Raw genomic sequence first — 144,179 nt, 5'->3', positions numbered from 1 at the left:
GACCTGCTCCGGGTGACACCGACCGCATGGGGTGACACCGGACCCGTTCCACAAAAAGGTACGTTGTAAAGCAAGCCGACGATCACCGCAGGATGGATCAGATCCATCCTGCAGGGATCGTCGGCTTTCTTTACGACTTACCTTTTTGTGTCACCCCGTATAGGATGCATGCTGATGATCCCCGCAGGATGGATGGGATCTGCGGATTGGGGAGCATAATGGATCAGACTCCGATCCATTATGCTCAATCCGCAGATCCGAACCATCCATGCGGGGATTGTCGGCATGCATCCTATACGGGGTGATACTGGACCCGCTCCATGAAAAGGTAAGTCGTAAAGAAAGACAACGATTCCCGCAGGATGGATCGGATCTGCGGATTGAGCATAATGGATCAGAGTCCGATCCATTATTCTCAATCCGCAGATCCAATCCACTTGGGGTGGATTGTCCGAGGGGGTGTCACCAAGTGTTACCGCACCGGGAGACACCAACCCTAGGGACGCCCCTGGTTATAGGTTCTTTATTTAGTACATTTGTCCACTTCTCCTTAAGCCCGGGTTCACATATATGTGGTGCGATATATCGCATGTGATTAGTACAGGAACTGCACCGCATTCCTGTGCAAATCACATGTGATTTGTGTGCAGTGCGATTGGAGCCATACATTTTGTATGGCTCTAATCGCACCGCGCCCGCACCAAAAAGGTACAGGACCCTTTTTTGGACCCGCACTAGAATCACATGGGTATTCACACCTATGCGATCCGATTCTGCACATCACACCGTGTTTTGCGGACCGCTTTTGGGGTGTTGTTAACTTAACATACACACCTGTTGTCAATTTAACATACACACCTGCAGCGGTTCGCATGAATCGGGGTGCGATTCTGATGCGGTGCGGAATTCGCACAAAAAACGCTGCAAATTCCTCACCACATCAGTGTGAACCAGGGCTGAAACCAAAAGATCTATTTTCTAATGTCAGTAGGCTTGCTGTGGGAGGCTTGGTACATGAGTTATATGAATGTACTGTACAGAAAAGCTTCTGAATGCTGTATACTGTGTTCCTAATACTTGTGAGTGGGCGAGTGGGAAAATTTCAATTCATGCATGAACATCAGGCTGAAAACACACACAACTGAATCCAAAGAACTGAGGAAAAGACGTCACACTGTGTTTTTGCTTCAAGTCATTTCTGGCTTCTTCCATACAAAAGGCTGAAATGGACAAATTCTGCAATGAAGATAGATGAATGTTTAAAAAAGGAACAAGTGGACTTGACAGTAAAATTTGCTTGTCTGCAGAGCTGTCTCTTGCCTATCACTGCACTCAGGTTTTAATGCAAGAGAGGACAACGCACAATGGTGCACAATCAATGCCTTTCGTAATGAAACTGAATTTCCTGGGGCCACCATGGCAGCATACTACCACATGTATGCTGCCATGGATTGGTGTCAGGAAAGGAAAATTACAGTAAGTACAGTAGGTATAGAAAAGAATCACTCCCCCCTTTAACCCCTTCACGCCGGCCGCACGCAAATGTGCGACCTCCCGTCGTCTGGGCCTAGACACTGAGCGGCCGCACATTTGTATTCATGTTACAAAAAACATGTGTGCTGAGAGCGCGCGCCCTGCACGCTTCCAGCACACATGTGCGGTACTTACGGAAAGGTCCTGGTCCGCTCTTTCGATCAGGACCTTTCCCGATCATGTGACCGGCCGTGACGTCACGGCGGCCACATGACACTAAGCCCCGCCCCGTCCTGCCCACCTCCCAGCACAGGAACTCCTCTTCACGCCAGGACGATCCGGCGTGAAGGGGTTAAAATATGGCCTAGTCAGAGCCCAGACTTAAACCCCATAGAAAATCTGTGGATTGAGTTGAAGACTGCAGACCACAAATGGTCACCATAAAATTTAACTGAACTTGAGCAGTCAAGCAAAAAAGAGCGGGCAAATATTACAAAGTCTAGATGTGCAAAGTTAGTCGTGACATATGCCAACAGACTAAAGGCTGTAATGAAAGCAAAAGGTGATTCAACAAAATACTGACACAAGGGGGTGATTCTTTTTCCAACTCATTGACTCTGTTTTTGAATTTTTTTTCTGGCATGTTGGTGTTATATCTTTCATTTGGATGTTGTAAGTTGCACTGAGCAAATACAACTGGATAAAACAAAAACTGTGGCAGTCTTCATTTCAGGCTGCAAAGCAGCAAAATGTGAATATTTTAAAGGGAGTGATTTGTTTCTAAACACACTGTATTTGACAAATTTTTTTATTTTTTTGCATTAGCATATAAACCTTAAAATTGTACTGGTGGTTTCTTTGGATTAAACTAAAAGACATAATACTAGGAGAGAGTTTAATCATCAGAGAGTACCCAAAAGGATGGTCTACTCACCAGCCTATGTTTTCAGGACTTTCTGGTTCACTTAGAAGGGAAAACATATATATATTGTGGGTTGATTTACTAAAACATTTGTACTCAGAATCTGGTGCAGCTCTGCATGGTAGCCAATCAGCTTCTAACTTTAGCGTGTTCAATTAAGCTTTGACAGTAAAACCTGGAAGCTGATTGGTTTCTATGCAGAGCTGCACCAAACTGGCCCCATGCAGGTCTAGTAAATAACCCCCTATATGTCCAAATGTGAACATTTTTATTTGAACTTTTTATGGTTGCTGGCTAATTTCAACCTTTCCTGTAAATGCCAACATTGGCTCTGCTTTCTACTACATCCTGGGCCTTCCCAATGGCCAGTCCAGCCAACCTATCAAAAAGAGCAATAGGGAAGTTCAGAAGTTGGGAGCAGGTGGGGCCAAACCCGAGTTTTAGATTGAGAAATGCAAATTCTGCTCCCCATATACCAAGCATTTTAACATTTAATAGCAGTTTTCACTGATGGTGACCTCTGCTTCATCATATGCTTAATATTAACTGCCTAGGATCCTGACCGCTCTATTGTAAAAGAATCCTGTATTGAGGGAAGGAGAAGGCTCCCTTTGCTGACCCCTAGTCCCTTGGTTGTCTTGCTCACAAAAACACGATTTAATTCATTTTTAATATGCAAGGCAAACTCACCCAGCCATCCATGTCTCAATGCTTTATTATGCTCACTATGTTAAGAGATCACTTTGAGAAACACCCCCTATGATTTCTAGCCACAGCCATCTTCATTAAGGGCAGTTGGTTCATGAAGCATTTACTTCCATCTGCCCTTAGCTCAGGCATGGTGGCAGAAGGGAGTGCTTAGTTGAGAAAGCCCTTTCTCCTGTCCTCCAGATGAAAGAAAAAATGCCCATGAAGACTCCTGGGATGTATAACAGCATTTTGCCCTAGGCCAGAAGCTAGGAAACAACTGAAGAAATGTAAAAAAAAAGTTTAAAACAAGTAAAATTATTATATATTCCTATCTATTTACTAATGCTAGCAGCAATAGAAAAAACTAAAAGTAATTAATTTTGATTGGAGTTTAGTTCCAATGTAAGCATTGGCATTTTTAGGTGGTGGTGGTCTGCACTGAGTACTGCCAGTTGGTGGGTGCACTGGTCCAGTATGCCATTGACCACCAATGCTGGCTGGTTGGAGGAGTTATTATTACAGTCTGTCACTGTCCACCAGTGCTGAGGGGTTAACCCAATTGCCACTGCCTACCAATGCTGAGTAGCAAAGGTATTATTATAGCCTGTCAGTGACCACAATAGCTGAGTTATTGTTACAGCCTGCCATTGGCCATCAAAGCTGAATTTTGGGGGTTATTATTATTGCCACTCACCAACAATGTTGAGGGTTAACATTACTACCAATGACTGTCAATGGAGGGGAGTATCTTACTCTCACACTGAAAACCATAGAAGGGTATGATCATGGCAACACCAACTTTACTGGCCATGCCTCTTGGCATTTCACATTTGTATTCCTGATCCCGTCAAGGTGTCCTTGCTAACTGTTTTTGAATGTTGGTGGGAGATAGCACCTTTGAGCACCTGTACGTGGGGCAGATTAATATGCTAAGTTTAGTCCCTTTGCACAAAGTCACAGTCCTACATACTGTTTCTGCTGTTTGCTCTCCACCAGTCAATTCTGCTCCCACACCCAGCATGCTTGATGTATAGTTTCATAATTATTACTGAAAATAAATACGATGTATGGTAGGGGTTTAAAAAGTGATCCCTGCTGCCATATATGCTGGGTACATCAGTTACATTTAAAATACCTCTGTGTCACCCTCTGAGTCAGTCAGATACACACAATTTGGGGTCACCAAACCCCTTTTCAAAGCTAAAGGTATGAAGGCCCCAAAATACATTTCTTTATTTAGTAGTTGTGGAAGTGTGGTGTATTAAAGTGGATCTTCACCCTCAAATAGAAGCTGCCTCCCCTCCACCCTTCCACTATGAAAAATGGGCTCTGGTCCGCCCCGTGTACATCATTGGCCTAGGCAAACAATGTTCACTTTGCTCGCTGCATAGACATTCATTGAGAAAGAAGGTGGGGGCAGTCATCGGAGAACTGCCAGCTAAACCAGGAAGAGCCGGAAGTTTCCCAATTACGTCACAGAAGAAGATGGCGGCATAGGAATGAGCAGTGGGCAGGAGAGAAGCAGATCTCAGCAGAACAACGCTGGATTCGCTAGGCGGGTGAGTACTTTAAATGTGCAGGACCTGCAACCAAGTAAGGATAGGTGAAAAAAAAGAGTGGGGCAGTGGGGTTGGTTGAGGCTGAAGATCAGCTTTTTGGTTTCCAGTTTTGATACTGAATGACCAAACTTGCCGACATATAGCTAACTTTAGGCTCAAATCCAGGACTATAAAAGGAGTATTAGGGAACTGAAAAGTAAAAAAAAAAGAAGAAGCGGGAAATGAGTGAAACAACATTTAATGAAATGACCAGACATGGCAGTGCTGCCAAGCCAAACACATCACAAGTGCCTTGGAACATACCAGCGATAAAGCCTAGCCAGACAAAGTCACATGACGACATCTGAATTCCCTTCACTTTAATCTGTCCGGTCACGTGACCTTCATCCATTCCTTACAGGACACAGCCGAGGACAGAGACAGCCTGTTCTCAGTGCCAGTATCTAGGTTGCTTTTTCAGGGGTGACATTGTACAGATACACCTAGCAAAGCACATTCTCCATATAATACTTTACTAGTCGCTAAGTGAATGACATTGAATGAGTCAGCTGCAAAGGATGCTATTGTTGACTTTTGACAGAATTGAAGTGTAACCCAAACTTTCATGAAAGTTTAACATTTTAACACAAGCCATTCCAAATAAATAGTAGTTAGTGAAACTATTTTTTTAATCCTTATGCTGCTAACATTAGTAATTATATAGGAAAGTATATCATAGTTACTTGTTTTAAACTTTTTTTTTACATTTCTTCATTTAGTTCCTGGTTTTCCAGGCCTAGGCCAATGATCTCATACATCCCAGGAGTCTTCAGGAGGGGAAAAGGGGCTTTCTTGGCTAAGCACATCCTCCTGCCTGTGTGCCTGAGCTAAGAGCAGATGGATTCCAGGAAGTAGCTATTACATGAATCATCTGCCTTAGTCAAGATGGCCACTGCCAGAAATACCAGGGGGTGTTTTTCAAAGTGATTTCTCAACACAATAAAGCATGAAGACATGGATGGGTGGGTGAAGGCAATTTTTTAATCCTTATGCTGCTAACATTAGTAAATATATAGGAAAGTATATCATATTTACTTGTTTTAAACTTTTTTTTTAATTTCTTCATTTAGTTCCTGGTTTTCCAGGCCTAGGCCAATGATGTCATACATCCCAGGAGTCCTCAGGAGGGGAAGAGGGGCTTTCTTGGCTAAGCACATCCTCCTGCCTACATGCCTGAGCTAAGAGCAGATGGATTCCAGGAAGTAACTATTATATGAATCATCTGCCTTTTTTCAAGATGGCCACTGCCAGAAATACCAGGGGGCATTTTTCAAAATGATTTCTCAACAAAATAAAGCATGGAGACATAGATGGATGGGTGAATTTTCTCTGAATATTAAAAATTAATTAAACAGCGTTTTCGGTTTGTGGTGCTCAGGTGCAGTGTAGTTCCACTTTAATAAAGCAAACCTGTCATGGAAGAAAGATGTGGGTAGCCATTGCTGTTCGTCTTTTCAAAATACTTATTGACTGGCTTTAAATTTTTTTGCCTGGCTTTAATACTTTTAGAGTCGCAAGTATGCAGTATGTTAGGACTCACACTTGTTCCATATTGGTGACCCACAAAGTGATGCAACAAGAAAATTCACAAGCAGCCAGAAAAACTAGCACTTTAGAGGCAGATCATCAACTTGAGGGAAACTAAATGACATGATTGGGCAGCATGTTAGCCATGGATCACTTATTTCCAGCATTGGCTGGCTACTATATCAGACTTTTCATGTACAGGCTGGAATATATTCTTCCACCAATTCCTCTATACCAGTGGTTTTCAACTTACAAGGTATAGCATACCTCACAACTTTCTGAAATGATAAAGAGGAATACGTTATAGCACACAGTATGTAGGCAAAGGACACATTCCTGCTATGGCCCTGGTTACATGGACCACAAATATCTACTATGCAGATAATGACTAAATAAGGCCCCTTTCATACTGCTATGCTTAAAAACACAGCATGCATTTTTGAAAAAATTAATACCACATTTTAAACATATTTTTAATGCATTAGTGTGTTTTCTGGTTGCCTGACTCCCAGCATGCACCTATGAAACATAGACACGTGACTCAAAAGAATGCAAAATAAAAACAACTCACCACCATCGAGAGTTTTTTTTATATGTTTTTGATGTGTTTCCCATTGATTTGAATTGGAGGTGCATTTTTGGTGCGCTTTTGACACAGATCACCAAAGATGCGGCATGCAGGACTTTTCAAAACTCACCGCACCCACAGAAAACTGATATGAAGAGTCCCTTAGGATTTAACAGGACATATTTTTACTGCGTCTTATGTGCCCTTTAAGCTGTGTTTTAGAGCTGCGAAAGTGTACCAGTGTGAAAGGGCCTAAGCCATACAAGTGCTTTTTTATCTCTATTTTTCTTTTATATTGGCGCTTCAATAAAAAGTTTAGTGCAGTATAACATTTTTAGTAGTAAAGTAGTACATTTTGTATGATATGTACACATCAGAACAAAAAGAGTGACAACTGAAGCTGCCTGAGGGACTTGGCCTCAGAAGATGGACAGTCCCTCCAAATGTGATGCAGCTGGGAGCTGTGGTATGGGGGGGGGGGGCTCGGATGTGTCTCATGATGTCTCCTAAGGGCAGCGTACATTATTTTTTATTTGTAATGCTGAAAACAACATAGACTTAAGACTTAGGCTGGCCATACATTATACAATTTTCTTGAGATTTTTGGTTTAGATTTACTAAAAACCATATAATATGAGGTCAAACCTAACAACACTTTCAATTGTATCCAATTAGGCAGGCTCTTGCACTACATAGTTGAAGGTAAATCTAAAGGAATGTGGACAGAAATTGGACAGAAAATTGTATAGTGTATGGCCAGCCTTACTTGAGGAAATGGTTAGAGACTGTTCTACGGGAGCGGTTAGAGACTGGAGTTATGCTGTAGAAGACAGTCAGAGACTAGGGACATGTTACATGAAACTGCTAGAGGCCCGAACATGGCTATGCACTTTCTGCTCATTCAGAGCTGTCTATACCGGGCAATTAGCTGCTCAGGTGTGGGGAGGCAAGTCCTTGTCACATTTTCCCTGTTAGTACTGGGTATTTTTCAGCCAGCCATAATTGTGACAGTAGGGGGACAAAGGGAATATAAGTCTAGCTTGTGTAAAGAACCTCCATTCCCCTAACATGTGTACGTAGCAGTTCCATCATAATACACTGAATTAATCATTTAAATGCACTCCTTCTTTACCCCAAATGTGCAATCTAAACTAAGCCTAACCTAAACAGTGATATGCAAGTTTCAACTTTTTGCCAAAAAACAGCTAAGCTGTCATCTACATATCTAACTATTGCCTTTAAACTGACCATAGATGTATCGAATTGAGATTCAATAAGTGTATGGGCAGGCTGATAGTCTATCCATCCATTCATTGATTTGGGTACAACCAGCATGTGGGATATTTAGCATGCAATTATTGCCAGCGGCTATCCCTGTGTTCTACCAACAGAGACAGCTCCCCGCGCCACCCGGGAGAACTCAATAGCTTGGTGGGAGGGATTCCTCCATCAACATTGACTGTGTTGATGGTGGAATCAAGCAATTTTCTTTTCTGCAACCCATGATTGTAGGAAAGGTAACGTCTTGGGTAATGTATCAGAGCACAGTTTTCATTTATTGATTCTACACCACTGAAAAGATGAGTTGTATCTTTAAACTACACAACTCATATTTGCCAGCAGTTTCTGTAGACATTGCTGAGGGAACGTGTTGCTTAAAGCCAAGCTCCACCCAAAAGGGGAAGTTCCATTTTAAGGCCTCTTCCCCCTGCTCTCCATTAAGGATTGGCACCTTTGGGGAGCGGGTATCTAATTTTGACAGGTAGCTCCCATTTCCGTTGCGATTGCCTAGGCGATCGGAAGCAGAAGTTGTCCTCCCACCCTCCTTGTAGTCTTCTGGGACCTGTGACAGGTCCCAGAAAACTATGGGGCCATTCACAAGGCACAGCACTACTCGCACATGCACAGTGGGCACCCGGCTGTGGAGCCGCAAGCTGTCATAGCTGGGTGCCCACACTTAGGATGCTGGCGCAGTGGAGAAAGGATGGCCAGTGAAACCAGCTGCGGTGAGGACACCGCTGGATAGAGGGACAGGTGAGGGTTTGTTTTTTTAAAAGTCAGAAGTTTTTGTAGCTGTTGACTTCAGTGTTCAGTGTTCCATTAAATTGGAGCTTTACCCAAAAGGGAAAGTTGTGCTGTTTCTCCTCCCCCCCCCCCCCGACATATTTGGGTCATTTTTTGGAGGGAGGGGGAGCGGATTTTGACAGGCAATCCGAGCAGACATTCTCCTCCCCCCACCCACAGTACTCTGGGACATGTCACACATCCCAGAAGACTGCGGGAACATTTACTAGGTGCAGTGCAGTTCACACATGCGCAGTGGGCAGCCGGCTGTGAAGCTGCAAGGAGTCATAGCTGGCTGCCCACAGTTAAGATGCCGGTACCTAAAAACCGGTGAAGAAACTGGCTGGTGAGGACAGCACCAAATCCTTGGACAGGTGAGTGTGTGTGTTTATTAAAAGTCATCAGGTACAGTTTTTGCAATTTTTTAGGACATGATTGAAGAACTTCCTTAAGGCAGACCATTTATTTGAATTGGTTTTTTAGTGCACCAAAACCTATCAAAAAAGCTGCATGTTCCATATCTGGCAATGCACCTTAGCGCACCATAGTTCATATCACACATCAATTGACAAGGTGGATTGGATGTCATTCAGAATAAATGGCTCTGCATTGCACAAAGCATATAATGTTACACAACACAATAGAATGAATAGGTCCATTAATGTCCCTTCTGTAAAGTGAGACTGTTACTTTGCACAGTATGAACAGTACACACGTTCACTTTAAAACTGTATCATTGACACTGGCAGAATGAGTAGCGGGGAAGGCGCCTGCTGGCTGACATTTATGAAGATTTGTGTAAGTGCTGATTTTAAAACACTCTTTGGAGAATTAAATAAACATATTCCTCAGCACTCAGCTCTGCCAGACAAAAGCAACATTTTAATAAAAAGAGTGCTCTTTGGAGCCCATTTATAAGCAAAGAGCAAATCTGGGAACCTGGCTTTGCTGGCGACTGGGAGTTGATAATATGAGTAGATATCAAGAACGTGGGAGGCAGACCACCGTGCAACAAGATTCAGTAGTCAGCCCTTTACAAGTGTAGCACTACCCCCTTAGGGGCCGCTGAGTAATTTTGGGGTTCCCTGCTTTTCATGACCCAGCTCTGGAAGCCCAACCCCTGCTCACACCACCTTAAACCTCTGGCCAGAAGAATCCTCTGGTTGCAACCATAAAATAGACTCACACACCATTTAGAGTGAACTTTTATTTTGGTTGTATTGAGATCAAATGTAAGCAGAATAATGCAACAAGAGAATATGTACGTAAAATAACAGTTGTCACTTTAGTAACTTCAAGTAAAGGTCACAACACAGCACAATCTCAATCAGCTTTCTACCTATCTATCCATTCAGTCGTATCCAACCCTTGGTAATTGCATGGACTGTCACTTGTAAGTGACTTTTTCCATGAATTCTCTTAGCAATTATTTTTACAGGGTAGGATGCCAGGTCTTTCCCCAAACCCAACCATGCAGGAGATCCTGCATGGCCAGGGATGAAACTAGGACAATTTAGACAGGAGCCAATTAACCTACCAGCATGTCTTTGGAATATGGGAGGAAACCCACACAAACACAGGGAGAACATGCAAACTCCATAGAGGAGGTGCCATGGTTGGGAATTGAACCCATGACCCATTTACTGCACAGCAGACATGCTAACCACTAAGCCACTGTGCCACCCCAATCAGCTTTAGATGTCATGCAATACAGAATTTAAATTCTAAATTTTAAATTTAAAGCCTCAGCCCTGAGATATTTCTTCCCCAGTGAGTAAACAAAAATACCAAGCAGAGAGGCTAACTTACTGTGGGCTCTCAGTAGCTGAGAAAAAGAGGAACTCTTCAATTACATAGTTACATAGTTAGTCTGGCTGAAAAAAGACAAAAATCCATCCAGTTCAACCATAATAAAAAAAAGAAAGTTATAATCCTACACCCACAGTTGATCCAGAGGAAGGCAAAAAACCCAGCAAAGCATGATCCACTTTGCTCCTGCAGGAGAAAAAATTCCTTCCTGATCCCCCGAGAGGCAATTGGATATTCCCTGGAACAACTTTACCTATAAATGTTAGTAATCAGTTCTATTCTGTGTATGTAGGAAAGAATCCAGGACTTTTTTAAAGCAATCCACTGAGCTGGCCAGAACCAACTCTTGAGGGAGTCTATTTCACATTTTCATAGCTATCACTGTGAAGAAACCTTTCCGTGTTTGGAGATTACATTTCTTTTCCTCCAGACGTAAAGAGTGCCCCCTTGTCCTCTGTGATGACCTCAGGGTGAATAACTCTACACCGAGTTCACTATATGAACCACTGATGTATTTATACATGTTGATCATATCCCCCCTTAATCTCCTCTTCTCAAGAAAGAATACATTCAGTTCCTCTAATCTTTCCTCATAGCTGAGCTCCTCCATGCCTCTTATCAGTTTGGTTGCCCTTCTCTGTACTTTCTCCAGTTCCCCAATGTTCTTTTGTGAATTGGTGCCCAAAACTGAACTGCATATTCCAGATGAGGTCTTACTAATGATTTGTACCGGGGAAATGATATCTCTCTCTCTGGAGTCTATACCTCTTTTAATACAAGAGAGGATTTTGCTAATTTTAGAAACCGCAGCTTGGCATTGCATGCCATTATTAAGCTTGGGATCTACCAGAACTCTCAGATCCTTCTCCACCATTGATTTCCCCAGTTGTACCCCCCCCCTAGTATGTAGGATGCTTGCATATTCTTAGCCCCCCAAGTGCATAACCTTACATTTATCAACATTAAACCTCATCTGCCATATAGTTGCCCAATTAAACAGTGCATTGAGGTCGGCTTGTAAGTTGGAGACATCCTGTAAGGACGTTATTCCACTGCACAGCTTGGTGTCATCTGCAAAGACTGAAATGGGATTTTTAATCACTGACCCTATATCATTTATAAATATATTAAAAAGTAAGGGTCCCAACACTGAACCTTGGGGTACACCACTGACAACCCTAGACCATTCAGAGTATGAATCATTAACCACTGCTCTCTGAATACAATCTTTTAGCCAGAGCTGTGTCAGTATCATGCCCATTATGGACAAATGCTCCCAATGCTCCTTTGTATACATAGCTGAAGAAGGTATTTAATAAATTTGCCTTCTCTTTGTCCCCAGTCACCCACTCTATATATATATTTTTAAATACATATTTTTTCTTTAAATACATTCTTCAGTTTTTTTTTAACATATAAAAAAAGTCATTTTAACATATCTTTTTACATATATTTGTAAATGCATTCCAAAAATGTAGATCTGTATTTTTAAAGACATACAGTATATTTGAAATGTATTTTTAAAAATATTTTTCATATATTTTGTATTAAAAAGACATTTCAACATGCAGTATATATATATATATATTTTGGAATATATTGAATATGGCCAAAATTGTAGCATTTCAAATATATGTCAATATATTTGGGAAGAATATTTTTAAAATACATTTCAAATATATTTTTCTTCCATATAGGCTGAAAAGATGGACAAGTGTAAATTGAACACCCACCTTGAGCAAACTTGTAATAATTTTGGACGTTTTGTGTGAAGAATGCCACAAGTGTTTCTTCAGTTGCAGAAGAATCCACAAAGCATAATCCGAGACCTGCTGCTTCTAAAACAAGCCTAATTTACAGCTTAAAGCAGAAAATAACTGAGAGCCACAACCCAAAAATGCCATTTAAATCATTTTTAGTATTTAAAGCAAACTCACCGTCCCAAAGAGAGGGCCCCAGTGCGGAGAGGAAAAAACCTGAAAGCCAGAGATGACATCAGGACAGGCCCTGAAGAACCTGCACCCTGTGAATTAAATAAACAAGCCCACATACGCAGTGCAAGTGCAATAAATAAGTGAAAAATAAAATAAATAAATTAAGCCAAGTGTATTACACAGGCAGGCCTTCTGGACAGTACAAACATTGTTCTGGACTAGCAAAAAGACCAACCCAAGAAGCAGGTGCAAGAAAAGCAATAAATGATGTGACCGAGTACCAGAAAACTCAGCGTTTTTCTGGCACCCCTGGGATGCCACCCTCAGGGGGTACATCAGCAGAAGCTCCTTTATACATGTTTCAATTTAGACAGGAGCCAATTACCCATCAGCATGTCTTTGGAGTGTGGGGGGAATCCCACAGAAGCACACAGAGAATGTGCAAACAGTACCCCAGTGCTGCAAGGCAGGGTTGTAGGTAGGATGCCTACTGAATTTAGTTAGCAGCTCGGCTGCCCAAGCAGGGAGAAGGGGTTGATGCTTTGCCACCTTCTCTGGGCAAGTTCGCTGGCTTTTTGAGGTCCAGCCTTTTTTTCTCTGTTTGTTACAAAAGGAGAGAGGTTTGGGTCCCTGCACAAAGAAGTATGCGAGACAATCAGGAACTATAAACCTCTTGCCCTCCTGAGGATTTACCCCCCTTCCTGACCAGGCCATTTTTTGAGTTACGGCGCTGAGTTACTTTAACTGACAATTGCGCGGTCATGCAACGCTGCACCCAAATGAAATTTCCGTCCTTTTTTCCCACGCATTTTTTATTTTTTGCGCTATAAAAAAAAGACCGACAATTTAGAGAAAAAAACTATATTTTTAACTTTTTGCTATTAAACATGTCCTTTAAAATAATAAAAAAATAAAATTTCATCATAAATTTAGGCCAGAATGTATTCTGCTACATGTCTTTGCTAAGAAAAAAAATCTCAATACGTGTAAATTAAATGGTTTATGTGAAAGTTATAGTGTCTACAAATGGCGGTATATATACTGGAATTTTTATCAGCAACTTATAGCGGGACTGCAGCGGGCATTCTAACTGACTTGGTGTCACTGACATCCCCAGTGACACCAATACAGTGTTAAAAAAAACACTGAAACTGTACTAATGGCACTGGGCAGGAAGGGGTTATCATGAGGAGCGATCAAAGGGTTAACTGTGTGCTGGGTGTGTTTTACTATGGGGCTTTGTGTTTGTGCTTCACTGTGCTGTGCACAGCCATGCAAAGCAGTGTGCATGAACTGAGAGGGAGAAGAACTGTTTTTTTTACAAACCGTTCTCCTCCCCGTTGGAGATCCTCTGCATTTACCAGACGCCGGCGAGTAATCACCAGCCGAGACCAGGTGATTAACAGCTGCGCACCCCCTATGTATACGTGATTTTGCGCACTTGTGCTGCCCTGTAGCAGTATTTCTGCTATAGGGCAGTCGGGAAGCGGCTCAAGAAGGGTGCAGGGACCTGTGGTTCACCCCAGGAACGCTGATTCGTTGGGACACTGTAATGATGGACACTGCCACCCTGAATGTGGACTTCACCTACAAGGGCTTTTCCTGTATAGGTATACTGGGGCAGCCACAGTTACATTTAGTGAAAGAACATTTTGCTTTGTAGTAACTGCTATGCAAAGTCTACAGTAAAGTTGATTCCACTGCTTTAGCCTGGTCTGTGGGGTAAGTGCAACACCACTACAAACAGTGATGTATTTAGGTTTTGTGCTGCCCTAGGCAACACAAAAATTGCCCCCCCCGCAGAAAGAGCCTGACATTGACCAAGAACACCCCTGCCCTCCACCCAAGCCTTCCACTACCACTGCCCTCCATACACCAGCCACCATCCCCCATGGCGAGACAGAGAAAGACACTTACCTTCACAGCTCCGGACATCCCCAGGAACAAAAGTCGGGCTCTGCATACACAATCATGAAACCCACAGCATCTCTCGGAACCCACCAGGTCCCCATGCCGCGTGTGTCCCTTCTTCCGTCCCTTCTTCCAAGGAAAAATGTCTCCCTAGGCAAATGCCTTGTTTGCCTTGTGGTAAATACACCCCTGGCTACAAAAGGATTCAATATTAAACTGATATGTGTACTTTTCTATATTCTTTGTTTTTTGTATCTTTGTTAAAGTGAAACTATGTTCTATCTGAGCACCACAAACTAAAAACATTGTTTAATTCATTTTTAATATTCAAAGCAAACTCACTTTAATATTCAAAGTAAACTGACTTTAAATACCCCCCCCCTAGCATTTCTAGCCATGGCCATCTTAAGTAAAAGCAAATGATTCATGTAGCACCTAATTCCTGGAATCCATCTGTCCTTAGCTTAGGCATGCAGACAGGAGGGCGTGTTTAGCTTGGAAAGCCCCTTCTGCCCTCTTCCAGATAAACAAAAAAAAATACTCCTGGGATATGTGAGATCATCTTGGCCTAGGCCAGAAACAAGGAAGCCTACACATACCTGGAGGACTCTGTCTATACTTAGTAGTCTGAGCTCATACTTAGAGGTGCATATACCTCTAGGTCCCTACCCATACTTAGAGGTGCTTGAACATACCTAGAGGTGTGTTGTAGGGTAGGCGGTTGGTACCTCCTCCATGTTCCCCTCCTTGTTGGGCGCCCCATTTGGGTCACATAGGAGGTGTACCCTGGGGTGGGTTCTTCTGGGCTACGCTAGGCACCTGTGATAGGATCACTCTACTACACATAGGGTACCTTTACTCTCATTCCGGAGTGCTTTACACTCTTTAATTGACTTCAGACCAGGCAGAAGGCAAAATCCAACAAATTACTGGCTCAATGTTACATTTGAGTCCAAGATCCCTAATCCTACTCAGGCTATGTGCTGTCCCGGCATACCTGCAAAGGTAGAGTTCAAGTGTTAAAAGCTCCATCAGTGGCATTCTCCAGCAGCTGCTGTCTTTGGGGCAAACCCCAAGTTGGTGGGTTTCACATCTCTTGCTCTTCAGTGTCTGCACTCCTCATGGGGTAGATGGACCAACAGCAAAGCCCTCAGACTTCCCCCTGGGAACTCTCTGGCCTCGGACCACTGTCCCTTTTTATATTCACAGGAGCAGAGGGTCGGACCAAAAGATACCATCAAAAAGAAGAACTAAGTTAACCCTCACCCTCCAGGCCGGGGCAGCACCTAACAATACTTGGTGGTCCCTGCCCATACTTCGAAGTGCATGCAAATACTAGTGGTCTCTAACCATACTTAGAGATGCCAGCACATACCTGCAGTGGCTTACAAAACCCTTCTGCTATGGTCAAATTCCTGGCTGTTCTGAAGGGCACAGCTCTGGCATTCCCTTTTTTGTGACATTATTGCTTTGAAGATTGGTCAGTCAATTGGAGAGTGTGTTACAGATCTGCATGTGTTGACACATACATAACATACATTTAATTCAGCCTTTTTCAACCTTTTTAACATTGAGGAACCCTTGAAATAATGTTTTGGCTTCAGGGAACACATACTAATAATTATTATATTTACAGCTCACGGTATATTATTGTAATGCTCAGTGGGAAGATTTCTTTTTACATTTGTGGTCGTTGGAAAGATAGCTAAAAAGATCATTGGTGTCAAAGGTCACTGAGAAATCTCTTATTGCTCAAGGAACCCCTATAAACCTCTGGAGGGACCCTAGGGTTCCACAGAACCCTGGCTGGGAAGCTTTAATCTAAACCTAGAGGTATAACAAGTCTATGTCATGTAACAAGATACTGCATTTTATTTCTGGAGGACCTGTCTAAGGGCCCATTAAGACCTTGGTGCCATGATGTATTGCGATAGCCCAGATGCATTGGATTAAGGCAACCCATTGAAATGAATGGGCTGGCAAATACACCAAAACGTCCAAAAAAGAAAAAAAGATGTGCACCATTTTGGCATTGCAGAACATGACAATGTGTGGTGGTGCGTTACTGTGTGTTGCAATGCATGAGTGTTGGAGCTGTGTTGCCTTAGTGCTTTGGGGTGCCATTTAAAATAATTGACACCACAACACAAGCCCTATCAGTTAAAATGTCACTTCCAAATGTTGGCAGGTGATCCTTTTACTGAGATCTGCTTATATTTATCTCCTGCATCCTCTGATTCCTCTACTCGACATTAGTCACAGTTGTACGCAGGCGACAGAACTGTATCATAGCCAAAGGCAATGAACATAAACCATCCCCAATGATACTTTTATGAGTTTCCCCATTTCACTAAGGTTTACTACTTTGTAAAGGCCAATTGCTGTAACATTTATAAGATATTTACACATTACAGGCGATGGCCAGATGCTTCGTATTTACATAATGCACAGTGATCCCTGGCTTCAAACATCAGAGTCAGCATGTGGTTGAATTCCAGGAGCAGAAATTGCAAGTAAATTGAGAATAAATGATTTCTGTCAGCAGGAGCTCAGCAAAACGTCAGTGATTGCTGAGCCCATCAATTCCAAGGCGAGATCACATATCCTTCACAGGGAAGGTCTTGGCTTCTACCACTCGTTTGGATCTATTCAATACAGCAGAGCAAAGAGAAGGTGGTGTAACAATGGTGGCTCAATTCAATAAATAACTCTCCATTATAAAAATCCAAATTTTCAGTAGATATTCCATCTGCATTTAAAAAGATTTGAAAATTTAGGTCACATGTCTGAAATTAAATATCCTGATCATTATCTAAAAGCCCTAAATTCAACATCCTTCAAATAATGTACCCTAACCAATCAGAACATGTTCCCCCCTGCCGCCAAGTCTACTAGCCATGTTGTTGGATACTAATAGAATACTATCTTGCTGTGCTCCTCCGGCTCACTGGGGTTTACATCTACAGACCAAACTTGTTTAGGTACAAGGGCGGACTGACCATTTGGAAACTTGGGCACAGCCCGAGGCCCGGGGTCAGTAGGGGGCCCCATGAGATGCCCCTGGTACCTTTTTCATAGGCGTTTTTGAGTTTGGGCAAGGACACAGGGGCCCCATGATCCCCTATTGCCCGGGAGCCCATTAGTTGTCAGTCCACCCATTTAGGCATTACAATAATTATAACTCCTGGGAGGTTTTGCCGCTATCAGTGTTCTACCGAGGGAAATGCCTTCTTAGACAGCTGTCCCTGGAACAAGTGTCTCTATTGGAAGATTTACAGTCTAGTTTTGGTGACAACTCAAATATATTGTATTTTCCCCTACTTTTAGCCCAGGTAATAATGATCATCAAGACAAAGATATCATCATTATGGAAATGTTCATAAACAGGACCTAGACAGCAACAAAAACCTGAAAGTGGTTCTAACTCTTTACCACTCTATTAAAATAATGGCTTTAGATACACATAAAGCAGAACTTCACTCTCTCAATCAACATTGACTATTTTTAATCCTCATGCTGCTACCATTAGTAAATAGATATGAAAGTCTATTATATTTACGTTTATTTTTAGATTTCTTCACTCGCATCCTAGCTTCTGGCCTAGGCCAAAATTATGTCATAAAACTGCCCCAGTGAATTCAAGAAACTATGGTTCCCTTGGCTGGATACCCCTGTACTTACTTCTAGAGCTGGTTCAAATGCGACTTTTGCAATGCCCGGCAGGTAGATACTGCCTATGGATTATCTGTTCCTGTAGTATTTGCAGCTTCTTTTTTTTATATTTTTGTACTAAGATACCTACTGGTGATTCTTTTGGAGCTGTGCTTTAGTTTTGTGATTTTTGGCCAAACTGGACTGCTGTACTTTTGTCTTTATTTAAAAAAAAAAAGTCTTCTTCTTCAAAGTGATTCTTCAACAAAATAAAGCATGGAGACATGGATGGATGGATGAGTTTGCTTTAAATATTAAAAACAAATTAACATTTTCAATTTGTGGTGCTCAGATATAGCTTAGTTTCACTTAAACAAAGATATAAAAAAATATATAGAAAAGTACACATCAATTTAAGTATAGAATGCTATTTAGTTATGACTGGGGCAGCACAGTGGCTTAGTGATTGGCACCTGCATTGCAGCACTGGGGTACTCAGTTTGCATGCTCTCTGTGTGCTTCTGTGGGTTTCCTCCTGGTTCTCTGGTTTCCTCCCACCTCCAAAGACATGCTGATGGGTTAATTGGTTCCTGCATAAATTGAAACTAATATCTCTAAAGGAGCTTCTGGTTATGTGCTCCCTGGGGGTGTCATCCCAGGGGTGCCAAAAAAACACTATGGACTTAGGACCTCACTGAGTTTTCTGGCACTCGGTCACCTCACTTATTGCTTTTCTTACACATTCTTCTTGAGAATGCTTTTTGACTAGTCCAGTGGCCTGCCTTGTGTAATGCATTGGACACAATTTTTTTAAATTCTGTTTTTCACTTATTTATTGCATGAGCACTTGGATGGGTTTTTTTCAGGGTCTGTCCTGAGTCAGATCTGTGGTTTATGGTCTTTTTTCTCTCCCCACTGGGGCCCCTTCTTTGGGACAGCTCTCACCAAGTAATTGGTGGATCATTGTTGGAAGGTCCCTATGGCTCCTGCCTGATTTCGGTTTAGATGGAGTAGAGTACTTTCCCCTGTCAGGAGCCTTCCCTTCCGGGAGGGTTAGGGATTGAGTCCCTTCCTCTTCAAAGGTTGGACTATTCTGTACTCTCGTGCACATTTTTTCTGTGTGCTGTGATTTTACCGTTTTCATATTATTTGTTCACAATATTTCAGCACTGCAGAACTCCATAAAGATAAAAAAAAAATGATGTATGCATGTGTAGGGTCTACTAGATTGTAAGCTCCTTGGTGGCAGGGACTGATATGAATGTACAATATGTAAAGTACTGAAGGAATCGTTGATGCTATAATAAATACCTTTAATAAATAAATGACAGGATTCTGGCTGTATGTAGTGAGTGCAATCTAAAGCTGGATGGATACTCATGATAAAGGGGGTCCCACTATAAAAAGAATAAATCATATGGAATAATAGATTTTTTTCTAGTTAAAGATGTTTTATCAACAGCAGTTATGTTTTTTTTTGTTATTATCTTTCAGGAATACAGTTGTCTGTTCCATCACACAGCTCTGATTCATACTGACTGAAGATCCCACACTGGATGTGAGCAGTTGTAACCATATGAATAATTACCCCCCTCCCCCCTCTAACCACTTGCTTCCCAGGCCTATTCTGACACTTCTCTCTTACAAATAAAAATCACACATTTTTTGCTAAAAAATTGCTTAGAAGCCCAAAACATGATATATGTTTTTAAACAGAGACCCTAGAGCAGTGGTGGGCAACCTTTTTTTTCAACTGAGCCAAATCTCGCCAAAACCACGATTGAAATTTATTTTGAGAGCCACATTTTTAAAACTGAAAATACATCTCCCATAGTAATTCATCCCCCATAGTAATTCATCCCCCATATAGTAATTCATCCCCCATAGTAATTCATCCCCCATAGTAATTCATCCCCCATATAGTAATTCATCCCCCATAGTAATTCATCCCCCATATAGTAATTCATCCCCCATAGTAATTCATCCCCCATAGTAATTCATCCCCCATAGTAATTAATCCCCCATATAGCAATTCATCCCCCATAGCAATTCATCCCCCATATAGTAATTAATCCCCCATATAGTAATTCATCCCCCATAGTGATTCATCCCCCATATAGTAATTCATTCCCCATATTAATTCATCCCCCATATAGTAATTCATCCCCCATATAGTAATTCATTCCCCATATTAGTTCATCCCCCATATAGTAATTCATCCCCCATATAGTAATTCATCCCCCCTATAGTAATTCATCCCCCATATTAATTTATCCCCCATAGTAATTCATCCCCCATATAGTAATTCATCCCCCATATAGTAATTCATCCCCCCTATAGTAATTCATTCCCCATATTAATTCATTCCCCATATAGTAATTCATCCCCCATATAGTAATTCATCCCCCATAGTAATTCATCCCCCATATAGTAATTCATCCCCCATAGTAATTCATCCCCCATATAGTAATTCATCCCCCATAGTAATTCATCCCCCATATAGTAATTCATCCCCCATATAGTAATTCATCTCCCATATAGTAATTCATCCCCCATATAGTAATTCATCCCCCATATAGTAATTCATCCCCCATAGTAATTCATCCCCCATATAGTAATTCATCCCCCATATAGTAATTCATCCCCCATAGTAATTCATCCCCCCATATATTCAATTCACTTACCTTTGCTCCGCGCGTTCCTCTCGCCGTGTTCCCGCGCCGTTCTGGTCTTCAGGGCGGACTGTGAGAGGAGAGGAGTTCGTCACGCTGCCCCGCCTACATCCTGGCTGCCCCGCCTACATCCTGACAGCTGCAGAGTCCTGACTTTTGGGGCGGCCGTCCGAGAGGAGGGAGGGGAGCGGCCGCCCGAGAGGAGGGAGGGGAGGGGGCGGCCGCCCGAGAGGAGGGAGGGGAGTGGGCGCCCGGCACACAGAAGAGCCGCATTTAAGTTTGTAAAGAGCCGCATGTGGCTCGCGAGCTGCGGCTTGCCGACCACTGCCCTAGATGTGAGCAGTTGTAACCATATGAATAATTACCCCCCTCCCCCCTCTAACCACTTGCTTCCCAGGCCTATTCTGACACTTCTCTCTTACAAGTAAAAATCACACATTTTTTGCTAAAAAATTGCTTAGAAGCCCAAAACATGATATATGTTTTTAAACAGAGACCCTAGAGCAGTGGTGGGCAACCTTTTTTTCAACTGAGCCAAATCTCGCCAAAACCACGATTGAAATTTATTTTGAGAGCCACATTTTTAAAACTGAAAATACATCTCCCATAGTAATTCATCCCCCATAGTAATTCATCCCCCATATAGTAATTCATCCCCCATAGTAATTCATCCCCCATATAGTAATTCATCCCCCATAGTAATTCATCCCCCATATAGTAATTCATCCCCCATAGTAATTCATCCCCCATAGTAATTCATCCCCCATAGTAATTAATCCCCCATATAGCAATTCATCCCCCATAGCAATTCATCCCCCATATAGTAATTAATCCCCCATATAGTAATTCATCCCCCATAGTGATTCATCCCCCATATAGTAATTCATTCCCCATATTAATTCATCCCCCATATAGTAATTCATCCCCCATATAGTAATTCATTCCCCATATTAGTTCATCCCCCATATAGTAATTCATCCCCCATATAGTAATTCATCCCCCCTATAGTAATTCATCCCCCATATTAATTTATCCCCCATAGTAATTCATCCCCCATATAGTAATTCATCCCCCATATAGTAATTCGTCCCCCCTATAGTAATTCATTCCCCATATTAATTCATTCCCCATATAGTAATTCATCCCCCATATAGTAATTCATCCCCCATAGTAATTCATCCCCCATATAGTAATTCATCCCCCATAGTAATTCATCCCCCATATAGTAATTCATCCCCCATAGTAATTCATCCCCCATATAGTAATTCATCCCCCATATAGTAATTCATCTCCCATATAGTAATTCATCCCCCATATAGTAATTCATCCCCCATAGTAATTCATCCCCCATATAGTAATTCATCCCTCATATAGTAATTCATCCCCCATAGTAATTCATCCCCCCATATATTCAATTCACTTACCTTTGTTCCTCTCGCCGTGTTCCCGCGCCGTTCTGGTCTTCAGGGCGGACTGTGAGAGGAGAGGAGTTCGTCACGCTGCCCCGCCTACATCCTGGTTGCCCCGCCTACATCCTGACAGCTGCAGAGTCCTGACTTTTGGGGCGGCCGCCCGAGAGGAGGGAGGGGAGCGGCCGCCCGAGAGGAGGGAGGGGAGGGGGCGGCCGCCCGAGAGGAGGAAGGGGAGCGGGCGCCCGGCACACAGAAGAGCCGCATTTAAGTTTGTAAAGAGCCGCATGTGGCTCGCGAGCTGCGGCTTGCCGACCACTGCCCTAGAGAATAAAATGGTGAGATTTGCTCATTTTTATATCACACGGTATTTGTGAAGTGGTTTTTTTAAACGCAATTTTTTTTTAGAAAAAACACAAACACAATATAATACCCATTTTTGGTAAAATATAAAAGAAAATGTTAGAGAATGTTAAATAGATACCTAACATGTCACGCTATAAAATTGTGTACGCCTGTGGAACGGTACCAAAGTATGGTACCTGAAAATCTCTATAGGCGACACTTTAGATGTCTTTACAGGTTACCACTTTAGAGATACACAGGATGTCTGGTGCTAGAATTATTGCTCTTGCTCTGATGTCCACCATGATACCCCACAGGTGTAGTGCAATCACCATTTCCATACACGTGCAGGATCGATGCCTTTGTGCGCAAGCACGGGGGGATGGGGGCACTTTAAATTTTGCTATTATTAATTTATTTAAATGTGATTTTCTTATTTTTACATTGTCTCTAATTTTTTCTTCATCACCTTTAGTGCTGTCACAAGGAATGTAAACATCAGCAGTGACAGGTCCTCTTTACTGAGACATCTGTCCTTAACAGCATCAGATCAGACCAAGATTGGTCTGACCCGATGATTGTACAAGTGGCAATAGGGTAGAACATGTAACAAGTCCCCATAGCTGCAGCCACACCCGCTGCCCCCCTCCCTGTGACAGATAATACGGGCAGAAGTTTCCCTGTACTATCTGTCAGATTTGAAAACAGCACAGCCATGCGGGGCTCCGCCCCACACGGCCGAGTCATTCCTTCACAGACTTCCGTGAATGAATGAACTGCAAGTCCCAACAGCCTTAGCGGCTATCGGCTTGTAGTTTTCAATGAACTGCCATGGTTCTCTGGAGCACTGTGGTAGCTCATTGAAACTTCCTGTCAGAATATTTGCTTACTCATACATCCCGTACGGCAAGCAGATATTCTGACAGGTCTGCAGGAGACCTGCATGGCATCAGCAATCTACTGGTTGTTGGTGCAATGCTTTACAGGCTTTTTGGACAAAAATAATAAATGCAATTTTTTTTTACCTGCAGAGGTGAACTTATCCTTTAACTACTTGCCGACCCGCAGATAGCCGAATGACGGCTACACTGCGGCTGGCCAGTACTGGGTGGGCGTCATATGATGTCCTCCCAGAACATGCTCTCCTGCGCGCCCCCGGGGGCGCGCACCCTAGCAATCTCCGTGATCACAGCGGCCAATCACAGCGGCCTTTTACCATGTGATCAGCCGTGTCCAATGACACGCTGATCACCAGGAAATGCAATTGCTGGTTCTCGGCTGCACTTTCCTCACGCTCAGACTGGGAGATGGAATAGCAGTACAAAGAACCAAACAGAGGATTGCTGTTTTGTAGAGGAAAATCAGCTCTCCATCCCCGACAGTCTGGGTTGTGTTGTGTGGGTTGTGTTGTGTCACTTGTGTGGCAGAACAGTACACTGTTGTGTGGCAGAACACAACCCAGACTGTATATACAATAGACAGATGAAAAGCATACATGGGAGCTGTTTTACCTGCAAAGGATTTGATTTTTCTGCCTATCCAGTACACAACTAAGGACTGGATAGGCAGAAAAATCAAATCCTCTGCAGGTAAAACAGTTCCCATGTATGCATTACATTTGTATATTGAGCTGTTTGTCTAAGCCAGCAATGGGCAAACTACGGCCCGCGGGCCGTATACGGCCCGGCGGACCTTTTAATCCGGCCCGCGGAGCTAGGCTCCTCTCACAGTCCGCCCTGAAGACCGGTGTAGCATGAAAATCTGTCTCCTATGAGCATCTGTCCCCCTCGACGTATCTGCGCATGTGCCGGAGATCGCCGATCGGCTGCTAATGCCTGAAACTGGCACATGCGCAGATACGTCGAGGGGGACAGATCCTCATAGGAGATAGATTTTCATGTTACACCGGAACGGCGCGGGAACACGGTGAGAGGAACGCGCGGAGCAAAGGTAAGTGACACAGGGGGGACTTGGGGACTTAATATGGGGGATGAATTAATATGGGGAATGAATTACTATAGGGGGGACAAATTACTATAGGGGGGATGAATTACTATATGGGGGATGAATTACTATGGGGGATGAATTACTATATGGGGGATGAATTACTATATGGGGATGAATTACTATATGGGGGATGAAATACTATAGGGGGGACGAATTACTATAGGGGGGATGAATTACTATATGGGGGATGAATTACTATGGGGGATGAATTACTATATGGGGGATGAATTACTATATGGGGATGAATTACTATATGGGGATGAATTACTATGGGGGATGAATTACTATGGGGGATGAATTACTATGGGGGATTAATTACTATAGGGGATGAATTACTATATGGGGGATGAATTACTATGGGGGATGAATTACTATATGGGGGATGAATTACTATGGGGGATGAATTACTATGGGGGATGAATTACTATATGGGGGATGAATTACTTTGGGGGATGAATTACTATGGGGGATGAATTACTCTATGGGGGATGAATTACTATGGGGGATTAATTACTATGGGGGATGAATTACTATGGGGGATGAATTACTATGGGGGGTGAATTACTATGGGGGGATGAATTACTATATGGGGGATGAATTACTATATGGGGGATGAATTACTATGGGGGATGAATTACTATATGGGGGATTAATTACTATGCTTACTATGGGGGAATATTACTATACTTACTATGGATGACACATACACATCATTCATCTACTCTTGGTCCGGCCCCCGGGTCCAATATATGAACCCATTGCGGCCCTCAAGTCAAAAAGTTTGCCCACCCCTGGTCTAAGCCAAGCTTTAAAATGGAAAACCCAGATAATAAAGAGTGAAAACTAGTTGTCTGCAGTAAGCAACCAATCAGAAAGCAGCTTTTAATAAGAGTACTATACAGTTTAAAGCTAGTTTTTTGACTACTATGGTAAAGTACTTATCCTGTCTGAGCCATTCTCTCACTCTTACCAAGTTGACAGATAACAGAATATTAATAAGTAACTCTTACCTATTACTGTCCATATGGTTCTCCAAACTTACTCTGTATTAGTGACATAAGCACATGTTCTTGTCTCTATGACTAACAAGAGTAATTGCCATGAAGTCAATGACGTGGCTTCAATCCATTCACTGCAGGGATTGAAAAAGCAGCAATTGACAGTCAAGTTAAATCCCCTGTAGCGCTATACATGAGGGGCTGTCAGGTCTAATGCTAGCATGACTAATTGTAAGAGCTGTCAGTAGACCCTTCAACAAGTGCTCCATAATCTGCAAAATCACTTACAGTGCAGAACTTACAGCAGGTGCAAATGAAGTTGGTTGACTGAAGAATTCCTGGATTGATTTTTTGCACACATCAAATCCTAAAAGAACATTACATGTAATACAGACTTTGTAAAAAGCAGGGTCATTGCTATAGTTGTATTTACTTGGGGCAATTTAGAAGAGATGTGGTAATGAAAATTGGGCATGACCAAAATTAGTATGTCTAAGGACTCTTTCACACAGCTGGCATCTATTTTGGTCAGCAGGGGATCCCTGATCAGATCCCCTGATAAATCGAGCAATAATTTCATATTTTAGTTGTTTGACTTCACTTCCTCTTTAAGTTGACCGTCAACAGGCAGATGTTTCAATAGGACCTAAAACCGCCATCCTTGATTGCAGTGCTGCTAGGGGCTCAGAAAAATTCTCTTTAACTTGACCATTCATATTTTGATACTAGGGATGAGTATCTTTCTTCCTTTGTGCTAGGTTTCAATGGACAGTAGAAGCTCTGGTACAGTTGAAGGATGGGGGTGGGGATTACTGTCAGCAGGGGCAGAGCTAATCTTGACTTAAGCAGGAGTCAAGGCTTCATCTACAGCTTGAGAAAAGTGGAAAGAAAAACGCGCTGGACCCATAGGGTTATATCACTTGCAGGGGCGGACTGACCATTTGGAAACTCGGGCACTGCCCGAGGGCCCGGGGTCAGTAGGGGGCCCCATGAGATGCCCCTGGTACCTTTTTCATAGGCTTTTTTGAGTTTGGGCAAGGACACAGGGGCCCCATAATTCCTATTGCCCGGGGGCCCCATGAGTTGTCAGTCCGCCCCTGATCACTTGTATTGCTGTCTTAAAGGATGTTTGTTGATGTAAATGATCAGTTCCCAGCAGGAGGGAGAGGAGAAGAAACTGCTGCAGAGAGAGCTATACAGGGGATTGGTTCCACCCCCCCGTGCTGATCACCCTACTGCCCACATACGATTCACCCAGCTGTCTGGGCCCCCCGCTGGCATGGGCACGTACAGGAGGACTGGTGGTACCCCCTTATCCACGGCCCTGTTGACATTGGTACTGATTCCAAACAATAATGAAAAGATCAAACAAATCAGAGTCCATTGTAAAGTCAATGTAATCTCTCTCCTTTCCAGTCCACGTCACCATTGAGATAATAAAAGAGTCACTTTGTGTGGCGCTGATCCCTGCCACACCTCACTCAGACACAGCTTATCTCTCCTGTAACTGACTGGGGGTTGTTAATTTTTAACATTTACTATTTCATATTACCCCGTGCTTTTATCATTAGCTGCGTTCACTCTAAGCATTTCATGACTCATAGTCATCATTAACATGTCTGCAATTAACTAAGCCGCTTTTTCCTGCTTGATAGTTGGTGCAAAATTACCATTGCCCGTTCTCTTACCCGCTGCCACAGTAACAGGAAAAAAAAAACATTTTTGCAGTAAGATTCATAAATCTTCCCTAATGTATTTAAAGATTCATAAGCGATAGGTACGCTTTTAAATTGGTAATATATATACTGCTTTAGGCTTTTCTAGCTACCTGTGAATATCATTCTAAATTATACATCAGTACATTGATGAATTAGAGAACACACTGTGTAAAGATCTTCAGTCTAGTCACAGGACACTTATAAATTGCCAAGTTATGTACAGAGCTGGAATCTTTTCATATAAGCTGACCCAGAGATTTTTTACACTATTATAATATCTTCACTGGCTGCAAAGGCGGTTATTATAGAAATGCTTCCTACAATGGCTATAGGAGGAAATGCCTTGGAATCTGAAAGTTTAACTCCTTCCAAAAACTTTTTTTCCCCCTTTTGGGTATAAAGGGGAAGGCTCATGTAGCACCCTCCCAGATGGGTGCTAGGTTAGGTAAATTTAGTTCTTGGCTCACTGTAATCAGTTGAGCTGCATGTGCTTATTTTGGTCTGTTCTGTATTTCACTGGCTGCAGGTTTGACTGCTTCCCCTTGGCTGTCTGGAAAGGCTCTGGAAGCTAGTAGGCTGGGGGAGTCAAATCAGCAGCTGAATATTTATGCAGTTCTGGCCAATACCTGGGGATAGGTGCCCATAGGGTAGTTGGGAGGGAGTATTAATAGCATCGGGCTTGAAACAGAAGTGTCTTGTCCTAGGAGGAGGAGATCACAGCCTTTCGGGCAGGCCTGCCATGTGTCTGCTGTTCATTGAGGTTCCAGCTGGGTTAGCTGGGGAAGCCTATTCTGCTAAAAGTAGCTGGAGGTGACCGAGGAACTTTCGTCTGAGGATCTGTTCTGGTATCACCAAAGAGGTGTCTGGAAGATATTGGAAAGAGGCATCCAATTATTCAAGTACATTAGTGAGTACAGACTGTAAGAGATCCCTGAGACTATGTGCTGCCATCCATCTGGTGCCATAGAGTCTGTGTGGTTCAAAGGGGACATTGTCCATGGTGTCCTGGTATAGCTCAGTACAATACTGTCTTCTGCAAAGGACTGTGCTCAGATTCTCTGGAGGAAAATCTATGGATTAGAGAAAGAGTCCTTAGGTTGCTGCCAAAGTTTCTGGAGTATCCCACAGTTACCCTAAACCTATGCAAGTTTAAGTTCTGCAATAAAGCATCAGAAAAGCATACCCCTAGACTAGGGGTGTCAAACTCAATTTCATTGAGGGCTGCATCAGCATTATGGTTGTCCTCAAAGGGCTGGTTGTATCTGGACAACTATATAAATGAATGCAGGACTTTTTTCTCAGAGAGTAGGTGCAGGAACTCAACCATGCACCCCGCCAAACCACATTGAATAGTGGGCCTAGCCAAATTGCACTATGGGGGTATCTTAAAGGGGCAATAAATAGCAGGAGCATGTGTGAAGTTCAGGGTGTACTATGTACAGAGTGCAGAGTTCAGGGGTGCACTGTGTACAGAGTGCAGAGTTGAGGAGTGTGCTACATACAGAGTGCAGGGCTTAGGGGTTTGCTATGAACAGTGTGCAGGGTTCAGATATCTTTCACAGGCTGTTCACATCTCACTTCCACCCCTCCCCCCTGGGTGCAAGGGCCACATGAAAGGGCAGGATTCGTACTGCAGGCCCTAGACTGTTCATTGAGCCAAAGGAGTGACTGCGACTGTGTGCCTAACTGCGGATGCAACCATGAGAAAATAACCCAGGGACCCTAAACAGCGGGCTCCTTTAAAGTTTTTTTTATTGATGCCTACATTTGCATGTATTTGATGGAAATCAAACAGAACAGAAAATGAAGGGAAACTCTTTGAGGATGCTTCAAACTTATGTCAGGTTTTTATTACCAGCTGTGAGAACATGAGAAAGATGTACAAATCTCCCCGATGGGGACACAAACTGCAATTAAACCCTGATGCAGAGAACACAAAGAGAGCAACAATGACTTTAAATTTAGGTAAGCTAACATAAAGTAACCAGAGTCTTTCAGGAGCTCAGGGACTCCTTCTTCCTCAGGGTTCAAAGTTGAAAGTCATCCAGATTAAAGGCTTACAAAATAGTTGAGACGACATCCCTGTTCCAAAAACTCATTGGGTCCTTTTATCCTATGGTACCCCAATATAAAGTAATTAAAAGAGAAGTTTGGTAATAAAAACAAAATAAACAGTCATACTCACCTAGATGGCTGCAGCACCATTCCCAGCTGCACCTGCCCCCCACTGCTTCTAAGACAGAGAACCGAGCTATCAAAATTGTTGAGATGACATCCCTGTTCCAAAAAAGCATTGAGTACTTTTATCTTATGGTAACCCAATATAAAGTAATTAAAAGAGATGTTTAGTAATAAAAAAAAAATAAATATAAAGTAACCAGCGTCTTTCAGGAGCTCAGGGACTCCTTCTTCCTCAGGGTTCAAAGTTGAAAGTCATCCAGATTAAAGGCTTAAAAAATAGTTGAGATGACATCCCTGTTCCCAAAAATCATTGGGTACTTTTATCTTATGGTACCTCAATATAAAGTAATTAAAAGAGAAGTGTGTTAATAAATAAAAATAAACAGTCATAATCACCCATATAGCTGCAACACCATTCCCAGTTGCACCTGCCCCCCACTGCCTCTAAGACAGAGAACTGAGCTATCAAAGATCTCTGATTGCTCAGTTCTCAGTCTTCAGTAAGCAGAGAGCCAGTGACTGTCAATTACCAGCTCTCTGCTCTGCCCCTCCAGCGCTCACTGGAGCACTGAGCTGTGGAGGGGGTAGGAACAGCTGACACAGGCTCTCAGACTATGGTCTGGATCTTTCCAGAGCCTGAATTGACGCTGTGACGTCAGCTGACAATGGGATTTAGCTTGCTGTTGGCTGAAAATGGGTCATAGGAGTGTAGGAGTATAGAACTAAGTGCACTGCTGTGACCCAAAGGAGAAGTAGAGCAAAAAGAGTTTTGGTCCCACTTCTCCTTTCTTGGACTGCAATTGGTGTTGCACTCTTTTTGCATTCTCTACTTCATCCAGAGTACCCTTGAAGGTCCTGTGTTTTATGAGAGCTACATAACCAGGGCCAGTGAGCTTCATAATTCAATTTCAACCTTGGCATTACTGGACACAAATAGCAGAAGATCCAGCACAATACATCTCTATATTTTGCATTTAAAACCTGACAGAGGCTATAACACTGCTATAAAATAGTTTTGGCTATAGTTGGTCCTTTTTTTTTCCGTTCCATCACTTCCTGTCCTAAAGACACAATAGCAAGTTAGGGGAGTTCTGATTATAACCACGATAGGTATTCCCATCAAATGGTTTACTCCTGCTTCATGTTCCTTCAACAACTGCAACATTTCCCATCAATTGGCAGCTTCACAAAGACAAACAGAGTGGGTGTTTTTCCCCAACAGGTATACAGTACAAACAGCAATAAAAACCTGACAGGTTTTAACTCCTCTTTACACCACGGTCACATCAAGCCGGACTTTGAAATTGTGCGACTGACAGTGAAGTTGCATGATTTCAAAGTTGGGGGACATGCTGATTTCAGGCAAGATTTGCAAGACATCTGACACAGATGTCTATGCAAATCGCACCAAAAGTAGTGCATGTACTGCTTTAGAAATTGGTGCGGCTCCAACCAAGTTGGAACCTCACCAATTTGACCACTGGAGTTGCGGACAATAGGGTGCGACTTGGCATACGATTTGCAAGTCACATGGCATGCTAATCACATGCTAAGTCGCACCCAGTGTGACTGGGGTGTTACTCTATCAAAAATGAAAAAAAGATAAGCTCATCACTGTACTGCTTCTTCTTTAGGTCTCATGTATACAGAATGCTTTACCAACTCTCCTAGAAGCCTTTCCTCCTGGCAGCAGCATTTTGGCAGAAAAAACGCTTGACACTTGTAAAAGTGTGTAACTTGTTTAGGTGTGTCAAACGCTTGGGCGTAAATTCATTTCATTGGCCAGAATAATTTATTCTGGCCAATGAAATTAATTAACGCTTAAGTGCTAAATGCATCTAGCTCTTAGGTGTGTTTAAATGCGTTTTCGTGTGTTTAGGCACATACTTACATACAGTTGTCAAGCATTTTTTCTGCCAAAACCCAACTGCTACTGGATGCACTGACAGTGTTTTTTTGCTGCCTTTAACCTCCCTAGCAGTCTGAATATGTCAGTATTTCTGTGCTCAAAGCGGTACATTTTTTTGCATGGAAATATGTCGTTTTTTTATTGTAAGCCTGTAATTTTTAGGAATAACTCACTGAAATCTGTCTGAACAAGAGTCTAGTAAACATCCCGGGTATGATAAAATTTGAAACACGAAATCATAAATTATAATATAATAAATAATCATAAAAAATAATAATATAATAATAAATTTAATTCAATAATATAATCAAACCAAAAACACTGACATTTGAAATATAGCGCCAAGTTCGCACATCACTGAGCAAAGTCGCAAAATCGTTTTCAGTGTCTGATGACGAATTTCCCCCACAAATCATTATCACTCAATTCTGCAAGTGGTTCTAATTTACTATCCCTGTTCTCTAGCTGGTCTAAAACCACATAAAGGAACATAAAGGGACGCTTTTTGGACGCCATGGACATTTCTCAGTTTCCAGGCAGAAAGAACAGTAAAAATGCAGGCAGGGCACAAGACAAAGCGCGCGGGACAAAATGTATGTGAAATGCTTTGATACAGTAATGTTTTACTATGTGATTTTAGTCTATTTAGTGAATGTCACTTTTTAACATTTTTACATTTCCCGCCAGTTCCGTCCCCCGTATGTCCAGTATGTCCCGACACTCTCAGGGAACGGAACCCGGAAGATGGATGCGGCATCGGCCGGAGGAGATGGCCGGGGACACTGCAGGGGGGACATCGCGGGAGCGAAGGACAAGGTAAGTGATCGAGGGAATCCCAGAGCAACGCTGCAGGGTAATCCCGAGTGTAGCTCAGGGTTACAGCTTTTGGCACTGATAATTAACCCCGAGCTGCACTCGGGAATACCACCAGGGAGGTTAAACTCCTCTAAAAGCTTATGTGTGCATGGACACCTAGGCTAACATGCAGGGACGTTTATAAAAAAATGTCAAATGCCCTTAGGAGCAGCTGAAAAAACGTGCAGTGTGCATCAGGCCTTAACCATCCAGTCACAGGCTGGGGATTGGTCCAGGATGACCTGGGCTCAGAAAAAATTAAAGTGAATGATGCTGGCCATCAGACTGAGGACATCTAGCAACAGAAAAAAGTACTGCAGGGGAAAGCTCAAGATTGAATCTGCTTTTGTTATTTTTTTCTTTTAATAGGCTATCCATTTTAATCATATAGTTTGCCAGCGTTCATTCTTTCAAACCTTCAAATAGGTTGCAACAAAAGGAATTTACCAGGAAACACGCCTTGTCATATGATCAATGGAAGAGGTCAATGTGTATTCAATTAGATGTAATAAACTGGTCTGCGTTTGTAATTTCCTACTAACAACATGTCTTATTAAGCTCTCAGTGATCCGCGGCCTGTTCTTGTTGGCCTTCGCAATGTAACTAGCATCTCACTAGAACCAGGAGCACTGATGCAGAAAACTCGTCCTCGGATTGGGGAAGAATCGGGAGCTTGTCATCGCTGCTGTGTAACCGTTACTGTGGTAACGGAAGCGGCCTAAAAGAGAATTTTGTTTACTTCCCTCAGACTTTTGTTTGTCATCAGGATGTTACCATTTTCTAATGTGAAATAAAGAGTCTTTTAGGAGCACTAAAATATGCTTTGTTTTAAATAATAGGGGATGGAAAGTTTACCAATTTTATTAGGCATGAGTGAATCTGCCAGGTTTGATTCCTGGGGCGATTTGTTGAATGCTGCTTGAAATCCACAAAACCAGAACTTAGCATCTTACCTCACTGAAGTCCATGGGGGCAAGCTTAATACGAAATTCTATTTTCAATTCTAATGGGTAAACTATTGTCAAAAAGGTCAAGGGGTCTAGGTACTTCCATGGGAAACACCTAACAAAGCAAAACAATAAAAACATACCATTCAGTCTTTTCAATTCAACTTCGAGGGCAACTTGGAAAAAAAACAAATCCTGTAGACCAGGGATGTCAAACTGGCGGCCCTCCAGCTGTTGCCAAACTACAAGTCCCATCATACCTCTGCCTTTGGGAGTCATGCTGGTAACTGTCAATCTTGCAATGCCTCATGGGACTTGTAGTTTGGAAACAGCTGGAGGGCCACCAATTTGACTATAGACTATAGGCTTGGGAGACTATAGACTATAGATGCCTGCAACTCCCTCCTCAACGGCCTGCCCCAGTGCAGGCTCTCCCTGCTTCAGACCATCCTGAACTCAGCGGCTAGACTCATCCACCTCACCAACCGCTCCACCTCTGCCACCCCCCTCTGCCTATTCCTCCACTGGCTCCCTATCGCCCAATGCATCAAATTCAAACTACTCACTCTGACCAACAAAGCCATTCACAACACTGCCCCTAACTACCTCACCAACCTGATTCCCAGGTCACCCTACCCGTACCCTTCGCTCTTCACAGGACCTCCTTCTATCTTGCCCCCTGGTCTCCTCCTCCCACGCACGTCTGCAAGACTTCTTCAGGTCCTCCCCCATCCTCTGGAACTCACTACCCCAATCCATCAGACTGTCACCTTCCCTCCTCACCTTCAGGCGCTCCCTGAAAATCCAACCTCTTCAGGGAAGCCTACCCCACCCTCACCTAACTGCTGTTCTCCTTCATTCCTCCTACCACTCCATCCCCCACAGCCACTTCCTCCTGTACCACTACCCCCTCCCTCCTAGATTGTAAGCTCGAAAGAGTAGGGCCCTCTAACCCCTCGTGTGCTGTTTGTAGTTGCTGTACTGTTTCATGTATTGTCCCCCCCTCTATTGTACAGCACTGAGCAAACCCTTTGGCGTTATATAAATTCGATGTAATGTAATGTAATGTAATGATGTGTTACAGACCAGTATGATTTTCATAAACAGTACCAATGTCATCATGTTCTGTCATCACGTATTCTGTATCTAATTAATTTTCTAAACTTTTTCTTCTAGCTTGGCTTAAATACAGCAGTTGCATCTCAATTAGATTAATTTCAACTTAAAAAAAAAATAAAGTAGTTTTGGCTGCGACACCTGTTTTTTATCCAGTGGTATTAGACCTGAATGGAATGGTTGAAGCAGCAGCCAACAGATCTAAAAGTGATAGGGAAAAAATAAAACAAAAGTTCTCAACGCCCTACAAATTGATCAGTGGCAAAGGTTTAAGAAAATGTCAAAACAGAGTATACAAAAACACTTCAAAACCACAACCCGACATTCCCCACAGCTCCTCCCATCCATGTATCCTCAATTATTTCTAAAATATAGACTTTCTGTGTTTGGTAGGAATTGATTAGTGTCAACACAGTACACAAGTACTTGAATAGGTAGCAAATGGAAAATGACAAATAGGATTTTATTTTGCAATACAAATTAGAGTGTATTATCTGAGAAACAAGAGCCACAAATGTTGTTCAGTGGCCGAAAAGTATGTAGGCTGCTTACTTAAGCCACAATATTGGAAAGAGAAACAAGAGGTCTTTATTCTGGAAAAAAATAGAGTATATTTTTTTGAAAGACAATAGCCACAAGTACTATACAGTGGCTGGACAATGAATGTCAGGACCTGAATAAGCTGCTGGTGGCACTTTGTCCCCAGGAAGCTTTTGAAGCACATGACTGCAGACTACATTGAGTTCAGGGCTGATGGGAACTCTCAAAGGTGATGATCCTATGGGCTTCTGGGTGTTCAAGCTGGAACACTGTCTCGAGCTTGCACAGTATGCACTGGAGCTTCTGGTTTGCCCTGTAGCCAATGTGCTGTCTGTGAAGGCCAATATGGTGCTTCAAAAATAAAAGTATGCTATAATCACCCCCAAAACCAGCAGTCTGAGCCCCACTTTATCCATACTCTTTACACTGCAACCCCTTCAAGATATGTGCAATTTGGTTCGATCTGAATCTAAATTTGGACAAATTTTTGGTTATTTGGAGATTTGGATGTATCTTAATTTCTGAATAACAACAGTAATGAATTTGTTAAAATTAATTTTGCTTTGTTTAATTTATTCCTTTCCTAATGAATTCCAAATTTTCAGCACGATTCAAATTTGAAGCAGTTAAAAATTTATCGACCGATCCGAATTCTGTTTGAAGAATAACTGGTTGTTAAGGAGCGGGCTGAAAAATAAAGAAAAAAACCCAGCATGGGGTCCCCCCATCCATACCTGGCCCTACAGGTCTGTTATGGATTTTTAAGAGGAACCCCATAAAAAAAATGGCGTGTGGTCTTCCCAAAATCTATACCAGACTCTCATCCGAGTATGCAGCCCAGCAGGCCAGGAAAGGGGGGATGAGCGATCACCCCGCCCTGAACCATACCAGGCCACATGCAATCAACATGGGGGAGTGCCTTGGGGTGCGGGGCTCCCCCCACAAAGGCCTCTTCCTTGGGCTGTGGTTGTGGGGGTCTGCAGGCAGGGGGCTTTTCAGAAGCTGGAAGCTCGCTTTAACAAGGGGTCCCCCAGATCCCAGCAACCCCCCCCCACCCATGTGAATGAGTTTGGGGTACATAATATCCCTACTCATTCACCCAAAAATGTAAAAATTTGTAAAAACGCAACAGTTTTTGACAAGTTCTTTAGTAAAAATAAATAAACAAATAAATGTCCCCCAAAATAGATCCAACGTCAATCACAATGAACGTCGGCCACTGACCTGGAAAGAAAAAGAGCTCCGCACCTGATGAAGGCTCCCGCCATACGACAACTCAGCTTTCTGACAACTAATCCACGAAACAAAATTAGTAACACATTTATCCAAACTAAACTAAATTAATTTTTCTGTTCTGCACATGTCTAACACCAGTTCACGACCTGTTTTTTTTTTTTCCTGTTGCGTGATAGGCTTTTTTTTCCATGTAGGTATTAGGCAGTGAGCCTTGCTAATAAGGCCTCTGACCTCCTCCTTCTTCCTCTACTCTTCTTCCCCCTACTACTCCTCCCCATCTACCTTCATCTCTTCCATCTTCCCCTTCTCCTCTTGTTTCTCCTTTACCTCTCCTTCCTCCACCTCTTTGCCTTATGTGATTATGGCAAGATGAGAGGCTTTAGGAAGATGGGGTTTCATGTGGTGAATACTTTCCTACTGAATCACATATGGTGACCAACTATTGAAAATCTTTTCAGGACCATTCCTGAAAGATGTCAGGATTGAAGAAATGCGCATCAGGTAGGACTTTGAACTGTGATGTCATTATGTTCACGGGGTGGCTGCTGGCAAGAAGGTTTGGTTATGGTTTTTTACGCTATGTTGGCTTTCACGTCTCTGGGTTTTTTCTCCCCTATCTGAGACAAGCACTGGGCACCAAGTATTTAAATAAAAAAGCACATTGATAATTCCAACAGACTTGCTTGATGAAAAGAGATCATCACCATCTGGTGAGTTTGTTTACCCACAATGGGGAGAAGGAAGGTTAAGGTTGGAGACTTGACTGGGAGCTGTGTGACGTTTGAAGCAGAACACTGGATTAGAGTCATGAGTTTTTCAAGAGTCACATGATGGATGAACTGTGGATTAATCATATTATATATGAAGGACTATGTATTGATTGATTAAACTTTACAATATTATATATGAAATATTTTGCACTTTCTGTAGCACTCTCAATAACTCTCTTATTGATCTGGGTCTGATAAATCTTTCTTTATCCCAACTGAATAACTGTGGACCATACTGCCCAGAAGGATCTGCCTGGCTAAATGTAAGGGGCAGGTGGGTATGTTTACTATACACTATCCTACAAGTGTACCTGCATTCAGGATAACACTGCTCTCCTTTCCCAGCCCACCCAGAGAAGAGCACAGTTCAAGATCCTGTCACAGAGAGGCCATCAAAGAATCAGTTCTGGGTGTGTGGTGCTTCAGTATTGAGTGAAAAATTGGTTTGGGAAGTTTTCTTTACTGAAGGCACAAATGAAAAGGAAACGGAGGGCAGAAAGGCAGTTTCCTTCTTTGGATAAACCGTACAGGAATCAATCAGAGGTCTTTGCAATCTGCTCAGACAGCCTTGTCATTCCTGGCAAGAAACGAATAAGGCAGCAGAAAGTTCAAACTTAAGTTCGGAGGACAAAGGGGTGGTAGAGACTAATTGTCATAACATGGGGAGAAGAGATAGAGGCTCTAACCAAGTCATTAAATTATTATCCACATTTGAAAAACATATGCACTATTTTTCCTTTCATAGAGAAACTTGGGAAAAATATATCTTCTAAAAGAATTTCAAACAGATTCCTTCATCTCCTCACCAATAATGGATGTATCTGTAATGATATTGACAAAGTATGTAAGGATGCCTTTAAGGATGCAGTAAATTGCAAGATAGATCTAGATCCAGAGAAAGTTTACAATCAGCAGGAGGTATCTATAGGCTGACAGTTACCCTAACTGCAGTGGTGAAGGCGATCATTACCTGGACATCGAATGTCACAACTGCAATAAAAAACAATGAATACCTAGAACAGGGCAGCCTGGTGAAAACTAAAGCTGTCTGGGGATTTTGTAAAACATCCATTGATGTAATTAGAGATTTTGCAAGAGCAATGCTTTAATCTGTGATGGCTCAAAGAGCTCTTTGGCTGAAGCCATGGTCAACCAACCTAGCAACAAAATCTAACTGGTGCAAGATTCTTTTTGATTGAAAGGACCTATTTGGGAGTACTTGATATGGCAATATAGAAATGACCAGGAGACATTTGGCCTTATCACTACAAACAAGAGGTCCAGGTGCCATCTTTGGAGAAACAGCAGTTCTCTGACAGGTACAAGAACAGGAAATTATACCTTTCTGGCTGTGATGGCTCAAAGAGCCCTTCAGCTGAAGCAATGGTCAACCAACCTAGCAACAAATCAACCTAGCAACAAATTCCTCCTCTAACAAACAGACTCCTTTATTAGAGATATTATGGTGAAAGAACACTGCATTGCAGTCATACACCAATCGGCCATCACATTATGACCACTGAAAGGTAAAATGAATAACACTGATTATCTAGTTACAATGGCATTTGAAAGTGGGTGGGATATATTAGGCAGCAAATGAACATGTTGTCCCTGAAGTTGATGTGTTGGAAGCAGAAAAAATGGGACAGCCTAACGATTTGAGCAACTTTTGACACATGCAAAATTGTAATGGCTAGATGACTGGCTCAGAGAATCTCTAAAACTTCAGTTCATTTGGGATGTTCCTGGTCTGCAGTGGTCAGGTCCTACACAGCCAAAAGAGCCTACATTGGGTACATAAGCATCAGAACTGGACCACAGAGCAATGGAAGAAGGTAGTCTGGTCTGATGAAATTAAGAATGGTTGAGGAACACAACAGTGAGTTTGAGATGTTGACCTGGCCTCCAAATTTTCCAGATCTCAATACAATCAAGCATCTGTGGGATGTGCTTAAAAAACAAATCAGATCCATGGAGGCCCCACCTTGCAACTTACACAACCTAAAACATCTGCAACTGACAGCTTGGTGGCAGATACCACAGCATACCTTCAGAGGTCTAGTGAAGTCCACATCTTGACAGGTTATGGTGGGTGGTCAGAATGTTATGACTGATCAGTGTATGACTATAGGAGACTAGGCATGCACCTGTAGAAAAGCATGCAATAACTAACTGGAGCCAAGTGGGGAGGGCACATGATAGGGACCAAGTTGGAAGGGGGGAGGGTTAGTTGATAGGGGACAAATGGGTGTGAACACTTGCTAGGGACAAAGTAAGAGGGGAAACTTGATAAAGGCCAAGTGGCAGGGAGCAGGGCAGTCCTCAGCCAGTGAAACATTTCCATACCTTTATGTTCTCACAGATCTCAGGAGCAAGATAGTAATTGAAAAAAATCACAAAGCTTGATGTGTACATTTATAACAACCACATAAAAATATAGACAATCAAACTCTTCTCCATTAGTTATTATAAAAGGTGGTAGTGATCTAAAGGCAGCTTAATGCCTGGAAAACATTGTAAGTGGAACTTTACCCTAAGGTAAGTTCTACTTTATGTAATACTCATCCCCTCCCTTCCACATTTGGCACATCATTTTTTTTTTTGCATAGCAGGTACCTAGTTTTGACAGGTTTCTGCTCCCACTTCTCCCACAGCTTTCTGTGATATGCCACAGGTCCCAGACTGCAGGTCCTTCACAAAGCACAGTGCGGCACGCACATGCACAGTGGGAACCTGGCTGTGAAGCCACAAGGAGACACAGCTTGCTTCCCACGGTAAACATGCCGGCAACAGGGACCTGAAGACTGACAAAGAACCGGCCCAGGTGAGGACGGCACTGGCTCCCTGGACAGGTAAGTGTCCTTTTATTAAAAGTCAGCAGCTACAGTATTTGTAGCTGATGACTTTTTTTTTTCTAGGGTGGAGAACATCTTTATTGAATACAGACAAATGTGTATTCCATATTTATTTCCTTTACAGGCCCTATGGAATTATACATCTAGAATATAATGACAGTTTTATGGCTGCCTGTGTCCCCATTGGGTACATATTCTGTATTAGACTTGTTTCCACACAGGAAACTCCTGAAGTATCCCATGCATTTTATTCCCTTGTGTTTACAACTGCAGGGAAAAAGCGAGTAAGATATCTGAAGTTGATTAGTAATTGTCGCTAATAAAAAAATCTTTCTGGTCACCCTACAGCCAACTCCTCCCAGCGGAATGACTACAGTAAATCAATGTAATTATTCTCTGCTGATGATTTGCAATCCTGTAATGAAGCTTTGCTACAGTCACCTGACGGTATCCGCATATTTCAGACTGGATATGTCAGAAGCAAATTGCTTGTTTCTGCAGGGGGCTTTGAAGTACATCCTGGCTGTCCTGTGCTTGCAAGCTACAGATCTATCTGGAGATTCGCAGAGTAATTAGAATGAGGAAGACTGACGCTGGAGGAGAGACAATATGTTCACAAATGCTAGACAAGCTTTCATGGTTTGCTCTTCATTTAACCTTGGCAGTGTCAAGGTCTGTTGTATTCCTCCTGCAATGAATTGTTTATGACTCATTCTAGATTACATAAAGGCATGCTAGAGCTAGGCATACAATAGGCATTTACAGATTACACACAGGATTCTGCCTGGCTAGCACCACGTGCCAGACAGGCATTTAAAGGGAAATTATAAAAGCTTAAAATGACAGTGCCTCCTGATAGCCCACCACTCCAGGAAAGTATATTCACCCGTCTATGCTCCCTTGAAAGCTCCCTGCAGCAGCAGTCCTCCTTGGTAAGCTCTGGTGTTGGGGCTTACCATTTGCCGGATTTGCAGAGCTGACAAATTGCCAAATGAGCTGATGGCCTGAGCCCTATTACATAGGGGAGATCACATGCTACCCCCATACTCAGAAGCTCAGTGTCATTTAACATGGAAGACTAAGGGCGTCAAGTGGCAGAAATACTGCAGGGGAACATGATAGAAAGGAGGTAAATAGATTGTAATTTAAAAATAAAAATGGTGCCGCGCCCTTATGTTATATAATAATATAAGGGCGCCGAACCATTTTTATTTTTAAATTGTCATTTTCAGTACATATAATGAGGATGTAGCTAGGAGCCTGCAAACTTATTCTATACTAAATATTTGTACTGGCTCACAGGACATACCTATCTTAAATAGATTGTAAGCTGGAAAGAGCAGGGCCCTCGAACCCTTCGTTGTATTGTATTGTACTGTATTGTCTCATGTTCTGTCCCCCACTATAATGTACAGCACTGAGCAAACCTTCTGGTGCTATATAAATACTGTATAATAATAATAATAATAATAATATTGCAGCCAGAGTCTTTTTTAAAACATCTGCTGGGAGACTATAATGCAGGCCATAGACCGGCCGTTTTTTATAAAAAAAAAAAATCGGTTGTTCGATCAGCCGACGTTACCGCCAATGGTAAAAAAATATCGGCCAATTTTCGTCCTGTCTACGGCCAGTATTTAATTACTTCTGTCCCCTGCAGAGAGCTCCGCTATTATATTTGACATGAAAAAGTATTGCGGTTGCAACAATGTATCCACTTGTATCCATTTCAGCTACAGATGTTTTATTTGGATACAAATAGATACATTGTTGCAACCACAAGACTTTTCATATAAATTATAATAGCGGACTGGAATTCTTCTTCTTGTTTTTCTTCTGCTTTTTTTCTTCTTGTTTTTCTTCTTGTTTTTCTTCTTCTTGCAGGTCATGGCTCATGCGCAGATTTTTTATCGGTAAAACGATCGGCCGATTTGCCCATCATTGCTGGGAAAATCGGCCGATCGGCAAAATCGGGCGATTTTTGTTCCAACTTTACAGATAAAAAAAATGTGCCAAAACTCCGAAAACGGCCGACCAATTAACCCACTAACGGTGCGAAAATCGACTGATTTTTTTTTCGGCCGAAAAATTGGGCAATTTTCGACCCATCTATGGACTGCATAAGGCTCCATGCACACTAGTGTTTTTTTAAAAACTCCAAAAAAAACCACTAGATGAAAACCGCTGATAATAGCATTTTTGTGCCGACATGTAGTAGTGTTTTAGTACCATTTAGGAGCATTAGCGTTTTATAAGCATTTTTACAGTACATGAAGTAAAAAAAATACTTAAAAAAAGCTGTCAGGAGCATTTTAGTAGCGTTTAGAAGTGTTTAGGAGTGTTCAATGTTTTTTTCTGCCAGGAAAAACGCTCCCAAAAACTCAAAAACAATTTTTTTCTGCTCCTAAACATTGAAGGTGCCTAAACATTGAAAAATGCCTCTAGCATAAAATAGTGTGCATGGGCACATAAGATAACAGTATTAGCCAGGGGCGGACTGACCATTTGTAAACTCGGGCACTGCCCGAGGGCCTGGGGTCAGTAGGGGGCCCCATGAGATGCCCCTGGTACCTTTTTCATAGGCTTTTTTGAGTTTGGGCAAGGACACAGGGGCCCCATGATCCCCTATTGCCCGGGGGCCCCATGAGTTGTCAGTCCGCCCCTGGTTGTGGGTACCCCTAAGCTTTTCTCCGCACAGACTGGCAATAGATATTTCTCACAGACTTGCATCCAAGAGACAGTCAAGAGGAAATCAACTTGGATAGAGAAATAGGGATTATGGGATGCTCAGTTGGTTTGAATCAATGAAAGGGGAACACTTCCTTTTTATATACAAAGGCTGATCCTGGACTGTTCTTTTCTTGAAAGCTGACAGTTGTTACGGATCAGTAGCAACAGCCCTTTATGAGTGAGGAACTAGCAACCCCCCAAAAATCAGCTTAATTTCTGGTAACTACATACACGGATGTCTCCTTTCCCCTATAGAGCTGCTCCCAGCTCCACGGCCTGCAAACACTACCAGCCCTCCTGGCTTCTCGGAAGACAAGGATAAAGGTTTGAGCCCAATGCTGTCCTTAGAAGGCTTGCTACGTGTGGCAGTCTTTCCCGTTGTAGAGCCCAGAGAGTGCTGATGTATTCAGTCTGTCCTCTTTGCTCCCTGCTGCTCCAGGTCTCGATCCCATTCACACCTCACTGCTGAATGTATCCTTCTGAGCCAGCCCGAGCCCAGCATTGAGGCTGGCCCCCCTTAGACCTAGGAGACCCCTCCCAGGCACTCACAGTCTCCTCAGCACTCCATCTTCCACCTGACTCCTCTGTCAGTCTGACTCTCCTATATTTATGAGCCAACCCACTACTCTACCAGGGCCTCAAAACCTGGGATTGGCCGGACTCCTATGAACATGCAGATTAGGTCTCCACCCCTTCCTGCTTTCCGACTTCTGGAAGATTCTATGGTCCTCCAGAGTCAGGAGGGAACGATAGAGCCACACATGCAAAAAACCTGGCTTCAATCAAAGACTCACACAATGACCATGAGTCATACACAGTGATTTTACCTACTATACACTACACTATTCTAGTAGCACACTAGAGAGTACTACACTAGAGTAACCCTTCCCTATTATATTCCAAAATTTTTGGTTGGACTTTTTGATGTTGCTCCCTCTTACCCTGTAACCCTAAGCACCTGCATTCCATGCCATATTTTAAATACAGCTATGACTGTACATGTACCTGCCAAGATTACACACTAGCAGGTAGTGTAAAGGGCACATGGGACACCAATGCTGAAGGTTGATTCATTGCCTGTAGATATGACATTATGCACATAAGCTGTTGGCTGATATTACAGTCAAATAACAGGCAAAGTTCACATTTTACAATGTCAAAGTGTCTTTTCAATAAAATACTTGTCTTCTACAACAAGTACTAGCTTTATCCTGAAAGCACTAGTTAGATACAGGAACACAGATATACAAAGTATAGAATCAGCTGAAATATAAGATTAAAACCAAGGACAACTCCTTATATGTTCTCAAAGGTCACTATCAGGGTTAATCTATAATAGAGGATATGGAAATGAGTTAAAAAAGAAAGAACAAAATGAAATTAAAACACAGAACAGGGAGAGCTAACCCTCCTTGTGATGGTCATGCCATAAGAATCAAGAAACTGAAAGTTTAACGAAATACTTACCTTGTTCTTCATTTCCCTGACAACCTATAATTCACTGCTGCACTATAATATGAGTAGACCCTTGGGGGTTTATTTACTAAAGCTGGAGAGTCCAAAATCAGACTTCTGCATAGAAACCAATCAGCTTCTAACCTCAGCTTGTTCAATGAAGCTTTGGCAATGAAACCTGGAAGCTGATTGGTTTCTATGCAGAAGGGAGTCTGATTTTGGACTCTCCAGCTTTAGTAAATAAACCCCTTGATGTCCTTGTGTACAATGCAGGACTACTGGTCCTGCAGTGTTTGTGATAATGTCAGTGTGGGACATCACCAGTAGGGACGGTGCCTGCTGGAGCAAGCAATAAAGTAAATATTCCTTTGCTTTATGCCCTTACCTAAGACTACATGGGCAGTATACCTGCATTATACAGTGAAGGGGTGGGGGTCCAAAAATTATTTTTAATGGCCGACCAGAGTTTAGCTTGAAGTGTAGAGCTCTTGCTCATATCCACAGCAGAATTTTTCAGTAGGTAAGTGCAGTTCCAGGACAAAGTCATCCAGTGCCCCCTCTCCCCCCCTCCCAGGCCAATCACCACCACAAATCCCCACTCCTTGTTGGATGTCTACCAATCGACTTCCATACGACTGCCCTGCTGGAAAATTTCCTCTCAATCAGCTCTATAGACTGCTGTGCTCATCAGTGTATTCTGACAGTGGGGAAGTCTCCCCACACAGCAGAAAACTGGGTGGTTGAGCCATAGTTTTACTGCCCCACCGGCACTAAACATACACTAAACACTAAACATACAGCTGTTACCAGCTGTTCACATGCCATGGCCACAATGTATTGCTTTTTTGCTGCGTTTTTGCCACGTTTTTGATGGGTTTTTAAACCTACCTAGCAACAAAAAAAAAAAACGCAATACACAAAATGCATCAAAAACGCATGTGTAAAAACGCACTGCAGAAACGAATCAAACGCAAACTGCATAGGTATGAACCTAGCCTAAAGGTTACTGGGGTCACTTTAGTGAATAAAAGAAGAAATCTGTTGAGTCTTTGCTGTTGGGTGACACTGCCTTTTTACCATTAGAAATGTTCTGTGACTACCTATCCTCAGGGATACCTTGCTTTTGTATGAAGCAGCTCACACCATTGCCGCTACTAATCAGTTAAATCACTGATGACTTAATTGCAATCACAAGCTCGCTGTGTATAAATAGCCCTATCTCCAAGTTCAGGGAAATTGCACATATTTTCTGCAATTAGGTCAGGAAAGAATCTGGAAGCGGGGAAGCATTGTTAGATGAAACAAGAGGATGACAATTCATTTTCCACAACCGTCACATAAGACTGTAATCACTAAACAAGGTGTTTGGAGTATTCACGTCTCTTGCATACTTTATGCACTTTAATGGATTTATGGAAAGGGCCAGGTAATTATTTTAAAGTTGTGCTTGTGTTAATCCTCCAGCATAATAATCATGTTGGATTCAATAGAGTAAACATGTAAATTAATTAATAAAATATTTAAAGCAGAGCTGACTAATACATCTAAAATAATTGCCACTTGCTGAGTAAAATTAAAGCAGAATTCCAGGCAAAAAGGTTTTTGTACCATGCAGTGGGGCTGTGCCCGCACTGCATGGGTTAACTGCTCATTTTGTCTAAGGGTGATAAGAACGGTGATATACTCTGCCGATCCTCTGAACATAAGCCCAATTCTTGCCGCTTCTGCTACCCCCCCTTCCCCCGCACGCTAGCGGTCCTGTGAATGGACTGTTCCTGACGTTATCACGCCCATAGACCGGCACTGGATGTGAGCATGGCAGGAACAGTTCACCTCTGGATGTGGGGGAGCTCCGTTTTTGGCAAGGATTGGGTAAGTATAGCCTTTCGGGGGCCAGCTGAACAAAACGTGCAGTTAACCCCTGTAGTGTAGGCACAGCCCACTGCATGGAATAAAAAAAATTTACTGGGCATTCTGCTTTAAACCTGGTACACATGGTAAGTTTTTCTTTCAGCCCATCGGAAAAAAACTGAGGAGCTTGCCAGGAGGTTGCTGTACTAACAATGTGATTTTAGTAAAGCGATCTCCCCGCTGAGCTATTGTGTTCTGACAGGGGACGTTTCCCCCCACAAGAACGCACTAGTCAGCGCTCGCAGCCAATGACTGCGAGGGCTGATCAGATGCCGATCTGCTGCTGGTTTTCCAGCAAGAGAGTTCAACAGAAGATTAGCCTCTGTCAAACAAGGATCCGTACACACGGGCCGAATGTCGGCTGGTATCTACTGTTGGGCTGATATTTGGCCCATGTGTACGGGGCTTTAGGCCCAGCGTAAATGATGAGAAGACATAGACGGACTGCAACACCGGGTTAAAATGCATGGGAGGAGTTTTTGTAATTTTAAAGGATGCAAGGAGGTGTGGTTCTGACCTGATTGGTGGGGCTGGACAGGAACAAAAGGGGTTTTCAAGGGTTTGTAGGCAGGAGAGTTTCAGCTGGAGGACAGCTGACATAGTGGAACCCTCCCTCCTTCTAATTCACTTAAGCTGGCCATATACGTATAGATTTTTGTTCGAGAATTTGCACTTCGTTTGATTTTCTAATTGTTAGTGGGGTCAAATCAATGTTTGTTTTCAACAGCAGTGATGGTAAAATTCAAAGAGGGGCAAGAAAGAAAACTTTTTTTCGATTAAATTAATTTTTGGCCACTGTATGTGGTTATGGTTCAGAAATTTCATTTCTTTTAAAATTGAATGTTAAAAGCAAGACAATTTTCAAACGACATTTGTCAATTCATCGAGTTTTCATGCGACTTTTCTTATGAATATTCTCACCTAAAAGTCTACACCTGTATGGGCAGCTTTACTTTTATTTCCATTCCTTTTTTGTTGGTTGTGAATTGTTTCTAGGTTCAAGCGTTCAGCTGGCGGGGTTAAAGTTCCTAGAAGGTGGGCAGCAGGTTAAATGTGAATTGGTAGGGACTCATCTTGGGTACGGTTCCCCTCAATTTTGTACATTTATGGCAGTACCTGAGGTTAGTGACACTTGTCTCCAAATCGGAGTGATACAGCTGGAGGCCTACTGTACATGTTGTCACAGTTAAATTGCCTTCAGGCTCCATTATCCATTAATTATTGAAGATCATTCTGTTTTTTGGTTATCTGTTATTTATATTTTTTATTTATTATTTGTTAAAAAAATTGGCTGCTGTGGCCATTAAAACTCCTGTTGTGTTGTTTATTATTAACATGGTGTTGTGGGGGGTGGCCAGGCAACATGATTGCCAAAATTCCCCTAGCCGTGATGGTGCCTGAACAGCTTGTTCTATTCTTTGCTCTTTGAGCCCCGAAAACTGGTGTGCCATGATATGGAACCATCTTCCGTAGTCACTGCATCCGATCCACCTCCTATCTCCAGAGCCTTACAACTGGTTAGCAAGGATGACCATCACAGCTATGGGCCAATAGCAGGGTTCATGTGATTGGAGAAGCGAGGCCTAGTCATTATTGCTCACCTACACAGGAGTGAGCTCTCAAATGCTGAGCTTAGAGCAACTGCATCAGGGGAGAGAAAGAGCATGTGAGGGGGTCTGAATCAGAGAAAAAGCTCACTCCTGTGATGGTGGAGGTGAGCAGTAATGACTAGGCCTCACTTAGCAATGTCCTAGGAGTATTCCAGTCAGGCTGGAAGGTATGGTAATGGAATACACCTACAGCAAGGGCTTTATTCAGCTCTAGTCAAAGCTGCACAGTTTGCTTTTATCTACAAACACCACTTACCTGCTGTCACAGCTGCCCCCCCCCTCTCAGCCCCTTGCTCTGTCCCTGCTCTCTCTGCCGTCTCTCATCCGTGCCCCTCTCCCCTCCTGCAAAGATGAAAGGCATTCCTAAGACAAGCTGGAGCCACGCTACCTCTGCCCCCCCCCTGGTTGCCTAGGTGACTAGGGGGTCCGACCAGTTTTAAGAAGCTGGTGCCAGAGCTCCCGAGGTATTCATCGCTGTGTAGCTGACGGAAGGGGCCCAGGCTGTGGCTGGGACCTTTTCGTGGCCAGGCTCGGCAGAGACCCAAGGCTGCCTAGGACCCCCCTTCTCCCAGAGCTGGGGAAGACTGTCTGCCAGACACCAGAGATCCGTGAGTACATGCTCTCTGCCTGCTTCACTTGAACTGTTCTTGTGCTGACCTCACACCAACCCCCCGTTGGATTACTTGCTACAGAGACTCACACCAAACTCCCTGTTGGATTACTTGCTACAGAGACTCTGCCTTGGTCCTTCCGTGTCGCCCTGGACTGGCATATTCACCCTCCCTGCAAACTCCCCTATTCGGGGACTGTCATCTGTTTGCCTCAATAAAGCTTTTGTGCCATCTACTCTGTGTGTTCTGTTCTGTCCTGCCTACGCTCCGTCACACCTGCATAGGCAGTTTTTTTATGTAAAGGTGAATTAACCCTTTACTTCTTGATCAGTGAATGGAGCAAAGCAGAAAGCAGTTGCTTAAAATTAGCCAAGACTGCTAAGCATTTTTTTCAGAATAATCACAGAACATGTGATTACATTACATTAACATGTGATTACGTTACATTAACAGTGTAACCTATCAGCAGTTTGTCTGGGCAAAGTCCAGTCAGCTCAACCCTCATACAGTTATAAATGAGCAAATAGTATTACATCATCACAGGATTTCACTGGAACTGTAAAAAGTAGGACAAATGATCTGAACTGCACACAAGTCAGCAGACCACACGTTCCTAATATAAATGCCCTCAAAGACTCATGGGATCATTGTACAAGTTAATCTACCACCTAGGTCAGTGGTCTCCAAACTGTGTCCCAGTGCTGGGGCACTATTTCTCTATCTGATACCAATGATGGGGCACTATTCCTCTATCTGATACCAATGATGGGGCACTATTCCTCTATCTGATACCAATGATGGGGCACTATTCCTCTATCCACAACCTGATCACCTTCTCTATCTCCTCGTCCTCCAACGCCTACCCCTCCAAATGTCACACTACTACCAGCCGTAACCTCCGCAACCTTAACCCTGCCTCCCTCCACTCTGCAGCTGATCAACTCCACGACCGCATCCTCCCCCTGTCCTGCCCCGACTTGGCTTTGACCGCCTACAACAATGCGCTCTCAACAGCCCTTGACTCACTAGCGCCTTTAACCACACGCAACATCAGACCCCGACCGCTCCAGCCCTGGGAGACTGATCACACCAAAACCCTCAAACGACAAAGTCGTGCCCTGGAGCGAATATGGCGCAAAACCAAATCCCAACAAGCCTTTACCCGCTATAAATCTGCCTTCCGCACCTACACCTCCTCCCTCCATGCTGCCAAACAGGCCTACTTCTTGACCCTCATCAAGGCCCTCTCCTCCAATCCTCGCCGACTCTTCTCTGCCTTCAACTCTCTACTCTCTCCACCCCCACCTCCACCCAGCACCTCACTCACTGCCCTTGAGATTGCCAATCACTTCATAAACAAGATTGACACAATTCGCAAGGACATTGCCGCAACTCACATGCCCTCTCAACCCGTCCCCTCTCACACAGCTACCCCCTTATCCCCCCTCCCCCTCGACATAACCCGCAGGGACTTCGTCGCTGCTCAAACTCTCTCCAACCCCCTTCACCCTCACTCAGCTACCCCCTCATCACCCCTCTCTCACGGCCCCACCACTGCTCTGACCTCCTCTTCCACCCCACCCTACATTCCTCATACTGAAGCTCCCCCCACGCTCCGCACCTTTGACCTTACTACCATCGAGGAAGTCTCCAAGATCCTCTCTGATGCCCACCTCACCACCTGCCCCCTCGACCCTATCCCCTCACAACTCCTACGACCTTCCTCCTCCTCCATCCTACGCTCCCTCACCCACATCTTCAATCTCTCCCTCTCCTCAGGCACTTTCCCCTCCCCTCTGAAATATGCACACATCACCCCCATACTTAAAAAGCCCTCCCTGGACCCCAATGACCCGAACAACCTCAGACCCATCTCCCTGCTCCCATTTACATCTAAACTCCTCGAGCGCCTAGTCTACACCCGCCTATGCTCTCACCTCCACGACAACAACCTCCTCGATCCCCTACAGTCCGGCTTCCGTCCCCTACACTCCACCGAAACTGCCTTACTCAAACTCTCCAACGACCTGCTAACCGCCAAAGCTGATGGCCACTATTCAGTGCTCCTACTCCTTGACCTCTCTGCGGCCTTCGACACAGTCGACCACCCCCTCCTCCTCAAAAAACTACACTCCCTTGGCCTCAGAGATTTTGCTCTCTCCTGGCTCTCATCCTACCTGTCACAACGCTCCTTCAGCGTTACCTATAATGCTACCACCTCCCCCTCACTCCCCCTCTCTGTTGGGGTCCCTCAAGGCTCTGTCCTCGGGCCTCTTCTCTTCTCCATCTATACCTCCTCCCTTGGCCAACTCATACACTCTCACGGCTTCAACTACCACCTCTATGCCGACGACACACAAATCTATCTCTCAACCCCCCACCTCACCCCCTTGGTCTCAGCCCGAATCACACACCTACTGAGCGACATATCAGACTGGATGTCGCTCCACTTCCTTAAATTGAACCTCTCCAAAACCGAGTTTCTTGTCTTCCCCCCAGCCCGGACACCACCCCCCAATGATTTCTCCGTCACATCCAACAGCGCTACCATCAAACCCGCCCTGCAGGCCAGAGTACTGGGTGTCATTCTGGACTCCAACCTATCCTTCCAGCCCCAAGTCCAATCTTTAACAAACTCGTGCAGACTCCACCTCCGCAACATCGCCAAAATCCGCATGTTCCTAACCCCAGAAACCACTAAACAGCTCATCCACTCCCTCATCATATCACGACTCGACTACTGCAACTCCCTCCTCACTGGCCTGCCTCGCCGCTGGCTATCCCCGCTTCAGTCGATCCTGAATACGGCTGCCAGACTCATTCACCTTTCCAACCGCTCTGTCTCCGCCACCCCCCTCTGCCAATCCCTCCACTGGCTTCCGATTGCGCAACGGATCAAATTCAAAATCCTAACGCTGACGTACAAAGCTGTCCACCATACTGCCCCGAACTACATCACTGACCTAATATCCAAGTACCGCCCAGCACGCACACTCCGCTCCTCACAAGACCTCCTTCTCTCTAGTTCCCTGGTCTCCTCCTCCCATGCCCGCCTCCAAGACTTCTCCAGGGTGTCACCCATCCTCTGGAACTCCCTGCCCCAACCCATCAGATTATCACCTACTCTCCTCTCCTTTAGGCGCACCCTGAAAACCCATCTCTTCAGGGAAGCCTACCCCACCCCCTGCTAACTTGCCGACCTCCTCCACTCTTCCTACCACTCCATCCCCCACAGCTATCTCCTCCTGTGCCACCACCCCCTCCCTCCTAGATTGTAAGCTCGAAAGAGCAGGGCCCTCGATCCCCTCATGTTTTGCATTGTATTGGTATTGTTCTGTCACATGTTCTGTCCCCCTTTGTAATGTACAGCGCTGAGCGAACTATTGGCGCTTTATAAATACTGTATAATAATAATAATAATATCTGATACCAATGATGAGGCACTATTCCTCTATCTGATACCAATGATGGGGCACTATTCCTCTATCTGATACCAATGATGAGGCACTATTCCTCTATTTGATACCAATGATGAGGCACTATTCCTCTATCTGATACCTATGATGGGGCACTATTCCTCTATCTGATACCAATGATGAGGCACTATTCCTCTATTTGATACCAACGATGGGGCACTATTCCTCTATCTGATACCAATGATGGGGCACTATTCCTCTATCTGATACCAATGATGGGGCACTATTCCTCTATCTGATACCAATGATGGGGCACTATTCCTCCCACTGATACCAGCGATAGGGCACTATTTCTTCCACTGATGCCAATGATGGGGCACTATTCCTCCTGCTGACTCCAATGATGGGACACTATTCCTCCCGCTGACACCAATGATGGGGCACTATTCCTCCTGCTGACTGCAATGATGGGACACTATTCTTCCCGCTGACACCAATGATGGGGCACTATTCCTCCTTCTGACACCAATGATGGGGCCAGGGGCGGACTGACCATTTGGAAGCTCGGGCACTGCCCGAGGGCGGGGGTCAGTAGGGGGCCCCATGAGATACCCCTCCTACCTTTTTCATAGGCTTTTTTGAGCATGGGCAAGGACACAGGGGCCCCATGATCTTCTATTGCCCGGGGGCCCTATGAGTTGTCAGTCCGCCCTTTGATGGGGCACTATTCCTCTATCTGATACCAATGATGGGGCACTATTCCTCTATCTGATACCAATGATGGGGCACTATTCCTCTATCTGATACCAATGATGGGGCACTATTCCTCTATCTGATACCAATGATGGGGCACTATTCCTCTATCTGATACCAATGATGAGGCACTATTCCTCTATTTGATACCAATGATGAGGCACTATTCCTCTATTTGATACCTATGATGGGGCACTATTCCTCTATCTGATACCAATGATGAGGCACTATTCCTCTATCTGATACCAATGATGTTGCACTATTCCTCTATCTGATACCAATGATGAGGCACTATTCCTCTATTTGATACCAACGATGGGGCACTATTCCTCTATCTGATACCAATGATGGGGCACTATTCCTCCCACTGATACCAGCGATAGGGCACTATTTCTTCCACTGATGCCAATGATGGGGCACTATTCCTCCTGCTGACTCCAATGATGGGACACTATTCCTCCCGCTGACACCAATGATGGGGCACTATTCCTCCTGCTGACTGCAATGATGGGACACTATTCTTCCCGCTGACACCAATGATGGGGCACTATTCCTCCTGCTGACACCAATGATGGGGCCAGGGGTGGACTGACCATTTGGAAGCTCGAGCACCGCCCGAGGGCCCGGGGTCAGTAGGGGGCCCCATGAGATACCCCTCCTACCTTTTTCATAGGCTTTTTTGAGCATGGGCAAGGACACAGGGGCCCCATGATCTTCTATTGCCCGGGGGCCCTATGAGTTGTCAGTCCGCCCTTAGATGGGGCACTATACCTCTATCTGATACCAGTGATGGGCCACTATTCCTCTCACTGACATCAGCGATGGGGCACTATTCCTCTATTTAATACCTATGATGGGGTACTATTCCTCTATCTGATACCAATGATCTGACATTATTCCGCTCAATGACACCAGCAATAGGACACTATTCCTCTCACTGATACCAATGATGGGGCATTGTTCTTGCCACTGACACCAATGATGGCGCACTTTCCTCCCGCTGATACCAATGATGGGGCACTATTCCTCCCTCTGACACCAATGATGGGGCACTTTCCTCCCGCTGACACCAATGATGGGGCACTATTCCCATATTATGTGGGTGCCCAACACTAGTGGCAACCTTGCTTACAGGTTTGCATGTAAAAATAAAAGTTAGAATCTTGGATTTCCCATTTGTCTGGCATCATAGGAATGCAGCATTACCAGTGTACAGTAAATTATTCGAAATTTTTTTTAAGGTTACTAATATAGCTGTATCTAAATATATTATTTTTAAATGAGATTATATCTGGACTAACATTTTTTTTGGGCTGTATTTGCTTGCAATACAGCTAGATTTTCCCTTTGCAATCGTATCTAACATGTGACAGATTGGCATTTGAACAGGCGCTTGTGTAAAACTGGCATTAATGCGACCTCCGCCCCCGAGGCTTGATTCACATGCAGGGCCAGGACGAGCCGGATGCTGTCACCCTCGTTAGAGGAAAGGTCAGCTTTCTCATGACCGCTGTGCACATTAATCCAGGCTTATATAACAGTGCTTGGTCAGGTGAAGCCTCTTCTCTGCGTTGCATAAGCTGCTTTTTGCAGGCCAGGATCTCCCTCCATCCTCTGCATATTTGATGCTTCACAACCCCTTCATCTACCATTATGTAACACCAGCCCAGTGCCTCATTCTCATTCCTCAATAGTTTTCGGAAAACAGATGCATGGATCGAATAAAGCACAACTCTATAGAAATGCTAATCTCAGTCTTTAGATTCTGTGATGAAAGATTGTATCGACACATCCTGCATATGTTAAGTTATGATTAAAGAGATGAGCTTCTTTTTTTAAAAAAAAATATATAATTAAACAATTTATTTGCTAGGGTAGGCAGACAGATCAAAAGCTGTGACACACATTTTCACCATGCTATAAATTAGGCATAAAGGGGTAATATGCGAGCGCTATCCGAGAATCTATAAAAGATAGCAGCTAGAACACCAAAAAAGGTAACCAAGAAAGAACCTTCCAACAGAGTATATACATATAAGGTGCAGCGCTAAAATAACATAAATATAAACATCATATTATAGCATAAAATCAAGTGCAAATATCAGATCACACTGAGGTGAAATTAAGTGAATAAAAAGTCCCAAGATAAATGAAAGCCCAACGTGGGGATCCAATAGATCCTAATGAGTGCGTGGGGCAGAGTTCCAGTGTACCACACGGTGAATCTGGGGTAAAAAACGCGCACTCACCAGAAGTGCGTCAAAAATACGCATGTGAGATTTATCGTGTTACATCAGGTAGCGGTCATCTACTGCCAAGGTAAGGTCAGGGTCATACACCTTCCAATCGCAACTCGGGGTAGGCACTCCAAGATTCTTAAACGTGTCTCAAACGTGTCACCATCTGGGGCCCCCTTTTTTGAACAGGTTCTGCAAGTGGGGACTTACACACATTACCCTCTCCGGTCTGCTCCAGCTTCCGGCCACTCCGAGCCACTCGCTGCTCAACAAGTATGGTAAAATTATTTTAAAGATTATTAACATTTTATTTTCAAATATTTTTCAGGGCTGGACCTCACAAAATAAATATTCGATTTTGGCTGAAGACTTAAGCCTCACTCACATCTAGTGTCTTGTGAATGTGCATTTTGTGCACTTAGGACAGTCCATTCACTTAAATGCCCTATGGTTAACAAACGGACTAAAGAATCTCCTGCACCTTTTCAGGCTTTGTGCATTTTTACTGTGCGTTTTGGTGCATTTTTTTTGCATGCTTTACCCCACGTGAAAAGGTTTGTCTACTGGCAGTGTTTGGGGGTGCCAAATGCTTTTTTTGCGCGCGATCCTGGAACGCACAGGTGTGAATGCAGACTTAAAGCCCAACTTTTTTTTAACATTCTTTGGCCAACTCTTTTTAAAGAAGTCTTACTTTTTTCTTAAATTTTTTATGTTCCCCAGGGAACAAAGTACATGTAGTATCTTGTCCCATCTTCATGCAGAACATCAGCAGGCTGCGCTGGACCGTGCACATTGTGTATGTGGAGCTGAGCTTCAGGATGAGCTATCTAAGGAGGTTCAATATTGATGTCAGTGGTAGGTGCGCCCCTGATGATGTGCGTGCACATGAAATGCGTTGGGAGGGGTCTTACGCGCTGATGTCACACCGCTGTTTCCAGAATTCGGATCGGTGGCCATTTTAGAAACCGTATTGGTGGCTATAGTCTTGATTGATGAGGAGGCAGCTTGGATACACAGCACAACATTGGCTGTAATACACACCATTACATTGTGGTGTTCTGGAGAGTGCATTTCGGTGGAGTGCACACTGTTGGTGATGAAGTGGAGAAGCTTTTTCTGACCCTGGAGACTTTTTCACATTTTATCCAGAGAGATTTGTTTTACTTTTCATCTGGACATTGATTGGACACTGATTTCATAATAGCTTTATTTGAAATGTTTTTTGGTCACTATTTGGCATGATGTGTTAACCCTTAATCAGGGGCGGACTGACAACTCATGGAGCCCCCGGGCAATAGGTGATCATGGGGCCCCTGTGTCCTTGCCCAAACTCAAAAAAGCCTATGAAAAAAGTACCAGGGGCATCTCATGGGGCCCCCTACTGACCCCGGGCCCTCGAGCAGTGCCGAGTTTCCAAATGGTCAGTCCGCCCCTGCCCTTAATATATGTGTTACTTTGAAGTACATAGTGGGTCACTTTGTTTTGAGATGATTTAATCAACACTGGTGTACTGATTAGTATATATTCATATGGTATAATATATGTTGGTGTTTTAGGGATACTTATTTAGTTTCTATAGCGCTGCACTATATATTTTCGTTATTATTTTGGAAGGTTGGTGTGTCACTTTTTTTGTGCTAGAAGCTAGTACTCAGAGAGCTCACTTATATATCTTTTCCATCTTCATGTAAAGCTAGACATCATTCAACCCAAAAGAGGACCACTGTTTGATCGAAGAGCAGTGAATTTACAGGGGACAGTGATGGAATGGTATTTCAGAAAAGACTGCATTTTTTTTTTTTAAAAAGTCTCACTTCGATTTTTTATTAATGCATTCTGTTCACCAGGGAACAAAGAACATCTAGTACTTTGTCCCAGTTACTAAGTTCCCCCTCCCCTCATAGTCATCAGACCCTGCAAGGTGAAGGCTACTTTGACAAATTACACCTTTCTCCATCTCCAAACACTTGCCTGAGACAATTTCCTGATGAAGAATGCTTTGGTGGGGAGAGCTTGTCAGTTAAATTGTTTCAGGCAAGCTGGGAAGTGCTTGGAGACAGAGAAAAGTGCTATCCGTCAAAGCCATCTCCTTGCTTGCTGTGTTGTCGGTTGTGGCAGAGGGAGCACCCTGTCTGACCTTGCAACTAGCCTTGGACAGCACATATGTACTATATGTACTTTGACCCCTCGGGAACCGAACAGAAGTAAGACTGCAGCATTTTCTAGAATATCCCCTCCCCCCTCCCCCACACACACACGCACAAACAATTCCCCAATGCTTCCTCCTGCAGACTCACTAATCCAGCAATGGTCCTCTTCCAGGCTGAATGACGTTCATCTTCAAGGACATTCCCGCTTTGTGTGCATTATCCTGCATTTACAAGAAAATGCTGTAGAGAATAGCACCACCTTGTTAATGTTAGTGCGGTGGGCGGGCTTGTGGGCTCAAATAAGCCAGAATTGGGATTTAAACCACCTGACAATTTCTCATATCTCTTTATTAGGGAGATTTTGGAGCTGGAGTCTCTGAATTTGCACACCTTGTGTGGCCATTATAAGGGGATCCCACTATCCCCATAATTTAACTCCAACATAGGTGGGAATAATGTTAGACAACATGGCACAGAGATCTATCTGTCGGCATTTTCAGGATGTAGAAGAAGCCAGGAACTAACCCAACCCACTGGGATCCACCTAGTTAGAATTTCCCCTTTGGGTGAACTGACCTTTTATAGATTTTCCCCACTTACAATTTATATTTGATTACTTCAACAAGTAGGAGGAGCCCCAGCATAAATGTCATCCTTTAACCAAGAGAGTGGACCTTACTATAGACATGAGATACCAATCTGATGACTAAACTAGAAAGAGAAGATAATTGTCATCCCTCGACCAAAAGAGTGGACCTTACCATAGGCTTTGGAGACCAATTGGATGCCTGAACAAGAAAAAGAAGATGTCTTTCTTTGACCAAGAGAGTGGACCTTATCAGAGCCTTGGGAGACCAATCTGATGACTGAACAAGAAAGAGAAGATAAATGTCATCTATTGACCAAGACAATGGACCTTGCCATAAGCATGAGAAACCAATCTGATGACTGAACTAAAAAGAGAAAACTGATAGGGGCATTTAAGGTACTACAATATACCATATATTCAAAATTTTGTTAAAATGTTTATTTTACAACATTTTAATATTTGTAGTATTTTGGTGCCTTTAAATTCCAAAATAGGTTGGTTTTCTCTTTATAGTTCTAGGAGTTAGAGATGTGGTACACTAATAAAAAGTGGTTGGAGTCCAAAACGTATCATCTATACACTACACATTGATAACTGATCTCAAGGGCACCATTTTCATCCTGTTGCAAATCAAAACAACTTTACAAGGGCATTCCTTCTTACATCTAGTCTCACCAGAATCATTTCAGGCAATATGATAAATGAGACCTATTTCCCTGTGCAGACTGACACAAGAATGCACCAAAGCAAAACCCCACTGCAGATGTTCCTGGGTGCAGGAATGACTGTGTGCTTCCAGGCTTGGAGTGAATAATGAGTGCCAGTGGCAGTGTCAAGCGCAACAATGTTTTCTACTAATATGGAGAAACACCAGGCCAGCCTGCTGCCATATGTGGCCATTGCACAAGTTCCGACTTCATTCTCTAAATAAGGAGAAAAAAAAGACAGTACCAGCTGCGTCTGCAGCTATAGGCAGGTGCTATGATTATAATCACAAGAGACGGGAATTGAGGACACTGTGCAGTGCATTGTCACACAGTACTAATGGCCTGCTTTACAAAAATAGAGAACAAAACTGTCTGTCTTCAGAGGGTGAGAAAGAAAGATCATTTCTTCAGTGCGGGTTAAGGAAAGACATCTGAAAACTGAGAGGCTGCTAAAGGCAGTACAGTTGATCGCGCCTCAGAATATAATATGTCAATGCATGTCTTGTAATGGCAGTAGCAGGAATTTTGGGAAAATGTATAGAAATATTAGCCTTAAACAGAACGTGCCACCAACGGCATGTGTAATCGGAATCTTGATTTTTAAATTGTTATACTAGTGCAGCCTTATCTATTAGAGATTGCTTAATTGTTGACCTGTATGTACACCCTGCCAGGCTGTAAGGTCGTCCTAGCTTCTGATCTACCTCAATGCTCACAACAGGCACCCAAACTGTCATATTGTCAGCATTACATGAAAGGAAATGTATGGCAGCACAGTGGCTAAATGGTTAGCACTTCCACCTGGCAGTACTAGGGGCATCAGTTCAAATCCCAACCACGGCACCACCTGCATGGAGTTTGAATGTTCTCCCTGTGCCTGCATGGGTTCCCTCCCACACTCCAAAGACATGCTGATAGGTTAATTGGCTCATGTCTAAATTGACCCTAGTACGTGTACGTATGAATGTGAGTTAGGGACCTTAGATTGTACACCCCTTGAGGGTTTGGGACTGCTGTAAATGTACAATATATATGTAAAGTGGGGCAGCACAGTGGCTAAATGGTTAGGCAGTACTAGGGTCAATGGTTCGAATACCAGCCACGGCCCTTCCTGCCTGGAGTTTGTATGTTCTCCCTGTGCCTGCATGGGCTTCCTCTGGGTACTCCAGTTTCCTCCCACACTCCAAAGACATGCTGGTAGATTAATTGACTCCTGTCTAAATTGGCCCTATTATGCGTATGTATGAATGTAAGTTAGGGACTGTAGATTGTACGCCCCTTGAGGGTTAGGGACTGAGGTGAATGTACAATATATATATGTAGAAGCACTGTGTAAATTGACAGTACTATATAAGTATCTGTAATAATAAAGTGCTGTGTAAATTGATGGTGCTATATAAGTACCTGAAATAATAATATATAATTACGCTTGCAAAAGTACACCTGTTCACTTAATGGACTGAATAGAAATGGGTGCACTGGTAGACTGACAGTGAGCTCCAAGAAGCATATAGGTGCAGTGGCAAAAGAAGGGAATGTGTATAAATACATATAATATTAAATTATATGGGACCCCTCACCTTGGTAAAATACTTCTGTATACATATAAAAAAATATTATAAATACCTTTTTTCTCTTTTTTTTTAAGTGATCACATAATCTCTGTTCTCAGCTGCATAAGGAGCTTAGAGAGCTGGGGTGGAGAAAGAGCAGTACATTGGTCTTCCCAGTAAATGGCTGTGCGGGGTGGGGGGCGTATCAGCACATGTCTGATCATTGGCGGAGAGCAGACTGAGTTCTCAGCAGCCAGAAAACTGACCATGCTATGTTCTGCTTAGTGTGGTCAGTTTTTAAATGGGAAAGTAGAGGGACTAGCAGCAACACCACGGATTTCACACAAAGGAAGCAATGTAGAGAACAGGACACTTTTTCAAGTACATAGTACAGCAGGCACACATCTGGAATATGAAATGCTGGGTTGACATATTCTTTAAATTCATCATTGATCTGACTAAACTGATGGAATGGACTACAAATATTGTACAGCATACAAGCCAGAGACCTTCTGTTCAAATGATTTAGAAAGCTTTTAATTGATTTACTCTGCCAAATCGATCAGCCGTGGCAGAATGTTGACCATATATCTGTGTGCCATAAAAAGGATCATGACACAGACTGACTATATGATTGGTTTTAATCAACATATTTTATTTTCAGTCAACTGCAAGCATGGAGAAATACCATGAGTGTTGCTTTGTTCCATATGTTGAGTGATTTATAACAGTTGGTTATCACTTAAACCTAGATCATCCACTATGTGTATGGCCACCCTAAAGGCTTCATTATCTCATGGGGTTACCTTTATTGAGCTCTAAGTTCCTGGACTCAGTAAGTAAAAAAAAGCTATGCAGCACTATTATTACAACTTAAACCTGAAGTATAGCCAAAAACTAATTTTGTACATTTGAACAGTAAAAATAACTTACCTCCAATGATGTGTAGCCCCATCTCTGGCTATTGAAGAGTTTGTTTTTCCGTATTGATTTTATTGAACATTTTTGAATACTGTATAGTGCCCACAAACAGGATCAACATTGACGTTCACTTATATACAAAAACATCACAAATAGTTGAACCAGGCAAAAAGGGAGTGGGGGTCAGAGGGAAGGGGCAATTTGGTAATGGATGGGCAGAACTCCTATCAGTAGACCACCAGACATTCAGGGGCAGCCTATTTAAAGTGAGCTGCTATTCAGAGCGGTATGGGACAAGTAAATGTTCCAAGGACAAATGGGTAGGGATGAAGGAAAAAGAAACAAAAACCTAAATAGAAATACAGAAATAAATAACGATGGGGGGGGGGGGGGGTGTAGAAGAATAGATTGCAGCATTTGTTTTAAAGTGTTACTAAGCCCACAACAGTAAAATCAGTCTGTATATGCAGTAAAGCATGCTTGTTATACTCACTGTGGAACCTACGGGGTTAATCCACTGCATTGTGTAAAAAGAATTGATCCTTTCTTCTCTGCCCCTCCTCATTTTTACATGACCACCTGATACAGACTGAATCTGTAGTCACATGCACATGCTCAGTTTGGTGTGTATTGCTAGAGTTTTTTTTTTTCTTGGGAGATTGCATGTGATCAGTACAGGGCCAATCAGCACTGTCCAGACAGAGGGCCAGGGGTTTCACATCCTCCTCCAACAGAGTGAAAACGCCTCCTACAAGCTTTAACCAGTGCTCTGCTGAAGTCACAAGACTGCTCTAACTGCTGATGAGAAAAGGTATTTAGCAGTTTATATTTACTAAAATAATTGCATTTCCATGTTCTATGTACTGTGGGAGACCAGATATAGTGAATGCAGGGTGCAGGGAGACCGGATATAGTGAATGCGGGGTCCTGGGTTTAGTAGCACATTAACTTTTATTGAGCTCACACCCCATGTCAGCATTAAATGTCTGGAGCAGAGACTAATGGTTACGGATATCACAGGAGATTGCTTGCTTGACACCTCTATTCATACAAGTCACTGCATTCTTTTCACTGAATGCAAGCTGTTCTGTGATTAGAGGTGGGAGATCTTGATGTACATTCACACCTCCTCCATTCACAGAATGCCTTACAGTGAAAAGAATGCAATGGTTTTTTTATAAAAGGAGGAGGTGCCAAGTAAGCAATCTTGGATCCAAGCCTCAGCTGTGGGTGTTCAGCACTGACAGGACAGTGTGGGCTAAATAAAAGTAAACATTTTAGCAAACGCTGCAGCAGCCACAGATGGGGCACACTTCAATGGATGGACTTACTTTTACTGTGCAAATGTACAAAATCATTTTTGGCCATACTTCAGCTCTAAAGTGTATTTAAATTTAATTTGTCAAAAGCTGTGTTTAGTTTTAAATACAACAGGGAAAGGTTTGAGCCCATCAGGTTTTTATTGTGGTCTGTGCCATCATTTGGGAGATTCACCCTCTCTTTTTGATGACCGTTGGCACTGGAAAGGAAAGCAAGAAGAATGTTAAAGTTTTAATTTGTCACTAGAAGAGGAATAAAAGGTAAATCTTCCAATGGGGATGCTTGTTCCATTGACAATTCCCCACGGGGGAGGATTTCCCTCTTATACTTCCTGTTGTGTCCACAGCAGCTTAAAAAAGGGATTTTTGTTTTCAAAAAATAAAATGATTATGCTGATATTGGTCAATATCATCCAGCAATGAGCTAAATAGGTCTTAGGCCCTTTCACACAAAGGGTCTGATCAAGTCTGCCTAGTCAGTTTTTCAGGTTCATTCATTCACCCCTGTGGACTGTTGGGAGTAAATGGACTTGTGTCTAATTACACTCACCTACCTCCAATCCGATCCACTAAACCAGGGGTCTCCAAACTTTAGTTTTTTAGTTTACTGTCCTTCAGACCTTAGAGGGGTCGGACTGTGGCAGTTGGGAGTAGAAAAGGTTCCGACATCAGTGGGAAAAAAATGCCCCATATTTGATGTCAGTGGAAGGAATTGGGCCCCATTGTTAGTGTCAATGGACCCAATTGTTGGTGTCATTGGGAGGAATTGTGTCCCAACGCTGGTATCGTTGGGAGGAATTGTGCCTCTTCATTGGTGTCAGTGGGGAGGAATAATGTACCATTGTTGGTACCAGTGGATGAAATAGTGCCCCAAGGGCCAGATAAAAGCAAGAAAAGGGCCGCATCTGGCCCCCGGGAGACCACTGCACTAAACAGGAGGGGATTCGTCCCCCTCCATCTAGGTGGATCAGATCGGAGGGCAGTTGGGTATAAACAGTGAAGTTCATATACTCCTGGCCACCCACAGACGGACCTGTCATCTGCCCACTCTGTTCTGATTATCAGATGAACAGACAGATCCCTTGCTGATCAATTGTAGTCCGCCCCATTTGAAAGGGGCTTTCTAAAACCAATTCCTATACTGACAAATAATGTGCAGGCATAAGGGAAGTCCTCTTGCATTTTCTATTCCTCACTGTCCCTTTTTGCAGGTTTTTTCAAATATGCTGATGAAAGACTTCTTAAATCACAAGGACTCAGTATATCGGCAGCGTGTATTCTTTGAAAAACAATTTGCTTAATGTAAGTAAATAATAGCAACCTATCAAAAAGTATTCATCATTATTCTTCCTCCTCTAATGAAAGAGGAGATCTGATGGGCTCTCAAGAGTCACCATGCATGGACATCATCACTGCTGCTTGCATTGATGAATAATCCTGAAGGAAATCAGTCTTGACATCTGGAATCCAATAACAATTTGTTTTGGCTGACTTGCAGTTTAGCGATTACTGATAATTTGCAAAGAAATAGGGATTGTTTAAAAATGGTTGTAAACCCTTACATATACCCAGTGAAGTGACTAGTCTTAGGTGATACACAGAGATTAAAAAATTCCTCCTACATAAGTTGTACCTGTTTATCTCTACATCCGTGCATTTAAAAAACGTGTCTCAGCTGTCAGAAAAAAGTGGGCAGGGAGCTAAAATTACACACTGCAGAGCTCACTGAGGAGTCCTTTAAGTCCTATTGGTGGGAAGGGACACAGCTCCTTCACACAGGAACAGAGCTGAATCTGTTCGAGGTCCCTCAGCTTATCAGAAGTGATTCATGCTGATAGCAAAAGAATGAAGAAATGACACTTAATGCTTTGGATTGAGACAAGTACACACTATAGAAGGATATGCTTTGTTCGTATTTCACGTCTGAGGCTTGCAACCACTTTAAGGCTGAAAAACCACTTTGCAAATTGTTCCCCAATTCCTGTGTCCCTTCTACTTCTCTGGACTGTATTATGTACTCTACATTCGTATAGCGTTGCTTATTATGTAATGATCTGAATATATCACTACTACCTAATGTAAAATTCTGTCAGCAAAACATTGTAAACAATTTTTATTCAATATTCACAATAACAGGTCACATCTGTTTCAAATTTAATAAAAAAATACTGAAAGCAAATCTATTATGACAGAAATAATTATAAACTAACACTTAGCATAAAAGATTATGCAACATAACATGTCAGCATGAATTCTATGAACCTGTAAACCCCTTTGCCACATGTGCTTCCTTTTTTTTTTTTTTGCAAGTTAAAAAATAGGGATATCATCAGCATACATACTGAAGGGCCTTGTTATACCTATGTGGGATGCTAGAAAAGAGAAGGGGGGGTTGCTAATACACCAGATATGGAGTGATATAGAGTGTACCTAAATATTGTAATTTTGGCCAGAGAGAGTCTAATCCAAATTAAAGTGTATCAGAAGCCAACAATTTTTATAGTTTTGGATACAGAAAGGTTAGCGCTCATGTAAGGTTTTTATTGCTGAAGAAACAACAACAGAGTGAAAAACCCAAAGGCAGCACAGTGGCTAAATGGTTAGCACTTCCGCCTGGCAGTACTAGGGTTGTTGGTTCGAATCCCAACCACGGCACCACCTTCCTGGCGTTTGCATGTTCTGCCTGTGTGGGTTTCCTCCGGGTACTCCGGTTTCCTTCCACACTCCAAAGACATGCTGGTAGGTTAATTGGATCCTGTCTAAATTGTCCCTAGTATGTGTATGTATGAATGTGTGTTAGGGACCTTAGATTGTATACCCCTTGGGGTTGGGGACTGATGTGAATGTACAATATATATGTAAAGCGCTGTGAAAATTGACGGCGCTATATAAGTACCTGAAATAAATAAAAACCCAAGTGTTCAAATGTAGGTGAGATTAACAGAGATCTGCTACAAAAAAAAAACTGTTTTGGGGTATCAGAGGGCAACCCCTTCCTTAGATCAAGATTTATTGATTAGAGTTGGATTCTGGAAATAGGTGGTGGAGTGAATATTGAAAGATGTATAGGTAAGCTTCTCAGCAGCTGGTTGTAGCAAATGCCAAAGTCATCTGTCCTCAAGAGATAAGCTTGCTGAAGACTCTTGATCACCCGCTGTAGCCGGAAGTGCTTGGTTTCCCACTACACTCTGGTTCCTTCTCTCAGCCCATAGACTACTGCTGCCTTCAGGGATGAGCAGATGAAACCACAAAGTGTAAGGAAAGGAGGGGACGGGGGACAGACATATAACAGAGATGGGAGTGTGCCAGATGCTGATGATTCTTCTGATAGCTTATCTCTTGAAGACAGCAGGGTTTGGTGGCACAAGGGAAAAGAAATAATGCTTTTCTGTACAGGCTGGGCTTCTCTGCACTTTTTAAAAATAATGACAGAGTCCATTCAATGGTGAAGCAATTACTGACAGTTAAAGTGGAACTACACACTCCTTTCCTTTTCAGCCAAGGAAGCTGCCATCTTATCTTCTGTTTGATCTGCAACTGCCATGGTGCTGCACATGCCATCAGTTAGAACAGCCATTTGATGGTTTGACAGCTTGGTTGAGAGCACAAGCAGATGTGACAGTCAGGCCTCGGTCATACCATACTTGCAGAAGAACTGATGCAAAATGACATGCAGATTTCAACTGACATCAGTTTTCATGCACGCTTCCATGAGTTTTATACACATTACAGATTCCTGCACAGAAAAATATATGCCTGTGATACTAGTGTTGCAGAGCACATAGAGAACAATTGATTTGGTTGTGCCCGTACGCAACACGTCCAGAAAAACTGACGTCTCTGCACCATGGTGTGGATGAGCCCTTAGTATTCCCAGAAGGCCAGGAATGTAACTTTTTTTTTTTAAACCATTAAATCGATGGATTTAGGTCCGCTTTAAGTTTAGAACTCAGAGTGCTTATGCTTGTAGGGCAGGCAGGATCCAGGCAGTTAGAATAGAGAAGAAATAAGTGGAAAGAATGTTGGAAGGAGTAGGAACAGCAGGGTACCAATCATAGACAAGCCTTTGACTATACATTAATGTTCATTGGATCATATTGTTTGTCTTGGTGTAGACCAGAATTGGTCTAATATTTTATTGGTTTGTCAAAGAAATGATAAAATTGGAACCCTTATTTTAGTGCCATTCGCTCAGTACCTTTTATTCACTCCCCTGTGCTCTAGGCATCGGCAATCATCTCCTTGAGAGAACTGGTGCTCCCCGATTCACAAACAACCTTTAGCATCATTGACTTTCCAAAGCTAGCCCTGTCACCTCCCTCATTTGATTTTTGCCCTTATCCTTCCTCTCCCCATGCTCCATAATTACGTGTTGCACCAACTGATATTTGAGGCCAGTTCTAGTTTCTCTTTGCTAAAACACCAGACTTCAATGATACTTGCTGACTTGTTATATGTAGGATAGATTTTCTGTACAATTTCACTTTATTGAAATATCTTGTCTGTATTTACTTTTGTTAACAAAATAAAAAAAATTTTGGAAAAAAAAAGAAAAGATAAAAAGAAAATGGTTCTGTCATAACACCAGAAGCAGTAGGTACTGCTACCGTATGTGCCTATTATTCTGAACAAGAGATTCCCTCGGAAGAAGTCATTGGACGAAACGCATCAGATGTGGCCTTCCTGTGACATCACTACTCATGCTGATGCATGTGTCCGGATCACGTGATCACACTACTACCATCTTGAATGCGGGCGGGCGGGCTGGCTGGTGAGACACAGGATGCAGAGACTGGAGCTCTGATATAACAAAACACCTTGTTTTTATTTGCTCATTGAGTGTGATTTTAAGGGGGGTTTGTTTGCCAATAAATTTGTTGGATGATATTGCACTATGGCAAGTATTTAATTTACCCACATGTGCTAATCTGGATATGAGAGGATCTTCTCTGGAGTTTGTTTGGTGATATGCTGGATACATAGTAGTATGCTGAGTAATAACCAACACATGAGGATCGTCCTTTGAAGTCTCTTTGGTGAATGCTGGATATATACTGACATGCTGGTTAATTACTAGCACATGGTGAGTGTGCATTTTGATGGGGTGTTTTTGAGCACTGAATACCACATTGCTTATGAAGGAGAATCTCATTACTTCATTTACTGAGGATCATGTTTATATGGACTTTTCTGAATGCACTATATTGAGATTCCCTATTTATTGATTTTTTTGTTTACACTATTAATATGCACTTATTTGGTGGTGGTTATATTTAGTTGTGTGATTTGGTTTGCGCTATTATTTGTGATTTGTATATTTTTCACATTTTTATTATTATGTTTATAATACTGTTTGTTGTTTTTTTTTGTTTTTTTTTTAGCCCGGGTTCACACTAGAACACGGTGCGGGAAACCCACAATCCACGTGCACTTCCCGTACCACGTTCAAAACGTACTGCCCTTGCAATCTGCAGCAGGTGTCAGGGCAATGTTAACGACACTCCACACACAGGTCCAAAATGAAGTGCATTTGCCTGCATATGATCGGGTTGCAGTGCATTTCTAAAAGTAGTACATGCACTAATTTGTTGCAATGCAGTGCGATTTGAGCACATTCAAAATGAATGGGCTGAAATCACATCGAATCGTGTGTGAACTACACAGACATGCAGTGCACATTCCTGTGCGATTTAGAACGTGAACCTAGCCTTAAACACCACTATAGCACAAAGTATGACAACCCTCAGCGATGTACAAGAGCTGAACAGTGCAGTGCCGCAGTTTTCTGCAGTGCAGTAAAAGACAGCATGATGAAACACTTGCAAGCTCTGTTCAATGTGACAGTCTCTGAGATAGCGGATTATCATAATCTTTAAAGGGCTTAGACCAATCTTAGAACCAAGCCGACATCATGAAAAAAAAAAAAAAACCCCAAAAAACAAAAAGAACTTTTATTATTTGTACACAAAAGGAAAAACTGGCTGCAGCAAGACGATGTCTTCATTCCCTGGCAGAGCTGCTGATGCGCACTGTAACTTCTCTGGTTCAGTCCGTGCCATTCAGCGTGAATGTGCTGTTTACATAAATGCATTCTTCAGCTGAGTCTGGCTATATATGGAGCTTTCTCCCCACAGATGTGCACAAGGCTCACTGCTCCAAAGGAAAATCCTAAAATAAACTCTTGGTGGCAAAGGTCAGGTACCCGGTGTGACCCACCATTTCTCTGGGCGATACTCCGCTTCTAAACTGCACTGTGCCCGGCTGGGAAGCGGGGAGCTGATTGGACTTATTGGCATCTCCTTTCTCCTCTGCAGGCATCCCAAAATCTGGGACTGGCAGACTGACACCTCTGACATCGTAAACACGCAGGAGGATCTCTAGGGTGTTGATCTCGGTGAAGCCATGTTGATCCAGGGCTAGACTGGTTCTCTGTACTTGTTCTATGCATGGTGAGAAGGAGCACACTCTACCACCTGAAAAGTAAAATGTTCCGTTAATATGTGCCATTTTATTTAGAGGTGTTTCACATTGTATACTGTTTCCTTAAAGCAGAACTACACTGCATCTGAGCACCACAAACAAAAAAAACGCTATTTAAGTCATTTTTAACATTCAAAGCAAACTCACTCATCTATTCATGTTTTTAGGTCTTATTTTGCTCAGAAATCACTTTGAAAAACACCCCTAGCATTTCTGGCCATGGCCATCTTTAGTGAGGGCAGATGATGTAGCATTTACTTCCTGGAATCCAACTACCCTTAGATCAGGCATGAAGGCAAAAGGGTGTGCTTAGCTGAGAAGACCCTCCTGAAGAGTCTCCTGGGATGTAGAAATAATTTGCCTAAGCATGGAAACCAGGAAGTAAATGAAGAAAGGTTAAGAAAAAAAAAAGTTTTAAAACAAGTAAATATGATACACTTTCCTATCTATTTACTAACAGTGCTGAGCAAACCGTTGGCGCTATATAAATACTGTATAATAATAATAATACTAATGTGATCAGTAAAAGGATTAAAAATAGTGCATTGAGAGAGTGAAGTTCCACTTTAAAGCATAACCCTCCTATCATTTACAGCCAAGGAAGCTGCCATCCTAGCCTCTGCTTGATTTGCAGTTGCCGTAGTGCTGCACATGTGATCCATTATGACACCAGCCATGAAAAGGTGACGAGAGCACAAACAAATGTGATAGTTATTCAAGGCATGCCGTGAAATGGTTTGGAAACGGTTAAATCACGCTTCACAGAGGCAGGCTTTTTATTGCAATGTCTCTTCTGCAACAAAGTACACTTACCTGCCTATTCGCAATGCTCTGCAGAATGTACACTGAGCCGCGGTTGCACAGCTCACTTTGCATTCTAGCACACTACCAGTGCGCTGGCCAATCAATATGGCCGAAGACCAGCACCCAGACTAACCCCAGGAAGAAGATGCTGGCGCCAGCAGGGGACCTTGCGGGTGTTGGATCACTGGAAATAAAGCTGAGCAAATACTAGTAGATTTTCAAAACCAACGTGGGGAGAAATCATTGTTTGTTTTCGTGACAAGAAAATTCGAAGGAGCAGGATGGAGAATTTTTCTTCAACGTACGGTTTTCTAACAGTCTATGTTATTTTCTATTGGGAAATTACACTCATTCCAAAATCGATTGTTAAAAGCAAACTACATCTTGAATGACATTTGTCAAGCCATCGAATGTACTCCTAGATTGTAAGCTCCAAGGATCAGGCCCTCCTAACCCTCTTGTATTGAACTGTATTGTTGCTGTATTGTCTCCCGTTATATTGTAAAGCGCTGAGCAAACTGTTGGCGCTATATAAATCCTGTATAATAATAATACTGAGAATTTCTGTACAAATATTTACACAAATCTTCATTTCACGTCATAGTCCAATATATGTAGTAAAACAAAGTCCTCCCACTAAGGTTGAGAGTATAAGCTAGCTCTGGATTTGCACACAAAAAGGAAAAACATAGTGTCTTTAAAGTGTAGACTTCTGAAAATTTTAATAAACATAAGTTAGGCAACTCACATGCATCTAAATGTGATGGGCTCCTCATAAACCAAGGTGACTGGTCTGCCATGTACTGCAATGAGATGCTGGGGTGAAAAGGTGTCTGTATCTGGCGTGTGCTGGTGGGAGCTGGAATGCACCGTGGACCGCAAGCATTGGTGTCAGGGGCACTCTGTGTCCACAGATGTAATAAAAGTTAAAAATGGAGTGCCACGCCACTGCTTAGAGGTCCAGATACAACTTTAGAAGTCAGGGGTACAATCCAAAAAATACCCGCATTGTTTTGGGGTCCAAGAGCGCCCCATTCAGAAGGGTTTTTCCAGTGTGAATTACAAGCGCAGGCTTTGACAGCAGCTTGCTTGGCAGCCTAACAAGCCAAATGAGCTGCTGATCTCCTAGATTGTAAGCTCCGAGGAACAGGGCCCTTCTATCTCTCTTGTATTGAACTGTATTGTTGCTGTATTGTCTCCCATTATATTGTAAAGTGCTGAGCAAACTGTTGGCGCTATATAAATCCTGTATAATAATAATAAGGCATGTGCTTGTAATTCACACTGGAAAAGCCCTGCTGAATGGGCGCTCTTGGGCTCCGAAACGTGTTGGGATACTTTTTGGATTGTACCCCTGATTTTCATTGGAATATAGTTGTATCTGGACCTCTTAGCAGTGGTGTGGTGCTTCAGTTTACATTTTTGTTACATTACAATATCTACAGACACAAGAGTGCAACATCAAAACCATTGAGATGCAATGTCTTAACGTCAGAACTGTTTTTCTTTGGAAAAGTCTGCTTTATGTCAGATGGTTTTGTGGTGCTTTTACGTTCTGTCTTTTTTCAACAAAAAAATGAATGAAATTTCTACTTGACATGCAATAACACATACCTAAAACCCAAGCAACCAGAATGCCCAAGGCATTTTTCAGATAGTAACACGGTCTAAAAGACCTCCAGCAAAAACTGGATGAAAAAAAAGAGCCTTGGACATGTAGGACGTGCGCTGCCTGCATTTTCTGATTGAATTATGTTTTGACTAACGTGTACTTCAACTGCCAGGGACTAGTAGTAGCCAGCAGGGGTATGCCCAGACTGCACATCATTCAAGACGATACGTTTTATATTTAATAAAGCAAGCCTAAACAAAGTCACTTTATTACTTGGCTGATCCGCAAGCTCAGTCCCTGCCTGCAAAACCGCAATCCCGAAGATATAGCATTATGTGTCTGTGGCTACATCTCTCAAGGTACATTGTAATAAATATGCGGCCAATACAGCGTCTGGTAATTACAATTTTATACAATAGCAACCAAGCAATAGATATTCCAGCCACTGAGCACAGCTAAAAACCACAGCAGGACTGGCATGAATTGTAAACTTCACAAAACACAGGCAGGTCTAATGAGAACTAATAAGCCAAATATAATCGAGTGCCAGCTAATAAAAAAGTCTACAGACTTACTATGCTCATATTTCTAAAATTACAAGCTTAATTCGTCTGGCAGGAAACCGTATTTAGCTCTTCAAATGATGTGCTTGTTAAAGGGCCTGTGTACCCACAAATGATATTTTTGTCATAGAAAAATCATTTGGATCCTTTTGGACAATCTTTTCTTTTATTGGGGTCAGTTGACCAAGGGATGTCCAGACACACAAAGAAGATGTAACTGGCGCAAGAGAGGTGGTGATGGGTATAGAGTTCACACAGAAAGTCTTAGGCGATATATGAATAGTTCAGTTGTTGGGGGTTTTTCAAAAAACGAAATAAAACAGAAATGGGGCATATATAGTATATTGGGAGTACAAGGCGGGTTGTGCAGCTTGAGTAGTAAGAGGAGGGGGTGGGAGGAAGGAGACTTGTAGTACAGGCAGTACTGGGTAGGATTAGATGGTATACATATATATGTGTATATATATATATATATATATGGGGATCGAAAGTTTGGGCACCCCAGCTAACAATTTGTATTAATGTGCATAAAGAAGCCAAGGAAAGATGGAAAAATCTCCAAAAGGCTTCAAATTGCAGATTAGACATTCTTATAATATGTCAACAAAAGTTAGATTTTATTTCCATCATTTACACTTTCAAAATAACAGAAAACAAAAAAATGGCGTCTGCAAAAGTTTGGGCACCCTGCAGAGTTAATATCTTGTACTGCCCCCTTTGGCAAGTATCGCAGCTTGTAAACGCTTTTTGTAGCCAGCCAAGAGTCTTTCAATTCTTGTTTGAGGTATCTTTGCCCATTCTTCCTTACAAAAGTCTTCCAGTTCTTTGAGATTTCTGGGCTGTCTGTCACGCACTGCTCTTTTAAGGTCTATCCATAGATTTTCAATTATGTTGAGGTCAAGAGATTGTGAAGGCCATGGCAAAACCTTCAGTTTACGCCTCTTGATGTAATCCCCCGTGGATTTCAAGGTGTGTTTAGGATCATTATCCATTTGTAGAAGCCATCCTCTCTTTAACTTCAGCTTTTTCACAGATGGCATCAAGTTACCATCCAAAATTTGCTGAAATTTTATTGAATCCATTTTTCCTTCTACTCGTGAGATGTTCCCTGTGCCACTGGCTGCAACACAACCCCAAAGCATGACTGATCCAACCCCATGCTTAACAGTTGGACAGAGGTTCTTTTCATTAAATTCTGTGCCCCTTCTTCTCCAAACGTACCTTTGCTCATTCCGGCCAAAAAGTTCCATTTTAACCTCATCGGTCCACAGAACTTGTTTCCAAAATGCATCAGGCTTGTCTATATGTTCATTTGCAAAGTTCAAACGATGATTTTTGTGGTGAGGACGTAGAAGAGGTTTTCTTCTGATGACTCTTCCATGAAGACCATATTTGTACAAGTATCTCTTTATAGTGGAATAGTGTACCACAACTCCAGTGTCTGCCAGATCTTTCTGGAGGGATCGTGCAGTCAAACGTGGGTTTTGAATTGTTTTTCTCACAATCCTGCGAGCTGTTCTGTCTGATATTTTTCTTGGTCTTCCAGATCTTGCTTTAACTTCCACTGTTCCTGATGACTGCCATTTCTTAATTACATTCCGAACAGAGGATATTGACATCTGAAAACGCTTTGCTATCTTCTTATAGCCTTCTCCAGCTTTGTGAGCGTCAACTATTTTCAGTTTCAGTTTTCTAGACAACTGCTTAGAAGAACCCATGGTGCTGATTGTTGGGGCAAGGTCAGATGAGTCTGGGCATTTAAAACCTTTGAGATTGCCATCACCTGGGCTTCCCAGACGATGATTGAGAACAATCCATGTCACTAGCAGGTCTCAGCTTTGCAAAGGGGGCAGTGCATGCTATAAATTCTGCAGGGTGCCCAAACTTTTGCAGACGCCATTTTTTTGTTTTCTGTTATTTTGAAAGTGTAAATGATGGAAATAAAATCTAACTTTTGTTGACATAATATAAGAATGTCTAATCTGTAATTTGATGCCTTTTGGAGATTTTTCCATCTTTCCTTGGCTTCTTTATGCACATTAATACAAATTTTTAGCTGGGGTGCCCAAACATTCGATCCCCACTGTGTGTGTGTGTATATATATATATATATATATATATATATATATATATATATATATATATATATATATATATATATATATATACACACACACGCATACACACACATATATGTATATACAAAGCTGCAATGTAGACACCGTCATGAGGCTTGCACTCTCTAGAGCAAACCGAACTCTGTAGTAGAGGAATAGAGGAGAGAGTCACGGTGCAGGGAGGAACCGTGCTCAGGGCTGATGTGAGAGACCAGCAGCGCCCGCCCTGAGCACGGTTCCTCCCTGCACTGCGACTCCCGGTAACTGCGCCTGCCGTCCTCGCTCCTTCCTTTGGGACCCGCCTAGAGCGCCAGCCATTGTGAATACCGTGGCACTGCAGCCATCTGCCCGTGATGTGCAGCTCAGATGACGTCCTCCTTCTTATACCTGATGCCTGATATATACCCGCGTCTTGTGAGTTTTTAATATCTTGTGTGCAATAAACGGTTATGATTTTACTGCACTTAGTCTGGCGCACCTCTCTCTCTCCTCTATTCCAGACACACACACAAATGTTGTCTAACTATACACTCACCGGCCACTCTATTAGGTACACCCGTTCAATTGCTTGGCAATACAAATTGCTAATCAGCCAATCAAATGGCAGGAACTCAATGCATTTAGACGTGGTGAAGAGGATTGCTGAAGTGCAAACCGAGCATCAGAATGGGGAAGAAAGGGATTTAGGTGACTTTGAACATGGCATGGTTGTTGGTGCCAGACTGACTGGTCTGAGTATTTCAAAAACTGCTGATCTGCTGGGATTTTCATGCAGAACCATCACTGGGGATCACAGAGAATGGTCCGAAAAAGAGAAAAAAATCCAGTGAGCGGCAGTTGTGTGGACAAAAATGCCTCAATGTCAGAAGTCAGAGGAGAATGGGTAAACTGATTCCAGTTGATAGAAAGGCAATGGTAACTCATGTCAAATAGACCAAAATCTCTGCAGAATGTTAAGGCAGTTCTGATAAGAGGCATGGAGGAGCTCAGCTATGAGGAAAGATTAGAGGAACTGAATGTATTCTCTCTTGAGAAGAGGAGATTAAGGGGGGATATGATCAACATGTATAATACATAAGGGGGGATATGATCTCCATGTATAATACATAAGGGGGGATATGACCTCCATGTATAATACATAAGGGGGGATATGATCAACATGTATAATACATAAGGGGGGATATGATCGCCATGTATAATACATAAGGGGGGATATGATCGCCATGTATAATACATAAGGGGGGATATGATCTCCATGTATAATACATAAGGGGGGATATGATCTCCATGTATATTACATAAGGGGGGATATGATCTCCATGCATAATACATAAGGGAGGATATGATCACCATGTATAATACATAAGGGGGATATGATCAACATGTATAATACATAAGGGGGATATGATCTCCATGTATAATACATAAGGGGGATATGATCACCATGTATAATACATAAGGGGGATATGATCTCCATGTATAATACATAAGGGTGGATATGATCTCCATGTATAATACATAAGGGGGGATATGATCAACATGTATAATACATAAGGGGGGATATGATCTCCATGTATAATACATAAGGGGGGATACGATCTCCATGTATAATACATAAGGGGGGATACGATCTCCATGTATAATACATAAGGGGGGATACGATCTCCATGTATAATACATAAGGGGGGATACGATCTCCATGTATAATACATAAGGGGGGATACGATCTCCATGTATAATACATAAGGGGGGATACGATCTCCATGTATAATACATAAGGGGGGATACGATCTCCATGTATAATACATAAGGGGGGATACGATCTCCATGTATAATACATAAGGGGGGATACGATCTCCATGTATAATACATAAGGGGGGATACGATCTCCATGTATAATACATAAGGGGGGGGGGGGATATGATCTCCATGTATAATACATAAGGGGGGATATGATCTCCATGTATAATACATAAGGGGGGATATGATCTCCATGTATAATACATAAGGGGGGATATGATCAACATGTATAAATACATCACTGGTTCATATAGTGAACTTGGTGTAGAGCTATTCACCCTGAGGTCATCACAGAGGACAAGGGGGCACTCTTTACGTCTGGAGGAAAAGAGATTTAATCTCCAAACACGGAAAGGGTTCTTCACAGTAAGAGCTGTGAAAATGTGGAATAGACTCCCTCAAGAGTTGGTTCTGGCCAGCTCAGTGGATTGCTTTAAAAAAGACCTGGATTGTTTCTTAGGCTACGTTCACACTAGACTTGTTAGCAAGCGGCAGTCGTTTGGGAAGCGTTTTTACCGTTTCCCAAACGCCTAGGAAAATTCTGCACATTGCAGCACATAGTGCTGTTCAAACGGGAGCGTTAGCATCACAGCAAAATGGACGCCTCTGGTCGAGTCAGGAGGAGTTGAAGCCTCCTATTCAAGTCTATGGTGCCGCTCTGCAAATGCCCGGCCGACGGTTGCGAGGCGTTTGCGGAGCGGTAACACCATTCAAACTTCATTATAGACGTTTGTGGGGCGTTTTTAATGCTTGGCAATCGTCTATCAACCTCCGCTAAACCGTGCATGCGGCGTTTGCGGAGTGTTAAAAACGCTCCGCAAACGCCAGACCAACACTTGTCAAACTCTTGAAATAATTTTCAAGCCTTGGGCAACCCCTGCTATTATTGGACAGTGAAAAGAATGCTCCCCTTACAGACAGCTAAAAAGATCATTGGTGTCATGTTACTGGATCTACCATACGGCATTAGACCCAGAATTATGCAGGCACCATCAAATGGGAGGTCAATAAGGCACAACTCAAAGAATTCCTGGTAACTACCAGGCAAAACCCTGGTTGTGAATAGCTGTTCTACCTTTTATCCTAAAAAAGTTTACTTTGGTGCAATTCCAGTGTGATTTTTCCTTATCAAAATTACATCCAAGTAGCACTACATAACAGCACTGAAAGTCATATCAAAATCATATTGCAGCAGTGTGAACCTTGCCTAAGGGGGTTACTTACTGACATTGAAGAGTGCAAAATCTGGTGCAACTCTGCATAGAAACCAATTAGCTTCCAGGTCTTGTTAAAGCTTAAAGTGATTGTAAAGGCAGGTTTTTTTTTTTTTATTTAAATAACAAACTTGTCATACTTACCTGCTCTCTGCAGTGGTTTTGCACAGAGCAGTCCCGGTCCTCTCCTTCTGGGGTCCCCGGCTGGCGCTCCAGGCCCTTCCCCTCTGCCAAGTGTCCCCACAGCAAGCAACTTGCTATGGAGGCATTCAAGCAGGTTCGCTCCTGAGCCACTGCTCTCCGAGTCCATTCACACACAGATGTGGCTTGGTCCTGCTCCCCAATCTCTCCTCATTGCCAATGGTTCCTGCTGCTGTCTGAGCCAATAAGGAGGGAGAGACCCGGGATCGCGGGTGCAATGCTGGGCTCCTGCAGACTGTCAGTGTATCTGTCTTCTCGTATCTTGTATGGGCAGGGATATACACAATGACAGAAAGAATCAATTAACTATATAAAGTGCTCAACAGCACCCTGGTAGTTCATTGAGAACTACAAGCTGTCAGCCGCAAAGGCTGTTGGTACTTGTAGTTCATTCAATCACACAGCCACGTTCTTTTCAAACTGTAATAGCGGGTGTGGGGAGAAGATCCCTGGCTCGCTGTCACAATTAGCAGGGGGATCAGGATCAGGAGCATGTTACATGTTCCACCCTAAAAACAGATGAAAAAAAAGGTGAAATTATTCCTTAAAGCCTACTTTCAGCTAAAGCGTTTCGTTTTCTGTCCACAACCCCACTGGGAGATTCTCTTTCCTTTCTTTATGACTTCCATGCATAAAATTAGGTATGCAACAGGAAAGCATAGACAACAAGCTGGGCTTTAAAGTGGACCTACATTAAAAATGTAAAGATTAGCTATACTGTAAAGAACTTTGTTAGCTGTGCCTTAGATTTATTTTTTGGTCTTGAATTTCTCCCCAGAAATAGCAGTGCATGTCCTGTGCCTGGAAATTCATAGCAGTATATATACAGTGTGAGATCATTAGGGCACTGCTGCTTGTGACTCCTAGTATTATGAGATTTGGAGATGCCACTACTGTGGCTGCTCATTGTTCTCCTTGCTGCAGATAAATCTGTTCCCGAGGGGCCTAGAGTGCAAGGATCTCTCTACTTCTGCTACATTTATGATCTGGGCTATCTCCTCTTTTTGAATATTCCATCAGCAGTCATCAGATCACTAGTCATTAGGGGGGCAGCTTAGACATGGGGAACCTTTGTCTTGTATCCCTCGTGAAAAAGAGCAGTGCACTTCCCCTGCCTTGAGCCTAATAGCTGTAAAACCTCTGTGTGAACTCTGTGTGAAGACCATGCATCCTCTTTGGCTATTATTCTCACCAGATTTTAAGATTTGCGTGATTGAATCACTGCTTTCCTTGCTGGAGAGGAAGCTGCACCCAACGACCTGCAGTGCAAGGATCCCGCTACTTCTGCTTCATCCATTCTGTGAATCCATGATTTTCCCCCCTCCCAGCTGCCGAGTGACTATTTTTCTTAAAAGTCAACAGATCACCAGACATGGGGGGGGCAGCTCTAATATAAGGACGCAAGATGGCCACCTTGACACAAACAAGGCTACTTACTAGTACTTACAGGCCACAATGGCGACTTGTGCTCTTGTCTGCCTTTTTTAGGGCACACCTTCTAGAGTACAGATCCTCTTTAAAGCCACCCAGGGATTGGAGAACTGGAAAGACCACAAACATTGCCAAAAGGCATAACTGTTGTATCTCCATTATAAGAAGTATTATATATTATCTATCATTGGTGTAAAATGAAATATATACCTCGGATATAATCTGTACTCGGCAACAAGATCTATTTCTTCACGTGAATATGATTCTTTGGTAAGAACTGTACAAAGGGGTTGGATGATTCCACTCACATTAGTGTGAGCTTTTGATCAAAGTCTAATCCGCAGACTTGTGGCGGGTTTAATCAAAGAAATTACTGTTCAGCTTATACACAGTTCTGTTCTCCCAAATAAAAAAAACACTCAAGTCTAACAGCAAGCCAAAAACCAAAATTGCAGTGATGTGATGACTCTTTTAGTAACAAAATACAAATTTTATGGGTTTTCTCTCTTGGCAACCTTCTCAAAGAAATAAAATGACTATTAGCGAACCTGAAATGATAGAGAAAAGATATCGCCGCAAAGAAGGTGGGATAGTAAGCATTGTCATTTAAAATGGACCTTCATTCCAATAATAAAACCTATTCTCCCCCTGAAATCTAAAATGCTAATTGTTTTTTTTTTTTGTTTTTTTTTTTTAACATGATCCAGCCTGCCCCTTCTTTATTCTTTCTTAAGAATGATGTACCCTCCGCTCCTGAAGCCTCCTTGGGGATTCACGCCAAAATTCTTAGGAGGCAGTGGATTCAATATTTCAGCTGGAGGAGGGCAGCACGTCATCAGGGGGACTGCTGCCCGAACCAAGAGGAGATAGCAAACTCCCAGTGACGCCAGAAATAAAGATGGCTGCTCAGGTGAACAACACAAACAGCATTGAAACAGCAAACCAACACTGAATTCATCAGGTATGAGTACATTTTTTAGGCAAATCCAACTTAAGAGGAGTAGTTCTTTAAAATTATATTAGAACATCTGATCTCAGTTTTTGTGACCAGGGTCCAGGAAAGGGGACCTGCCCAGTGTGCATGTTTATATGCTAACAAATTATATGGCTTGATGTAAACTGGCATTTTGGCACCCAAAATTCAACAGATGTACTGAAAACTGCTTTATTATCTATTGTTAAATATGACGCAATAATCCCCCCATCCCAAATAATATTCTAAAGATCCTCACTGCTTGTGAACTAGTTTACCACACTAAAAACCTCCACTATGGGCCATGTTCCTAAAGCAGAATTTTGTTCAAAATAGATTGCAGTAAGCCCTTCATATCTGCCTACTCACAACATTCCTTAGAATGCACATTGTGCATGCGCATCTCAGTGTTCATTCTTTGCATGCAATTGTAATTTGGATTAACTCCTGTGTGCATGAGAAAAATGCATCATCCCAGCCAGCCAATCAAGATGGCCGAAGATGTAAAACCCAGTCGAAGATATTGGCCCCGGCGAGGTAGCTCACAGACATTGCATCACTGGAACTTGGTTCCACTTTTCTACATCCATCTCTGACCAGCCTGCCACAGCTCTCCTCGATCAAATTTAGGCATCTTTCAAATGGGCAGCAAACTTTACTGCCCTCTGAAAAACGATCTGCAGTGGACTGCTTTTCAGACTGTGGTTGACAGCTGTTTTACAGGCTTTCAGGAGGCATTACTATTGCCTATTGACTGCCTGTTTTTTGATTCCCAGGGGGATTTGTTTCTATCGTGAGAAGGATTCCACTGTGCACCGCCATAGCCAAATTTGGCATGTGGATGCAGCATGGTCCCATTGACTTAAAAGGACAAGTTCAACAAGCGGTGCTCCTTGTCAAACTTGATATCGAAGCATCATGGCCGCAGCAATAGGAACTCCCTCACCATGGAAGGAGCCCTCATTTTTCTCTGCTTGAGTTAAGTAACATTTATAGGTTGATTCACTCTAATTGTCCTGTTTACGATCACCGGAAATGTCTCCCTTCAAAGGGGACTTTAGTTCTGGTGACAACCAGGGATTCTCTCACTTTGGAGAGATTTCCTCTGACTTCCTATTTTGGCTGTGGGACAGGAAGTGCAGGGAAACCTCCTAAATGAGACAAAAAGGAAAAAAAAAAAACTGACAGGGCTTATAATCTTCCTTTACGCAATCCAAAATGGAAGAAGAAAAAAAAAAAATAGGTTCTGCCTTTATTTCAATTTTAGAGCCACATTTCAGATACTCATCCAACCAGTAGATCCAGCATTGTCCAGCTGAGATCCTCTTCTCTTCTGGCAGCGCTCAGTCCCACAGCACCATGTTTTGGTGTGATGTCATCGAGAGGCTGCCGGCTGTTCCGGGTTCAGCTGGCTCGTCTGCTGCCGTTGCCATGCTAGGCCGGCACCTCCATTTTTACTGAATGAAAGGCCTAGGCAAATGACATGCAAGCGGGAAGGCGGAAGGGGGTGGAAAAAAAATAGATTTTTTTTAAAAAAATGTATTATTTGTGCAGGGGACCAGACGAAGGGTGGAGAGGAGGGATCATATTTTAGAGGGCGAAGGTCCACTTTAAGCCTAGTACACACACGATCAGAAAATCATACACAAAATACAGCTTTCAAAACGATTGATCGTTTTGTTTTTTTTTTTAAGTCCGCGAACGTACAGTTGCAAGAAAAAGTATGTGAACCCCTTGGGATTACGTGTAGTTTTGCATGAATTGGGCATAAAATATGCTCTGAACGTCATCTAAGTCACAACAATAGAAGAACACAGTCTGCTGAACATAATACTACACAAACATTAGATGTTGCCATGGTTTAATTACACATAACATGTAAACATTCACAGTGCAGGGAGGAAAAAGTATGTGAGGCCCTAGCTTAATGACTTCTCCCAGAGCTAATTGGAGCCAGGAGTGAGCCAACCTTGACTCCACTCAGTGTGATGATATTGGATGTGTTGCTGACAGCTCTCCTGCCCTTAAAAAACACACACCTGTTTTGGGTTTACTGGTTTCAAGAAGCACTGTCTGATGTGAACCATGCCTCGCAGAAAAGAGCTCTCAGAAGACCTACGATCAAGAATTGTTGACTTGCATGAAGCTGGAAAGGGTTATAAAAGTATCTCCAAAAGCTTTGATGTTCATGTGTCCACGGTAAGACAGACGGTCTACAAATGGAGAAAGTTTAGCACTGTTGCTACTCTCTGTAGGCATTGTCGTCCTGTAAAAATGACTGCAAGAGCACAGCGCAGAATGCTGCATGAGGTAAAGAAGAATCCCAGAGTGTCAGCTAAAGACCTACAGAAATCTCTGGCACATGCTAACATTTTTGTTGACACATCTACAATGAGGAAAACATTAAAGAAGAATGGAGTACATGGGAGGACACCACGGAGAAAGCCATTGCTGTCCAAAAAGAATATTGCAGCACGTTTGAAGTTTGCAAAAGAGCCCCTGGATGTTTCACAGCACTACTGGCAAAATATACTGTGGACAGATGAAACCAAGATTGAGTTGTTTGGGAAGAACACACAACACTATGTGTGGAGAAAAAAAAAAGGCACAGCACACCAACATCAAAACCTCATCCCCACTGTAAAACATGGCGGAGGGAGCATCATGGTTTGGGGCTGCTTTGCTGCCTCAGGGCCTGGACGGATTGTTGTCATTGATGGGAAAATGAATTCCAGAGTTTATCAAGACATTTTGCAGGAAAACGTACAATCATCTGTCCGCCAACTGAAGCTCCGCAGAGGATGGGTGATGCAACAGGACAATGACCCAAAGCATACAAGTAATTCAACAAAACAATGGCTGCAACAGCACAGAATACGCCTTCTGGAGTGGCCCAGTCAGAGTCCTGACCTCAACCCGATTGAAATGCTGTGGCATGACCTTAAGAGAGCGATTCACACCAGACATCCCAAGAATATTGCTACACTGAAACAGTTTTGTGAAGAGGAGTGGTCCAAAATTACTCCAGATCATTGTGCAGGTCTGATCTGCAACTACAGGAAACGTTTGGTTGAGGTTATTGCTGCCAAAGGAGGGTCAACCAGTTATTAAGTCCAAAGGTTCACATACTTTTTCCTCCCTGCACTGTGAATGTTTACATGTTATGTGCAATTAAACCATGGCAAAATCTAATGTTTGTGTAGTATTATGTTCAGCAGACTGTGTTCTTCTATTGTTGTGACTTTCAGAGCACATTTTATGCCCAATTCATGAAAAACTCCACGTAATCCCAAGGGGTTCACATACTTTTTCTTGCAACTGTACGAAAAACCCGTAAGTGTTCATAAAAAACATGCAAGTGCAAAACACCACACAAAAAAGTGCACTTAGGGGTGTGCTTTGTCCTTCCCCCCCCGAAGGGGATGGACCTCTACCCTGATCCCCCGGGGCATGAAGCTCCTGACAGGGACAAGGTTCCCATTTGGTCCACCTAGCCAAAAGGCCTGGCGGACCTCCGTTCCTTGAGGCCAGCCGAAGCCAGCCACTCAGTACTTGACCAGGGGGTTCTCCCGAAGAGAAAACCCCCTAGGGACAGGGGAGGAAGGAACCAAAAGGCTACACATCCTCCCCATAGACTTCAGGGTAGGCCCAAGGACCCACACCCTCCATCCTGTGAGGAAATAAAACACACATAAGAGTGAAAGTGACAAATGTGGGAGAAATAATAAATTAAATAAATAAAAAGTGGTCGTGCCAATTGTGCACAGACCAGGCCCTGAGGCCTGAACGTTAGTACATTTGGCACCTTTTGAGGGGGTTAAGTGCAGCCAGAAACTGGCTGTGAAGCCGCACGGTTTCCCTTAGTCAAGATGGCGGCTTGGGGTGAGGAAACCGCATGATCCCTGGACAGCTAAGTGCCCTAATAAAGTCAGCAGGTACAGTATTTGTAGAAGCTGACTTTTAATTTTTTTTGTCCTGGGGGGGAGGGGAGTGGGAACTTTGGCATTCATTCACAAACCTAACAGAATTTCACAAGAGCCTGACCTACAATAAGGGAATATATAATGAATGGGATTGAACAAAGGCCATTGTAGCAAAACATTTCCTAGCAGACACTCATTGAAACATCAATGGTTAGCAAGTTAGCAAAGTGAGAAAGAAGTGTTGGAAATGTCTGATCCATTTGAATACCACAATACAATAGACATTTTGTCTTTTCAGAATTGCATTAAGTATAAAGAGAAATTGAAGCATTCATTTAGAATTCTTTCAGCTGATGAACATTGATTGGCCTTTAACAGGCTATAGACAAGAAACCCTGTTTATCTAATCTGTTCCTCCAACAATGATGTTTATTACCAGGCCACTGAAGTTTACTGTTAAAGAGTCAGTCCACTTAAATTTGTCATTTCAGGTTTGGTTAGATACTGGCAGGCTGAATCCTATCTGTGCTGAGGACTGACATCTTAGCTATGTTCACCTACCCACTTATGTCCTGAAAATGGCGGAAGAGTGAGTGGGTGCTGTAGCGACCACCGGCTGCAGACCAGAAAGGCTTTAAGGCAAGGGATATGCCAACAACAAACCAGGGAACTCCATAAAAGGATCAGATGCTTTATTGAATGATCATATCACAGCGGAAGATATCAAAGTTTCGGAGCCACACAGGGCCCCTTCATCAGGCATGTTGGGGAGATTCATCTATGTTTCCTAACCCATTATCAAAACAGGAAGTGAAAGAAAATCTCTCCAAAAAGGTAGGGAAACCTCTTTTGATACCGTTGTCTCCTAGTGCCCAAACTGAAAGATTCTTGTTCTAGTGACCCAAAAGTCAAAATTTTAGATTGCAGTGACAGTGGACAATACGACGAAAAGAGAAGGTGGAACTCCCCAATGACTTGTATATAGAGAGAAACAATTCTCACACAAACAAAAGTCTGCTGAAGTAAGCCCTATCTGTAGTAGTGAATACACCTCTAACGGTAATGTACACATCTGTACATCTGAAATGGTTGTAAAACTTTACATATAACCAGTGAAGTGACTATCCCTAGGTGATACACAGAGATGAAACAAATCCTTCTATATAAGTCATATCTGTTTATCTGCAATCCTCTCTTCTCTACAACCATTCAAACTGCAGAATTTATCCAGCTTGTCTGAGTTGTCAGAAAACATGGGGCGAAGAGCTGAAATTACACACTGCAGAGCTCAGTGAGGAGAGCTCTAAGAGCTGATTGGAGAGAAGAAACACACCCCCCAGGAACAGAGCTGAGGCTGTCAATCACAGTCGGTGTGTTGGAGCTCCCTCCTATCATCTTTTTTCTCTTGGTGTCAGGAAAACTTGACAGAAGTGATTCATGCTGATAGCTGAGAAATGAGGCAGTAGGCAGAAATGACACTTAGTGCTTTAGATTGAGACAATTACACACTATAGAGGGATAGGATTTGTTCATAATTCATGTCTGAGGTTTACAACCACTTTAAAGCAGAATGTCATTCAAAAAGTGAAGTTCCGCTCATTCACTCTACAAGATTGGTGCGAGAACAAAATGACAGCAAGCCTCTATGGAGGCAACTGTCAATCAACATTTTTAATACAGATCTGGACCACGCACAATGCAATGGCAAAGCTGCATAAGCTAGATAAAACTGCACATTGCGAGAAGCCATGAAGACAGACACGGGCAGGATCAACAGGTATTTTCAACCAAATGAAAATGACAAAACAAGGCACAGAACGTTATTAAATTTTATTTGAGAGGTGATCCGATGTTGCATCTGTCCCCCGCAGGTTCTGCACTGAGAACTAAGCGATCAAAGACTGCTGATCACTCAGTTGTCAGTCTTCAGTGAGCAGAGAGCCAAGGACATTCAGTCACCAGCTCTCTGCTCTGCCCCTCCAGTGCTCACGGAGAACCGGACTGTGAAGGGGGAGGGAGCGGCTGGTTCAGGCTCTCGGCGGATCGCTGAGAGGCTGAGCTGGCTGCCGGTCTAGGCATCTGGGTGGATCCTGACCATATGTTTGGGGAACCTTTCCAAGCCTAGACCGACTCTGTGACTTCAGCCTGCTGTCAGCTGAAAACTGGTGACACTTCAGCAGGGCCACAGGAACCATTCTGTAAGCATCTCAAGACTACAAAATGCGTAAGTAGTAAGTGGGTGACTCCACTTTATACATTATATATAAAACCTGATATAACATATTACATTATGACCCTTTAAAGAGGACTTGTAAGGCTGTGCTGCAACTGGTAACTTGATATCTATCTGGTATTTGCTTACCAGGGTCCACCGAAGCACAGTCAACATTTCTGAACCCCTGATGAAGGGGGAATGTGTTTGATCCCAAAACACGTTGGAAGGATCATTTCACTAATCTATAAGCTTTTGGACTCTTTCACGTCTGACTTAGAGATCTGATTTACATTCTTACCCTTTTGTGTCACTGCTGGTGAAATCAGTATATTCAATTTTACTAGCACCAGCCCTAGGAGACTATTTACTGGCTTGGCTGAAACGCAACTGCAGTCAAAACATTTTACTCAGTTTTGGATCAGACTGCAAAGTGTTAGAGCCTCCGTAACATTTTATTGTCATTGTGTCCCTACTGGGGAGATTCCCCCTCATTTCCTGCCAGGACAGGAAGTGATAAGAAATCTCTCCACCAGACACAGAGATAGAAATAATCATATAGCAACTACAAAGATTGTAACTTTTTTCATTGCAGGTTTGAAACTGGGTGGTTGCTACAAGAAAAAAAGGATTTAAAAAACAAAAAAAGCTTTCATTGCAATAGAATGGATTATGTTGAGCGTAGAATATTTCGTCTGGATACTTGACCTTTATCTTGCCTACTAAATCTGTAACCCCCTAGATACCAGAACACGACCTTCACAATAATGTGCTGGCTGGCTGGATACTGCCGCAAGTTATCAATGCCCCCTGTTCTCCGCCAGTACGTGTTCTCTAGACGGCAATCAGGACACGACTGACAGCTCCGACATTTGGCCCCATCAGGCTGATATCACTTCAACATGACAAGTGGCTTTGGAGAAGCCGCCGAGAGGGCGATTATGAAATCAGACGACAGTTGTGGTGTATCTGTTCCTCTGCTTCACAATGCCAGTCAGGGACACAGGGAACAAAATGCTATCAGCAGCTTCCAAAGAGCAAGAATTAATGGAGGATGAACAATGTTTTCCTACTACCAGAGCAATGCAGATCTGTCGTTTAGTGAAAAAAGAAAAACTAATAAGTAGCTGTGGAGAAATCCACCATCCAAGATGTCTGCTGTGTGCATACCGCAGGAGCAGAGCAAGTGATGAAAATGTCAAACTGCCTATTCATTTTCACAGCGTAAAGGATTGTGATCATCCCAGAAAGCTGGTGGAGGATGGTGAGAAGATTATCACCTTCACATTCCAGCAGTGACTTCTCTCTGTACAAACCCTGGTGCCTGCCCATGAATTTGTAATACCAATTGATAAGAAAGTCTCCACTTTTGGGAAAACATATCAGAGGTCCATCAAAATACTGTCCTCAGAAACCCAGCGGTGTCAACTAGCAGGGCTGCTGTCTATAAGAAAATGCAAGATAATGTTTGGCTGAAAAAAATAAAGTGATTGTAAAGGATAATAATAATAATTAAATGGTATACTTACCTGCTCGCTCTGATCCTCCCCAGGTCCCCTGCCAGCACTTCTGGCCCTTCCTCCTCACCGAGTTCCCCAAGTGGCTTGCTATGGGGACACTCGTGCATGCTCCATAAGACACACAGAGTGTGGCTTAGCCCCACCACCGCTCCCTCTTCATTGGCTGTCAATGACAACAGTGTGAACCAATGGCTCCCGCTGCTGCGTCTGAGCCAATGAGGAGGGAGAGAGCCAATATAGCCTCTGCTCTCGTGCACATTGCTGGTTCGAGATCGAGCTCAGATAAATATAAGGTGGGCTGGGGGCTGCTTGCAGAAGGTATTTTTACCTTAATGCAGACACTACATTAAGGTAAAAAAACTTTTGCTTTCAGAGCCACTTTATAGCAATATTAAACTTTTTTTTATATATACATTTGATGTTAATGCTGATGTTTGCTTTTTCCTCTGATGGTTCTCCTGGACTATTCTCCCATTTTTTTTCCATCTGATCACTGGCCCCCCATTTCCTTTGTAAGGGTGATGTGCTACTGCAGGGTCCTGCTGTGGACACCTTTTACTTGCACACTTCCGGCCAGGTCTGTCCAATTCTTTGCATGCAGGGACATTGTACATGCACAGTGTGGCAGGCTCGAATGCCAAGCATACAGTACGCAAGCATAGTGTGGCCAGGGTCCTTTGCAGTGTGCCAGCTCAGGTGCTGTGTTAGGGGCACGCTGACGTGTGGCTGGGGTCCATAGCATGTGTGCACAGTGTAATGGGCAAGGGGTCATTGAACATGTAGTGCATCCTACCCGTTCAGAAGTTCGGGGAAGTGGAAGCTGTGCGACCTGGAACTGGTGATCATCATACTATGTTAGTGTTGGGCACAAAATAAAAAAAAAATGCTGTGTGGGGAAAGTATAAATTCCTTGTTTACAATGCAGGAAGCTTAAAAACACTAAGCATCTAGTACTACTTTAAATCCAACGTAAATTTCCAGTATACTCGAAGGTGAGATTTTAGTTATTAGCTGTAAGTGGACCCAAGTTGACTAAATCAGCCCGTGGCTTCTTATAAGTCTTGGATACACTAACAGTGAGATCTTCTTGCCACCTTTGTGTGCGCCAGATCCTCCTGATAAAATCTCTATAATATAAAACAAACAATCTAGCAGGTCAACAGGAGTCTGACAAAATGCAAGAGTCTATGGCCAGCCTAGGCATGACATTTAACAGAAAAAGCCTTCATGTGGATATAATTTTAGCTGACTATATCTCTACATCTACTGATAGCTTTAATATATAGATTCCACAGACACCAACCTTTGCTAATGCATTTTGTGCATCATGTCCTCATTTTAATGCCCCAGTTGTATTACGTAGGAACAGTTTAATGAGACAGGACTAAATACACATGCTTTATACAGGTCCTCAAATTGGTTTCAGGCGCTCCCCCATTTCACAGCATTATTCTGATAAAGGATAAGGTCACCTTTTGGAACATGTTATATGTTCCACCCATATTTGGGGTGGAACGTGTAACATGTTCCAGCTCCAGCAACCAGTTACCTTCCTCAGGGTGACAGCAGGTGGTGGATCTTCTTCCCACATCCGCTGATAAAATTTAAAGAGTGCTGCTGTTCGGGGCTCCACCCACACGGCCGCGTCATTCATGCGCAGTTTCTTTTGAATTAATGAACTACAACTCCCATCAGCCACTGCAGCTGACTCCTTGTAGTTCTGAACGAACTGCAATGTCACTGATGAGTGCTCTCGTACTTCGTTCACAAGTCCTACAGCTTTCAAACAGTCTGTATGGAGGTACGGGCTGAAAGCTGCAGGAATCCCCTAGATTGTAAGCTCCAAGGTGCAGGACCCTCCTATCCTTCTTGTATTGAACTGTATTGTTGCTGCATTGTCTCCCGTTATATTGTAAAGCGCTGAGCAAACTGTTGGCGCTATATAAATCCTGTATAATAATAATAATTGTCTGCAGAAGTCTGACATTGCACCTCTGATCAACTGATCATGGATGAAATTCTTTCCAAGCTCTTGAAAGAAAAAATAAATGCACTTTTTTTTTTGCAAAATGTATTATTATTCTGTGGAAAAAGTCTAAAAACTGTTTCGTCAGAGCAAGGGATGCCCCAGTATACTGGGGTTTTATAAACTCACATCTATAAAACTGATTATATCTGGTTTGCTGCTCACATAGAAATCAGAGCCAAACATTTCCTTACGTGTTCTCATATAAACGAATTATCTAGATTGATAGGGAAATCATTTGGAAGGAATCAAGTGCAGTAAAAAGGTTGGATGCCAAAAAAAGAGAGAAGTCTGCTGCTGAGAGCCATTAATTAAGAGGAAGTCTACAGCCAAATCAGAGCCTCTGGGATGATTTATCCTGGGCCGATCAGTACAGAATAAAAGGTAGCAGACTTAGAATGAAAGCACGCCCGGCCCTTTGCTGTGAAGCAGGACGACAGGGCATGTAAGGACTGAACTTGCCTTGTTCATGTAGGTTTTAGTGTTTTCAAAGTCAGCCAGTTTGAAGGACATCACAGGACAAGCTTCAATTCCTTCAGTATGGAGAAAGGTATTAATTCATTATAACATTTGCTAAAAACCATGTATCTAGTGCACCTGGAGGGGACATTTTTCTTTTTCTTAGAGCTGAACTCCAGACAAACAGCTAAATACACTGATGAAATACAAAATATGGGAGCTGTTTAACTGGCCAAAGGATCTGTATTTCTGTCCATCCAGTCCAGAGATTTACAGTTCTGCTACACTGCATAGCTCTGTCCGTCTGAGCAGAAGGCCTGATTTTAATCTGCTGCAATTTGGTAATACTTTATAAAGAACTATAGGCATTTTTTTCCATTTTGGCTATAACCCGTCAGGTTTATTTTTGCCATCTGTGTCCCATTGGGGAGATTTAACTTCACTTCCTGTCCCATAGCCAAAACAGGAAGCGAGAGGAAATCCCTGCAAATTAAGGGAATACCTTAGGGTCCCCCAAGGTCACCAGAACTAGTGTCACCATTGGAAGATTTCCCCTCCATTACTTTTCTGGGGACAACCCAAAATGCGGGATTTTATTTTACTTTCCCTTCTGATGAAAATGCTAAACAGGACAAAGAGAGAGGGTGAATCTCCCTAACAGGGGCACAGACAGCAAAACAACCTGACAGATGTTGTAATCCATCTGCACTTTGTCCAAAAAATGAAAAAAAAGTTTTGCCTTTAGTTATACTTTAAAAGGTCCAACCGCCCCCATCCACCCCAGCCTGTGCCTGGGCAGTGAAAGGAGAAGCAGCAAGCTGATGAGCTGTCACTTTGCTCTCCCCTTCTATCAGCATGCATCTTGCACTGCAGCACAACTAATCAGCTGTGTGCTCTGATGATTGTGTCTTTGATCCAGCATCTTGTCCAGGAAGAAGAAGTTGTTGCCCCAGAATTACCTGAACACAACTGATCTTTTCCCTGTAATGGACGTACCATGCCTTGCCTTGTGTCTCTGTATGGAGAGGGATGTTCTAGTACAGGCAGGGCTTCTATTCCTCATGCCAGAGCCACCAGCAAGGATATTAATGGCTTTACCAAATCTTTCTGAACTTGCAGAAAGAGGCAGCGCTGCCTTAGATTTTACAATGCAGATTTACAGCTATGAGACAGCAGGCACAGGTGTGCCTAGGCACCTTCACATACCAGGAAGTACAAGGCAGTTGTTCAGGAGGAACAACAGACAGGAGGTACACTTTTCAGAGTATTGCCTTCTAGATATTCCCAAACATAGCTAATCTTCACTATTTGAATTCAGGTCCACTTTAACATGAATATATCGGATTCTAGGTCCATCTGAATATCCACCCTCACTGTAGTGCCTACGTGCTTCCTTACAGTTTAATATCCATTATTGCTATATCCACATGCTTCTTTATGTTTTAATATCCATTATCATCGCAGGTTCTACATTCTTCCTTAAATGCTTTTTATTGCTACACATAATGTATCCTGTGTGCTTTTTATCTGAAGGATCAGAAGACGTGATCGGCTGGGAAGGTCTTCATGTTATTGCGCAGCGGGTGAAAAGGTTAACTAGGTAAAGCCAAGCCACATACGCCAGGAAAATGTAATAAAATCCACAAGGGATCATTCATCCTTCTTACATAATCTAAATAGAACACAATTTTCTGTACACACGGGTTCTGCCTGGTCTAATTTTTTAAGCAAATAGTTTGGAATGATGAAGATTTCCTTTAAAAAAATGGAAAAGCACATTTAAAGTACATGTAAACACAGATGTTATGCAAAAAGTGATAGGCCGTATGCTGCAAAATCTTCAGGTTTTTAAAAGTTTTAAAGAGATTTTGTGAGAACACCTAACAATGGGTAGAATGCCCAGATTGGATAGGCACATAGTAGCCTTGTGAAGAGCATTTCAAATGTTTGGTTTAGTGACAACAAGAATGGCTTACTGTGTGAGAAAGTTTGTGGTGCCACTCCAAGCCATGAAGCAGGAGGAAATCACCGGCATTGAAAGAGGGAGGAGTATCCATGAGTCCTTCCAGTAACTGTGTTAGGGAAGTGGACACCGCTTTGACCAGTCCTTGGAGACGATTGTGTTAAGTGGCCTTAGCTGCCGCTCCGGCCACGCCCTCTAACGCGTTTCGTCTCGCCCACGGGGGCTTGATCACAGAGGCCTCATGAGTGGCTTGTATCCAAATTTTGTTAGAATTTATTGTGCTCTTTACAGTGAATAAATGGCTACTAGGCTGACATGACTTTGTGCATTGCTGCTCTATGTTGTGGTACTTAGCCTAAAAAGGATGCACTTACTGGTGCTTCTAGGTCAGGGGTGGGCAACTGTGGCCCTCCAGCTGTTGTAGAACTACAAGTTCCATGAGGCATTGCAAAACTGTCAGTTACAAGCATGACTCCCAAAGCAAGAGGCATGATGGGACTTGTAGTTCACCAACAGCTGGAGGGCCACAGTTGTCCACCCCTGCTCTAGGCTATAATACCATCAGCAATGACATTGTTCCTTCTTCATTTTCAAACCTCCATAGAAGCAATGATGCAAGGGAGGTCAATAGTTACTAATGGGAACACAGAAGATTTGAAAAAGAGCAACGAGCACTGGGTCACCTTCTGTCACATGCAGACTATTCAAGGTTAAAGAAATGCAACATAATTCAAATCTGTAATCTGTGAGCAATTTCATGAATCCCCAAGCCATAATCTGTTTTTTCACCATAAGAGCCATTTCCAACTATGTTAAAATCTGCTTTCATTTCCAGCAGACAGAATCCATTAGGAGAAAACATTAGATTACTGTGAGTCACCCAGGCCCCAACACAGATTAATTTTAGGCACTTGTTTCATATAAAACACCGCTGTATATGAAAAAAAGGAAAGTAAAAGTAAATACAAAAGGGTTCTGGTGTAAAAAAACAAACAAAAAAAACCCAACACATGCTGGCAGGACCTTTAGAATTCATTATGCTTGTGATTACACTAAAAAGATATCTAATGGTTTTAGCCAAAAGCACTCAACAGATGCTCCTAGTGCTATGGCCTAGTGCAGTGGTTCTCAAGCTTCCTAATGCCGCGACCCTTTAATACAGTTCCTCATGTTGTGGTGACCCCCAACCATAAAATTATTTACCCAGTAATTATAATTCATGAAGTGTCGTTTACCTTCAATACTGCTGCTTTCAGCACAGTAGCTGCTTTCAACACAGTAGCTTCTTTCAGCACAGTAGCTGCTTTCAACACAGTAGCTGCTTTCAACACAGTAGCTGCTTTCAACACAGTAGCTGCTTTCAACACAGTAGCTGCTTTCAACACAGTAGCTGCTTTCAACACAGTAGCTGCTCTTTACACATCAGAAATATGTGTTTTCTGATGGTCTTAGGCGACCCCTGTGAAAGGGTCGTTCGACCCCCAAAGGGGTCGCGACCCACAGGTTGAGAACCACTGGCCTAGTGCCACGGGTGAACATTTTTTATCTGTGTGCTGTCTCCTCAGTGTGCTTAGCAGGGGGTCGCAGTGGAGAAACTATGAACAATAGCAAAGGTTCACCACGTAAGATGAAAATCTTAACTTGCCTCTTGGTAGGAGTGGTCTTGGACATGGCTAGATTTCTTCTACCATTTACCAAAAACAAGCTTTAACCAGTAGGGAATAGATGACCGGATGCTATTGCCGTTTGCCTACACCATTATCTACAGTAGTCCTTTGGCTTGGGGACAACCTTTTTTTTTAACCAGACAGGAAGTGAAGAAATCTCTTCAACAGAGAAAACTCAACTTCAATGTTGAGCAACAGCACTGATTTACTAAAACTGGAGAGTGCAAAATCTGGTGCAGCTGTGCATGGTAGCAGAGTTTTCATTGTTTGTTGTAGGCTTTGACAAAAACCTGGAAGCGGATTGGTTTCTATGCAGAGCTGCACCAGATTTTGCATTCTCCAGTTTAAGGAAATCAACAGAGTCTAAGGGCTCATGTACACTGCAGCTGATAAAACGCACGTTTAGGAGCTGTTCACACTTGACACAGGATGTTCCTAAAAAGCTTGTCACACATTGTAATGACCAATTCACACCTCAGACCTCTCCCACCTTTGGAAACAAAAGATATGTTAATGACCATTCACACCTCAACTTCCTCATGAAGACCCCCTGCCAGGTGTCTTTAATGACTCACTCCAGCAGACACCTTTCCCACCCTTGGAAACAAAAGAAATGTGAATGAGCAACTCACACCAAATTATCTCAACACATACTGCTGTCTCTGCTTCTACTCTCTGTATTTCTCTGAAACAGTCTGAAATAGTTAATCATTTACCACTTTTCAGTGCATTCTGGTCATTTGGGAGGTTCTCCTGTGCTTATCTTTAAAAAACGCTTCTAAACGCAAACGCACATAAACACATTATGCAAACGCGGCTAAACAGACATTTTTTGACCTACGTTTTCCAGCAGTCAGTTTCCATCATTCAGAAATATCCCATATACATGGGGCCTAAGGCTCCATGCACAGTAGAATTTTTTTTAAGCTCCTAGAAACTGTTATTAGCCTTTTTTCTGCTTCCAGAAGCTAAATAGTGTTATCCTATATGTCCATGCACACTACTTTAAGGTAGTAGCATTTTTTTGTGCTTCAGCATGTAGAACAGGGTTTCTCAACTAGGTCTCCACGGAATCCTAGGGCTCCTCCAGCAGTCGCTAGGGGTTCTTAGTGCAATGATTAATTCCTGCCTCTCAGAAACGTTTCCTCAAACACCATTGATCTTTTCAGCTATCTGTAAGGGGGTAATTCTTTCCAATGACCACAAGTGTTGGGAGCATTCTTCCCAGTGACCATTACTCTAATGTATCCTCAGTTGTAGATATAGTAATTTTTAGCAGGGGTTCCCTGAGTCCGCAAAGTTATTTCAAGGGTTCCTCTGTGCTGAAAAGGTTGAGAAATGCTGATCTAGAAGCAGAAGAAAATAGTTTTTGTAGAGTTTTTTTTTTTTTTTAAGTGTTTTTCCAGCACAAAAAAAACAAAAAACAAAAACAAAAACCTAAAAACACTCCCACATAACACTGCTAACTGCTGCTAAAACGTTCCTAACAGGATTTGTTTCTAGTTTTTTGGGTTTTTTTTTTACACTCTACATATATTGTAAATCACTAATAAAAAGGCTTCTGAACACCACTAAAAAAAAAAACAAAAACAAAAAAACAAAACTGTTTCCAGAGTTTTTTCCAATGTTTTTGGAGCTTAAGAAAAACGCTAATGTGCATCGAGACTTAAAGCAGAGCTCCACCCAAAAGGGGAAGTTCCGCTTTAAGGACTGCTCCCCATCAGGGATTGGCACCTTTGGGGGGCAGGAGGGGGGGGGGGTGACCGGGTCCCCGAATTTGACAGGTACCCGCTCCCACTTCCGGTCCGATCGCCTAGGTGATCGGAAACAGAAGGTGTCCTCCCTCCCTCTAATCTTTTGGGACACGTGACAGGTCCCAGAAGACTACAGGACCATTCATGAAGCGCAGCACTACTCGCGCATGCGCAGTGGGTACCCGGCTGTGAAGCCACAAGCAGGGCGTCCACAATGAAGATGCCGGCCTCCTGCAATCCAGGACGGCCGGTTGAAATGGGCTGCGGGGGACAGACCGCGGGACCGAGGGACAGGCAAGTGGCTAGTTTTTGTAGCTGCTGACTTTTATTTTGTTTCAGGCTGAGTGGAACTCCGCTTTAATATGACTATACAGTCTAATGGGCACCAGAATGGGGCACACTGCCCAGCGTGCTCTGTAATTTTATAGGCTTGCTCACACACACCCCTCTGGGCACCAGAGTATGGAAAACAGAAGGAAGTGCATTGACGCAAAAAGAAAAAAAAAAAGATATTTTAAAGAATTCACAAGTGAAAATCACTTTAAAATTATAAAGATAGTACAGGAATACAAAGAGGGAATAATGGGAGACTACAACTAAGCTTTAACTGTCATTATAAAATCCCAACAGGTTCCAAGATTTTTTTTGTTTCCTCTTGGACACAGTTGGAGATGGATAAAACCTGGCCGCTTGGAATTGCTTTCTGTGTACTCACTATATATCCTGTGACACTTGTATGGAATATGAATGGGATGAGTGTCACCAGGACAGAAATTTACAGACGGCAACAAAAACATCACAGAGGATGCAACATTTTCAAATCTTCATAAAACAATGTCATACTATATCAGTCCATACGTCAGAAATACAGTCTACCCTTAACTCCAGTCCCTGGAACATCCTGCTAACTGGACATGAAGAGTTCTTTCCAATGTGGACACAGCCAGCAATCTGTCCCATCAAAGCCTTTCCCACTCCATCAAAAGAGATGGGTATTTAAGCTATGGGTATACTTATTGCACAAGAATTGTGCACAATATTTGACCACAGAAACGTAATTTAGATGTGTCTCTGCCAAGGCAGGAGATAATGTTCTACCAGATAAGGAAGGCAAACAAGTAATAAGTTAGTAAGATAAAAACACATTCGAATTCCCTGCTTATTCATCGTACCTTCAATCTTTAAAGCATCCTTTGCATGTCCGATGGCCTCCCAGGGTGATGGTATATCCAAGAAAACGGCATCTGCAACATGAGACACCCCAAAGCCATTCTTACACACATCCTGATTCTTCACTGTTACCAGATGATCCACTTTGTGCTGACAGAACTCCTCAATGGCCTTCTCAGCTCTCTGCTGGTGGAACTCCACAGTGTACAAGTGACCTGTTGGTGCCACTGTCCGTATGATGGCGTGGGACAGAGAGCCACTTCCAGTACCTAAAAAGAATGTATGGTGGGTTAAACAGCACATCAGTGACAATGGTTATTTGGAGGTTGTAGAATTTCTAAGGTTTTTGTACTTAGGGAGACTATAAAAGACATATAGTAACTAGAAGACCCTTTCAGACACACTTTGCCTATGGCGCCCGAGCTTAGCTAGGTTATGAGATTGGTATAATGCAGTTGGGTCTTTGATGAGCCCATTTTGGTTTTTGTGAAGGAGATTGATTTTCTTCTCATTTATTTGGGTCTACTGGGATGACTTCATGCCCTGCAAAAGACTATGCTATATAACTAGACATTAGAGAGTTATACCCTGTGATGTTGTGCCTTTTTTGTGCCTTTCCCCTCCTTTGTGACATCCTTCATTAATGGTGGTTGTATCTGGTTTTATAGACCTCTGGGTCCTCCATCCAAACAAATAAGGTGGATGAAGGCATCCTGCCCACTGGGAAAATGTATTTTGACAGCAGCACCCGCCACTGTCAAAACACACCTATCAGTGGCTGCAGCCGCAGATCATCAGAAAGTTTTATAGACATCCGTCTAGCACCCATAGGGTAACATGTTCTCCCTGTGACTGCATGGGTTTTCTCTGGGTACTCTGTCTTCCTCCCACACGCCAAAAATCTGCTGGTAGATTAATTGGCTATTGTCTAAATTGGCCCTAGTATGAGTATGCATGAATGTGGGTTAGGGGCCTTAGATTAAAAGCTCAAGTTCTGATGAATGAATGTATACTAAATATGTAAAGTGCTGCGTAAATTGATGGTGTTATACAAGTACCTGTAATAAATGTATAAATAAGTAGACATAGAAAAACGTTTCGGCAGGATTTTTGAGGCACAGCTTACACAATACTCCAATATATAAAATCAAGAAAATCTGTCATTACAAAATTATAGCCCAAAAAACAAACAAAAAAAAAGTTTAAAAAAATCCAACAGCTACCCTCATTTGCCATATCTATTTCATTGTCATTCAGATATTTAACATTTATTGGACCAGGCCATACCAACGTTATTTTTTGTGAACTTAACAGACGATTATAAAGCCCAACGCGTTTCTTGGAAAATGGTCCATTTCTTGAGGAGCATGTGATGGGGGCTGATAAAGAACAAATGTTACATGTGGGACCCAAAATATAGGGCAGCTAATTCGACTCACCAGATGACCAGGGACCTTCCCCCCAAGGAGAAATATTTCCTTTTACCACTTGCCCAAATAATTATTAATTACAGGCACTTATATAGCGCCGTCAATTTACGCAGGGCTTTACATATATATTGTACATTCACATCAGTCCCTAACCCTCAAGGGGTGTACAATCTAAAAGGTACCTAACTCACATTCATAGGGCAAATTTAGACAGGAGCCAATTAACCGACCAGCATGTCTTGGAGTGTGGGAGGAAACAGGACTACTTGGAGGAATCCCTCACAGGCAAAACATGCAAACTCCATGCAGGTTGTGCTGTGGCTGGGATTCAATCTGACGACCGTAGTGCTGCTAGGCAGAAGTGCTAACCACTTAGTCACTGTGCTCATGATGTAAACTCTTTAAAGACACTGAGTGTGGGCTTATGACATCCAGCACCCCTAAATATCATGATTTGCTGACCTAAAAGAAAGCATCTTCTACCATGTGAGGGCTTGCAGCATTTAGCCATCTATGCTCAAGAAAGCAATCCTCAGTGTATGGCCATCTTTAAAGCACACTCCAGGGGATGGGCATATTAAACCATTTACCTCTTGCTTTATTCTTCTTAGAGGAATGGATCATTTATATTCACCACAGTTTCATTTAAACCTACAGGCCTGCAATCTCTGTTTACTTTGGGACGGCCAAGGGAGCAAAAAAAAAAAAAAATCAATATATATTGATGGATAAACCATAAAAGATTCCAAACAGTCTGTTTACAGAATAAACAAACAGGAATCTACGGCCAGAACTGCCTGAAAGGCTTGTACACACATCTACGCACACAGAGCCCAGACAGTTTATCCCTTGTTCTCAGAACAATGTATGATTGACACCAGGGCTACAGCATTTCACAACTCTCTCAAGACTCCTGACGTCTCACACCAGAAGGCTACGGGCAGCATGCACAGTTGTTAACCCATAAGCTGGCCTTACGTTAGTAGAATTTATTTTAGAAATTTCATTTTTGAAACATGCGTTCAATTTTGTAATCAATTTTTCTTGAACGAACAAATTAATTTTTTTTATCCAAAAAAGATTTTTTTATTAGAAGAACGCAGGCATAACAATACATATACAGACGTGAATCCAAAATCGGACATATTACTGTATGTTGCCTCCCGTGTTGCAGACGGGTCAAAGCAAAACAGGCAATACAAAACATAACGTTGTAAAACATTTAGTCAACATAATATTACAATCCAGGAAATGTACCACAAATAAGAAATGAGTTAGGAGATATATTGTCTTTTGACCGTTGAGCAGGATTTTCTGTCAGGGAAGTGTGAAGTGTGTGATACTGAATATGAACAGCATCTATGGAAGCCTTAGATCCATGTCACGTGTCCAAGAATTGGAAGTGTAAGTGTCATGGAGCGTAATCTGTCTGTTTGAGGTACAGCATTCTGTATTGGTTATGGTACGAAGATAAGAGTAGAACACAGGCGAGAGCTAAAGATCAGGTAGAAAGAGGGTTAGTTAGTAAGTAGATTAACTAGTAATAACGTAAGTACCGTGTTTCCCCGAAAATAAGACACTGTCTTATATTCTTTTTGGCTCAAGAAAACACAGTAGGTCTTATTTTTAGGGTAGGTCTTATGTTTTAAATATCCAAGTGTGGACAGGGGGTGCAGAGGTGAGCTGCAGGCAGTTGTGGATGAGAGTTACTATGGAGAAGGCCGGTTGATGACAGTTGTGAGCTGCAGTCAGGTGTTGCAGGGGTGACTTGACAGGTGAGTTTCAGACAGGGTGCAGATATGAGCCACAGACAGGGTGAAGGGGTAAGTTGCAGACGTGTAATGCAGAGGTGATCAGTGGCCAGGGGGTGCAGAGCTGAGTTGTGGCTGGGGGGTGCAAAGCTGCAGCTCACCTATGCACACTGTCTGCAACTCGCCAAACTCAATTTACCTCTGCAACACCTGACTGCAGCTCACCTTTGCACATCCCCCCTCCCCCGCCCTCATATGGTTAGTTAGCTTTGCAAAACACAGCTGTCAGCAGCCAGCCCCTCTCTATAGTAACTCCCGTTTCGGGTCCTATCTTCCCAAACAGTGCACCAAGTGCACTTACCACTCCGCCTCTTCCCCACTGGCCAGTGATCACCCCTGGGGTATCGGCTTCCATGCATTAGGCTGCCGGAGGAGATGCCCCATCCCTAAACATACTGCACCCGCAGATATCTTTTCCTTCCCTGTCCCACAGTGAGTACAGAGGTAGGGAGGTTCTGTGGGAGCGGATGGTGAGTACAAAGGTAGGGAGGTTCTGTGGGAGCGGATGGGGAGTACAGAGGTAGGGAGGTACTGTGGGAGCGGATGGTGAGTACAAAGGTAGGGAGGTTCTGTGGAAGCGGATGGTGAGTACAGAGGTAGGGAGGTTCTGTGGGAGCGGATGGCGAGTACAAAGGTAGGGAGGTTCTGTGGGAGCGGATGGTGAGTACAGAGGTAGGGAGGTTCTGTGGGAGCGGATGGTGAGTACAAAGGTAGGGAGGTTCTGTGGGAGCGGATGGTGAGTACAGAGGTAGGGAGGTTCTGTGGGAGCAGATGGTGCTTTCACTTCAGCTGCGCTTCTGTGTTTATAAGAGGCAGTAGATATGGGTGTGCGCAAGGCCAGTGCCGCAGGTGGCGGAATGGCGTTCCACCATGTTCCGCCTGAAAAAAAGCCCCGATCACAACTAGGTCTTATTTTCGGGGTAGGTCTTATACTTTAGCAATTCCCAAAAATGGCACTAGGTCTTATTTTCGGGGTAGGTCTTATTTTAGGGGAAACAGGGTATATAGAAAGGAAGAAGGAAGAAAGAGAGAGAGAGAGAGAAGAAAAAAAAAGAAGGGGGGGGGGAGGGAAGGGCTTATGGTATGGTAAAACGGAAAAAAGGACTGTATTCTTGCGTGTAGGTGGCTTTCAACATGTGAAATGCGTCACAGTAGAAATATCAGCTTATAGTTGAAGCCATAGTGCAAATCAAGACAGTCAACTGGGTAATATGCGGATACAAGTTCCAAAGGAGCGAGCCTTGGTGAAGGACAAAGGTATATCTAGGCATAGATCGAGAGGTATCCCAGAAAAGAGAACATTCCCTAGTGTCAGAATAGGTCTAGTCAATCATTGCTGCATTAGTAGGTGGTAGGTAGGGGTGGTTTTAAAATGCTTCCAACAGGCCCAAGTTCCCCTGAATCTCTTGGGATGTTCCTTGGCAACAGAGATCAGTTCCTCCTTTTCCTCAATTCTATTGATCCTCGCAAACCATTCACGGATAGTGGGAATATTTGTCGAGCGCCAGTGGACTGGGACACATTGTTTTGCGGCGTTAACCATGTGCATGGCGAGTGATTTACGATATGTCCGGGATGGGAGTGAGGAGTGATGCAGTAGAATTGTGCAGGGGTGAGATGCAGGTTATACGTAGTTATTGTGCAATTGTGGATTGAACTCTCCCCCAAAATGGCTGCAGCATAGGGCAGTCCCACCAAATGTGCATGAGTGTACCCTTAGCCAGGTGACATCTCCAACAAGAGTCCACAAACAAATTTAGAAGGCCTCATTCACATGGACTACGTGGCCTGTATGCAGTGGAAAAACCTTTTGGCATTGGGACTTTTGGGGCACAAATTATACAGAAAATGTTATAAAGGATAATAGTTAAAAAAAACCACAAACATTTTATTTATATGGTATTGTAAAAGGTATAAAGTTACACAATATGGCGGTATCACCGAGCGTAGTTTTACAGTAGATGAAGGAAAAGGTGTCATGCATGCATTCGCACTATGTGGCGTGACAGGGCTGGTTTTTTATGCTGCTGGAGTGCCCAGACCTGCATGGAGGCAGCTTTTGTTACTCTATGGGGATGCAGTAGCTGTACAGACAGAGCCACCGATCCTAATTTTACAGGCGTGCAGGGGCGGATAAGCGGCCCTGAACTCAAGAGCGAGTTTGGGGTTACTCAGCTACCCCTGCACACCTATCAACTTCGGACAAGTGGCTGTGTCCGTACAGCCGCTGCAACCCCATAGATTAACATTGGCTGCCTGTACACAGCTCTAGCCTCATAAATAAACTGCCCATTCATGCTGTATGGGCCACAGTGCCCGTGTAAACAAGACCTAACAGTGTATGTGGTTTTTGTTTGGGAAATTACATTTATTCCAAAATCAAATGTTAAAAGCAAACTAAATTGTGACATACGTTCGTACAACATTAGCACCCGTGGCATTATAGAATGTATGGATGAGATTTTTCATACACACGTTCGTACAAAAATATGCCAGTGTAAGGCCAGCTTTAGGCAAGGATAGGCTCATTTAGGTCCGAAATGCGCTCCAATAAAGGCAGAGCTGAAGAAATTCAATCAACAAAACCCCATGGTGTCACTGCAATTTTATCACCTCTCATCTGCTTGTTGCTGATGAGGAAATGGCCGGGGGTGTACGCATGCCATGGGCACAACGCATTGCATCTCAGCAGTAGCAGAAGCATACCCCATCACACCGCAACTGCACACAACAAACAGATCGGGCTTCAGTAAAGACAAGTCTAACCCAGGCCTCAAAGACTTACTGCCCTTACTTAAAGTGATAGCAAACTTCCGTTTATGACTTGTACCTGCAGGTATGTCTAGAATAAATCTTACCTGTAAGTACAGTGATATCCCTTAACCCCTTGCCTACCGGGCACTTATACCCCTTCCTTACCAGGCCAGTCTTCAGCTTTCCACGCTGTCGCACTTTGAATGACAATTGCGCGGTCATGCAACATTGTACGCATATGCAATTTTTATCATATTTTTTTCTCACAAATAGAGCTTTCTTTTGGTGGTATTTACTTGCCGCTGGGGGTTTTATTTTTTGCGCTATAAACAAAAAAAGAGATAAAAATAATAAAAAAAAAAAGTTTCTTTGTTTCTATTATAAAAAAGGTAATTTTTCTCCTTTACTGATGTGCGTTGATGAGGCTGCAGTGATAGGCAGCACTGATGGGCAGCACTAATGAGGTGGCACTGATAGGTGGAACTGATAGGCGGCACTGCTGGGCTGCACTAATGGGTGGCACTGATGGGCAGAGGTGGGTGACACAGGTGGGTGGCACCGCTGGGCACTGGTGGGTGTCACTGCTGGGCACCAATCAGGGCACTGATTGGTGCCGATCCCTGCTCTGACAACTGCCGTTTGTCGGCACTACTTACCCCACGTTCTGACAGCGTGAGGAAAGTGCAGCTGAGAACCGGCAATTGCATTTCCCTGTGATCAGCGTGCCACTGTGATTGGACTTTTACCACATCACGTGATCAGCTGTGTCCGTAGGACACAGCAATCACGGAGATCGCTGAGGGCGTGCAGGAGAGCGCGTTCTGGGAGGACGACATACAGTGGGGATCCAAAGTTTGGGCACCCCAGCTAAAAATTTGTATTAATGTGCATAAAGAAGCCAAGGAAAGATGGAAAAATCTCCAAAAGGCATCAAATTACAGATTAGACATTCTTATATGTCAACAAAAGTTAGATTTTATTTCCATCATTTACACTTTCAAAATAACAGAAAACAAAAAAATGGCGTCTGCAAAAGTTTGGGCACCCTGCAGAATTTATAGCATGCACTGCCCCCTTTGCAAAGCTGAGACCTGCCAGTGTCATGGATTGTTCTCAATCATCGTCTGGGAAGACCAGGTGATGTCAATCTCAAAGGTTTTAAAAGCCCAGACTCATCTGACCTTGCCCCAACAATCAGCACCATGGGTTCTTCTAAGCAGTTGTCTAGAAAACTAAAACTGAAAATAGTTGAAGCTCACAAAGCTGGAGAAGGCTATAAGAAGATAGCAAAGCGTTTTCAGATGTCAATATCCTCTGTTCGGAATGTAATTAAGAAATGGCAGTCATCAGGAACAGTGGAAGTTAAAGCAAGATCTGGAAGACCAAGAAAAATATCAGACAGAACACCTCGCAGGATTGTGAGAAAAACAATTCAAAATCCACATTTGACTGCACGATCCCTCCAGAAAGATCTGGCAGACACTGGAGTTGTGGTACACTATTCCAATATAAAGAGATACTTGTACAAATATGGTCTTCATGGAAGAGTCATCAGAAGAAAACCTCTTCTACGTCCTCACCACAAAAATCATCGTTTGAACTTTGCAAATGAACATATAGACAAGCCTGATGCATTTTGGAAACAAGTTCTGTGGACCGATGAGGTTAAAATTAAATTTTTTGGCCGGAATGAGCAAAGGTACGTTTGGAGAAGAAGGGGCACAGAATTTAATGAAAAGAACCTCTGTCCAACTGTTAAGCATGGGGTTGGATCAATCATGCTTTGGGGTTGTGTTGCAGCCAGTGGCACAGGGAACATCTCACGAGTAGAAGGAAAAATGGATTGAATAAAATTTCAGCACATTTTGGATGGTAACTTGATGCCATCTGTGAAAAAGCTGAAGTTAAAGAGAGGATGGCTTCTACAAATGGATAATGATCCTAAACACAAGTCGAAATCCACGGGGGATTACATCAAGAGGCGTAAACTGAAGGTTTTGCCATGGCCTTCACAATCTCCTGACCTCAACATAATTGAAAATCTATGGATAGACCTTAAAAGAGCAGTGCGTGACAGACAGCCCAGAAATCTCAAAGAACTGGAAGACTTTTGTAAGGAAGAATGGGCAAAGATACCTCAAACAAGAATTGAAAGACTCTTGGCTGGCTACAAAAAGCGTTTACAAGCTGTGATACTTGCCAAAGGGGGCAGTACAAGATATTACCTCTGCAGGGTGCCCAAACTTTTGCAGACGCCATTTTTTTGTTTTCTGTTATTTTGAAAGTGTAAATGATGGAAATAAAACCTAACTTTTGTTGACATATTATAAGAATGTCTAATCTGTAATTTGATGCCTTTTGGAGATTTTTCCATCTTTCCTTGGCTTCTTTATGCACATTAATACAAATTTTTAGCTGGGGTGCCCAAACTTTCGAACCCCACTGTAGGACGCCCTCCTAGAACTGGTTAAACGTGTACCATTTAGGAGATATTGACATTTGTAGCAGCCGGTGACGCCAACGGCGCATTTGCACTGTGCTCTGAATGCCTCTCCGAATTGAGAGCGCTGTGCTGTGACCCCCATGTGCATGTGAAGACAACTGAAGAGCGAAACATGGAAGGAAGAGTGGGTGATGATGAAACCGACAACGGTGACAGAGTGCCGCTGGAGAGCTTCGTTTTAAGGTAATTCTTTCATAATGTGCTACTATACAGTGCATCCTAGTATATTATGACTTCAACCACCCAGGGGCTGAAATGCCCTCCAGAGGGTTTGCTGACCTGACCAGGCCATTTTTTGCAAAACGGCGCTGCGTTATTTAACTGACAATTGCGTGGTCATGCAACGCTGCACCCAAATTAAATTTATGTCCTTTTTTCCCCCATAAATAGAGCTCTTTCGGTGGTATTTGATAGCCTCTGGGGGTTTTTTTTTGCGCTATAAACAAAAAAAAGACTGACAATTTTGAAAAAAACAAACAATATTTTTAAATTTTTGCTATAAAACATATCCAGTTAAAAAACATTGTCTCCAAATGGCGGTATATATACTGGAATATTATTATTTTTTTTTAATACTAGTAAGGTTAGCGATCAGTGACTTACAGTGGGACTGCAGCAGGGATTCTGACACTGGGGGGGGGGGGGGGGGCTGAACTGCCATTGGCATCCCCAGTGATCAGTGCTAATAAAAACCACTGACACTGTACTAATGACACTGGGCAGGGAGAGGTTAACATCTGGGGAGATCAAAGGGTTAACTGTGCGCTGTTTTACTAACTGTGCTGTGTGTGTTTTACTGGGTGCTGACAGGGGAGAGATCTAAATTGTTTACATACAGACCTCTCCCGTCAGTGTTCCTTGACAATCACTGGGTGCCAGAGGGAACCGGTGATTGACAACTGTAGCCGCCAATGGCTCCTATCCGGAAATGCAAAATCACGTATATACACACACATGTGATTTTTCGCCGCCCTGTAGCAGTAGTTCTGCTATAGGGTGGTAGGGAAGCAGTTAACCACTGGGGAGGTTTGCTGGGGTCAGTGGTAAGGAAAAATGTCTCCCAAATGAAATAGAAAGCAAAAAATCTTCCTCACTTAAAGTGGAACTCAATCAAAATGAACTAAGTATACTCCTTATGCTGGTAACATTAGTAAATAGATAGGAAAGTATATCATATTTACTTATTTAAACTTTTTTTTTTTTTTTTTACATTTCTTCAGTTACTTCTTCATTTCCAGGCTTAGGCAATTGATGTCATATATTCCAGGAGTCTTCAGGAGGGAGGGAGGGTTCTCAGCTAAACTAAGGACAGATGGATTCCAGGAAGTAAATGATACATTGGCCACTGTCAGAAATGCCAGGGTTGTGTTTTTCCAAATTGTTTCTCAGCAAAATAAAGCATGGAGACATAGATGGATGGGTGAATTTGCGCTGAATATTAAAACGAATTGAAAAGCATTTTTGGTTTGTGGTGCTCAAATGCACTGCAGTTCCAACTTTTCTATGCTGAGCATTTCCTCCCTATCACATCAGCAGCTTATGTGACTATAGAGTCACACGTGTGTGCGTATACAAAGTGGTAAATAACAGCCTAATCCCTCCTTCCTTCTCCATGCCCACTAATCAGCTAAACACAATGGGGGCAGGATACTGCATATTGATTGACGGAGGCTTTACCTTCCTGTTATTCTAAGAACACAGGCTGGAGGGTCGTGACACAGCCTGTGACTTGCAGAAATCCGGCCACACCATGTTATTGCCAAAAATAATAAAGATTTGATTTCAAATATATTTGTATGACAATTTAAAACAGCTTAAAAATATTCATTATTTTTGCTCTGTATCCTGAAGGCTGTATTTTTTTTTAACATGTAACCAGCAGCAGAGGACTAGAAGCTCCTCCTGCCACTTTTTCCCAGCAGACAGGCTGGGAAAGAGCTGACTCATGTGACAGCTGTATATCAATGAGAAAAAAGGTACTCCGATGATTTTTTATTAAAATAATTACAGTGCCATCCAGGGGTGGACTGACAACTCATGGGGCCCCCGGGCAATAGGGGATCATGGGGCCCCTGTGTCCTTGCCCAAACTCAAAAAAGCCTATGAAAAAGGTACCAGGGGCATCTCATGGGGCCCCCTACTGATCCCGGGCCCTCGGACAGTGCCCGAGTTTCCAAATGGTCAGTCCGCCCCTGGTGCCATCATCCACAAACAGAAAGAGAAGGGATAATGTAAATTAAGCAGTGTGTGTTTAGGATCACTTTAAGCCCCCATGCCCGCTGAGCATTTAGTTCCAGTGTATGGGGCTGTGGCATTTTGGTGCGGGTGGAGGATACAGATGCACCACCCGCTCCCGCTGCAGACAGCCTGTCAACTCTATGACAGGCTGACAGCTCATGTGGCTGGGCGGTGTACCTAGTGGTACAAATGTTTAGGGACCGTATGCACCTAGGGACAATTATTAAGAATGCAAGAAGTCTGGGTTCCTGGCTTTCTTCCCTGGGCGCATACTACCCTAAACGTCCATACCACTAGGCGCTGTATCCCATTACAGCAGTTTTTAGTCTCTCTTAGCATTTTGACAGGCCGCCTGAAGTAGGACTGGATGGTCTTCTGCCCACAACTAAATGCCAGACCCCATGCATGAAGACTGAATGCCCGCTCTGCATGGGGCCTAACCCAGCTCTAACCTTTTCTAATGGCTTTTATCTTGTTGACACAAAGTCTTACTTATCCTATTCACACAACAACAGTGCTTTCATGTGTGCGGCTTACTAAGACACTTTGGCAACAGTATATACATTCCATTTCCAGTCCTTATAATTTCCTCTTTTTATAAACCTTGTGCTCATAGTTACTACTAGCTAAAAAAATGAGGCTTGGCTAGAGTTCCACTTTTAGGATCAGTACAGAGCAAACGGTTTTGTGTTCAAATCCTGCAGATCGAAGGACCTAAACAGGCGGAACTCCCATAATTCACTTCGGAGTGTGGGCAAAATCAATGCACCAATTCCAAACTACTGTACAGATTCCCTGACTAGTGGAATTTTCCACACAGGACCTTGACATTGACGTGACTGACAAGGCCTTCACAAATATTAACATATATGATTTCATATCAATCTAATCAGCCAGTGCGATGGCACGTCGCGGTCTGCTCCGGCAGCTCAGGGGTTAAGAGTCGAGCACAGCTGAAGGAGCAAAGCAGGCGCTGAATCTCCACCTAAAATGTTCTTTTGCTGCTGCTGAGATACCATCTGTGACCTCGAGCCGAGCTCAGATCACATGTCCTGACTAAGCTTTCTGAACACCGGCTTACCAAGAGGCTTGCGGATGGCAAGCCATTATCAAAATGAAATGTGCAGAGGTGCATTATGGTACAGACAGAGTGCCTGGACTGAGGGATACGAGAGAAGGAGATCAGCATATCTGACATCCTAAAAACCCTTATTCACAAAAGAAAAAAAAGTATATGTAAACCCTCACCTTGTAAAACAACCCATTCAATGCAAAATAGAAATAAAAGGTAAAACATACATGCATACATTTAAAAAAAATTATATATACCTTTTTTCACCTTTTGTAGAAGTGATCACATACCCTCTCTGTTCTCAACTGCATAGGCAGCTCAGAGAGCTGGGGGAGGAGAAATAACAGCACACTGATCTTCCCACTGAATGACTGAGCAGGGGTGAGGACATGTCAGCACAAGCCTGATCAATGGATTAGCTCCCAGCACAGATAGAAAACTGACCATGCTGTGCTCTCCAGCCAAGTGTGGCCAGTTTTTAATAGGAAAGCACGAGGGACTGGCAGGAACACCAGGTGTCCTGTTCTCAGCTGCATAAGAGGTTCAGGGAGGATAAACAGCAGCACACTGGTCTTCCCAGTGAATGGATGTGCAGGGGGGGGGGGGGGTCAGTTTTTTAATAGCAAAGCAGTGGGACTTGAAGGAATACAAGGTGCCCTCTGTTCTTAGCTGCATAAGGGGTTCAGGAAAGATAAACAGCCGCACACTGGTTTTCCCAGTGAATGGATGTGCGCGGGGGGGGGAATGTCAGTTTTTTAATAGGAAAGCAGAGGGTCTGGCAGGAACACCAGGGATTTCACACAAAGGAAGCAATACAAAGAGAACAGGATACCTTTTCACACAAGTGTATGGTATAGCAGGCACATATCAGGAATATGAATTGTTAGGTTGACATATTCTTTAAAAAGAAGTTTCATATCAAAGTGCACCTGTCTGCTAATTTTAAGGAACCTAAATCCAGAAGGTTGCAGCCAATCAATTCCCTAGAAAGTAACACTAGGTGGCTTAATAGGTTTAATGTTTCTATTGGAGCTGGTAAAGTATAAACCTGATCACTAAATTCTTATGTATACATTAACAGGTTGATGTGATTGCAAATGTTATTTTTCACATTTGTAAATCTGCAGTTTTCAATAAAATAATCCCTGGTGATCCTGCCATGAAGGTCCTTATTCATGCACCACCTGACACAGGAACAACACTCTTTCCCCATCTACCACTTATGATCCTTCACTGTCACCCCATCAGGTGGGTTTGTTTTTTTAAAAAGAAGCTACAGATGGCTGTTTAAGCACAGGCATGGTTCACTGTTGCCCCCGTCAGGAAACCTAACCAGACAAATGCCATGCAACCATCATTGGAGCACATGTAGAAAGGAGGTAGCTGCCAAGAGTACAGAAGTTCGGCAAAACTCATGCAGTCTCTTGGCCATTACCTCCTATGAGCAGGACATTGGGACAACAGCACCGCTAACTCAAGATCACTAAACAGTCAGAGATGCCTGGGATCAGGGGCCTCCGAACTTGGTAAACAAAGGGCCAACTTACTGTCCTTCAGACAGGGGGGCCGGACTGTGGCCAGCGGGAATGGAAATTTTTTTCAGGCATCAGTGGAAATAAAAAGTACCCCAGCTTTGCTATTAGGGGGAAAAATTATGCCCCATTGTTGCTGTTGATGGGCAGAATAGTGGCCCGTATCAGTGAGATGACTAGTGCCCTGAAGGCTGGATAAAGGCAAGCAAAGGGCAGCATCTGCCCCAGGGCCACAGTTTGGAGACCATACCTTAGATCATCTCATGCTGCAGATATATTGCACAGTTATTAGATCCTCAGCACGGGAAGAACACTTATTTTACAGGCGGAATTCAAGGCAAAAAGTACATTTTAAAGTGGAACTTTAGTCACGAAATTAAAGCGATAGTAAACTAAAAAAAGTGTTCCCCAGCAAGGTAATATAATGTGCTAGTTCACACTGTATCAGGGTGGATAAAAATCAATGATTTTTTTTTTAAAAATCAGATTTTTTTTACATAAAATGCCTTTTGAGGAAAATATATTACCATCCAAAGGTTATTCCATCATGAAATAAAGATTAGTTTTTAATTATGTAGAATAAGGCTGTATATGTTTAATTGTTTTGGTAAATAAATTCCATGAATCCATTCACAATGTCATGCTCTTCCAGAGGTTTTTGTAAGATTATTGGGCAGTTTCTCTGCCTACAAGATATTATCACAGATGTTGGTTTACTTTTGCAGTTCTCAAAACTGAATGTGACTCAGCGGAGATCACTTGCCTCTTATTCACAGCAAAAATGTTATAACATGACCAGAGGTAAGAAAAAGACCTTAATCCTAACTTCTACAAACCTATGAATACAGAATCAACCCCTTCACTGCTAAGTTTCAAGAAGTTCAGTGAACAGAAACAATATTTTTCTGATTGTTTGGAGTGGAATAGATCTGCACAAGAAGAAAGTGAAACTAAGTGTGAGGAGGAAGGGGCTGACAGTCTAAGTTTCTTAAAATATATATATTTTGTTTAACCAAATTAGTTAACAAACATGGATGTTTAAGCAAATCACATATGCTGGAATGTTATTGTTTCAGTTGAATAAATCTATTTAAATTGTTATTATTACGGTAATGATTATTTTTCTCCTTCCTAAGTACAACAGAAAAGTTGTCCAAATATGAATGATTAACCTATTAAACTGGGGATAAAAAAACTAATATGAAAAGTTGTTATTCTAAAAATCTTCATCTACTTGTATATTAAAGTTATACCAGCAAGAATTAGTCTTTATGTAGAAAACTAGGATTTAAATCAAGCCTTACTGACTAGTGATTTAAATCAGTTTGATTTAAATCAAATCCACCCTGCACTGTATACTAGCACATTATATCAAACACACCTTAAAACGAAGCCCACCAGCGGCACGCTGTCACCGCTGACAGGGCTTCCACCTTCACCCGGTCTTCTTTCCAGGTTACCGGGCTGCAGCTGCTTTAGCCATCGATGACGTCACTCCCACGCAGGAGTTTCGGTCACAGCACACAGCTCTGAAGAAACAGCACAGGTATGTCATTAATTCAGAGCGCATGCGCCTGTGATGTCACCAGCTGCTGCTCTGTAGAATATCTCCTAAACGGTGCATGTTTAGGAGATATTCATTTTACCTACAGGTAAGCTTTATTATAAGTCTACCTGCATTGAAAAATAGAAGTGAGAGTTTACTACCACTTTAAGTCCTGCTAGATCATTTCATGCTGGCCCCTTTTGCAGGTATAGTATAAAAAATTAAAGGGGCCTATACCGTTTAAAATCCAGTAATACACTGTCTCACCCTGCTCTGTACATGCTCAGTTGCTCTCTATTTTTTGGCACGGTGCCGAAAATGTAGAAGCCCATCTGCTGACAGCCTAAAGATTTCCTGCTGCTCAGGGGCTCTGAGCTTCAGCAAAATAGCAGCCTCAGGCAAGAAGAAACAGGAACATTGCTGGAGGCAATTTACAGCAAACACTAATTTTGGTAGCAGAATTATTAATGTGGAATGTATGTTCCTTGCTAAAGAATATTATTTTTATCAAGCTGTTTTGGATAAAGATCCACTTTAACCTCCTTGGCGGTATTCCCGAGTGTAGCTCGGGGTAACATTTCAGTACCACAAACGGTAACCCCGAGCTACACTCGGGAATACCATGCGGCACTGCTCTTGTTCTTCACTTACCTTACCCTGCGCTCCTGCAATGTGTCCCCTGCAGCGTCCCTGGCCATCTCCTCCGGCCGATGCCAGCATCCGGCTTCTGTGTCCTGTCCCTGTGATGTCGGGACGTATGGGCGCCGCTGGCGGCGGGAAATGTAAAAATTTTAAAAAATGTCTTTTTTTTTTTTTTTTTTACATTTTACATAGTAAAACATTGCTGTCTCAACCAATTTCACATACATATTGTCCCGAGTGCTTTGTCCTGTGCCCTGCCTGCATTTTGTCTGTTCTTTCTGCCTGGAAACTGAGAAATGTCTATGGCGTCCAAAAAGTGTCCCTTTAGGTCAAAAGCGGTTTAGATCAGCTAGGAGAACAGCGATAGTAAATCAGAACCACTTGCAGAATTGAGTGATAATGATTTGTGGGGGAAATCGTCATCAGACACTGAAAACAATTTTGCGACTTTGCTCAGCAATGTGCTAACTTGGCGCTATATTTCAAATTTCAGTGTTTTTGGTTTGATTATATTATTGAATTAAATGTATTATTATTATATTATTATTTTTTATGATTATTTATTAAATTATAATTTATGATTACGTGTTTCAAATTTTATCCTACCCGGGAGGTTTACTAGACTCTTGTTCGGACAGATTTCAGAGAGTTATTCCTAAGAATTACAGGCCTAAAATAAAAAAAATACATATTTCCATGCAAAAAAATGGTACCGCTTTCAGCACCAAAAATCGGAAAGAATCATACCGCCAAGGAGGTTAAGAGGTATGGCTCAGGCACAGTTAACATTCCACAATATGCCATGAAAGATAGCAAATCTTTACTCCTTGAGTTCAGGTCCACTTTAACGTATACTGATCATTTCACACAAATGTTCAAGGAGTGTGCACAGTTTTGTGCTTTCACATCTTACAAATAGTGACAGGAAAATGCCAGGAGTGGACGGGATATATTATACAAGATTCCTGGCTAATCGTTACCCCCACCAGTCATTGGTGGGCAGCTATGTGGTGATGATGCAAAAGGTCCCTGGCACACTGAGCAGCTGCCACTGTTGCTTTCAATTATTTTATATATATATATATATATATATATATATATATATATATATATATATATATATATATATATATATATATATATACACAGTTGCAAGAAAAAGTATGTGAACCCCTTGGGATTACGTGGAGTTTTGCATGAATTGGGGCATAAAATGTGCTCTGAACGTCATCTAACAATAGAAGAACACAGTCTGCTGAACATAATACTACACAAACATTAGATGTTGCCATGGTTTAATTGCACATAACATGTAAACATTCACAGTGCAGGGAGGAAAAAGTATGTGAGGCCCTAGCTTAATGACTTCTCCTAGAGCTAATATATATATATATATGAATGATAGGACATGGGAATGTAATACCCTGACTTAACCAAGATGGGTGCCTTTAACAGAGATACAGTGCAGAACATGGCATGGTAAGTTAGTAATGGGGAAAAGATCGGCTGCGGTGAACCTATAGGCTGTATTTGTGACTAGTTCTTCATCCTCCACCTGTTTTTTTTTTTTCTCAGGTTTCCAGATTGTGTTTTCCAGATTTTGGTTCCTTTTTAAAGTGATTGTAAAGGTTTACATTTATGAAAAAAACAAAACAAACATACATTACCTGCTCTGTGTAATGGTTTTACACAGAGGAGCCCCGATCTTATTCTTCTCAGATCTCCCGCCTGCGCTTCTGGTCCCTCCTCCCTGCCAAGTGTGCACTATAGCATGCTGCTTCCTATGGGGGCACTTGTTCAGACTTGCTCCGGAGTGGGCTTGAGCCCACCACCTTCTCACTGGTGGCGATTGACAGCAGCGGGAGCCAATGAGAAGGCAGAGAGCCAAGAGAGCTTCTGCTCTAGTGCACATTGCTGGATAGAGATCAGGCTCAGGTGGTGCGCTGGCAGGAGAAGCTGCATGCTGAAGGTTTTTACGTTAATGCAGAGAATGTATTACCACTTGCCTATCGGGCACTTTTAGCCCCTTCCTGCCCAGGCCACTTTTCAGCTTTCAGTGCTGTTGCATTTTGAATAACAATTGCGTGGTCAAGCAACACTGTACCCATATGAAATTTTTATCCTTTTTTTCACACAAATAGAGCTGTCTTTTGGTGGTGTTTAATCACCACTAAGTTTTTTATTTTTTAACTATAAACGAAAAACAAAAAAATCTGAAAAAAAAATGTTTTTCTTTGTTTCTTTTATAAAATTTTGCGAACAGGTAAATTTTCTACTTCACTGATGTGCATTGATGAGGCTGCACTGATATGCGGCACTGATATTCAACTATAGCCTGGATGTCAAGTGGCTAAGGTAAAAAACTTTCTGCCTTTAGAACCACTTTAAAGTAGAAATAAAGCCAAAACAGTTTTCATTTTGATAAGACTAAGGAAGGGTTATAACCCCTTTCAGTTTTTCCTTTGCCATGTGTCCTAATGGGGAGGTTTCAGTTCACTTCCTGCCCAACAGTCGCAACAGGAATTGAGAGGGAATCTGTGGTTGTCATCAGGTTTACCGGCACTAGTGTCCCCACTGGAAGATTTCCCCCCTATCCCTATTCTGGAGACAAATTTGTGATTATCTTTTACTTTTTGTGCTGGTTCGCATTGATGCGGTGCGCGATTCATAGCAAATTCTGTGAGTTTTCTGCACCGCATCACAATCGCACTCCATTCATGCGAACCGCTGCGGGTGTCTATGTTAAGTTAATGACACCCCAAAAACTGTTAAGAGTGCAGTGCGATTGGCTGAATCAGATTACATGAATGTGAACACCCATGCAATCAGATTCCAGTGAGAAAGAAAAAGTCCATGCACCTTTCCTGCGGGTGCAGTGCAATTTGAGCCATACAAAATGACTAGCTCAAATCACACTGCAAAGAATCGCATGAAATGTGATCAGGAATGCAATGCTTAACGATAACAGTCACCGGGTCAAGTAGAGGGGATAAATCTTAAAAACACAGACAGCAATAAAAACCGGACGGATGTTCTAATCCTTCTCCACTATCCAAAGCGAGAAAAAAAAATAATAAAACAAAAGGTTTTGCCTTTAGTTAATACTTTAAGGGTCAGTCCCATGAAGGGGTAGAACCTGAAATAGAAGCCAGGGAATGATTCAACCTAAAGGTGTCCAGATCAGATTTGACAGAACTGACCTTTTTATAAGTGTTATTGATTGTTTGGGATATGGTTGAATGCTTTTTTTAATTCACTTCCACACTATATAAAGACAAGCATTAATTTCCTAGGACGGATCAGAATTGCCTATTACCCCTTGTACCAGTTCAGCAATACAGATGTAATGGAATGGATGGAATAACCTTCCTAAATGTACTTGTAATAAAACATAATTACCTGACTCACAAACCACAGAGCCCGGCTTCAGCTCCAACATCATTGTGATCATCGAGATGTCGGTAGAATAAAGGATTTGAGTCCGATGAGGCAGGTTCATTGTCCAGAGCTCCGGGGTTGGATACAAAATGTATACCCATCCTCCTTTGCTGCAGGTCACCTTGGAGCCATACTTCTTCCCAATAAGGTCGGTGGAGTGTCTCATGACCCCATATTTAGTCTGTGTCTGGCTTCCATGTTTGATAGTCACCGGGAACATGGAGTCATGTCCCAGAAAGATAATGGCGGTGTCACCATCTTGTATTTGCTGTCTGTATTCCGCAAAACTCATGCCGTGCGATCTTAAAAATAATTAAATATATATATATCAGTAAAAAGTTACTAAAAAGAGATCAGGAAAATCTAATACATAAAGTTAACATTATTGGGCTTCTGTGGGAACCAGAATCTTAAGCCAAGCATAATTTTATGCAAGAATCTGAATATTAAAGACAAAGTCGTTGGGGTACTATTAAAAGTGAATGGCGCTGCAACATGCCAACAGATGTAATGAGCAATAACATGCACTGCTGTAATGCACCACAGTGGACGTGTGTTTTGGCCGTTCTACATGCTGGCTTTTTTAGCTTTATATTACATAACTCATCTCACTAAAAGTAGGTGGCGAGAGGTGCCCTGAGTCTACTATAGTGGCTATCTGCTTCCACAGGGATCCTACAGGTATGGCCCATGCATACTTACATTGGTCCCAGATGGACCAATGTGACTATGTAAAATTCCATATCTGTAATTCAACTTTAACCTCCTTAGCGGTGTTCCCGAGTGTAGCTCGGGGTAAAATTTCTATACCAAAAGTGGTAACCCCGAGCTACACTTGGGCTTACCATGCGGCGCTGCTCTGGGGGTCCCTGCAGCACTTACCTTGTCCTTCGCTCCCGCGATGTGTCCCCTCCAGCGTCCCCTGGCGATCTCCTCTGGCCGATGCCGGCATCCGGCTTCTGTGTTCCGGTCCCTGTGACGTCGGGACGTACGGGTGTCGGAACCGGCGGGAAATTTGAATTTTTTAAAAAATGTCATTTTTGCTGTCATTGCTATTTCCATGCATTTCACATACATTTTGTCCCTACTGCTTTGTCCTGTGCCCTTCCTGCATTTTGAATGTTCTTTCTGCCTGGAAACTTAGAAAAGTCCATGGCGTCCAAAAAGCGTCCCTTTACGTCAAAAGCGGTTTTAGAACAGCGATAGTAAATCAGAACCACTTGCAGAATTGAGTGATGATTCGTGGGGAAATTCGTCATCAGACACTGAAAACGATTTTGCGACTTTGCTCAGTGATGTGCGAATTTGCCTCTGTATTTCAAATTTCAGTGTTTTTGGTTTGATTATATTATTGAATTAAATTTATTATTATTATATTATTATTTTTTATGATTATTTATTAAATTATAATTTATGATTTCGTGTTTCAAATTTTATCATATCCGGAATGTTTAATAGACTCTTGTTCGGACAGATTTCAGTGAGTTATTCCTAAAAATTACAGCCTACAATAAAAAACTATATATTTCCATGCAAAAAATGGTACCGCTTTCAGCACAAAAAAATCGGAAAGAATCATATCGCCAAGGAGGTTAAAAAGAGAAGTTGGAGTTTGTTTTTTTTTACCCAAATCATGCGTACCTAGGTGGATGCTGCATCTGTCCCCCGTTGACTCTAAGTGTGATAACTAAGCGTACACATGACTGCTGATCACTGAGTTATCACCACGGCTGAGAGCAAAGAGCGGTGAAGTCATCGCTGTCTGCTCTGCCCCCCCACGCTCACTGGAGTGGTGGGTTGTGGAAGGAGTGACTGGCTCAGGCTCTCAGCAGCTCGCTGAGAGGTTGAGCCAGGTGACACTCCAGACTCTGGGGTGGATCTCGACTTTAAAGTCAGGACCTTTCCTCAGCCTGGAGCGGCTGAGTGACATCAGCCGACACATCCCACTGTCAGCTGATAATGGGTCTCCTGGGATCCACAGGAGAAGTACTGCCAAAAGAGCTTTGGCTGTACTTCACCTTTAAAGCGGTATTAAACCCAAAACCAAAAATGAAATATACTGCAGCTCACTAATCCTTAGATGTGGTGGCTGCATTACTTTTCTTTTCAGGCTTTTTCACCCTCTGTTTTCACCTGGTGATCTGGCCAGTAATACACCTTCTGCTTTAGGGTGCCCCCACTTTAGATAAAGGAGCAACAGAGACACCTTTGGACAGCAGAATTGTAAGTCTGGGGGAAAATTAGTGTTAGATGGACTAGCAGATTGAAATACACAAAAAGCAGGCTCTCTTAACCAGAGTTCCATGGAACCCCAGGGTTTCTCCAGATGTTACATGTACTAGCAGATTTAGATACACTAAACAAATGTGAAGCCAAACAGTTAAAGCAAACAGTTTTGCTCCTTTTGCATAAATAGATAAAAGCTGACCCCTGTAAGCACCCCTGTCAGTGGTAAATAGTTTGTCTCATATCTCCGATACATCTGCAGGACAGCTTGTTCTGCTGAAAAAACAACAAACTTACTGGCCAGATCGCCAGTTGAAAACAAAAGAAAGAAAGCCTAAGAAAGAAAACGAATGCAGCCATATCTTCAATTCTGTTACATGAAAACATAATAAATATTCCCTGCCACAACACCATCGCCCTCTGAAACTTTGATACTAATATGAATGATAGTACAGACACATATGGGAGACAGAAGCACACATCCAGTTTTAGTGCAGGGAGGGGATAGATCCTCTTTCAGGTGGTCATTTCCTTCTGTATCGCCATTAGGGATATTTCCCCTCACTTTCTGTCATGACAGAATGTGATTACAAATCTTTCCAATGAGGACACAGACAATGCTTTGTGGTGGAATGCATTGCACTGAATATCGCACTCAAAAAAGAACCGCACAGCAGCACAAGCAAAAACCTGGAGCGTTCTGCATTTTATTGCAACGCAGGGCACATGCATGTTTTGGAGATGTGCTGGGGTGTCATTCACAATGTAAAGGCACTGCAGCACACCAATACTAATAATATGCTTGGCTTGTGTTACTACAGGGTAATGGTGGGAATACTTGGTGGGTCAAAGTCAGGTAAAACATTAATAAACCATAAACTGCTTATTATATTGTAAATTGTGTTTTCCTTTTGGGTTCAAAAGATTTTATTTCATTTACAAATATTTTTCAACAGAAGGAAAAATCTTTCTCGCTCTAAAAGGTAACAAGAACAATTGAGGATACAAACAGCCATACATCTGTTCTAAACGCACCAATATACCAATATAGGAAGGACATTTGTGACCATCTGCCTTTAGAAAACAAACATCATCCCTGCAGACCTTTGTCTCCTACTGCCAACCAAGGCTCACTATATGAGCAACTGGCCTTGCTGTTCAGCACAATATGATCAAACAAAAACAATCTGACATTTTTATAATATTTGATGCCTCTATTCAGTTTAAAGTAGATCTAAAATGTAAAGCGATTCTAAAGGTTCATTTTATTTTCTTTTTAATAAACATGTCTATACTTACCTACTGTGTGCAGTGGTTTTGAAAAGAGCAGGCCGGATCCTCCTCTTCTCAGATCCGCCGCAGGCTCTCCTGGCTCCTCCTGTCGGGTGTCCCCACAGCAAGCAGCTTGCTATGGGGGCACCTGTTGCTCCGTGTGTCCATTCATACACGGAGCCGTGGCTTGGCCCCACCCCTTCACTGGCTGTGATTGACAGCAGCTGTCTCAGCCAATGAGAAGGCACAGTCCCGGGACAACCGAGGCTGTCATTCACATCGCTGGATTGCGATGAGGCTCAGATAAGTATTGATGGGGATGGGGCACTGCTGCACACAGAAGATTTTTTACCTTCATGCATAGAATGCATGAAGGTACAAAACCTTCAGCCTTTACAACCACTGTAATTTAGTTTTGGAGAAGGTACCAAAGTCATTTTTTTGTGGTACGTGTCCTTTTGGGGAACTATTCTTCAGTTCCTGTCCTGGGGACACAAAAGGGAGTGAGAGGAAATCTTTCCAAAGTGTGTTGTCACTGGAACATGTTTTGAATACATTTGAGAAGGGGCTAATGTGCACAGCTGTGTTCAAAAGTTTGCATCTCTTTGGAGAATTGCTAATATACAGTATGTACCATTTTTAAAGAAAACATGAACGGGAAAAAATACATTTATTTCTAATGGGATTCATATTCTGGAACTGTAGGTCACAACAGAATGGCACAATCATAAAACAAAACATGCCAACATGTAAACAAATAAAATGACCCCTGTTCAAAAGCCTGCGTTCCCTTAGTTCTTAATCCTGTGCATTGCCCCCTTTAGCATCAGTGACAGCATGCACTCTTTTGTAACAGTTACCTATGAGGCCCCTGAATTCTTACAGGTGGTAGAGCTGCCCATTTGTCCTCGCAAAAAACGCTTCCAGGTCATGCAAAATCTTTGGTTGTCTCCCATGAACCGCACATTTGAGATCTTCCCAGAGTGCCTCAATGATATTAAGGTCAGGAGACTGTCCCAGAGTGGCTCAATGATATTAAGGTCAGGAGACTGTGATGGCCACTCCAGAACTTTCATCTTTTTCTGCTGTAACCACTCAACTTTGGCCTTGTGCTTAGGGTCACTGTTGTTCTGGACAGTCACACTGCATCCTATGTGCAGCTGCAGAATTCAAATTGACTGCCAGTATTTTCTGATACCATGCTGCACTCATTTTGCCATCAATTTTCACAAAATTCCCTATGCCTTTAGAGCTTAACCCCCCCCCCCCCCACTATCAGTGAGCCACCACCATGCTTTAGAGTGGGGATGTTATTCTTGTCGCTATAGACCATGTTGACCCCTCTCCAAAGTGCGCATGGTTGTGGCCATAAAGCTCTATTTTGGTCTCATCACACAAGATTACGGTGTGCCAGAAGCTGCGAGGCGTGTCAAGGTGTTGTTGGGCATAATTTAACCAGGATTTGTTGGTGGCATTGGTGCAGTAAAGGCTTCTTTCTGGCAGCTCAACCATGCAGTTCATTTTTGTTCAAGTACTGTCGTATTGAGCTCTTTCAAACAACCACCCTGCCTTTTTTCAGAGCAGCCTGTATTTCTCCTGAGGTTACCTGTGGGTTTTTCTTCATATCCTGAACAGTTCTTCAGGCAGTTGTGGCTGCAATCTTCTTGCTCTACCTCAGCTTGACTTAGTATCAAGACATCCCCGAATTTTCCACTTAAGTGATTGAACAGTACTGACTGGCAAATTCAACTCCAAGGAGCAGGGCCCTCCTAACCCTCTTGTATTGAACTGTATTGTTGCTGTATTGTCTCCCTTTATTTTGTAAAGCGCCGAGCAAACTGTTGGCGCTATATAAATCCTGTATAATAATATTCAAGGCTTTGGATATCTTTTTATATCCTTTTCCATCTTTATAAAGTTCTATTACCTTGTTCCACAGGTCTTTTGGCAGTTCTTTTCTGTTCCCCATGGTTCAGTATCTACCCTCCTCAGTGCATCCATATGAGAACTAACAAATTCATTGATTATTTACACATGCTTGAGGTGATTGCAGCCATATTACTGCACCTGTGACAGAGACAATTGAGTACCGTCCGTGAAACTTTTTTTTATTTGCACTAACATACAATTTTTTAGGACAGGTTTTCGGGGTGTACCCACCTCTTCAAGGTCCCAGCAGTAATAACCAGTTAGTACTGTTGGGACCTTGAAGAAGGGGGTACACCCCAAAAGCTTGTCCTGAAAAATTGTATGTTAGTGCAAATAAAAAAAGTATCACAGTCTATTTATACACAGACACAAACTGCAATTAAAAAAAATCCACAGATGTGGTAAATTAACTTTTAATTGCCCATTTAACTTGCGTCTGTCACCGTGTGTGTCTGTACCAAGGCCAAATATTCCAGGGTATGTAAACTTTTGATTTGGGCCATTTGGGTGATTTCTGTTATTATGATTTATAAAGTAGCCAAACAACTATGTGATATTAACTGGCTTCATATGATCCCTATATTAAAATAAAAGACAGTATTTTAGCATGATCAGTCATTTTTTCATATCAATGCCAAAACAATTTCTGCCAGGGTATGCAAGCTTTTGAGCACAACTGTATGTGAACCAAATTAGTAAAGTTGGGGATTGGTTTTCTTTGTCACCAACTGTGCACTTTTTTATTTATTGAGAATAGTTAAGTAACATTAACAAACCTGGTAATTCTGCCAGTCCCCTTCAGCCTGTTTACTTCTGACCACGCTAGGCATGGATGCAGATCTGTCCTAGTGTGGTCAGTTTGTGTCTGTACCTTCTGAACGGGAGCTACAGAACACCATGCCTATACACAGCATGCCTTACTCCTGTAAGTATGCTGCTAGGAGCCCAGGAGGCAGAATCTGCTTAGGGGTCATGTGACTGCTGGGAAAGCTTTTTTTTTTGTCTTAATTTTTTTTGCCTTAGATCAGTGTAGTACTTAATTTAAATGTTCTAGGATAGTAAGTATTCACATTCACTTCCTATCTTTTTGCTGTCTATATCACTTCCAGTTCCAAAAATGCAACAGGATATGAAAGGACATCCCTACAAAGTGAGCAGATTCCCTCTTTTTAGCAGTTCTCATTGAACAGATGTGCTTGTTGGAAGACTTTCAGTTCCAGTGGCAACTGTAAACATTTTGGATTTCTCCCTTCCTGTAGAGTGGCAATGGTCAACAGTAGGGAAGAGCTCAGGCATAGACAAATCTTGGTCCAGATCCAATTGGGCAAGCCTGCCAGGAAGCAGTCACTGTACTGAGCCAAGTCATTTACCTCCTCCCCCTTTCGCCCAAAGCAATACTTAGACATACCCCAGGTATATGCAGCTTGGGGAATGCCCCAGTCTCAGGTGATTGGCCCAGTACAGGTGACTGCTTCCTGGCTCACTCAGGTGGGTTCAGACTGGGACTGAAACATGCCTGGGCTCATTGCTAATCAACAGGATAATTGGAGTGAGTGCATCTCACTAGCAGGGATGGCCTCAGGAGTGTGTGGACAGGAGTTTGAACCTGCCTGATCTGTCCCACTAGGAAGCTGTCAAAGTAGACAAACAATCATAGGTGATGGATGCATGCCCCACATTGAAACGTACACTATATAGCCAAAAGCATTTCAACACCCCTCCAAATCAGTGGATTCAGGTGTATAAAATCAAGCACCTAGGCATGCAGACTGCTTCTACAAACATTGTGAAAGAATAGGTCACTCTCAGGAGCTCAGTGAATTCAAGTGTGGTACCATGATAGGTTGCCATCTGTGCAATAAGTCCATCTGTGAAATTTCCTGGCTACTAAATGTTCCACGCTCAACTGTTAGTGGTGTTATAACAAAGTGGAAGCAACTGGGAACAACAGCAACTGACAGAATGGGGTCAGCGCATTCTGAAGTGCACAGAAGTCACCAACTGTCTGCAGAGTCAATAGCTAAAGACCTCCAAACTTCATGTGGCCTTCAGATTAGCACAGCAACAGTGCACATAGAGCTTCATGGAAGGGGTTTCCATGGCTGAGCAGCTGCATCCAAGCCTTACATCACCAAGTGCAATGCAAAGCATCAGATGCAGTGGTGTAAAGCATGCCGCCACTGGACTCTACAGCAGTGAAGACGTATTCTCTGGAGTGACCAATCACGCTTCTCTGTCTGGCAATCCAATGGATGTGTCTGGGTTTGGCAATTGCCAGGAGAACAGTACTTGCCTGACTGCACTGTGCCAAAATAAAAGTTTGGTGGAGAGGGGATTATGGTGTGGGGCTGTTTTTCAGGGGTTGGGCTTGGCCCCCTAGTTCCAGTGAAGGGAACTCTTAAGGGGCCAGCATACCAAGGCATTTTGGACAATTTCACACTCCCAACTTTGAGGGAACAGTTTGGAGATGGCCCTTTCCTGTTCCAACATGACTGCACACCAGTGCACAAAGCAAGGTCCATAAAGACATGGATGAGCAAGTTTGCGGTGGAGTAACTTGACTGGCCTGCACAGAGTCCTGACCTCAACCAGACAAAACACCTTTGGGATGAATTAGAGCGGAAACTGCAAACCAGGTCTTCTCATCAGCGCCTGACCTCACTAATGCACTTCTGGAAGAATGGTCAAACCTTCCCATAGACACCCTTCTAAACCTTGTGGATAGCCTTCCCAGAAGAGTTGAAGCTGTTATAGCTGCAAAGGACGGGCCAACTCAATATTGAACCCTACGGACTAAGACGCCATTAAAGTTTATGTGCGTGTAAAGGTAGGCATCCCAATATGTTTGACAATATAGTGTATGTAAGGGGAATGCTTCTGCCTCATGTATTTGGCTGTCTGCTTTGAGAGCTCTGTCGGCATAGACCAGGTGGGTTCAGATTCGTGAACATACCTGAGCTCATCCTGTTTGCCGGGGACACAGGTATCAAAGCCTGGCAGGGGTTCTAACACTTCCTTACGTATTTACTAAAAGTGGAGAATGCAAAAATCTGCTGCAGCTCTAGAAAGAAACCAATCAGCTTTCAGGTTTTGTTGCCAAAGTCTAATTGAACAAGCTGATTGGCTACCATGCACAGCTGCACCAGATTCTGAGTGCTCCAGGATTAGTAAATGCCCCCCATACTGTCTGTGTTGTGTTCAGCTACAAATGGCAGCTCTCATACAGCCAGTTCAGAAATAGGAATAGTTGCCCAATTGTAAAGCATTAGCTCAGCCCTGGATAAGCATTTCTTAGTAACATGCAGTCCATCTGTGTTTCTTACAGCAATCAAGTCTGAATGGGGGAAACCAATCCTAATGTCTGCATCCCCGTTCTTCTCTGACCTGTTTAGGGTAGGGAGGGGTGGTCACGATCTATGAGAAGATCGGGGGTCTCCAGTTACCTGTGAACACGTCCAGTCCCTTTATTACAATGACAACAGATGCTGAAACTTGTCAGCGACGCAATTCCTGCAGCATCGGTCTCCTCCAGTGACACACGTGGAGGAGCTTCCGGGTCGCTCCTTGATGACATCACTGAAAGCTTTGCTGGCAGGATGTAGCTGCCTCTGGTTCTATTTTGGTTCCAATTAAAGCTCAATAATCAAATGTTCAGAGCAAAAATAGACATTAAAACCTGAAAGTGTGCCCCTCCCCCCTCTCCTCCTGTCTCAGTCTGGCAGTGTATGCAGCTGGAGTACAGATCTCTCCATCTCCTGCCACACTTGTTCCAGCAACATATCTGGGCAGTTGTACTAGATATGAAAGGGGATCAGTGATGGGTCAAATGACTAGGCTGCCATTGCTGAGTTGCTTCTGAAAATGCCAGCTGCCTGGCTGCCATGTTGATCCTTTGGCTGCAAAGGTTTCTAAGTTGCCGGCTGGGGACTCGTGGCGTCTGAATTCCTGAGCAGCATCCATGTTCTGTCAGCCAGTGATTCAGATAGACACAAGTCCTTTCACACAGGCATTACAATCCTATGGACAGTCAGATGTAAGCAGACTTGTGTCCCTTTATATCTGACTACCTTCAAGCCTGTCCAGGTCCGGGGAAAAAGGACTGCGTTTGTTCATTCTTTTCCATTTCTGCTGGACTAAACGTGCTGAGGGAGCCTGATGTAAACGTACAATAGGGTCAGTTTACACCCGGATGTCCATAGAACCAGCACAGGTCTGCCCATGTCCTGTGGACACAACCTGAACGGGCACAAATGTAAAATAAACATAAAAAACTGACATCCATTCATTTCTGATTCACCAGAGGATCTGCTCATGGACCCTCCATTAATCGGAGCTCCATTCATGTGAAAGGAGCCTTGAAATGCATTTAGGGTAAGTGGGTGTTACCTCATCCATGTTCCCCTCCTTGTTGGGCACCAAGTATGGGTCACATAGGTGCATAGCTCTCAACTGTCCCTGATTTCAATGGAATGTCCCTCATTTTGAGCAAAGTCCCTCTGTCCCCCTTTCCTCCTCATTTGTTGCTCATTTTGGTCTGATGTATATACCTGTATTAAAAATGGTATTATTTATCAGAAAGTGTTTCCCAGTGCTAAACTTTTCAAGTTCTAAATTATTGCATTTGTACATTAAGCCAGTATAAAGGAATAGTAGTTGTGGGTTTAACCAATCATTTTTTACACAAATATTCTCCTTGTAAGGGGGCGTGGGAGGGTGTGTGTAATGGAACTGACTCTGTCTGTGCTTGGGCACTTCCTTTATAATACCGATTCCTCGTCCGAACACCAACCACAGACACCACAGCTGACCAAACAAGACTAGTCAACACCAATCTGTCTGAACATGGAACTCTTTATTTGAAACTCGAACTGGCTTTTTATACACTTGGGACAATCCCCCCTCCCTACATAATGACACAGGGCGGGTGCAATCTTCACTTAGCAACAAGAGACACACAGGCATTCAAACTTTAACAGTCCCTTCAGGAGGGAGGGCTGCTGGAGACACCCCCCCCCCCCTCCCCCCACTAAGCTAATACACATAAACACATACATCCCATAATAGTTTGCTCCCAAGCAAAACATACAATAGAGCAATGGAATGCAACCACATGGCATTAAACAACAACCCCCCAACCCCAATATTAGGACAGACCACCCTGTACCCCTAACAGGCACAGGGTGACTTACACATAATAGGGATATGGTGAGCTGAGACAGGGGTCTCCCCACCTCTCTAAAAGTGAGCTGGGTTCCATGGGCCCCCCACCCCAAGTGACTCCCATCACAGGGTGTGTCCTATGAATACATACTTTTGCTTATAGGTAGCCCTCATTCCCATCTCAGAAAGATGGGAGGTGTGTAGGTGGCCTACCCCAGGGTGGGTTCTTCTGGGCTATACTAGGCACCTTGCACAGTGTCAGTAGCCTTACACATAACGGATCCCATGTGCAGCACCATGGAAGTTGCAGATCAAAAGATAGGAGAGTTTAGATCCATTTTAAGCCCCAAACCAAGACTGTAGTATTGCAGATTACCATTTATTAGATGTGGTGGCTGCATTCATTTTCTTTTTTTTTTAGTCTTCTTTCCCCTCTGTTTTCACCTGGCCAGTAACACACCTCCTGTATTAGAGTGCCTCCACTCTGGATGAAGGAGCACAGAGCACCTATGGACAGCAGCATTGTCAGCCTTGGGGGGAGATTAGTGTTAGATGGACTAGCAGATTTAAATACACAAAAAACAGGCTTTCTTAACCAAAGTTCAATGGAACCCCAGGATTTCTCCAGAGGTTGCTAGGGGTTCCTTGAGCAATCAGCAATTTCTGCATCTCAGATAAGTTCCCACTGACACCATTGATCTTTTTAGCTATCTGAGAGGGGGTCATTCTTCCCAATGATCACAAATGTACGGAGCATTCTTCCCACTGACCATCACACTAATGTATTGTGAGATGTAGATATAGTCATTTTTAGCAGGAGTTCCCTGAGACTGGAAAGTTTTTTTTCAAGAGTTCTTCTGTGTTGAAAAGGTCGAGAAAGGCTGCCCTAAACAAACTCCAGCTAACACTTTATAAGCAGTTACAGCAAACAGCTTTTTCTTCTTTTGGGATAAAAAAAAGCTTATCATTGTACGCACCCACCAGTGGTAAATAGTTTGTCCCAAACCTCTAACTGCTACATCTGCAGGATAGCTTGTTCTGTTGAAAAACAACAGACTTACTGACCAGACTGTGAGCTGAAAATGAAAGAAAGCATAAAAAAGAAAATGAATGCAGCCACCACATATACGAATAGATAAGCTGCAATATAATAAATATTTGCTTTTGGGTTTAATACTGTTTCAGTGCTGCTTTTATTAAGTCTGGTCCAGGAACAAAAGTAATCTCCCATAATGCAATGGGAATTCTTGAGTTCAGTTTTCGGTATGTTTCACACTCGGGCTCCATTATTGTGTACTGTATGGGGTCATATGTTTCTTGATGAAGCTGAAACCTTCACTAAATAGACGCAGTCAATGTATAGTAAATCTACAGTGAGCACCCCACAGAGCAAATGTTTGGGGAGCCGCCCTAGGCAGCTGACAGGCATGTGTGCCTCCTTGGGTGCTGAGATATAGTTCACCATCAGTTTCCTGATAGCTCAAAGATTTTGTTGTGCTTTTTTTTTTCTATTTCCAAGGAGGAAAAAAGCAGTTCATGTTAAATTTACTATTATTATCACTATGGTAAAGATGATGATTTCTTCTGAGCAATCATTTCCTGTAATCTTTGTAAAAGGGAACTATGTACTCTGCAATTTTGTGGTGCTACGTGTCTTGTTCGCTGCAATGCTTACTAAAGCAGAACTACACTGCATCTGAGCACCACAAACCATCAATGCTGTGTAATTCATTTTTAATAGTCAAAGCAAACTCACTCATCCATTCATGTCTTCGTGCTTTATTTTGCCGAGAAAGCTCTTTGAAAAACACTCTCCTATGATTTCTGACCATGGCCATCTTGAGTAATGGTAGATGATTTGTGTAGCATTTACTTCCTGGAATCCATCTAGTGTTAGCTCAGGCATGCATGCAGAAGGGTGTGCTTAGCTTAGAAAACCCCTCCTCCCTTCCCGAAGACTTCTGGGATGTATGACATCATTTGCCTAGGCATGGAAACCAGGAAGTAACTGAAGAAATGTAGAAAAAAAGGATAAATCAAGTAAATATGATATACTTTCCTATCTATGTACTAATGCTATCAGCAATAGGATTAAAAATAGTCGACGTTCATTGAGAGAGTGAAGTTCCACTTTAATGTTTATGTTACCCTAAATATTAATTTACTTCTTTGTGTGTGTTCATAGTGCATTTTATAAATCATAGTCTGTATCATTTTCATGTACTTCTTCCATCTGAAGTACCTGGGTGCTCCTGCCAGTCACCTTTCTTCCTTGTAAACTAACCATACAAAGTACAGAAGCTGATCTGTATTAGCATGGTTAGTTCTCATCCTTTGGCTGTCTATTTAGAGGTAAAGGACACTGTGCAGACACACTGCATGCCTGTAATGGGTAGTTTGTTCAGCCACCACTCCCCCCAACCAATCACAGCCTGCCACTCACACACACACTTTCCCAATCACAACCTGCCTAAGCACAACCTGCAACTTTCCCGGGCTGATCAGACTATGCAATACAGGCACATTGTTTGTCTGCACAGCGTCCTGTAAAGCCAGCCATACATGGGTCGAATTTTGAAAGAATTTCTTTCGAAAATCTTTGCTAAGAATTTTTGTTCAAATTTCGCACTATTAGTGGGCCACAGCAATGGATGATTTTCGAACAACCATTGAATTTGAGTGATTGGACATGTTGGAAATTTTTTTGCAAGACAAATACATTTCTAATCAATGATGGGGGAATCATGCGAGAAATGTAATCAAAAAAGAAATGAGCATGAGCTGTGACCTGGAAAGAAACGAAAATTCTTGGCCACAAAAATGATTTTCTGTAGCAACATGAGGTGAAATTAAAGGCTTGGCTGGTCAAATTTCGAAATCAATGGTGGCACCATTGGATTACAAAATGCACAAAATATCCGATTTTCTATAGAAAATTCATTTGGCATTCGACCCATGTATGGCCTGCATAACTCTTCCCCCTGTTATCAGGAAGAAGAGATGAATGGCCACATGACAGAACTTTTTATCCTTGTAAAAAAGGCAAAAAAAGATAATTTCTGAAAATAAGCAAAAGCTGTTATAGTGCCTGCATAGGTTTAACTGTATTAGGCTACATTCACACTAGTGTTGTGTGCAGGCGGCAGAGAGGCGTTTGAGAAGCATTTTTACCGCTTCCCAAACGCCTCTGCCAATTCTGCACATTACAGCACATGGTGCTGTTCTAACGGGAGCATTTGAGTCGCGTCACAGCAAAACGGACGCCTCTGGTCGAGTCAGGAGGCGTTGAAGCCTCCTATTCTCGTCTATGGTGCCGCTCCGCAAACGCCCGGCCGGCATTTGCGGTGCGGTTGTGGGGCGTTTGCGGAGCGGTAACACCACTCAAAATGCGTTATAGGCGTTTGTGGGGCTCGGCAAACGCCTAGCAACCTCCGCTAAACCGCGCATGCGGCGTTTGCAGAGCGTTAGCCGAGCATTAAAAAACGCTCCGCAAATGCCGGACCAACGCTTGCCAAACGCTATAGGGGCGTTTGGCAAGCGTTGGTAAAACAGCCAAGTGTGAACGAGCCCTTAGATAGTTTCTATAACATTGTATGTTCATAACAACGTTAAAGCCCCTTTGGTCATGTATGCAACTTCTCTTAGCATTTATTGTTTCTTTATTTAGTCCTCATCAAGGTCACAAATATAGGAGAAGCAGGTCATATTGTAGGATACATGATAGAATTTGTATAAAACATCTTGTGTACAAACTACACCAGGGTTTCACAATCAGGGTTCCATGGAATCCTAAGGTTCCTTCAGATATTACTAGGGGTTCCTTGAGAAATGAGCAAGTTCTGCCTCTCAGATAAGTTCCCACAGCCACCATTGATCCTTTTAGCTATCTGTAAAGTGGTACTTCTTCCCAATGACCACAAGTGTAAGGAACATTCTTCTCACTGACCATCACACCAATATATCATGAGTTCTAGATATATTAATTTTTAGCATGGGTTCCCTAAGACCAGAATTTTATTTCAAGGGTCCCTCTGCGGTGAAAAGGTTGAGAAATGCTGAACTACACAATGTAGTGCATGTTGGTCATTCTGTTGGCTGTGAGGCTGTAAGGTAAACCGGATTCTCAGGAAAGCAGTGCAGACTTATGCTTATGCCTGGGCGCTTTGCGCTGCTGCTCATGCCTGGGCGCTTTGCGCTGCTGCTCATGCCTGGGCGCTTTGCGCTGCTGCTCATGCCTGGGCGCTTTGCACTGCTGCTTTTATTTCTAGATGAAATGGCAACACCAGCCACGTTTTAATGACCCAGCATGCATGTTCAAATGCACATAGCAATAGGCATACACACTTGGCACCCAGCAGCCTATTATTTAAATAGTGTCACTGAGTGACTGGGAGAAGTTGCTGTATGGTCTTTAGCTTGTTCCATGTGTCCTGATACCTGATCTGATGTATTTGCCTACCTGTGAATGACCCAGCTTCTCCCTGAAGCTCCTCTGGTTACCCTGACATCAGCCTGTTGACTGGACTTGTCTCTGCCTGTTGATTCTGCTTTACCTAGCTGTTAATGACCTTGACCTACTATTTGGACTTGCTTTGCCTGCCGATTTGTTCCCTTGTTGTCTGGCTGTCACTGGCTTCTGCCTGCTTCCAACTCCTGCTTTTGTGCCAAGCTGCTTCAGCATCTTATCCTGTATAGTACTATCCCCTTGGGGGTTCCTAAAGATTTGGGTCCCCCTATAGTCCTGCACAGCCAGACAATCGGCATTATCCATCCAAGCTTGCATCCAGAGTCAGGAATCAGTCCTTGAGCTTTGTTTTTAAGGTTTATTAAGGGGATTTAGAACTTGGAAAGGGTAAGGGGGATGCTCAAGGGAACTGACAACTGAGGACAAACTTGCTGCAACTATTCACAAGCTATTTCTGCAACACAGTCTCTGTTGGAGAGCTAGCCAGCATCTCCTTGATGTACCACCCCAGACCCTAGATAAACTAGATGAGCTCTTCAACCAGCAATCTGGAGGTGTCACTGAGCAGGGGATCCGGTTCCTGTTCCATTAAATAGATGAACAGTCACAAGTAGGGGGATAATCTGGTTTTCCAGCAGAGTGCTCCTTCCCCTATCCGCCCAAGGGGTGTAGGTGTACTCACTCAGATCCCCTCCTGTACCGCTTGTGGGTTGGTTGATGCTACCAGGCCTATCAGCTGGGCTGGTCCTTTCCTGCCATACAGGTGGTTCTCTCTCAGAGGGCCAGTGAGTTCCAAGCTTTCTCCCTTTCCAGCACAAGGCCTGCAGGTGGGCCCCATCCCATTGGGCCTCCTCGCAGCCTTCTTCCTCTCAGCCTTACATCTTCCTCTCTCCTTCTTCCACTCAACTCTCCTCACACTGGACAGGCTCACTCATATTCAAGGGCTATTCTTACCCCTTGCCAAGCCTCCTGTTGGGGATTGGTCAGAGTCCCTCAAATTTGCAGATCAACCACTCCTTACATCCGCCCACTGCTTCTAGACCTTTCTCCAAAGTTCTAGGCAGGGGGAAGTCTTAGAGGGCTGAGTTTTCAGAGCCTTCCAGCTCCTGACCGAAATGTGACCCCTCTGACTATTACACCTGGGCTGCTATTCAGCCCCTGTCTAACTATTGGAGTCTAGCTCCCCCTAGCTAAACTAGGAAGGTGCTGCACCTCAGGACTGAGAATTCCAGCTCTACCCACCTAAGGAGCGGACATCACCAATCAGCTACTCCAGCACTTTACTCCATGCCCTCATACTCTCTGTCTCCATCTTCAGGAGTGTTGGGCAGGAGGTGCAAGAGAGGCCTCCACAACATTCCATTCTTCATCAGGTATGTGATAGAGGCTAAGGCATACCTCTCAACATTTGAAATTGACAAAGAGGGGCAATTTGCAAAGTGGTGGAATGCAGTGCGCAATTATATAATGGGTACACCCAGTGGAAAGTTGATGTGGCCATATGGGTGTGGTTTAAAGGTACACTGGCAAGCGGTGAAAAACAATCATCTGCCAACACATTTGTCATAAAATATTTAGAAAACATCATTTAGCACCAAACTTTCTGCTGAGTACTACAACATCTGTTGAGCCTATTCACGGTATACATAGCAAACATGTGCCACTGGCCTTATACCCACAAAATATGCTTTAATGACTGTTCCACATGTGAGAGTCTAACAGACATGTACAGAATGCAGTGGTTAGGAGTATGAAATGTACAACACAGTTGGGGAGATTTACTAAAATTGGAGCACTCAGAATCTGGTGTATGGTAGCCAATCAGCTTCTAACTTCAGCTTGTTCAATTAAACATAGTTTCTATATAGAGTGGCACCAGATTTTGCACTCTCCAGTTTTAGTAAATAAACCCCACTATCTATTATGCTTGGCTCAGAAGAGTGTAACACACAGAGTGCAGGGGTCAGGAGAGCAAAACACACAGTGTGCAGGGGTCAGGAGAGCATAACACACAGTGTGCAAGGGTCAAGAGGGCATAACGCACAGAGTGCAGGGGCCAGGAAAGCATAACGCACAGAGTGCAGGGTCCAGGAGGGCGTAACACACAGAGTGCAAGGGTTAGGAGGGCGTAACTCATAGAGTGCAGGGACAGGAGAGTCTAACACACAGAGTACAGTGGTCTGGAAAGCATAACACACAGAGTTCAGGGGTCAGGAAGGTGTAACGCAGAGTGCAGGGGTCAAGGGGGCATAACACGCAAAGTGCAGGGTGAAGAATTCTTAACACACAGAGTACAGGGGTCAGGCGGGTGTAACAGAGCACAGGGCTCTAGAGTACGTAAATCAAAGACTGCAAAGCTAAGGACTGCCTACCACACAGAGTGCTGGGGCGTGGAGTGTATAAAACACAGGCTGCAGGGCTCAGGAATGCATACCACACTGAGTGCAGAGGTCTGGCGTGTATAAAGCACAGACTACAGGCCTCAGCAGTGTGTATTAGAGAGTGCAGGAGTCAGAAGTATGTAACGGACAGGCTAGTATACAGAGTACAACCAAAAATTACCCCCTCCTTCCAGCACAAATCCCTTCCAAGCCCACATCCCCCTCAATAAATATCTCCCCAAACAGCCCTAAACCCCCCTCAGCACAGTATAGAACAAACAGAGCACAAGAATTGCATAATACCTTCATGTAACCTTTATTTAAAAAAAATAGTAAAATGTAATACTTGGCAAACATTCTGCTACATAACATGAATGGCATCCAGGAAGAGACCTACTCAATCCTTACCGCACAGTAGAAATTCCTCTAGTGGATTCTGTTAGAGAGCATGCAGCCGCTACTTCTAGCATGCATAACCTCTGACCAGTTTCATGGGCTGACCTTCTTCATCAGAAACGGTTTGCTCGCATGCTTGCTGTCTGTAAATATCCAATCTACTACTGCTAACAGTTTTAAATTACCTGCAACTGTATCACTCGCAACAGAGCACCTTTAAAGTGATTGTAAAGGTTCTTTTTTATTCTCTTAATGCAGGAAATGCATGAAAGTGATTGTAAAGGCAGATTTTTTTCTTAAATAACAAACATGTCATATTTACCCAGGGACGTACAGTGTTTACCATGAGGCAAACAAGGCATTTGCCTTGGGCGGCATTTTTCAGGGGGGTGGCGCTGCCCCACTTCAGTGGCACACAGGAGCTGTTATATGGGCCCTAGAGCACAGGAGAAATCGCAACTGGCCAAAACCTAAATACACCACTATACTTACCTGCTGTGTGCATTGGTTTTGCATAGAGCAGCCCTGATCCTCCTCTTCTTGGGCCCCCTGCCAGTGCTCCTAGCCCCTCCCTACTGCCAAGTGCCCCCACACAAAGTAGCTCACTATGGGGGGCACCCAGGCAGGCTTTCTACCAAGCCGCTACTCTGTGTGTCCATTCACACACAGACATGGCTCAGCCCCCCCCCCCCCCCCCCGCTCTCTCCTCATTGGCTGTGATCGACAGTAGAGGGAGCCAATGGCTCCCACTGCTTTTTCAGCAAATGAGGAGGGAGAGACCTGGGACAGCCAAGGCTCCCTTGCACATTGCTGGATCGAGATGGGGCTCAGGTAAGTGCTGGGAAGGCTACTGCACACAGAAGGTTTTTTACCTTCATGCATAGAATGCATGAAGGTAAATAAATAATTTAGCTTTTACAACCACTTTAAGGTAACAAACATTTTGTCTTTAGAACCACTTTACCTCCTGATTACCTGTTCACAGTGCAGAATCCCCAGCTAAGAAGAATAATAATACTCTGGACCAGTCGAGCACTAGGGCGCCGCCCGAGGGCCCAGGGTCAGTAGGGGGCCCCATGAGATGCCCGTGGTACCTTTCAGAGGATTTTTTTGCTGTGGTTTGAGTGTGGGTGAGTACACAGGGGCCCCATGATCCCTTATTGCCCGGGGGCCCCATGAGTTGTCAGTCCGCACCTGCTCTGGACAATATAAACTACATGAATGATTAGCCTACATCTATGCTACATTACATCTGTAGCACATTCCACCACCATGCAGAATGTGCCACCACATATTTATTCATACTCCATGCACATTGTGTCCTCGCCAACCCAGGTCCTTAGCACTGCAAGACAAGTTCTAATATCTCTGGGGTGTTTTTTTGTGAATGAGTCAATCCTGAAATGAGTGGGTTTAAAGTGTTACTAAACCACATCAGTAAAATCAGTCTGTATATACAGTAAAGCGTGCTTGTTATACTCACTGTGAGACCTAAAGGGTTAATCCTCCACATTGTGTAAAAAGGCTGTTTGATCCTGTCTTCTCTGATCCTCCCCTTCTTCTAATGTCCCCAATACATCTGTTGATAGTACAGAGCTCTAGGAGTCACTGTGCACATGCACAGTTTGGTGTGTATTGCTAGAGAGTTTTTTTCATTTGGCAGCTTGCATGTGATCAGCACATGGCCAATCAGCACTGTTCAGTCACAGAGTCAGGGGTCATGCAGCCTAATAGGACAGTCAGAGCAGAATGAAAACTCCTCCTACAAGCTGTAACCAGTGCTTAGCTGGACACTGATAGAAGTCACAGGACTGCTATATACTGCTGATGAGAAAAGGAATTTAGCAGTTTATATTTGCTAAAATAATTGCATTTCCATGTTCTGTGTATTGTGAGAGACCAGATATAGTGAATGCAGGTTCCTGGGTTTAGTAACACTTTAAACTGCTATTCAATAGCACAGTATATGATATGATATTTCTTACTGCCCTGCAATGGTGTAACAATAGCCATAGAAGCCCCATCATTGCTTTACAGCCTGAGATAGGAAGGAGGAGTCATATAAGAAGGCTGTTACGGAAAACTAACAGTGAAGTTTCCAGTATTGAAGGGCTGAAGTCAGATCTGAAGATCCTTGCTAGTCACAGATCCCCCTCTGTGCAGTGAGAAGCATTTGCTTTTCTGTCTTAAAGTGAAACAGAGAAGTGTTAACTTGTGTATGACTGCGCTCAAAATACTTGTCTATGTGAATACCTTCTTAGTGCCGGGCATGACACATGGCACTGAGTGTACCTATGATGGTTTTTATGAATAAATAACGGCTTGTTTTACACTATGAAGCCTTCCTTTATGTTTTTTAACATGTTGGCAAATGGTCTAGAACAGTGGTTCTCAACCTTCCTAATACCACGACCCTTTAATACAGTTCCTCATGTTGTGGTGACCCCCAACCATAAAATATTTTTTGTTGCTACTTCATAACTGTAATTTTGCAGTGAGAGGAGTAGTGCCACATCATTGGTGTCAGTGAGAGGAGTAGTGTCACATCATTGGTGTCAGTGAGAGGAGTAGTGTCCCATCGTTGGTATCAGTGGGAGGAATAGCGTCCCATCATTGGTATCAGTGTTAGGAATAGTGTCCCATCATTGGTATCAGTGGGAGGAATAGTGTGCCATCATTGGTGTCAGTGTGGGAGGAATAGTGCCCCATCACTGATGTCAGTGGGAGGAATAGTGTCCCATCGTTGGTATCAGTGGGAGGAATAGCGCCCCATCATTGGTATCAGTGTTAGGAATAGTGTCCCATCATTGGTATCAGTGTTAGGAATAGTGTCCCATCATTGGTATCAGTGGGAGGAATAGTGTGCCATCATTGGTGTCAGTGTGGGAGGAATAGTGCCCCATCATTGGTGTCAGTGGGGGGGAATAGTGCCTCATGATTGATACTAGTGTGGGGGGGAATTGTGGGGAATTGTGCCCCATCATTGGTGTCAGTGGGGGGGGATAGTGCCCCATCTTTGGTGTCAGTGGGGGGAGGAATAGTGCCTCATCGTTGGTGTCAGTGGGAGGAATAGTGTCCCATCGTTGGTGTCAGTGGGAGGAATAGTGCCTCATCGTTGGTGTCAGTGGGAGGAATAGTGCCTCATCGTTGGTGTCAGTGGGGGGGAATAGTGCCTCATGATTGATACTAGTGTGGGGGGGAATTGTGGGGAATTGTGCCCCATCATTGGTGTCAGTGGGGGGGGATAGTGCCCCATCTTTGGTGTCAGTGGGGGGAGGAATAGTGCCTCATCGTTGGTGTCAGTGGGAGGAATAGTGTCCCATCGTTGGTGTCAGTGGGAGGAATAGTGCCTCATCGTTGGTGTCAGTGGGAGGAATAGTGCCTCATCGTTGGTGTCAGTGGGGGGAGGAATAGTGCCCCATCGTTGGTGTCAGTGGGGGGAGGAATAGTTCCCCATCGTTGGTGTCAGTGGTGGGGGAAAAATAGTGCCCCATCATTGGTGTCAGTGGGAGGAATAGTGCCCCATCATTGGTATTAGTGACACCAATGATGGGGCACTATTCCTCCCACTGACACCAAAGATACTTACCTTGCTGACTCCTGCTCCAGCCTGGGCTCGCTCCCTCCCTCTCCCATATACAGCCAGCATACCTGGCTGCAGCAGCACCATCTGCACGGTACAGACACTTACCTATCAGCTGTCTTCCTTCTCCGGCGGCTCCCTCGCTCGATCTTCTTTGATCTTCGTGCTGCTGCTCGGCTCCTCCTCTCCAAGCTCCACCTCTCCAAGCTCCACCTCCTCGCCGGTGATTGGCCGCCTGTGTGCCTCTCCTGAGCTACAGTTCCGGCGGCCAATCACTGGCGAGGAGGTGGAGCTGTTGAGTGATCCCGGGGATGTGGCCAGATGACAGGGGCGGCATGTCATCCCGCGCACACATCGCGGTCCAGGGAAATGTGGACTTATCTGCATGTGGGCGGACCCGCCTGGAGACTTATCAGTCAGCGGTGTCTCGGTTCCTATGACCATCGGAAATGTGTTTTCCGATGGTCTTAGGAGACCCCTGTGAAAGGGTTGTTCGACCCCCAAAGGGGTCGCGACCCACAGGTTGAGAACCGCTGGTCTAGAAGAACAGTGAGAACCTTGCAAGCCCATTAATGAAGAAAGTGGATCCATTAACGCATTGATGGCTGTTGAAGATTGCCTAGTGTTCCAACAGGATTGAAAGCGGATTGCATTGGATGTGATACCGTTTAAGCCCTGGTTCACACTGATGTGGTGCGGAAATTGTACCGGTTTCTGTGCGTTTTCCGCACCACATCATAATCGCACCCCGTTCATGCAAACTGCTGTGGGTGTGAATTTTAAGTTAACAACACCCCAAAATCGGTTTGCAAAACGTGGTGTGATGTGCCGAATCAGATCGCATAGGTGTGAACATCACTGCAATCTGATTCTCGTGCCGCACTATTTTGGTGCGGTTGCAGTGCTATTTGAGCTATACAAAATGTATGGCTTAAATTGCACCGCACAGAAATCGCATGTGATTTGCACAGGGATGCGGTGCGTTTCCTGTGCGAATCACGCGTGATGTGCCGAACCGCATCAGTGTGAACCCGGGTAAAGGAAGACAGTTTTATTGTGCATTTTAAGTTGTGTTGAAAGAGGTGAGCCATTTACTTGAAGAGGTGTAGGATACTGGATGCTCTGACATCACAATTTTAAAGCGGAGTTCCACTTGACCTATCAAAAAATAAAAGTCAGCAGCTACAAAAACTTTAGCTGCTGACTTTTAAAAATCAGCCACTTACCTGTCCCTTGGTGTGTGTGTCCCGCAGCTCGTTTCACTGGCCGTCCTGTATTCCAGGAGGCTGGCATCTTCAGTGTGGGCACCCGGCTGTGATAGCTTTCGGCTTCACAACTGGGTACCTACTGCGCATGCGCGAGTAGCGCTGCACTTCATGAATGGTCCTGTAGTCTTCTGGGACCTGTCATGTGTCCCAAAAGACTACAGGGTGGGAGGGAGGGAGGACACCTTCCGTTACCGATCGCCTAGGCGATTGGACCGGAAATGGGAGCAGGTACCTGTCAAATTTGGGTACCCGCTCCCCAAAGGTGCCAATCCTTAATGGGGAATGGGGGAGCAGTCCATAAAGTGGATTATCCCCTTTTAAATAAAGAGAGTTTATGTACAAATATATTTTATTTTGTTTTATTTTTTTTTGCACATATTGCACTTGATGGTGGACATTATAGTGGAACTTCCCTCTCTCATTCAACATAGACTATTTTTAATCCTTATGCTGCTAGCATTAGCAAATGGATAAGAATGTATATCGTAGTTGCTTTATACTTTTTTTTTTTACATTTTTCAGTTACTTTCTGGTTCCCATGCCTAGGCAAATGGTGTCATACATCCCAGAAGTCTTCAGGAAGGGAGGGAGGGTTCTCAGCTCAGCCGATGACTGAGCAAAGGGCAGATGGATTGCAGGAAATAAATACTACATGAATCGTCTGCCCTTACTCAAGATGGCCAATGCCCGAAATGCTAGGGGATGTTTTTATAACTTATTTCCCAGCAAAATAAAGCATGGAGACATGAATGGATGAGTGAATTTGCTTTGAATTTTAACAATGAATTAAATAGCCTTTTTCCTTTGTGGTGCTCAGATGCAGTGCAGTTCCACTTTAAAGTGGTAGTAAAGTCACTTATAATAAAGCTTACCTGTAGCTAAAATGAATACTGTATCTCCTAAACATTCAGCCGGTGACATCTGAAGGAACGGCACATCCTTACCATTCCTTCAGAGCTGTGTGCTGTGGCTGAGACTCCCATGCACAAGCGCAGGAGTGATGTCACGGTGCAGGAATGATGGCGGCTCGGCCATTCAATCAGCCACAGCCCATGGACCCAGAAGGAAGACCAAGTGAAGATGGAAGCCTTTGCAGCGGTAACAGCGCACCACTTGAGGGCTTTGTTCTGTAAGTCTTTCATAGAATGTTAGTATGGCATGCATACTAGTACATTATATAACCTTTCAGCAGGAAACTTTTTTTTTTTTTAATGAGATTACTACCACTTTAAGGACTTTGATTTCATTTATTTGGATTTAGGAATACTTTCTATGGACACATTAGGGTTGATTTACGAAAACTGAAGCATGAAAAATCTGGTGCCTCATCCGAGATTCCTTAAGGTTTGGGAACCTTGGATACGTTATTCCTTGCCATCCTTGCCTCCTACTAGTTATGGCCTCTTATAGTCGCTGCCTGTGCTAGCCCTGGATCTGTGATCCTTTTAGTTTCCCTTCTATGTTTTCTTTCTGATTCCTCTTGTGTGGGCGTATTTTGAGCTTGTTGTATTCTTAAAACAAAAATTTCTTAATAAAAAATATTGAAACAGAAAAATCTGGTGCTGCTCTACACCGGCCAATCAGCTTTCAGGTTTTTTTGTCAAAGCTTAATTGAACAAGCTGAAGTTACAAGCTGATTGGTTTCTATGCAGAGCTGCAACAGATTTTCCACTCTCCAGTTTTAGTAAATCAATCCCACTGTTTGTGAACTGAGTTGCACAATATTTTGAAAGTGAATATTTTGATACATTTTATATTTTATTATTTTAACACTTTTTCTTGTTTTAGGTGGTTTAACACTTGAGATTTTGAGAGTGGTCATAGACATATTTGTTTCTTTGCACACTCTACATTGAGTTTAGTGACTGTAGCTAGATAACTATTTATTATATCTTTGGCACGGGGCTTTTCGCATTTATAGAGAAGTGTTAATTGCCATAATTCATTCACATAAATCAGGGGTCTCCAAACTGCGGCCTGATGTCTGGATGTGGCCCTCTGCTTGCCTTTATCAGGCCCCTGGGGCACTATTCCTTCCACTGATACGCAGCACTGTTCCTCCCATTGACACAAATGATGGGACACTATCAGGGCCGGACTGACAACTCATGGGGCCCCCCGGGCAATAGGGGATCATGGGGCCCCTGTGTCCTTGCCCAAACTCAAAAAAGCCTATGAAAAAGGTACCAGGGGCATCTCATGGGGCCCCCTACTGACCCCGGGCCCTCAGGCAGTGCCCGAGTTTCCAAATGGTCAGTCCACCCCTGGACGCTATTCCTTCCACATACACCAGAGATTGGGAATTAATTCTCCCACTGTCACCAACAATGGGGCCCTATTCCTCCCACTGACACCAGTGATGTAATTGACTCTTTTGGCATTGTTTACTACCACCAATGCTAGGGCATTTTCTACTTCCACTGGCCACAGTCCTGCCCCATAAAGTTTGAAGGGTAGCAAACTGGCCCTTTGTTTTGAAAGTTTGGAGACCCCTGACATAAACCATATATATCATGCCACTGTATTTTGGTTTTTTTTTGTTTTTTTAATCCTCTAAGTACCTTATTCCTGCAGAGCTGTTGTGTAGTCACATGATCTTTCCCTGTTCTTTGGCATTTGCAGGGAGGGTCTTCTATTACACTGCTAATGTATGCTCTCTACAGTATGAGTCTGTGTCTGCATAGCCCTGATTGGTGCTGTGCTGGTCACTTGACTGAAAAAAAATAAATTCAAATTAATCTATAACCATCCTAAACTGTTTACAGCTCTCTATGTATTGAACATCAAATGTGTACTTTTGTACATTAATAGGGTGTAGGTGGAGTCAAAGATGATTGACATTAGCTTTAATTTAGTTTAGGCAGAATCTGTATCCAAAGCTCTTTTTTTTTACTTTACAGGTATTCCCAAAATGCACTTTCGCCTGCATAGACAAAAATCCTTGCACTGACCTTGTCCTTGTTGCTTTTTAGAAGGCCGGCAATTACAGGTGCCAGTTTGATTGAGCCCTTAGTACCAGGTCATACTGGTGCAGGGGCGGACAGACCATTTGGAAACTCGGGCCCTGCCCGAGGGCCCGGGGTCAGTGTGGGGCCCCATAAGATGCCCCTGGTACCTTTTTCATAGACTTTTTTGAGTTTGGGCAAGGACACAGGGGCCCCATGATTCCCTATTGCCCGGGGGCCCCATGAGTTATCAGTCCGCCCCTGTACCGGTGCGATTTCAGGTGTGATTTGCAGATTGAAGTCGCAGCTGAAATCACATCTAATGAATGTGAATGTCAGTGTCATAACATGTGCCATTTGTTGCAGCATGATTTCTAAAGTAGTTCTTGCATTACTTATTCTGCAGTTTTATTGGGATTTCACATACATAGAATATAACAGAAATCACACTGCAAATTGCAAGAAATCATTGAAAATCTTCACAAGTAGCAATAAAGTCTTTAGAGATCACACCCGAAATCGCGCTGAAATTGCACACAAATTGCACAATTTGAAATCGCAGCGGTGTGACTGGTGACTTAATGTATGGCCAGCTATAGCAGTGAAGATTGTTTTCCTCTTTGAACTTCTACTACATACTGAACAATGAATGCAGTCAGAAATCCCAGAGTTTCACCTTTGCTAAATCCTTAAAGGACAGCTGAGGTTTATAGTTCTACAAAAAGTTTAAAAAAAACAGCAAAGCCAGCAAAAGCCAGTAGATATATTTGTATTAGAATTATAAAAAACTGTGTGCAAGAAAATGATTCATTTTGTCATAATATAACATATCATTATGGTTATTATTTGTTGCTACAACTGTAACTTTCATCCAAAGCACTGGTCTCTAGTAGTCTGGCTATGCTGATGGCCTTACTGCAGCTTTCCCTCCATTAGACATACTTTATGGTAAGATCAATGACACATATTGTTACAGTTAACACTGCCAGCTGCTACGGAGAGGTTTAGTCAGGGGGCCCCATGATTCCTGGTTACGCCCTTGCTTCCATGTGTAATATGCCTCTCCGTCGTTCCTGGAATTCTTGATTTTTTTCACTGTAAAAGAGAGAGAATGTAAATAATGCACTTTCTGTATCTCCCCTGAGCTCAGGAAAGTGTCGTAATACTCATGCACTTTGAATTAAATATCTATTGAATTCCTATAGCATCTTCAAGATGTTTCAAAAGCTTACCCAGAGCTCTGAAAATATTTTCAGGTGTCTTTACACTCCTAATTATGTTTGTACATTTGTACACACTGTACCTTTTCCTCTTTTGAAGGGAATAAAGATGTTATGCAAAGTCGTTTTTTACTCTTATTTTTTAGCTATTGATTTATTTGAAAACCAACAATCACTAAAAATGCTTCCCAAATACTTCTCTAATTCTCACAGAACATAAGTCTTCATCAAACACTCCCGATGAGTACTTTGGTTGACTGCTGCAGATATGGGATATTACAGATGTGGGAAGAATATTCTATCTACACAGTTTCAGACTGAGGAAATGGCACTGTCAATAGACACAGTGATACATAGAAAGCAGGCGCATAACTATGAACCATGGGGCCCCATGGCAAAATTCCAAAGCGGTCCCCCGGTGACCTCTCTCTGCAACAGTTTGTAAGAGGGACTTCATGGTTGGCTGTCTTTGGCACCATGAGCATACATCCCTACCCCCGCTCCAGCCCTGCTAAAACACTGTCCCTCCTGTTGAGACCAAACCCTCTGCCATCTTGTGCCCTGCTCCTTGCCATAGGCCTCCACGTGCTATTCCCTGCCATAGACCTTTGCATCCCCAAGGAAGGAATGTCCACACAAGAAGTAATTTTGCTGCACTTTACTATTGGTATTCTGGGAATGGCAAAACAGTCACATCACAAGGACATACTTTTATGGGTCACTTGACATAGTGAATCACATTTAGTGGACGGTGTGTAGAAGTCACATGTGAAAGCATATGCAGCACCTCAGCAGTCATCTCCCCAATTTTGCTCTGCCCAGGGTGATTAGTAATCACAGAACTGTGCTATCTGAGGTCACCTCCTTGCTAGGTACATTTCTTCTGGGAATCTTCCAGGGAAGCAGCCTTACACAGGGATCTCTTGGCCTGGCCCAAAATGCCGTTTGCAATCTGCTCTAGCCCCAACCCCCATAAGGGACAGAATGACTACAGCCAGCTCCTCCTGGGTACAGGTCCACTCCTACTAGCCTCCTGTCCTGTCCAGGGTCTATGTGTGCTGGTTATATCTACATAGATATGGGGCGTTGAGCTCCCATTCCCCAAGTGTGCCTGTGCCCCTCCCAACCTGGGTGCTGCCTCACCCCTGACTCACTGTAGGAGGGCCCCATCCAAAAGGGACCTAGCACCTCTTGACACTACCTGCTGTACCAGATATTATTTTGGTACAGAACCACCTATTGGCCAAGTAGCTAACTGCACCTGCCTACAAGCTGGCAGTGTCAACTCTGATAATACTGTCACTGATCTTAACACAAAATATATATAAATAGTAAAACAATATATGTCTAATCAAGCAGGAGAGCTGTCAGCATAGTCAATACTCTCCTAGGGACCAGTGCGTTGGATGAAACTTAAATTAGTAATAGTAGTAATAAAAAAAACTATAATTAGATTTTATATTATATTAAAGTTATTAATGCTCTTGCACACAATTTCTTTTTAACCCTAATTCACTTTTTTTCTAGGAATGCAAACCTCGGCTGTCCTATAAGGTTTTAGCTAAGGAGATATTCCAGAATATTTGGCTACATTAGGCATACAGGGTTAATTTCATAGTTATATAGTTGGTAAGGTTGAATAAAGACACCAGTCCACCCAGTTCGACCTGTGTTAGTGTGTGTATGTGTATGTCAATACCATTTCCCATTTTCCTGTATATTGCATTCGCTAAGATGCCCATCTAAAAGTTTTTTTTTTCTAAATTATTGACACTTCCCGCTGACACCACCTACTGTGGAGGGGAGTTCCACATCCTTACTGCTCTAACAGTAAAGAACCCCTTACGCATCTAAAGGTTAAACTGATTTTCATCCAATTTCATTGAGTGACGTGTGTCTTCTTACGAGACTCCGGACTGAATAGCTTTCTCCCTATGCTAGAATCACCATATAGATATTTGTATATTGCAATCATATCTCCTATTAAGTTTCTCTTTTTCTAGAGAGAATAAGTTTAATGTTTCTCAGTCTATAGCAAGAGTTTAAAGAGGAAAAATTAAGATAGCTAAGCAAATTCTGCTGGGGGGGGCTGTGATTAGCAATTATACTAAAGCTGGCCATAGACGGGACAGTTTTTTTTTTAGTTCAACCAGCAGTTTGAATGAAAAAAACTGACCCGATCAGTACTGGGACAAGTTCATCTAGTGCCCAGGGCAAGGATGCAAAAAGATATTGACACTTCCCGCTGACACCACCTACTGTGGAGGGAAGTTCCACATCCTTACTGCTCTAACAGTAAAGAACCCCTTACGCTGTTAAAGGTTAAACCGATTTTCATCCAATTTCATTGAGTGACGTGTGTCTTCTTATGAGATCCCGGACTGAATAGCTTTCTCCCTATGCTAGAAGCACCATATAGATATTTGTATATTGCAATCATATCTCCTATTAAGTTTCTCTTTTTCTAGAGAGAATAAGTTTAATGTTTTTCAGTCTATAGCAAGAGTTCAAAGAGAAAAAATTAAGATAGCTAAGCAAATACTGCTCGGGGGGGGGGGGGGGGGCTGTGATTAGCAATTATACTAAGGCTGGCCATAGATGGGTCAGTTTTTTTTAGTTCAACCAGAAGTTTGAATGAAAAAAACTGACCCGATCAGTACTGGGTCAAGTTCATCTAGTGCCCAGGGCAAGGATACAAAACTGCACCTCCTCTCCCATTGTTAAAGCATGCTTTGGAATGGGTTTGCCCCCTTGCTCCACTGTGCCCAGTGTAGCTGTCCCTCCTGTCCACCCTTTCTCCTGGCCCTGGACC

At 43.1% G+C, this 144,179-nt stretch overlaps 1 protein-coding gene across 1 annotated transcript; it reads right to left on the bottom strand.

Moving 5' to 3' along the window:
- Nucleotides 1-67,603: 67,603 nt before the first annotated feature.
- Nucleotides 67,604-123,506, bottom strand: TRMT61A (tRNA methyltransferase 61A). Its single transcript, XM_089657241.1, has 4 exons — nt 123,393-123,506; nt 114,484-114,824; nt 95,559-95,825; nt 67,604-68,140 (listed from the first exon to the last, which is right to left on the bottom strand). Exons 2-4 carry the CDS (start codon nt 114,812-114,814, stop codon nt 67,836-67,838), a joined length of 903 nt encoding a protein of 300 aa, XP_089513367.1. The 5' UTR covers nt 114,815-114,824; nt 123,393-123,506; the 3' UTR covers nt 67,604-67,835.
- Between the last annotated feature and the right edge of the window lie 20,673 nt (nt 123,507-144,179).

Source organism: Staurois parvus, unplaced genomic scaffold (genome assembly GCF_062004578.1).
Source record: "Staurois parvus isolate SC_StPar_1 unplaced genomic scaffold, SC_StPar_1.0 ptg000978l, whole genome shotgun sequence".
Taxonomy (NCBI): Eukaryota; Metazoa; Chordata; class Amphibia; order Anura; family Ranidae; genus Staurois; species Staurois parvus.
Note: the sequence above shows the minus strand (reverse complement) of the source record. Positions and strands in the feature narration are given on the sequence as shown.

What these genes read in the sequence shown, in the direction of transcription:
- TRMT61A (XM_089657241.1), bottom strand. Translation starts at nt 114,814, where the DNA reads ATGAGTTTTGCGGAATACAGACAGCAAATACAAGATGGTGACACCGCC. An exon ending in CTCTGTGGTTTGTGAGTCAG is followed by an intron (nt 95,826 to 114,483) that starts GTAATTATGTTT and finishes CATTCTTTTTAG; the next exon opens with GTACTGGAAGTGGCTCTCTG. An exon ending in GGATGCTTTAAAGATTGAAG is followed by an intron (nt 68,141 to 95,558) that starts GTACGATGAATA and finishes TTTACTTTTCAG; the next exon opens with GTGGTAGAGTGTGCTCCTTC.